General features: G+C 44.2%; 26 non-coding genes across 26 annotated transcripts; all 26 read left to right on the top strand.

Annotated features, from left to right (window-relative positions):
• Window positions 1-3383: 3383 nt before the first annotated feature.
• On the top strand, window positions 3384-3488 carry LOC138570839 (U6 spliceosomal RNA). Its single transcript, XR_011303861.1, has one exon. It is a non-coding gene; the product is annotated as a U6 spliceosomal RNA (small nuclear RNA).
• Window positions 3489-8963: 5475 nt separating this feature from the next.
• Window positions 8964-9068, top strand: LOC138570838 (U6 spliceosomal RNA). Its single transcript, XR_011303860.1, has one exon. It is a non-coding gene; the product is annotated as a U6 spliceosomal RNA (small nuclear RNA).
• Window positions 9069-14535: 5467 nt separating this feature from the next.
• LOC138570836 (U6 spliceosomal RNA) lies at window positions 14536-14640 on the top strand. The gene has a single exon (XR_011303859.1). It is a non-coding gene; the product is annotated as a U6 spliceosomal RNA (small nuclear RNA).
• A 5467-nt stretch (window positions 14641-20107) lies between these two features.
• On the top strand, window positions 20108-20212 carry LOC138570835 (U6 spliceosomal RNA). Its single transcript, XR_011303858.1, has one exon. It is a non-coding gene; the product is annotated as a U6 spliceosomal RNA (small nuclear RNA).
• A 5477-nt stretch (window positions 20213-25689) lies between these two features.
• On the top strand, window positions 25690-25794 carry LOC138570834 (U6 spliceosomal RNA). Its single transcript, XR_011303857.1, has one exon. It is a non-coding gene; the product is annotated as a U6 spliceosomal RNA (small nuclear RNA).
• A 5467-nt stretch (window positions 25795-31261) lies between these two features.
• LOC138570832 (U6 spliceosomal RNA) lies at window positions 31262-31366 on the top strand. Its single transcript, XR_011303856.1, has one exon. It is a non-coding gene; the product is annotated as a U6 spliceosomal RNA (small nuclear RNA).
• Window positions 31367-36833: 5467 nt separating this feature from the next.
• On the top strand, window positions 36834-36938 carry LOC138570831 (U6 spliceosomal RNA). The gene has a single exon (XR_011303855.1). It is a non-coding gene; the product is annotated as a U6 spliceosomal RNA (small nuclear RNA).
• Window positions 36939-42409: 5471 nt separating this feature from the next.
• Window positions 42410-42514, top strand: LOC138570830 (U6 spliceosomal RNA). The gene has a single exon (XR_011303854.1). It is a non-coding gene; the product is annotated as a U6 spliceosomal RNA (small nuclear RNA).
• A 5472-nt stretch (window positions 42515-47986) lies between these two features.
• On the top strand, window positions 47987-48091 carry LOC138570779 (U6 spliceosomal RNA). The gene has a single exon (XR_011303808.1). It is a non-coding gene; the product is annotated as a U6 spliceosomal RNA (small nuclear RNA).
• Window positions 48092-53581: 5490 nt separating this feature from the next.
• Window positions 53582-53686, top strand: LOC138570778 (U6 spliceosomal RNA). Its single transcript, XR_011303807.1, has one exon. It is a non-coding gene; the product is annotated as a U6 spliceosomal RNA (small nuclear RNA).
• Window positions 53687-59164: 5478 nt separating this feature from the next.
• LOC138570776 (U6 spliceosomal RNA) lies at window positions 59165-59269 on the top strand. The gene has a single exon (XR_011303806.1). It is a non-coding gene; the product is annotated as a U6 spliceosomal RNA (small nuclear RNA).
• A 5474-nt stretch (window positions 59270-64743) lies between these two features.
• LOC138570775 (U6 spliceosomal RNA) lies at window positions 64744-64848 on the top strand. Its single transcript, XR_011303805.1, has one exon. It is a non-coding gene; the product is annotated as a U6 spliceosomal RNA (small nuclear RNA).
• A 2487-nt stretch (window positions 64849-67335) lies between these two features.
• LOC138570774 (U6 spliceosomal RNA) lies at window positions 67336-67440 on the top strand. Its single transcript, XR_011303804.1, has one exon. It is a non-coding gene; the product is annotated as a U6 spliceosomal RNA (small nuclear RNA).
• Window positions 67441-72851: 5411 nt separating this feature from the next.
• LOC138570773 (U6 spliceosomal RNA) lies at window positions 72852-72956 on the top strand. Its single transcript, XR_011303803.1, has one exon. It is a non-coding gene; the product is annotated as a U6 spliceosomal RNA (small nuclear RNA).
• A 2505-nt stretch (window positions 72957-75461) lies between these two features.
• Window positions 75462-75566, top strand: LOC138570772 (U6 spliceosomal RNA). The gene has a single exon (XR_011303802.1). It is a non-coding gene; the product is annotated as a U6 spliceosomal RNA (small nuclear RNA).
• Window positions 75567-81046: 5480 nt separating this feature from the next.
• LOC138570829 (U6 spliceosomal RNA) lies at window positions 81047-81151 on the top strand. The gene has a single exon (XR_011303853.1). It is a non-coding gene; the product is annotated as a U6 spliceosomal RNA (small nuclear RNA).
• A 5480-nt stretch (window positions 81152-86631) lies between these two features.
• LOC138570771 (U6 spliceosomal RNA) lies at window positions 86632-86736 on the top strand. The gene has a single exon (XR_011303801.1). It is a non-coding gene; the product is annotated as a U6 spliceosomal RNA (small nuclear RNA).
• Window positions 86737-89173: 2437 nt separating this feature from the next.
• LOC138570770 (U6 spliceosomal RNA) lies at window positions 89174-89278 on the top strand. Its single transcript, XR_011303800.1, has one exon. It is a non-coding gene; the product is annotated as a U6 spliceosomal RNA (small nuclear RNA).
• Window positions 89279-94804: 5526 nt separating this feature from the next.
• On the top strand, window positions 94805-94909 carry LOC138570769 (U6 spliceosomal RNA). The gene has a single exon (XR_011303799.1). It is a non-coding gene; the product is annotated as a U6 spliceosomal RNA (small nuclear RNA).
• Window positions 94910-97406: 2497 nt separating this feature from the next.
• LOC138570768 (U6 spliceosomal RNA) lies at window positions 97407-97511 on the top strand. Its single transcript, XR_011303798.1, has one exon. It is a non-coding gene; the product is annotated as a U6 spliceosomal RNA (small nuclear RNA).
• Window positions 97512-102993: 5482 nt separating this feature from the next.
• Window positions 102994-103098, top strand: LOC138570828 (U6 spliceosomal RNA). Its single transcript, XR_011303852.1, has one exon. It is a non-coding gene; the product is annotated as a U6 spliceosomal RNA (small nuclear RNA).
• A 5476-nt stretch (window positions 103099-108574) lies between these two features.
• On the top strand, window positions 108575-108679 carry LOC138570767 (U6 spliceosomal RNA). Its single transcript, XR_011303797.1, has one exon. It is a non-coding gene; the product is annotated as a U6 spliceosomal RNA (small nuclear RNA).
• A 5479-nt stretch (window positions 108680-114158) lies between these two features.
• LOC138570765 (U6 spliceosomal RNA) lies at window positions 114159-114263 on the top strand. The gene has a single exon (XR_011303796.1). It is a non-coding gene; the product is annotated as a U6 spliceosomal RNA (small nuclear RNA).
• A 5484-nt stretch (window positions 114264-119747) lies between these two features.
• On the top strand, window positions 119748-119852 carry LOC138570764 (U6 spliceosomal RNA). Its single transcript, XR_011303795.1, has one exon. It is a non-coding gene; the product is annotated as a U6 spliceosomal RNA (small nuclear RNA).
• Window positions 119853-125338: 5486 nt separating this feature from the next.
• Window positions 125339-125443, top strand: LOC138570763 (U6 spliceosomal RNA). The gene has a single exon (XR_011303794.1). It is a non-coding gene; the product is annotated as a U6 spliceosomal RNA (small nuclear RNA).
• A 5484-nt stretch (window positions 125444-130927) lies between these two features.
• Window positions 130928-131032, top strand: LOC138570762 (U6 spliceosomal RNA). The gene has a single exon (XR_011303793.1). It is a non-coding gene; the product is annotated as a U6 spliceosomal RNA (small nuclear RNA).
• Window positions 131033-133092: the final 2060 nt, after the last annotated feature.

Genomic DNA, 133092 nt, shown 5'->3' with positions numbered 1-133092 from the left:
TCTCGTGTCTATGGGTCTGCCGTGATGCTCTCACGCTTGCATCACCCAGCCTTCGTGATGGGGAGGGTGTGTCAATTTGCAAGCACCCTGCAGCATGAATCTGTTTATCTTTAAATATAATTGCCATTAAACCAAACCCTTTAGGACCGGATCAATACGGCAGAAAAAGAATGCTGATGTATTGCTGTTTGCCTCTTAATTTCATACCATCCAACATATAAATGGTGTTTGGTCAATGATTTGCCATATCAAATGTCCTTATGTCACAGGCAGAAAGTTCAGAGGTCCTAATCAATGGTTTGGTTGGCTCTCCCTTTGCGCTTGCCTTAAGGCGCCAGCACCAGAGGCTGCCCGATTGCGCCCTGAAAGCAACCAATGTTGACCCATCCTTTAAGAGATTCTGAGGCTGATTTCAATGTTATTTTTGCTGCTGATTTAACGATTGCTCAACCTTCGACCCACGTCTAGTTTCCTTGGCTATGCCCTTGACATCTTTTACAGCTTGCATTGGTGGGAGATGATGTGAGTTTATCGAGAGCAACGGGATATGAGGCATGTGGGCCATAAAAAACAGCTCTGGGATTTTTTTTTAATAAGAAAGCCCCTTTAAGTAGGGAACTTTGGATGGACAGCCCTGCTGAGAGCAAAAGGATTACACAAAAGATAAGGGGGTCAGTGGGTCAAGGGATAGCACATCTGACTGTGAGTCAGTTTATTGTTAGTCCAAATCCTACCTGTTTCAACATTTTCCCAGGCTTTTTGTTTAATTTCTTAACAGATCCATTCCTATGTAGCTCAGCAACACATGTACTAATATTGGAATGATAATGGGAACATTGAATTGGCCCCTGCTCTGAAGGATGACACGTACATTTGTAAAGCATTCACTATTTTTAGCACATGACGGGACAGAAACTTTGTTAATTTGCAAGTCTTTATTTTTTAATTCATCTTTTTTGATGAAGATTGAAATTGTATGTTCATAGGGGCTGACGCCTGGGCAGCGGCAGGCAATTTGGAGAACAGAAATATTATTCATACATATTAAACAACAACACAATACATTTTGCGCCAAATTCAACACTAATGCCTCAGGAGCCTTTTACTTGTGAGTCCTAGTGACTGAATGAACAGCCCCGTCCCCTTCAATTTCTTGACTTGTACTTTTAGAAGTAGCACGGTTCCCATTCGACCAAATTCAGTATTATCACTTTCCCCATTGTTGTGCACGCCAGCGTAAACTGCTTTAAGGTGCTATTTGCAAACATCGCTCTGAACTACAGCTTTATTTGCTTCTAGGCCTTTATCTTTAATTGGGGCTGAGCAGTGTACTCTGGATTTGGCTGCTTTTAGTTGGTTGATTTCTTTTTTGATTTCTGTAACCTTCAAAGAGTCCCATTATGAAATACCATTGTCAGAATATGCTACAGTGCATGAAAACTTAAAATAAATGGTTGTGAGAGGGAGAGGGAGAGGGGGAGGGAGGGGGCGGGGGGAGAAAGAGAGCGGGCGGGAGGGAGGAAGGAGGGAGGGAAGGAGGAAGGGAGAGAGAGAGAGAGACAGAGAGAGAGGAAACAAAGAAAATATGGTATTCGGGGGTTGGGGGGCTATGTTTTTACATGGAAAAGATTTTAGGCTTTTAATCAAGTGGAAATGGCTCTGTGGCTGGTATCTCAGCCTGTTGATGCTTTGTTGAGTTGCTTGGAACATGCAAGGAAGGAGACCTGAAGCACTCCCAACCAGGTTGCATGTCTCCAAGTTACTGAAATCCCACAGACCTCCTCCCTGTGCCACAAAGTTCTGGGCACTGAGCTCTGTAGTTCCCCACAAGTCGCAAAGCACCCCAGATTTACTTTCTCAAAGTTGCTAGTGACTGCTACCCCACCTCGACCACTATATTTTCCCCAGATACTTGCTACTGTGGAGTAAGCAGGGCTAATAAAGAGGGAGAGGGGGTTTGCCTATGCAAATCATCTGCCAGGATCCTACCTGGCAGGTCATTCCATCTTACCAGCTGACACCTGGGCAGCAGCAGGTAATTTGGAGAACAGACATATACGGACAGGCCACAAAGCAAAGGTTGGGCCGTTGATTGAGGATCCCTTTAGCCATGCCTCCCTAAGTTACCGAGGTCCAGAAAAATTCCACCCTCCGCTCTCATAGAGAGGTCCTTGGCCGATCGTGGCCGATCAGGGGAGTAAAGGGTCGGGGGTGACTGCACACTGCCTCACCTTTTCACTGCTTTCTACAGTGGTAATGCTTTTGCAGAAGGGGCCAGTACAAGTGATTTTGTTCTGCGCTGTGGGAAAGTGGTTAACGTCAGTGGATAAATGTCAAACTACTTGCGCTGTTCAACACACATACATGCAGAGAAATAATGTTATGTTTTTTGGGGAAGATCTAGAGGGTCCTGCTGATGATTTATTAAACTGTCTGCTACTCTTTCTTTTACATAGAGTCTTCCCTGCCCAGGAATGTTTAAGGCATATTGTATGTCCCTCCCTTACAATGAAAACTCTGTTGAAAGCACAGAGGTACATAGGAATGGATCTGTTAAGAAATGAAACAAAAAGCCTGGAAAATGTCGAACCAGGTAGTATTTGGACTTACAAAAGACGGACTCACAGTCAAATGTGCTATCCGTTGACCCACTGACCCCCTTACCTTTTGTGTAATACTTTTGCTCTCAGTAGGGTTGTCCAAAGTTCTCTTCTTAAAGCGGCTTTCTTATAAAAAATCCTAGACCTGCTTTTTGTGGCACACATGCCTCATATCCCGTTGCTCTTGATAAACTCACATCATCTCCCCCCAATACAAGCTGTAAAAGATTTCCAGGCCTTATCCGAGCAAACTAGACGTGGGTCGAAGGTTCAGCAATCCTTAAATCAGCAGTAAAGTTAACATTGAAATCAGCCTCAGAATCTCTTCAAGGATGGTCCCACATCTATTGCTTACAGGGCTCAATCGGACAGCTTCTGGCACTGATGCCTTAAGCCACTTCCTGTTGTTGCCTTGTCCTTGATACAGCCATGGGCCCACATACACTCAGTGGTACAGAGTTTTTCTCAAGTCTATGGGTCTATTGTGATGCTCTCAGGCTTGCATCACCCAGCCATTGTGATGGGGAGGGGTGTCATTTTGCAAGCACCCTGGAGCATGAATCTGTATATCTTCAAATATAATTGGCATTAAACCAAACCCTTTAGGACCAGATCAATACAGCAGCAAAGAATGCTTATTCATTGTTGTTTCCCTCTTCATTTCATACCACCCGATATTTAAATGGTGTTTGGACTTTCTACCCTCTGACATAAGGACATTTGGTATGGCAAACCTTTGACTAGATGTCCTAATCAATGGTTTGATTGACTCTCCCTTTGCACTTGCTTCAGCAACACATGTACTAATATTGGAATGATAATGTGAACATTTAATTGTCCCCTGCTCTAAAGGATGACACGCACATTCGTAAAGCATTCACTATTTTTGGCACATGACAGGACAGAAACTTTCTTAATTTGCAAGTCTTTATTTTTTAATACATGTTTTTTTAATGAAGATTGAAATTGTATGTTCATACATATTACACGACAACACAATACATTTTGCGCCAAATTCAACACTCATGCCTCAGGAGCCTTTTACTTGTGAGTCCTATTGACTGAATGAACAGCCCCCTCTCCTTCAATTTCTTGACTTGTACTTTTAGAAGTGGCACGCTTCTTTTGTTTTTTTATCCCATTTTACCAAACTCGGTATTATCAGTTTCCACCTTGTTGTGCACTCCAGCGTAAACTGCTTTAAGGTGCTATTTGCAAACATTGTTCTGAACTACAGCTTTACTTGCTTCTAGGCCTTAATCTTTAATTGGGGCTGAGCAGTGTACTCTGGCTTTGGCTGCTTTTAGTTGGTTGGTTTCTTTTTTGATTTCTGTAACTTTCAAAGAGTCCCATTGTGAAATACCGTTGTCAGAATGTGCTACAGTGCATGAAAACTTAAAATAAATGGTTGTGAGAGGGGGAGGGAGGGGGCGGGGGGAGAAAGAGAGCGGGCAGGAGGGGGGAAGGTTAAGGAGGGAGGGAGAGAGAGAGAGAGAGAGAGAGAGAGAAAAAACAAAGAAAATATGGTATTCGGGGGGGGCTATGTTTTTACATGGAAAAGATTTTAGGCTTTTAATCAAGTGGAAAGAGGCTCTGTGGCTGGTATCTCAGCCTGTTGATGCTTTGTTGAGTTGCTTGGAACATGCAACAAAGGTGACCTGAAGCACTCCCGACCAGGTTGCATGTCTCTAATTTACTGAAATCCCACAGACCTCCTCCGTGTGCCACAAAGTACCTGAGCTCTGCAGTTGTTCCCCACAAGTCGCCAAGCTCCCCAGATTTACTTTCTCAGAGTTGCTAGTTACTGCTACCCTACCTCGACCACTATATTTTCCCCAGATACTTGCTACTGTGCAGAAAGCAGGGCTAAGAGAGAGGGAGAAGGGGTGTGCCTATGCAAATCATCTGCCAGGATCATTCCTGGGAGGTCATTCCATCCCACCAAATGACACCCGAGCAGCGGCACATAATTTGGAGAACAGAAATATTCGGACAGGCCACAAAGCAAAGGCTGGGCCGTTGATTGAGGAACCCTTTAGCCATGTCTCCCTAAGTTACCGAGGTCCAGAAAAATTCCACCCTCAGCTCTCATAGAGAGGTCCTTGGCCGATCGTGGCCGATCAGGGCCGTGAAGGGTCGGGGTGACTGCACACTGCCTCACCTTTTCACTGCTTTCTACAGCGGTAATGCTTTTGCAGAAGGGACCTGTACAAGTGATTTTATTCTGCGCTGTGGGAAAGTGACATTTAACCACTGGCATTAACCAAACGACTTGCGCTGCTCAACGCACATACATGCAGAGAAATCATTTCATGTTTTTTGGGGAAGGTCTAGAGGGTCCTGCTGATTATTTATGAAGCTGTACGCTACTCTTGCTTTTACAGAGAGTCTTCCCTGCCCAGGAATGTTTAAGGCATACTGTATATCCCTCCCTTACAATGAAAACTCTGTTAAAAGCACAGAGGTACATAGGAATGGATCTGTTAAGAAATGAAACGAAAAACCTGGACAAAATGTCGAAACGGGTAGGATTTGGACTTAGCACATCTGACTGTGAGTCAGTTAATTGTATCTCTTCACCCACTGACCCCCTTTCCTTTTGTGTAATCCTTTTGCTCTCAATAGGATTTTCCAAAGTGGCTTTCATATAAAAGATCATAGACCTGCATTTTGTGGCACACAAGCCTCATATCCCGTTGCTCTTTATAAATTCACATCATCTCCCACCAATACAAGCTGTAAAAGATTTTCAGGGCTTAGCCAAGCAAACTAGACTCGGGTCGAAGGTTAAGCAATCCTTAAATCAGCAGCAGAGTTAACATTGAAATCAGCCTCAGAATCTCTTAAAGGATGGTCCAACATCTGTTGCTTGCAGCACGCAATGGGGCAGCCTGGGTGCTGACAGCTTAAGCCAGCTCCTGTTCTTGCCTTGTCCTTGATCCAGCCATGGGCCCACATGCACTCAGGGGAATAGAGTGTTTCTCGTGTCTATGGGTCTGCCGTGATGCTCTCACGCTTGCATCACCCAGCCTTCGTGATGGGGAGGGTGTGTCAATTTGCAAGCACCCTGCAGCATGAATCTGTTTATCTTTAAATATAATTGCCATTAAACCAAACCCTTTAGGACCGGATCAATACGGCAGAAAAAGAATGCTGATGTATTGCTGTTTGCCTCTTAATTTCATACCATCCAACATATAAATGGTGTTTGGTCAATGATTTGCCATATCAAATGTCCTTATGTCACAGGCAGAAAGTTCAGAGGTCCTAATCAATGGTTTGGTTGGCTCTCCCTTTGCGCTTGCCTTAAGGCGCCAGCACCAGAGGCTGCCCGATTGCGCCCTGAAAGCAACCAATGTTGACCCATCCTTTAAGAGATTCTGAGGCTGATTTCAATGTTATTTTTGCTGCTGATTTAACGATTGCTCAACCTTCGACCCACGTCTAGTTTCCTTGGCTATGCCCTTGACATCTTTTACAGCTTGCATTGGTGGGAGATGATGTGAGTTTATCGAGAGCAACGGGATATGAGGCATGTGGGCCATAAAAAACAGCTCTGGGATTTTTTTTTAATAAGAAAGCCCCTTTAAGTAGGGAACTTTGGATGGACAGCCCTGCTGAGAGCAAAAGGATTACACAAAAGATAAGGGGGTCAGTGGGTCAAGGGATAGCACATCTGACTGTGAGTCAGTTTATTGTTAGTCCAAATCCTACCTGTTTCAACATTTTCCCAGGCTTTTTGTTTAATTTCTTAACAGATCCATTCCTATGTAGCTCAGCAACACATGTACTAATATTGGAATGATAATGGGAACATTGAATTGGCCCCTGCTCTGAAGGATGACACGTACATTTGTAAAGCATTCACTATTTTTAGCACATGACGGGACAGAAACTTTGTTAATTTGCAAGTCTTTATTTTTTAATTCATCTTTTTTGATGAAGATTGAAATTGTATGTTCATAGGGGCTGACGCCTGGGCAGCGGCAGGCAATTTGGAGAACAGAAATATTATTCATACATATTAAACAACAACACAATACATTTTGCGCCAAATTCAACACTAATGCCTCAGGAGCCTTTTACTTGTGAGTCCTAGTGACTGAATGAACAGCCCCGTCCCCTTCAATTTCTTGACTTGTACTTTTAGAAGTAGCACGGTTCCCATTCGACCAAATTCAGTATTATCACTTTCCCCATTGTTGTGCACGCCAGCGTAAACTGCTTTAAGGTGCTATTTGCAAACATCGCTCTGAACTACAGCTTTATTTGCTTCTAGGCCTTTATCTTTAATTGGGGCTGAGCAGTGTACTCTGGATTTGGCTGCTTTTAGTTGGTTGATTTCTTTTTTGATTTCTGTAACCTTCAAAGAGTCCCATTATGAAATACCATTGTCAGAATATGCTACAGTGCATGAAAACTTAAAATAAATGGTTGTGAGAGGGAGAGGGAGAGGGGGAGGGAGGGGGCGGGGGGAGAAAGAGAGCGGGCGGGAGGGAGGAAGGAGGGAGGGAAGGAGGAAGGGAGAGAGAGAGAGAGACAGAGAGAGAGGAAACAAAGAAAATATGGTATTCGGGGGTTGGGGGGCTATGTTTTTACATGGAAAAGATTTTAGGCTTTTAATCAAGTGGAAATGGCTCTGTGGCTGGTATCTCAGCCTGTTGATGCTTTGTTGAGTTGCTTGGAACATGCAAGGAAGGAGACCTGAAGCACTCCCAACCAGGTTGCATGTCTCCAAGTTACTGAAATCCCACAGACCTCCTCCCTGTGCCACAAAGTTCTGGGCACTGAGCTCTGTAGTTCCCCACAAGTCGCAAAGCACCCCAGATTTACTTTCTCAAAGTTGCTAGTGACTGCTACCCCACCTCGACCACTATATTTTCCCCAGATACTTGCTACTGTGGAGTAAGCAGGGCTAATAAAGAGGGAGAGGGGGTTTGCCTATGCAAATCATCTGCCAGGATCCTACCTGGCAGGTCATTCCATCTTACCAGCTGACACCTGGGCAGCAGCAGGTAATTTGGAGAACAGACATATACGGACAGGCCACAAAGCAAAGGTTGGGCCGTTGATTGAGGATCCCTTTAGCCATGCCTCCCTAAGTTACCGAGGTCCAGAAAAATTCCACCCTCAGCTCTCATAGAGAGGTCCTTGGCCGATCGTGGCCGATCAGGGGAGTAAAGGGTCGGGGGTGACTGCACACTGCCTCACCTTTTCACTGCTTTCTACAGTGGTAATGCTTTTGCAGAAGGGGCCAGTACAAGTGATTTTGTTCTGCGCTGTGGGAAAGTGGTTAATGTCAGTGGATAAATGTCAAACTACTTGCGCTGTTCAACACACATACATGCAGAGAAATAATGTTATGTTTTTTGGGGAAGATCTAGAGGGTCCTGCTGATGATTTATTAAACTGTCTGCTACTCTTTCTTTTACATAGAGTCTTCCCTGCCCAGGAATGTTTAAGGCATATTGTATGTCCCTCCCTTACAATGAAAACTCTGTTGAAAGCACAGAGGTACATAGGAATGGATCTGTTAAGAAATGAAACAAAAAGCCTGGAAAATGTCGAACCAGGTAGTATTTGGACTTACAAAAGACGGACTCACAGTCAAATGTGCTATCCGTTGACCCACTGACCCCCTTACCTTTTGTGTAATACTTTTGCTCTCAGTAGGGTTGTCCAAAGTTCTCTTCTTAAAGCGGCTTTCTTATAAAAAATCCTAGACCTGCTTTTTGTGGCACACATGCCTCATATCCCGTTGCTCTTGATAAACTCACATCATCTCCCCCCAATACAAGCTGTAAAAGATTTCCAGGCCTTATCCGAGCAAACTAGACGTGGGTCGAAGGTTCAGCAATCCTTAAATCAGCAGTAAAGTTAACATTGAAATCAGCCTCAGAATCTCTTCAAGGATGGTCCCACATCTATTGCTTACAGGGCTCAATCGGACAGCTTCTGGCACTGATGCCTTAAGCCACTTCCTGTTGTTGCCTTGTCCTTGATACAGCCATGGGCCCACATACACTCAGTGGTACAGAGTTTTTCTCAAGTCTATGGGTCTATTGTGATGCTCTCAGGCTTGCATCACCCAGCCATTGTGATGGGGAGGGGTGTCATTTTGCAAGCACCCTGGAGCATGAATCTGTATATCTTCAAATATAATTGGCATTAAACCAAACCCTTTAGGACCAGATCAATACAGCAGCAAAGAATGCTTATTCATTGTTGTTTCCCTCTTCATTTCATACCACCCGATATTTAAATGGTGTTTGGACTTTCTACCCTCTGACATAAGGACATTTGGTATGGCAAACCTTTGACTAGATGTCCTAATCAATGGTTTGATTGACTCTCCCTTTGCACTTGCTTCAGCAACACATGTACTAATATTGGAATGATAATGTGAACATTTAATTGTCCCCTGCTCTAAAGGATGACACGCACATTCGTAAAGCATTCACTATTTTTGGCACATGACAGGACAGAAACTTTCTTAATTTGCAAGTCTTTATTTTTTAATACATGTTTTTTTAATGAAGATTGAAATTGTATGTTCATACATATTACACGACAACACAATACATTTTGCGCCAAATTCAACACTCATGCCTCAGGAGCCTTTTACTTGTGAGTCCTATTGACTGAATGAACAGCCCCCTCTCCTTCAATTTCTTGACTTGTACTTTTAGAAGTGGCACGCTTCTTTTGTTTTTTTATCCCATTTTACCAAACTCGGTATTATCAGTTTCCACCTTGTTGTGCACTCCAGCGTAAACTGCTTTAAGGTGCTATTTGCAAACATTGTTCTGAACTACAGCTTTACTTGCTTCTAGGCCTTAATCTTTAATTGGGGCTGAGCAGTGTACTCTGGCTTTGGCTGCTTTTAGTTGGTTGGTTTCTTTTTTGATTTCTGTAACTTTCAAAGAGTCCCATTGTGAAATACCGTTGTCAGAATGTGCTACAGTGCATGAAAACTTAAAATAAATGGTTGTGAGAGGGGGAGGGAGGGGGCGGGGGGAGAAAGAGAGCGGGCAGGAGGGGGGAAGGTTAAGGAGGGAGGGAGAGAGAGAGAGAGAGAGAAAAAACAAAGAAAATATGGTATTCGGGGGGGGCTATGTTTTTACATGGAAAAGATTTTAGGCTTTTAATCAAGTGGAAAGAGGCTCTGTGGCTGGTATCTCAGCCTGTTGATGCTTTGTTGAGTTGCTTGGAACATGCAACAAAGGTGACCTGAAGCACTCCCGACCAGGTTGCATGTCTCTAATTTACTGAAATCCCACAGACCTCCTCCGTGTGCCACAAAGTACCTGAGCTCTGCAGTTGTTCCCCACAAGTCGCCAAGCTCCCCAGATTTACTTTCTCAGAGTTGCTAGTTACTGCTACCCTACCTCGACCACTATATTTTCCCCAGATACTTGCTACTGTGCAGAAAGCAGGGCTAAGAGAGAGGGAGAAGGGGTGTGCCTATGCAAATCATCTGCCAGGATCATTCCTGGGAGGTCATTCCATCCCACCAAATGACACCCGAGCAGCGGCACATAATTTGGAGAACAGAAATATTCGGACAGGCCACAAAGCAAAGGCTGGGCCGTTGATTGAGGAACCCTTTAGCCATGTCTCCCTAAGTTACCGAGGTCCAGAAAAATTCCACCCTCAGCTCTCATAGAGAGGTCCTTGGCCGATCGTGGCCGATCAGGGCCGTGAAGGGTCGGGGTGACTGCACACTGCCTCACCTTTTCACTGCTTTCTACAGCGGTAATGCTTTTGCAGAAGGGACCTGTACAAGTGATTTTATTCTGCGCTGTGGGAAAGTGACATTTAACCACTGGCATTAAGCAAACGACTTGCGCTGCTCAACGCACATACATGCAGAGAAATCATTTCATGTTTTTTGGGGAAGGTCTAGAGGGTCCTGCTGATTATTTATGAAGCTGTACGCTACTCTTGCTTTTACAGAGAGTCTTCCCTGCCCAGGAATGTTTAAGGCATACTGTATATCCCTCCCTTACAATGAAAACTCTCTTAAAAGCACAGAGGTACATAGGAATGGATCTGTTAAGAAATGAAACGAAAAACCTGGACAAAATGTCGAAACGGGTAGGATTTGGACTTAGCACATCTGACTGTGAGTCAGTTAATTGTATCTCTTCACCCACTGACCCCCTTTCCTTTTGTGTAATCCTTTTGCTCTCAATAGGATTTTCCAAAGTGGCTTTCATATAAAAGATCATAGACCTGCATTTTGTGGCACACAAGCCTCATATCCCGTTGCTCTTTATAAATTCACATCATCTCCCACCAATACAAGCTGTAAAAGATTTTCAGGGCTTAGCCAAGCAAACTAGACTCGGGTCGAAGGTTAAGCAATCCTTAAATCAGCAGCAGAGTTAACATTGAAATCAGCCTCAGAATCTCTTAAAGGATGGTCCAACATCTGTTGCTTGCAGCACGCAATGGGGCAGCCTGGGTGCTGACAGCTTAAGCCAGCTCCTGTTCTTGCCTTGTCCTTGATCCAGCCATGGGCCCACATGCACTCAGGGGAATAGAGTGTTTCTCGTGTCTATGGGTCTGCCGTGATGCTCTCACGCTTGCATCACCCAGCCTTCGTGATGGGGAGGGTGTGTCAATTTGCAAGCACCCTGCAGCATGAATCTGTTTATCTTTAAATATAATTGCCATTAAACCAAACCCTTTAGGACCGGATCAATACGGCAGAAAAAGAATGCTGATGTATTGCTGTTTGCCTCTTAATTTCATACCATCCAACATATAAATGGTGTTTGGTCAATGATTTGCCATATCAAATGTCCTTATGTCACAGGCAGAAAGTTCAGAGGTCCTAATCAATGGTTTGGTTGGCTCTCCCTTTGCGCTTGCCTTAAGGCGCCAGCACCAGAGGCTGCCCGATTGCGCCCTGAAAGCAACCAATGTTGACCCATCCTTTAAGAGATTCTGAGGCTGATTTCAATGTTATTTTTGCTGCTGATTTAACGATTGCTCAACCGTCGACCCACGTCTAGTTTCCTTGGCTATGCCCTTGACATCTTTTACAGCTTGCATTGGTGGGAGATGATGTGAGTTTATCGAGAGCAACGGGATATGAGGCATGTGGGCCATAAAAAACAGCTCTGGGATTTTTTTTTAATAAGAAAGCCCCTTTAAGTAGGGAACTTTGGATGGACAGCCCTGCTGAGAGCAAAAGGATTACACAAAAGATAAGGGGGTCAGTGGGTCAAGGGATAGCACATCTGACTGTGAGTCAGTTTATTGTTAGTCCAAATCCTACCTGTTTCAACATTTTCCCAGGCTTTTTGTTTAATTTCTTAACAGATCCATTCCTATGTAGCTCAGCAACACATGTACTAATATTGGAATGATAATGGGAACATTGAATTGGCCCCTGCTCTGAAGGATGACACGTACATTTGTAAAGCATTCACTATTTTTAGCACATGACGGGACAGAAACTTTGTTAATTTGCAAGTCTTTATTTTTTAATTCATCTTTTTTGATGAAGATTGAAATTGTATGTTCATAGGGGCTGACGCCTGGGCAGCGGCAGGCAATTTGGAGAACAGAAATATTATTCATACATATTAAACAACAACACAATACATTTTGCGCCAAATTCAACACTAATGCCTCAGGAGCCTTTTACTTGTGAGTCCTAGTGACTGAATGAACAGCCCCGTCCCCTTCAATTTCTTGACTTGTACTTTTAGAAGTAGCACGGTTCCCATTCGACCAAATTCAGTATTATCACTTTCCCCATTGTTGTGCACGCCAGCGTAAACTGCTTTAAGGTGCTATTTGCAAACATCGCTCTGAACTACAGCTTTATTTGCTTCTAGGCCTTTATCTTTAATTGGGGCTGAGCAGTGTACTCTGGATTTGGCTGCTTTTAGTTGGTTGATTTCTTTTTTGATTTCTGTAACCTTCAAAGAGTCCCATTATGAAATACCATTGTCAGAATATGCTACAGTGCATGAAAACTTAAAATAAATGGTTGTGAGAGGGAGAGGGAGAGGGGGAGGGAGGGGGCGGGGGGAGAAAGAGAGCGGGCGGGAGGGAGGAAGGAGGGAGGGAAGGAGGAAGGGAGAGAGAGAGAGAGACAGAGAGAGAGGAAACAAAGAAAATATGGTATTCGGGGGTTGGGGGGCTATGTTTTTACATGGAAAAGATTTTAGGCTTTTAATCAAGTGGAAATGGCTCTGTGGCTGGTATCTCAGCCTGTTGATGCTTTGTTGAGTTGCTTGGAACATGCAAGGAAGGAGACCTGAAGCACTCCCAACCAGGTTGCATGTCTCCAAGTTACTGAAATCCCACAGACCTCCTCCCTGTGCCACAAAGTTCTGGGCACTGAGCTCTGTAGTTCCCCACAAGTCGCAAAGCACCCCAGATTTACTTTCTCAAAGTTGCTAGTGACTGCTACCCCACCTCGACCACTATATTTTCCCCAGATACTTGCTACTGTGGAGTAAGCAGGGCTAATAAAGAGGGAGAGGGGGTTTGCCTATGCAAATCATCTGCCAGGATCCTACCTGGCAGGTCATTCCATCTTACCAGCTGACACCTGGGCAGCAGCAGGTAATTTGGAGAACAGACATATACGGACAGGCCACAAAGCAAAGGTTGGGCCGTTGATTGAGGATCCCTTTAGCCATGCCTCCCTAAGTTACCGAGGTCCAGAAAAATTCCACCCTCAGCTCTCATAGAGAGGTCCTTGGCCGATCGTGGCCGATCAGGGGAGTAAAGGGTCGGGGGTGACTGCACACTGCCTCACCTTTTCACTGCTTTCTACAGTGGTAATGCTTTTGCAGAAGGGGCCAGTACAAGTGATTTTGTTCTGCGCTGTGGGAAAGTGGTTAATGTCAGTGGATAAATGTCAAACTACTTGCGCTGTTCAACACACATACATGCAGAGAAATAATGTTATGTTTTTTGGGGAAGATCTAGAGGGTCCTGCTGATGATTTATTAAACTGTCTGCTACTCTTTCTTTTACATAGAGTCTTCCCTGCCCAGGAATGTTTAAGGCATATTGTATGTCCCTCCCTTACAATGAAAACTCTGTTGAAAGCACAGAGGTACATAGGAATGGATCTGTTAAGAAATGAAACAAAAAGCCTGGAAAATGTCGAACCAGGTAGTATTTGGACTTACAAAAGACGGACTCACAGTCAAATGTGCTATCCGTTGACCCACTGACCCCCTTACCTTTTGTGTAATACTTTTGCTCTCAGTAGGGTTGTCCAAAGTTCTCTTCTTAAAGCGGCTTTCTTATAAAAAATCCTAGACCTGCTTTTTGTGGCACACATGCCTCATATCCCGTTGCTCTTGATAAACTCACATCATCTCCCCCCAATACAAGCTGTAAAAGATTTCCAGGCCTTATCCGAGCAAACTAGACGTGGGTCGAAGGTTCAGCAATCCTTAAATCAGCAGTAAAGTTAACATTGAAATCAGCCTCAGAATCTCTTCAAGGATGGTCCCACATCTATTGCTTACAGGGCTCAATCGGACAGCTTCTGGCACTGATGCCTTAAGCCACTTCCTGTTGTTGCCTTGTCCTTGATACAGCCATGGGCCCACATACACTCAGTGGTACAGAGTTTTTCTCAAGTCTATGGGTCTATTGTGATGCTCTCAGGCTTGCATCACCCAGCCATTGTGATGGGGAGGGGTGTCATTTTGCAAGCACCCTGGAGCATGAATCTGTATATCTTCAAATATAATTGGCATTAAACCAAACCCTTTAGGACCAGATCAATACAGCAGCAAAGAATGCTTATTCATTGTTGTTTCCCTCTTCATTTCATACCACCCGATATTTAAATGGTGTTTGGACTTTCTACCCTCTGACATAAGGACATTTGGTATGGCAAACCTTTGACTAGATGTCCTAATCAATGGTTTGATTGACTCTCCCTTTGCACTTGCTTCAGCAACACATGTACTAATATTGGAATGATAATGTGAACATTTAATTGTCCCCTGCTCTAAAGGATGACACGCACATTCGTAAAGCATTCACTATTTTTGGCACATGACAGGACAGAAACTTTCTTAATTTGCAAGTCTTTATTTTTTAATACATGTTTTTTTAATGAAGATTGAAATTGTATGTTCATACATATTACACGACAACACAATACATTTTGCGCCAAATTCAACACTCATGCCTCAGGAGCCTTTTACTTGTGAGTCCTATTGACTGAATGAACAGCCCCCTCTCCTTCAATTTCTTGACTTGTACTTTTAGAAGTGGCACGCTTCTTTTGTTTTTTTATCCCATTTTACCAAACTCGGTATTATCAGTTTCCACCTTGTTGTGCACTCCAGCGTAAACTGCTTTAAGGTGCTATTTGCAAACATTGTTCTGAACTACAGCTTTACTTGCTTCTAGGCCTTAATCTTTAATTGGGGCTGAGCAGTGTACTCTGGCTTTGGCTGCTTTTAGTTGGTTGGTTTCTTTTTTGATTTCTGTAACTTTCAAAGAGTCCCATTGTGAAATACCGTTGTCAGAATGTGCTACAGTGCATGAAAACTTAAAATAAATGGTTGTGAGAGGGGGAGGGAGGGGGCGGGGGGAGAAAGAGAGCGGGCAGGAGGGGGGAAGGTTAAGGAGGGAGGGAGAGAGAGAGAGAGAGAGAAAAAACAAAGAAAATATGGTATTCGGGGGGGGCTATGTTTTTACATGGAAAAGATTTTAGGCTTTTAATCAAGTGGAAAGAGGCTCTGTGGCTGGTATCTCAGCCTGTTGATGCTTTGTTGAGTTGCTTGGAACATGCAACAAAGGTGACCTGAAGCACTCCCGACCAGGTTGCATGTCTCTAATTTACTGAAATCCCACAGACCTCCTCCGTGTGCCACAAAGTACCTGAGCTCTGCAGTTGTTCCCCACAAGTCGCCAAGCTCCCCAGATTTACTTTCTCAGAGTTGCTAGTTACTGCTACCCTACCTCGACCACTATATTTTCCCCAGATACTTGCTACTGTGCAGAAAGCAGGGCTAAGAGAGAGGGAGAAGGGGTGTGCCTATGCAAATCATCTGCCAGGATCATTCCTGGGAGGTCATTCCATCCCACCAAATGACACCCGAGCAGCGGCACATAATTTGGAGAAAAGAAATATTCGGACAGGCCACAAAGCAAAGGCTGGGCCGTTGATTGAGGAACCCTTTAGCCATGTCTCCCTAAGTTACCGAGGTCCAGAAAAATTCCACCCTCAGCTCTCATAGAGAGGTCCTTGGCCGATCGTGGCCGATCAGGGCCGTGAAGGGTCGGGGTGACTGCACACTGCCTCACCTTTTCACTGCTTTCTACAGCGGTAATGCTTTTGCAGAAGGGACCTGTACAAGTGATTTTATTCTGCGCTGTGGGAAAGTGACATTTAACCACTGGCATTAAGCAAACGACTTGCGCTGCTCAACGCACATACATGCAGAGAAATCATTTCATGTTTTTTGGGGAAGGTCTAGAGGGTCCTGCTGATTATTTATGAAGCTGTACGCTACTCTTGCTTTTACAGAGAGTCTTCCCTGCCCAGGAATGTTTAAGGCATACTGTATATCCCTCCCTTACAATGAAAACTCTCTTAAAAGCACAGAGGTACATAGGAATGGATCTGTTAAGAAATGAAACGAAAAACCTGGACAAAATGTCGAAACGGGTAGGATTTGGACTTAGCACATCTGACTGTGAGTCAGTTAATTGTATCTCTTCACCCACTGACCCCCTTTCCTTTTGTGTAATCCTTTTGCTCTCAATAGGATTTTCCAAAGTGGCTTTCATATAAAAGATCATAGACCTGCATTTTGTGGCACACAAGCCTCATATCCCGTTGCTCTTTATAAATTCACATCATCTCCCACCAATACAAGCTGTAAAAGATTTTCAGGGCTTAGCCAAGCAAACTAGACTCGGGTCGAAGGTTAAGCAATCCTTAAATCAGCAGCAGAGTTAACATTGAAATCAGCCTCAGAATCTCTTAAAGGATGGTCCAACATCTGTTGCTTGCAGCACGCAATGGGGCAGCCTGGGTGCTGACAGCTTAAGCCAGCTCCTGTTCTTGCCTTGTCCTTGATCCAGCCATGGGCCCACATGCACTCAGGGGAATAGAGTGTTTCTCGTGTCTATGGGTCTGCCGTGATGCTCTCACGCTTGCATCACCCAGCCTTCGTGATGGGGAGGGTGTGTCAATTTGCAAGCACCCTGCAGCATGAATCTGTTTATCTTTAAATATAATTGCCATTAAACCAAACCCTTTAGGACCGGATCAATACGGCAGAAAAAGAATGCTGATGTATTGCTGTTTGCCTCTTAATTTCATACCATCCAACATATAAATGGTGTTTGGTCAATGATTTGCCATATCAAATGTCCTTATGTCACAGGCAGAAAGTTCAGAGGTCCTAATCAATGGTTTGGTTGGCTCTCCCTTTGCGCTTGCCTTAAGGCGCCAGCACCAGAGGCTGCCCGATTGCGCCCTGAAAGCAACCAATGTTGACCCATCCTTTAAGAGATTCTGAGGCTGATTTCAATGTTATTTTTGCTGCTGATTTAACGATTGCTCAACCTTCGACCCACGTCTAGTTTCCTTGGCTATGCCCTTGACATCTTTTACAGCTTGCATTGGTGGGAGATGATGTGAGTTTATCGAGAGCAACGGGATATGAGGCATGTGGGCCATAAAAAACAGCTCTGGGATTTTTTTTTAATAAGAAAGCCCCTTTAAGTAGGGAACTTTGGATGGACAGCCCTGCTGAGAGCAAAAGGATTACACAAAAGATAAGGGGGTCAGTGGGTCAAGGGATAGCACATCTGACTGTGAGTCAGTTTATTGTTAGTCCAAATCCTACCTGTTTCAACATTTTCCCAGGCTTTTTGTTTAATTTCTTAACAGATCCATTCCTATGTAGCTCAGCAACACATGTACTAATATTGGAATGATAATGGGAACATTGAATTGGCCCCTGCTCTGAAGGATGACACGTACATTTGTAAAGCATTCACTATTTTTAGCACATGACGGGACAGAAACTTTGTTAATTTGCAAGTCTTTATTTTTTAATTCATCTTTTTTGATGAAGATTGAAATTGTATGTTCATAGGGGCTGACGCCTGGGCAGCGGCAGGCAATTTGGAGAACAGAAATATTATTCATACATATTAAACAACAACACAATACATTTTGCGCCAAATTCAACACTAATGCCTCAGGAGCCTTTTACTTGTGAGTCCTAGTGACTGAATGAACAGCCCCGTCCCCTTCAATTTCTTGACTTGTACTTTTAGAAGTAGCACGGTTCCCATTCGACCAAATTCAGTATTATCACTTTCCCCATTGTTGTGCACGCCAGCGTAAACTGCTTTAAGGTGCTATTTGCAAACATCGCTCTGAACTACAGCTTTATTTGCTTCTAGGCCTTTATCTTTAATTGGGGCTGAGCAGTGTACTCTGGATTTGGCTGCTTTTAGTTGGTTGATTTCTTTTTTGATTTCTGTAACCTTCAAAGAGTCCCATTATGAAATACCATTGTCAGAATATGCTACAGTGCATGAAAACTTAAAATAAATGGTTGTGAGAGGGAGAGGGAGAGGGGGAGGGAGGGGGCGGGGGGAGAAAGAGAGCGGGCGGGAGGGAGGAAGGAGGGAGGGAAGGAGGAAGGGAGAGAGAGAGAGAGACAGAGAGAGAGGAAACAAAGAAAATATGGTATTCGGGGGTTGGGGGGCTATGTTTTTACATGGAAAAGATTTTAGGCTTTTAATCAAGTGGAAATGGCTCTGTGGCTGGTATCTCAGCCTGTTGATGCTTTGTTGAGTTGCTTGGAACATGCAAGGAAGGAGACCTGAAGCACTCCCAACCAGGTTGCATGTCTCCAAGTTACTGAAATCCCACAGACCTCCTCCCTGTGCCACAAAGTTCTGGGCACTGAGCTCTGTAGTTCCCCACAAGTCGCAAAGCACCCCAGATTTACTTTCTCAAAGTTGCTAGTGACTGCTACCCCACCTCGACCACTATATTTTCCCCAGATACTTGCTACTGTGGAGTAAGCAGGGCTAATAAAGAGGGAGAGGGGGTTTGCCTATGCAAATCATCTGCCAGGATCCTACCTGGCAGGTCATTCCATCTTACCAGCTGACACCTGGGCAGCAGCAGGTAATTTGGAGAACAGACATATACGGACAGGCCACAAAGCAAAGGTTGGGCCGTTGATTGAGGATCCCTTTAGCCATGCCTCCCTAAGTTACCGAGGTCCAGAAAAATTCCACCCTCAGCTCTCATAGAGAGGTCCTTGGCCGATCGTGGCCGATCAGGGGAGTAAAGGGTCGGGGGTGACTGCACACTGCCTCACCTTTTCACTGCTTTCTACAGTGGTAATGCTTTTGCAGAAGGGGCCAGTACAAGTGATTTTGTTCTGCGCTGTGGGAAAGTGGTTAATGTCAGTGGATAAATGTCAAACTACTTGCGCTGTTCAACACACATACATGCAGAGAAATAATGTTATGTTTTTTGGGGAAGATCTAGAGGGTCCTGCTGATGATTTATTAAACTGTCTGCTACTCTTTCTTTTACATAGAGTCTTCCCTGCCCAGGAATGTTTAAGGCATATTGTATGTCCCTCCCTTACAATGAAAACTCTGTTGAAAGCACAGAGGTACATAGGAATGGATCTGTTAAGAAATGAAACAAAAAGCCTGGAAAATGTCGAACCAGGTAGTATTTGGACTTACAAAAGACGGACTCACAGTCAAATGTGCTATCCGTTGACCCACTGACCCCCTTACCTTTTGTGTAATACTTTTGCTCTCAGTAGGGTTGTCCAAAGTTCTCTTCTTAAAGCGGCTTTCTTATAAAAAATCCTAGACCTGCTTTTTGTGGCACACATGCCTCATATCCCGTTGCTCTTGATAAACTCACATCATCTCCCCCCAATACAAGCTGTAAAAGATTTCCAGGCCTTATCCGAGCAAACTAGACGTGGGTCGAAGGTTCAGCAATCCTTAAATCAGCAGTAAAGTTAACATTGAAATCAGCCTCAGAATCTCTTCAAGGATGGTCCCACATCTATTGCTTACAGGGCTCAATCGGACAGCTTCTGGCACTGATGCCTTAAGCCACTTCCTGTTGTTGCCTTGTCCTTGATACAGCCATGGGCCCACATACACTCAGTGGTACAGAGTTTTTCTCAAGTCTATGGGTCTATTGTGATGCTCTCAGGCTTGCATCACCCAGCCATTGTGATGGGGAGGGGTGTCATTTTGCAAGCACCCTGGAGCATGAATCTGTATATCTTCAAATATAATTGGCATTAAACCAAACCCTTTAGGACCAGATCAATACAGCAGCAAAGAATGCTTATTCATTGTTGTTTCCCTCTTCATTTCATACCACCCGATATTTAAATGGTGTTTGGACTTTCTACCCTCTGACATAAGGACATTTGGTATGGCAAACCTTTGACTAGATGTCCTAATCAATGGTTTGATTGACTCTCCCTTTGCACTTGCTTCAGCAACACATGTACTAATATTGGAATGATAATGTGAACATTTAATTGTCCCCTGCTCTAAAGGATGACACGCACATTCGTAAAGCATTCACTATTTTTGGCACATGACAGGACAGAAACTTTCTTAATTTGCAAGTCTTTATTTTTTAATACATGTTTTTTTAATGAAGATTGAAATTGTATGTTCATACATATTACACGACAACACAATACATTTTGCGCCAAATTCAACACTCATGCCTCAGGAGCCTTTTACTTGTGAGTCCTATTGACTGAATGAACAGCCCCCTCTCCTTCAATTTCTTGACTTGTACTTTTAGAAGTGGCACGCTTCTTTTGTTTTTTTATCCCATTTTACCAAACTCGGTATTATCAGTTTCCACCTTGTTGTGCACTCCAGCGTAAACTGCTTTAAGGTGCTATTTGCAAACATTGTTCTGAACTACAGCTTTACTTGCTTCTAGGCCTTAATCTTTAATTGGGGCTGAGCAGTGTACTCTGGCTTTGGCTGCTTTTAGTTGGTTGGTTTCTTTTTTGATTTCTGTAACTTTCAAAGAGTCCCATTGTGAAATACCGTTGTCAGAATGTGCTACAGTGCATGAAAACTTAAAATAAATGGTTGTGAGAGGGGGAGGGAGGGGGCGGGGGGAGAAAGAGAGCGGGCAGGAGGGGGGAAGGTTAAGGAGGGAGGGAGAGAGAGAGAGAGAGAGAGAGAGAGAGAAAAAACAAAGAAAATATGGTATTCGGGGGGGGCTATGTTTTTACATGGAAAAGATTTTAGGCTTTTAATCAAGTGGAAAGAGGCTCTGTGGCTGGTATCTCAGCCTGTTGATGCTTTGTTGAGTTGCTTGGAACATGCAACAAAGCTGACCTGAAGCACTCCCGACCAGGTTGCATGTCTCTAATTTACTGAAATCCCACAGACCTCCTCCGTGTGCCACAAAGTACCTGAGCTCTGCAGTTGTTCCCCACAAGTCGCCAAGCTCCCCAGATTTACTTTCTCAGAGTTGCTAGTTACTGCTACCCTACCTCGACCACTATATTTTCCCCAGATACTTGCTACTGTGCAGAAAGCAGGGCTAAGAGAGAGGGAGAAGGGGTGTGCCTATGCAAATCATCTGCCAGGATCATTCCTGGGAGGTCATTCCATCCCACCAAATGACACCCGAGCAGCGGCACATAATTTGGAGAAAAGAAATATTCGGACAGGCCACAAAGCAAAGGCTGGGCCGTTGATTGAGGAACCCTTTAGCCATGTCTCCCTAAGTTACCGAGGTCCAGAAAAATTCCACCCTCAGCTCTCATAGAGAGGTCCTTGGCCGATCGTGGCCGATCAGGGCCGTGAAGGGTCGGGGTGACTGCACACTGCCTCACCTTTTCACTGCTTTCTACAGCGGTAATGCTTTTGCAGAAGGGACCTGTACAAGTGATTTTATTCTGCGCTGTGGGAAAGTGACATTTAACCACTGGCATTAAGCAAACGACTTGCGCTGCTCAACGCACATACATGCAGAGAAATCATTTCATGTTTTTTGGGGAAGGTCTAGAGGGTCCTGCTGATTATTTATGAAGCTGTACGCTACTCTTGCTTTTACAGAGAGTCTTCCCTGCCCAGGAATGTTTAAGGCATACTGTATATCCCTCCCTTACAATGAAAACTCTCTTAAAAGCACAGAGGTACATAGGAATGGATCTGTTAAGAAATGAAACGAAAAACCTGGACAAAATGTCGAAACGGGTAGGATTTGGACTTAGCACATCTGACTGTGAGTCAGTTAATTGTATCTCTTCACCCACTGACCCCCTTTCCTTTTGTGTAATCCTTTTGCTCTCAATAGGATTTTCCAAAGTGGCTTTCATATAAAAGATCATAGACCTGCATTTTGTGGCACACAAGCCTCATATCCCGTTGCTCTTTATAAATTCACATCATCTCCCACCAATACAAGCTGTAAAAGATTTTCAGGGCTTAGCCAAGCAAACTAGACTCGGGTCGAAGGTTAAGCAATCCTTAAATCAGCAGCAGAGTTAACATTGAAATCAGCCTCAGAATCTCTTAAAGGATGGTCCAACATCTGTTGCTTGCAGCACGCAATGGGGCAGCCTGGGTGCTGACAGCTTAAGCCAGCTCCTGTTCTTGCCTTGTCCTTGATCCAGCCATGGGCCCACATGCACTCAGGGGAATAGAGTGTTTCTCGTGTCTATGGGTCTGCCGTGATGCTCTCACGCTTGCATCACCCAGCCTTCGTGATGGGGAGGGTGTGTCAATTTGCAAGCACCCTGCAGCATGAATCTGTTTATCTTTAAATATAATTGCCATTAAACCAAACCCTTTAGGACCGGATCAATACGGCAGAAAAAGAATGCTGATGTATTGCTGTTTGCCTCTTAATTTCATACCATCCAACATATAAATGGTGTTTGGTCAATGATTTGCCATATCAAATGTCCTTATGTCACAGGCAGAAAGTTCAGAGGTCCTAATCAATGGTTTGGTTGGCTCTCCCTTTGCGCTTGCCTTAAGGCGCCAGCACCAGAGGCTGCCCGATTGCGCCCTGAAAGCAACCAATGTTGACCCATCCTTTAAGAGATTCTGAGGCTGATTTCAATGTTATTTTTGCTGCTGATTTAACGATTGCTCAACCTTCGACCCACGTCTAGTTTCCTTGGCTATGCCCTTGACATCTTTTACAGCTTGCATTGGTGGGAGATGATGTGAGTTTATCGAGAGCAACGGGATATGAGGCATGTGGGCCATAAAAAACAGCTCTGGGATTTTTTTTTAATAAGAAAGCCCCTTTAAGTAGGGAACTTTGGATGGACAGCCCTGCTGAGAGCAAAAGGATTACACAAAAGATAAGGGGGTCAGTGGGTCAAGGGATAGCACATCTGACTGTGAGTCAGTTTATTGTTAGTCCAAATCCTACCTGTTTCAACATTTTCCCAGGCTTTTTGTTTAATTTCTTAACAGATCCATTCCTATGTAGCTCAGCAACACATGTACTAATATTGGAATGATAATGGGAACATTGAATTGGCCCCTGCTCTGAAGGATGACACGTACATTTGTAAAGCATTCACTATTTTTAGCACATGACGGGACAGAAACTTTGTTAATTTGCAAGTCTTTATTTTTTAATTCATCTTTTTTGATGAAGATTGAAATTGTATGTTCATAGGGGCTGACGCCTGGGCAGCGGCAGGCAATTTGGAGAACAGAAATATTATTCATACATATTAAACAACAACACAATACATTTTGCGCCAAATTCAACACTAATGCCTCAGGAGCCTTTTACTTGTGAGTCCTAGTGACTGAATGAACAGCCCCGTCCCCTTCAATTTCTTGACTTGTACTTTTAGAAGTAGCACGGTTCCCATTCGACCAAATTCAGTATTATCACTTTCCCCATTGTTGTGCACGCCAGCGTAAACTGCTTTAAGGTGCTATTTGCAAACATCGCTCTGAACTACAGCTTTATTTGCTTCTAGGCCTTTATCTTTAATTGGGGCTGAGCAGTGTACTCTGGATTTGGCTGCTTTTAGTTGGTTGATTTCTTTTTTGATTTCTGTAACCTTCAAAGAGTCCCATTATGAAATACCATTGTCAGAATATGCTACAGTGCATGAAAACTTAAAATAAATGGTTGTGAGAGGGAGAGGGAGAGGGGGAGGGAGGGGGCGGGGGGAGAAAGAGAGCGGGCGGGAGGGAGGAAGGAGGGAGGGAAGGAGGAAGGGAGAGAGAGAGAGAGACAGAGAGAGAGGAAACAAAGAAAATATGGTATTCGGGGGTTGGGGGGCTATGTTTTTACATGGAAAAGATTTTAGGCTTTTAATCAAGTGGAAATGGCTCTGTGGCTGGTATCTCAGCCTGTTGATGCTTTGTTGAGTTGCTTGGAACATGCAAGGAAGGAGACCTGAAGCACTCCCAACCAGGTTGCATGTCTCCAAGTTACTGAAATCCCACAGACCTCCTCCCTGTGCCACAAAGTTCTGGGCACTGAGCTCTGTAGTTCCCCACAAGTCGCAAAGCACCCCAGATTTACTTTCTCAAAGTTGCTAGTGACTGCTACCCCACCTCGACCACTATATTTTCCCCAGATACTTGCTACTGTGGAGTAAGCAGGGCTAATAAAGAGGGAGAGGGGGTTTGCCTATGCAAATCATCTGCCAGGATCCTACCTGGCAGGTCATTCCATCTTACCAGCTGACACCTGGGCAGCAGCAGGTAATTTGGAGAACAGACATATACGGACAGGCCACAAAGCAAAGGTTGGGCCGTTGATTGAGGATCCCTTTAGCCATGCCTCCCTAAGTTACCGAGGTCCAGAAAAATTCCACCCTCAGCTCTCATAGAGAGGTCCTTGGCCGATCGTGGCCGATCAGGGGAGTAAAGGGTCGGGGGTGACTGCACACTGCCTCACCTTTTCACTGCTTTCTACAGTGGTAATGCTTTTGCAGAAGGGGCCAGTACAAGTGATTTTGTTCTGCGCTGTGGGAAAGTGGTTAATGTCAGTGGATAAATGTCAAACTACTTGCGCTGTTCAACACACATACATGCAGAGAAATAATGTTATGTTTTTTGGGGAAGATCTAGAGGGTCCTGCTGATGATTTATTAAACTGTCTGCTACTCTTTCTTTTACATAGAGTCTTCCCTGCCCAGGAATGTTTAAGGCATATTGTATGTCCCTCCCTTACAATGAAAACTCTGTTGAAAGCACAGAGGTACATAGGAATGGATCTGTTAAGAAATGAAACAAAAAGCCTGGAAAATGTCGAACCAGGTAGTATTTGGACTTACAAAAGACGGACTCACAGTCAAATGTGCTATCCGTTGACCCACTGACCCCCTTACCTTTTGTGTAATACTTTTGCTCTCAGTAGGGTTGTCCAAAGTTCTCTTCTTAAAGCGGCTTTCTTATAAAAAATCCTAGACCTGCTTTTTGTGGCACACATGCCTCATATCCCGTTGCTCTTGATAAACTCACATCATCTCCCCCCAATACAAGCTGTAAAAGATTTCCAGGCCTTATCCGAGCAAACTAGACGTGGGTCGAAGGTTCAGCAATCCTTAAATCAGCAGTAAAGTTAACATTGAAATCAGCCTCAGAATCTCTTCAAGGATGGTCCCACATCTATTGCTTACAGGGCTCAATCGGACAGCTTCTGGCACTGATGCCTTAAGCCACTTCCTGTTGTTGCCTTGTCCTTGATACAGCCATGGGCCCACATACACTCAGTGGTACAGAGTTTTTCTCAAGTCTATGGGTCTATTGTGATGCTCTCAGGCTTGCATCACCCAGCCATTGTGATGGGGAGGGGTGTCATTTTGCAAGCACCCTGGAGCATGAATCTGTATATCTTCAAATATAATTGGCATTAAACCAAACCCTTTAGGACCAGATCAATACAGCAGCAAAGAATGCTTATTCATTGTTGTTTCCCTCTTCATTTCATACCACCCGATATTTAAATGGTGTTTGGACTTTCTACCCTCTGACATAAGGACATTTGGTATGGCAAACCTTTGACTAGATGTCCTAATCAATGGTTTGATTGACTCTCCCTTTGCACTTGCTTCAGCAACACATGTACTAATATTGGAATGATAATGTGAACATTTAATTGTCCCCTGCTCTAAAGGATGACACGCACATTCGTAAAGCATTCACTATTTTTGGCACATGACAGGACAGAAACTTTCTTAATTTGCAAGTCTTTATTTTTTAATACATGTTTTTTTAATGAAGATTGAAATTGTATGTTCATACATATTACACGACAACACAATACATTTTGCGCCAAATTCAACACTCATGCCTCAGGAGCCTTTTACTTGTGAGTCCTATTGACTGAATGAACAGCCCCCTCTCCTTCAATTTCTTGACTTGTACTTTTAGAAGTGGCACGCTTCTTTTGTTTTTTTATCCCATTTTACCAAACTCGGTATTATCAGTTTCCACCTTGTTGTGCACTCCAGCGTAAACTGCTTTAAGGTGCTATTTGCAAACATTGTTCTGAACTACAGCTTTACTTGCTTCTAGGCCTTAATCTTTAATTGGGGCTGAGCAGTGTACTCTGGCTTTGGCTGCTTTTAGTTGGTTGGTTTCTTTTTTGATTTCTGTAACTTTCAAAGAGTCCCATTGTGAAATACCGTTGTCAGAATGTGCTACAGTGCATGAAAACTTAAAATAAATGGTTGTGAGAGGGGGAGGGAGGGGGCGGGGGGAGAAAGAGAGCGGGCAGGAGGGGGGAAGGTTAAGGAGGGAGGGAGAGAGAGAGAGAGAGAGAAAAAACAAAGAAAATATGGTATTCGGGGGGGGCTATGTTTTTACATGGAAAAGATTTTAGGCTTTTAATCAAGTGGAAAGAGGCTCTGTGGCTGGTATCTCAGCCTGTTGATGCTTTGTTGAGTTGCTTGGAACATGCAACAAAGGTGACCTGAAGCACTCCCGACCAGGTTGCATGTCTCTAATTTACTGAAATCCCACAGACCTCCTCCGTGTGCCACAAAGTACCTGAGCTCTGCAGTTGTTCCCCACAAGTCGCCAAGCTCCCCAGATTTACTTTCTCAGAGTTGCTAGTTACTGCTACCCTACCTCGACCACTATATTTTCCCCAGATACTTGCTACTGTGCAGAAAGCAGGGCTAAGAGAGAGGGAGAAGGGGTGTGCCTATGCAAATCATCTGCCAGGATCATTCCTGGGAGGTCATTCCATCCCACCAAATGACACCCGAGCAGCGGCACATAATTTGGAGAACAGAAATATTCGGACAGGCCACAAAGCAAAGGCTGGGCCGTTGATTGAGGAACCCTTTAGCCATGTCTCCCTAAGTTACCGAGGTCCAGAAAAATTCCACCCTCAGCTCTCATAGAGAGGTCCTTGGCCGATCGTGGCCGATCAGGGCCGTGAAGGGTCGGGGTGACTGCACACTGCCTCACCTTTTCACTGCTTTCTACAGCGGTAATGCTTTTGCAGAAGGGACCTGTACAAGTGATTTTATTCTGCGCTGTGGGAAAGTGACATTTAACCACTGGCATTAAGCAAACGACTTGCGCTGCTCAACGCACATACATGCAGAGAAATCATTTCATGTTTTTTGGGGAAGGTCTAGAGGGTCCTGCTGATTATTTATGAAGCTGTACGCTACTCTTGCTTTTACAGAGAGTCTTCCCTGCCCAGGAATGTTTAAGGCATACTGTATATCCCTCCCTTACAATGAAAACTCTCTTAAAAGCACAGAGGTACATAGGAATGGATCTGTTAAGAAATGAAACGAAAAACCTGGACAAAATGTCGAAACGGGTAGGATTTGGACTTAGCACATCTGACTGTGAGTCAGTTAATTGTATCTCTTCACCCACTGACCCCCTTTCCTTTTGTGTAATCCTTTTGCTCTCAATAGGATTTTCCAAAGTGGCTTTCATATAAAAGATCATAGACCTGCATTTTGTGGCACACAAGCCTCATATCCCGTTGCTCTTTATAAATTCACATCATCTCCCACCAATACAAGCTGTAAAAGATTTTCAGGGCTTAGCCAAGCAAACTAGACTCGGGTCGAAGGTTAAGCAATCCTTAAATCAGCAGCAGAGTTAACATTGAAATCAGCCTCAGAATCTCTTAAAGGATGGTCCAACATCTGTTGCTTGCAGCACGCAATGGGGCAGCCTGGGTGCTGACAGCTTAAGCCAGCTCCTGTTCTTGCCTTGTCCTTGATCCAGCCATGGGCCCACATGCACTCAGGGGAATAGAGTGTTTCTCGTGTCTATGGGTCTGCCGTGATGCTCTCACGCTTGCATCACCCAGCCTTCGTGATGGGGAGGGTGTGTCAATTTGCAAGCACCCTGCAGCATGAATCTGTTTATCTTTAAATATAATTGCCATTAAACCAAACCCTTTAGGACCGGATCAATACGGCAGAAAAAGAATGCTGATGTATTGCTGTTTGCCTCTTAATTTCATACCATCCAACATATAAATGGTGTTTGGTCAATGATTTGCCATATCAAATGTCCTTATGTCACAGGCAGAAAGTTCAGAGGTCCTAATCAATGGTTTGGTTGGCTCTCCCTTTGCGCTTGCCTTAAGGCGCCAGCACCAGAGGCTGCCCGATTGCGCCCTGAAAGCAACCAATGTTGACCCATCCTTTAAGAGATTCTGAGGCTGATTTCAATGTTATTTTTGCTGCTGATTTAACGATTGCTCAACCGTCGACCCACGTCTAGTTTCCTTGGCTATGCCCTTGACATCTTTTACAGCTTGCATTGGTGGGAGATGATGTGAGTTTATCGAGAGCAACGGGATATGAGGCATGTGGGCCATAAAAAACAGCTCTGGGATTTTTTTTTAATAAGAAAGCCCCTTTAAGTAGGGAACTTTGGATGGACAGCCCTGCTGAGAGCAAAAGGATTACACAAAAGATAAGGGGGTCAGTGGGTCAAGGGATAGCACATCTGACTGTGAGTCAGTTTATTGTTAGTCCAAATCCTACCTGTTTCAACATTTTCCCAGGCTTTTTGTTTAATTTCTTAACAGATCCATTCCTATGTAGCTCAGCAACACATGTACTAATATTGGAATGATAATGGGAACATTGAATTGGCCCCTGCTCTGAAGGATGACACGTACATTTGTAAAGCATTCACTATTTTTAGCACATGACGGGACAGAAACTTTGTTAATTTGCAAGTCTTTATTTTTTAATTCATCTTTTTTGATGAAGATTGAAATTGTATGTTCATAGGGGCTGACGCCTGGGCAGCGGCAGGCAATTTGGAGAACAGAAATATTATTCATACATATTAAACAACAACACAATACATTTTGCGCCAAATTCAACACTAATGCCTCAGGAGCCTTTTACTTGTGAGTCCTAGTGACTGAATGAACAGCCCCGTCCCCTTCAATTTCTTGACTTGTACTTTTAGAAGTAGCACGGTTCCCATTCGACCAAATTCAGTATTATCACTTTCCCCATTGTTGTGCACGCCAGCGTAAACTGCTTTAAGGTGCTATTTGCAAACATCGCTCTGAACTACAGCTTTATTTGCTTCTAGGCCTTTATCTTTAATTGGGGCTGAGCAGTGTACTCTGGATTTGGCTGCTTTTAGTTGGTTGATTTCTTTTTTGATTTCTGTAACCTTCAAAGAGTCCCATTATGAAATACCATTGTCAGAATATGCTACAGTGCATGAAAACTTAAAATAAATGGTTGTGAGAGGGAGAGGGAGAGGGGGAGGGAGGGGGCGGGGGGAGAAAGAGAGCGGGCGGGAGGGAGGAAGGAGGGAGGGAAGGAGGAAGGGAGAGAGAGAGAGAGACAGAGAGAGAGGAAACAAAGAAAATATGGTATTCGGGGGTTGGGGGGCTATGTTTTTACATGGAAAAGATTTTAGGCTTTTAATCAAGTGGAAATGGCTCTGTGGCTGGTATCTCAGCCTGTTGATGCTTTGTTGAGTTGCTTGGAACATGCAAGGAAGGAGACCTGAAGCACTCCCAACCAGGTTGCATGTCTCCAAGTTACTGAAATCCCACAGACCTCCTCCCTGTGCCACAAAGTTCTGGGCACTGAGCTCTGTAGTTCCCCACAAGTCGCAAAGCACCCCAGATTTACTTTCTCAAAGTTGCTAGTGACTGCTACCCCACCTCGACCACTATATTTTCCCCAGATACTTGCTACTGTGGAGTAAGCAGGGCTAATAAAGAGGGAGAGGGGGTTTGCCTATGCAAATCATCTGCCAGGATCCTACCTGGCAGGTCATTCCATCTTACCAGCTGACACCTGGGCAGCAGCAGGTAATTTGGAGAACAGACATATACGGACAGGCCACAAAGCAAAGGTTGGGCCGTTGATTGAGGATCCCTTTAGCCATGCCTCCCTAAGTTACCGAGGTCCAGAAAAATTCCACCCTCAGCTCTCATAGAGAGGTCCTTGGCCGATCGTGGCCGATCAGGGGAGTAAAGGGTCGGGGGTGACTGCACACTGCCTCACCTTTTCACTGCTTTCTACAGTGGTAATGCTTTTGCAGAAGGGGCCAGTACAAGTGATTTTGTTCTGCGCTGTGGGAAAGTGGTTAATGTCAGTGGATAAATGTCAAACTACTTGCGCTGTTCAACACACATACATGCAGAGAAATAATGTTATGTTTTTTGGGGAAGATCTAGAGGGTCCTGCTGATGATTTATTAAACTGTCTGCTACTCTTTCTTTTACATAGAGTCTTCCCTGCCCAGGAATGTTTAAGGCATATTGTATGTCCCTCCCTTACAATGAAAACTCTGTTGAAAGCACAGAGGTACATAGGAATGGATCTGTTAAGAAATGAAACAAAAAGCCTGGAAAATGTCGAACCAGGTAGTATTTGGACTTACAAAAGACGGACTCACAGTCAAATGTGCTATCCGTTGACCCACTGACCCCCTTACCTTTTGTGTAATACTTTTGCTCTCAGTAGGGTTGTCCAAAGTTCTCTTCTTAAAGCGGCTTTCTTATAAAAAATCCTAGACCTGCTTTTTGTGGCACACATGCCTCATATCCCGTTGCTCTTGATAAACTCACATCATCTCCCCCCAATACAAGCTGTAAAAGATTTCCAGGCCTTATCCGAGCAAACTAGACGTGGGTCGAAGGTTCAGCAATCCTTAAATCAGCAGTAAAGTTAACATTGAAATCAGCCTCAGAATCTCTTCAAGGATGGTCCCACATCTATTGCTTACAGGGCTCAATCGGACAGCTTCTGGCACTGATGCCTTAAGCCACTTCCTGTTGTTGCCTTGTCCTTGATACAGCCATGGGCCCACATACACTCAGTGGTACAGAGTTTTTCTCAAGTCTATGGGTCTATTGTGATGCTCTCAGGCTTGCATCACCCAGCCATTGTGATGGGGAGGGGTGTCATTTTGCAAGCACCCTGGAGCATGAATCTGTATATCTTCAAATATAATTGGCATTAAACCAAACCCTTTAGGACCAGATCAATACAGCAGCAAAGAATGCTTATTCATTGTTGTTTCCCTCTTCATTTCATACCACCCGATATTTAAATGGTGTTTGGACTTTCTACCCTCTGACATAAGGACATTTGGTATGGCAAACCTTTGACTAGATGTCCTAATCAATGGTTTGATTGACTCTCCCTTTGCACTTGCTTCAGCAACACATGTACTAATATTGGAATGATAATGTGAACATTTAATTGTCCCCTGCTCTAAAGGATGACACGCACATTCGTAAAGCATTCACTATTTTTGGCACATGACAGGACAGAAACTTTCTTAATTTGCAAGTCTTTATTTTTTAATACATGTTTTTTTAATGAAGATTGAAATTGTATGTTCATACATATTACACGACAACACAATACATTTTGCGCCAAATTCAACACTCATGCCTCAGGAGCCTTTTACTTGTGAGTCCTATTGACTGAATGAACAGCCCCCTCTCCTTCAATTTCTTGACTTGTACTTTTAGAAGTGGCACGCTTCTTTTGTTTTTTTATCCCATTTTACCAAACTCGGTATTATCAGTTTCCACCTTGTTGTGCACTCCAGCGTAAACTGCTTTAAGGTGCTATTTGCAAACATTGTTCTGAACTACAGCTTTACTTGCTTCTAGGCCTTAATCTTTAATTGGGGCTGAGCAGTGTACTCTGGCTTTGGCTGCTTTTAGTTGGTTGGTTTCTTTTTTGATTTCTGTAACTTTCAAAGAGTCCCATTGTGAAATACCGTTGTCAGAATGTGCTACAGTGCATGAAAACTTAAAATAAATGGTTGTGAGAGGGGGAGGGAGGGGGCGGGGGGAGAAAGAGAGCGGGCAGGAGGGGGGAAGGTTAAGGAGGGAGGGAGAGAGAGAGAGAGAGAGAAAAAACAAAGAAAATATGGTATTCGGGGGGGGCTATGTTTTTACATGGAAAAGATTTTAGGCTTTTAATCAAGTGGAAAGAGGCTCTGTGGCTGGTATCTCAGCCTGTTGATGCTTTGTTGAGTTGCTTGGAACATGCAACAAAGGTGACCTGAAGCACTCCCGACCAGGTTGCATGTCTCTAATTTACTGAAATCCCACAGACCTCCTCCGTGTGCCACAAAGTACCTGAGCTCTGCAGTTGTTCCCCACAAGTCGCCAAGCTCCCCAGATTTACTTTCTCAGAGTTGCTAGTTACTGCTACCCTACCTCGACCACTATATTTTCCCCAGATACTTGCTACTGTGCAGAAAGCAGGGCTAAGAGAGAGGGAGAAGGGGTGTGCCTATGCAAATCATCTGCCAGGATCATTCCTGGGAGGTCATTCCATCCCACCAAATGACACCCGAGCAGCGGCACATAATTTGGAGAACAGAAATATTCGGACAGGCCACAAAGCAAAGGCTGGGCCGTTGATTGAGGAACCCTTTAGCCATGTCTCCCTAAGTTACCGAGGTCCAGAAAAATTCCACCCTCAGCTCTCATAGAGAGGTCCTTGGCCGATCGTGGCCGATCAGGGCCGTGAAGGGTCGGGGTGACTGCACACTGCCTCACCTTTTCACTGCTTTCTACAGCGGTAATGCTTTTGCAGAAGGGACCTGTACAAGTGATTTTATTCTGCGCTGTGGGAAAGTGACATTTAACCACTGGCATTAAGCAAACGACTTGCGCTGCTCAACGCACATACATGCAGAGAAATCATTTCATGTTTTTTGGGGAAGGTCTAGAGGGTCCTGCTGATTATTTATGAAGCTGTACGCTACTCTTGCTTTTACAGAGAGTCTTCCCTGCCCAGGAATGTTTAAGGCATACTGTATATCCCTCCCTTACAATGAAAACTCTCTTAAAAGCACAGAGGTACATAGGAATGGATCTGTTAAGAAATGAAACGAAAAACCTGGACAAAATGTCGAAACGGGTAGGATTTGGACTTAGCACATCTGACTGTGAGTCAGTTAATTGTATCTCTTCACCCACTGACCCCCTTTCCTTTTGTGTAATCCTTTTGCTCTCAATAGGATTTTCCAAAGTGGCTTTCATATAAAAGATCATAGACCTGCATTTTGTGGCACACAAGCCTCATATCCCGTTGCTCTTTATAAATTCACATCATCTCCCACCAATACAAGCTGTAAAAGATTTTCAGGGCTTAGCCAAGCAAACTAGACTCGGGTCGAAGGTTAAGCAATCCTTAAATCAGCAGCAGAGTTAACATTGAAATCAGCCTCAGAATCTCTTAAAGGATGGTCCAACATCTGTTGCTTGCAGCACGCAATGGGGCAGCCTGGGTGCTGACAGCTTAAGCCAGCTCCTGTTCTTGCCTTGTCCTTGATCCAGCCATGGGCCCACATGCACTCAGGGGAATAGAGTGTTTCTCGTGTCTATGGGTCTGCCGTGATGCTCTCACGCTTGCATCACCCAGCCTTCGTGATGGGGAGGGTGTGTCAATTTGCAAGCACCCTGCAGCATGAATCTGTTTATCTTTAAATATAATTGCCATTAAACCAAACCCTTTAGGACCGGATCAATACGGCAGAAAAAGAATGCTGATGTATTGCTGTTTGCCTCTTAATTTCATACCATCCAACATATAAATGGTGTTTGGTCAATGATTTGCCATATCAAATGTCCTTATGTCACAGGCAGAAAGTTCAGAGGTCCTAATCAATGGTTTGGTTGGCTCTCCCTTTGCGCTTGCCTTAAGGCGCCAGCACCAGAGGCTGCCCGATTGCGCCCTGAAAGCAACCAATGTTGACCCATCCTTTAAGAGATTCTGAGGCTGATTTCAATGTTATTTTTGCTGCTGATTTAACGATTGCTCAACCGTCGACCCACGTCTAGTTTCCTTGGCTATGCCCTTGACATCTTTTACAGCTTGCATTGGTGGGAGATGATGTGAGTTTATCGAGAGCAACGGGATATGAGGCATGTGGGCCATAAAAAACAGCTCTGGGATTTTTTTTTAATAAGAAAGCCCCTTTAAGTAGGGAACTTTGGATGGACAGCCCTGCTGAGAGCAAAAGGATTACACAAAAGATAAGGGGGTCAGTGGGTCAAGGGATAGCACATCTGACTGTGAGTCAGTTTATTGTTAGTCCAAATCCTACCTGTTTCAACATTTTCCCAGGCTTTTTGTTTAATTTCTTAACAGATCCATTCCTATGTAGCTCAGCAACACATGTACTAATATTGGAATGATAATGGGAACATTGAATTGGCCCCTGCTCTGAAGGATGACACGTACATTTGTAAAGCATTCACTATTTTTAGCACATGACGGGACAGAAACTTTGTTAATTTGCAAGTCTTTATTTTTTAATTCATCTTTTTTGATGAAGATTGAAATTGTATGTTCATAGGGGCTGACGCCTGGGCAGCGGCAGGCAATTTGGAGAACAGAAATATTATTCATACATATTAAACAACAACACAATACATTTTGCGCCAAATTCAACACTAATGCCTCAGGAGCCTTTTACTTGTGAGTCCTAGTGACTGAATGAACAGCCCCGTCCCCTTCAATTTCTTGACTTGTACTTTTAGAAGTAGCACGGTTCCCATTCGACCAAATTCAGTATTATCACTTTCCCCATTGTTGTGCACGCCAGCGTAAACTGCTTTAAGGTGCTATTTGCAAACATCGCTCTGAACTACAGCTTTATTTGCTTCTAGGCCTTTATCTTTAATTGGGGCTGAGCAGTGTACTCTGGATTTGGCTGCTTTTAGTTGGTTGATTTCTTTTTTGATTTCTGTAACCTTCAAAGAGTCCCATTATGAAATACCATTGTCAGAATATGCTACAGTGCATGAAAACTTAAAATAAATGGTTGTGAGAGGGAGAGGGAGAGGGGGAGGGAGGGGGCGGGGGGAGAAAGAGAGCGGGCGGGAGGGAGGAAGGAGGGAGGGAAGGAGGAAGGGAGAGAGAGAGAGAGACAGAGAGAGAGGAAACAAAGAAAATATGGTATTCGGGGGTTGGGGGGCTATGTTTTTACATGGAAAAGATTTTAGGCTTTTAATCAAGTGGAAATGGCTCTGTGGCTGGTATCTCAGCCTGTTGATGCTTTGTTGAGTTGCTTGGAACATGCAAGGAAGGAGACCTGAAGCACTCCCAACCAGGTTGCATGTCTCCAAGTTACTGAAATCCCACAGACCTCCTCCCTGTGCCACAAAGTTCTGGGCACTGAGCTCTGTAGTTCCCCACAAGTCGCAAAGCACCCCAGATTTACTTTCTCAAAGTTGCTAGTGACTGCTACCCCACCTCGACCACTATATTTTCCCCAGATACTTGCTACTGTGGAGTAAGCAGGGCTAATAAAGAGGGAGAGGGGGTTTGCCTATGCAAATCATCTGCCAGGATCCTACCTGGCAGGTCATTCCATCTTACCAGCTGACACCTGGGCAGCAGCAGGTAATTTGGAGAACAGACATATACGGACAGGCCACAAAGCAAAGGTTGGGCCGTTGATTGAGGATCCCTTTAGCCATGCCTCCCTAAGTTACCGAGGTCCAGAAAAATTCCACCCTCAGCTCTCATAGAGAGGTCCTTGGCCGATCGTGGCCGATCAGGGGAGTAAAGGGTCGGGGGTGACTGCACACTGCCTCACCTTTTCACTGCTTTCTACAGTGGTAATGCTTTTGCAGAAGGGGCCAGTACAAGTGATTTTGTTCTGCGCTGTGGGAAAGTGGTTAATGTCAGTGGATAAATGTCAAACTACTTGCGCTGTTCAACACACATACATGCAGAGAAATAATGTTATGTTTTTTGGGGAAGATCTAGAGGGTCCTGCTGATGATTTATTAAACTGTCTGCTACTCTTTCTTTTACATAGAGTCTTCCCTGCCCAGGAATGTTTAAGGCATATTGTATGTCCCTCCCTTACAATGAAAACTCTGTTGAAAGCACAGAGGTACATAGGAATGGATCTGTTAAGAAATGAAACAAAAAGCCTGGAAAATGTCGAACCAGGTAGTATTTGGACTTACAAAAGACGGACTCACAGTCAAATGTGCTATCCGTTGACCCACTGACCCCCTTACCTTTTGTGTAATACTTTTGCTCTCAGTAGGGTTGTCCAAAGTTCTCTTCTTAAAGCGGCTTTCTTATAAAAAATCCTAGACCTGCTTTTTGTGGCACACATGCCTCATATCCCGTTGCTCTTGATAAACTCACATCATCTCCCCCCAATACAAGCTGTAAAAGATTTCCAGGCCTTATCCGAGCAAACTAGACGTGGGTCGAAGGTTCAGCAATCCTTAAATCAGCAGTAAAGTTAACATTGAAATCAGCCTCAGAATCTCTTCAAGGATGGTCCCACATCTATTGCTTACAGGGCTCAATCGGACAGCTTCTGGCACTGATGCCTTAAGCCACTTCCTGTTGTTGCCTTGTCCTTGATACAGCCATGGGCCCACATACACTCAGTGGTACAGAGTTTTTCTCAAGTCTATGGGTCTATTGTGATGCTCTCAGGCTTGCATCACCCAGCCATTGTGATGGGGAGGGGTGTCATTTTGCAAGCACCCTGGAGCATGAATCTGTATATCTTCAAATATAATTGGCATTAAACCAAACCCTTTAGGACCAGATCAATACAGCAGCAAAGAATGCTTATTCATTGTTGTTTCCCTCTTCATTTCATACCACCCGATATTTAAATGGTGTTTGGACTTTCTACCCTCTGACATAAGGACATTTGGTATGGCAAACCTTTGACTAGATGTCCTAATCAATGGTTTGATTGACTCTCCCTTTGCACTTGCTTCAGCAACACATGTACTAATATTGGAATGATAATGTGAACATTTAATTGTCCCCTGCTCTAAAGGATGACACGCACATTCGTAAAGCATTCACTATTTTTGGCACATGACAGGACAGAAACTTTCTTAATTTGCAAGTCTTTATTTTTTAATACATGTTTTTTTAATGAAGATTGAAATTGTATGTTCATACATATTACACGACAACACAATACATTTTGCGCCAAATTCAACACTCATGCCTCAGGAGCCTTTTACTTGTGAGTCCTATTGACTGAATGAACAGCCCCCTCTCCTTCAATTTCTTGACTTGTACTTTTAGAAGTGGCACGCTTCTTTTGTTTTTTTATCCCATTTTACCAAACTCGGTATTATCAGTTTCCACCTTGTTGTGCACTCCAGCGTAAACTGCTTTAAGGTGCTATTTGCAAACATTGTTCTGAACTACAGCTTTACTTGCTTCTAGGCCTTAATCTTTAATTGGGGCTGAGCAGTGTACTCTGGCTTTGGCTGCTTTTAGTTGGTTGGTTTCTTTTTTGATTTCTGTAACTTTCAAAGAGTCCCATTGTGAAATACCGTTGTCAGAATGTGCTACAGTGCATGAAAACTTAAAATAAATGGTTGTGAGAGGGGGAGGGAGGGGGCGGGGGGAGAAAGAGAGCGGGCAGGAGGGGGGAAGGTTAAGGAGGGAGGGAGAGAGAGAGAGAGAGAGAGAGAAAAAACAAAGAAAATATGGTATTCGGGGGGGGCTATGTTTTTACATGGAAAAGATTTTAGGCTTTTAATCAAGTGGAAAGAGGCTCTGTGGCTGGTATCTCAGCCTGTTGATGCTTTGTTGAGTTGCTTGGAACATGCAACAAAGGTGACCTGAAGCACTCCCGACCAGGTTGCATGTCTCTAATTTACTGAAATCCCACAGACCTCCTCCGTGTGCCACAAAGTACCTGAGCTCTGCAGTTGTTCCCCACAAGTCGCCAAGCTCCCCAGATTTACTTTCTCAGAGTTGCTAGTTACTGCTACCCTACCTCGACCACTATATTTTCCCCAGATACTTGCTACTGTGCAGAAAGCAGGGCTAAGAGAGAGGGAGAAGGGGTGTGCCTATGCAAATCATCTGCCAGGATCATTCCTGGGAGGTCATTCCATCCCACCAAATGACACCCGAGCAGCGGCACATAATTTGGAGAAAAGAAATATTCGGACAGGCCACAAAGCAAAGGCTGGGCCGTTGATTGAGGAACCCTTTAGCCATGTCTCCCTAAGTTACCGAGGTCCAGAAAAATTCCACCCTCAGCTCTCATAGAGAGGTCCTTGGCCGATCGTGGCCGATCAGGGCCGTGAAGGGTCGGGGTGACTGCACACTGCCTCACCTTTTCACTGCTTTCTACAGCGGTAATGCTTTTGCAGAAGGGACCTGTACAAGTGATTTTATTCTGCGCTGTGGGAAAGTGACATTTAACCACTGGCATTAAGCAAACGACTTGCGCTGCTCAACGCACATACATGCAGAGAAATCATTTCATGTTTTTTGGGGAAGGTCTAGAGGGTCCTGCTGATTATTTATGAAGCTGTACGCTACTCTTGCTTTTACAGAGAGTCTTCCCTGCCCAGGAATGTTTAAGGCATACTGTATATCCCTCCCTTACAATGAAAACTCTCTTAAAAGCACAGAGGTACATAGGAATGGATCTGTTAAGAAATGAAACGAAAAACCTGGACAAAATGTCGAAACGGGTAGGATTTGGACTTAGCACATCTGACTGTGAGTCAGTTAATTGTATCTCTTCACCCACTGACCCCCTTTCCTTTTGTGTAATCCTTTTGCTCTCAATAGGATTTTCCAAAGTGGCTTTCATATAAAAGATCATAGACCTGCATTTTGTGGCACACAAGCCTCATATCCCGTTGCTCTTTATAAATTCACATCATCTCCCACCAATACAAGCTGTAAAAGATTTTCAGGGCTTAGCCAAGCAAACTAGACTCGGGTCGAAGGTTAAGCAATCCTTAAATCAGCAGCAGAGTTAACATTGAAATCAGCCTCAGAATCTCTTAAAGGATGGTCCAACATCTGTTGCTTGCAGCACGCAATGGGGCAGCCTGGGTGCTGACAGCTTAAGCCAGCTCCTGTTCTTGCCTTGTCCTTGATCCAGCCATGGGCCCACATGCACTCAGGGGAATAGAGTGTTTCTCGTGTCTATGGGTCTGCCGTGATGCTCTCACGCTTGCATCACCCAGCCTTCGTGATGGGGAGGGTGTGTCAATTTGCAAGCACCCTGCAGCATGAATCTGTTTATCTTTAAATATAATTGCCATTAAACCAAACCCTTTAGGACCGGATCAATACGGCAGAAAAAGAATGCTGATGTATTGCTGTTTGCCTCTTAATTTCATACCATCCAACATATAAATGGTGTTTGGTCAATGATTTGCCATATCAAATGTCCTTATGTCACAGGCAGAAAGTTCAGAGGTCCTAATCAATGGTTTGGTTGGCTCTCCCTTTGCGCTTGCCTTAAGGCGCCAGCACCAGAGGCTGCCCGATTGCGCCCTGAAAGCAACCAATGTTGACCCATCCTTTAAGAGATTCTGAGGCTGATTTCAATGTTATTTTTGCTGCTGATTTAACGATTGCTCAACCTTCGACCCACGTCTAGTTTCCTTGGCTATGCCCTTGACATCTTTTACAGCTTGCATTGGTGGGAGATGATGTGAGTTTATCGAGAGCAACGGGATATGAGGCATGTGGGCCATAAAAAACAGCTCTGGGATTTTTTTTTAATAAGAAAGCCCCTTTAAGTAGGGAACTTTGGATGGACAGCCCTGCTGAGAGCAAAAGGATTACACAAAAGATAAGGGGGTCAGTGGGTCAAGGGATAGCACATCTGACTGTGAGTCAGTTTATTGTTAGTCCAAATCCTACCTGTTTCAACATTTTCCCAGGCTTTTTGTTTAATTTCTTAACAGATCCATTCCTATGTAGCTCAGCAACACATGTACTAATATTGGAATGATAATGGGAACATTGAATTGGCCCCTGCTCTGAAGGATGACACGTACATTTGTAAAGCATTCACTATTTTTAGCACATGACGGGACAGAAACTTTGTTAATTTGCAAGTCTTTATTTTTTAATTCATCTTTTTTGATGAAGATTGAAATTGTATGTTCATAGGGGCTGACGCCTGGGCAGCGGCAGGCAATTTGGAGAACAGAAATATTATTCATACATATTAAACAACAACACAATACATTTTGCGCCAAATTCAACACTAATGCCTCAGGAGCCTTTTACTTGTGAGTCCTAGTGACTGAATGAACAGCCCCGTCCCCTTCAATTTCTTGACTTGTACTTTTAGAAGTAGCACGGTTCCCATTCGACCAAATTCAGTATTATCACTTTCCCCATTGTTGTGCACGCCAGCGTAAACTGCTTTAAGGTGCTATTTGCAAACATCGCTCTGAACTACAGCTTTATTTGCTTCTAGGCCTTTATCTTTAATTGGGGCTGAGCAGTGTACTCTGGATTTGGCTGCTTTTAGTTGGTTGATTTCTTTTTTGATTTCTGTAACCTTCAAAGAGTCCCATTATGAAATACCATTGTCAGAATATGCTACAGTGCATGAAAACTTAAAATAAATGGTTGTGAGAGGGAGAGGGAGAGGGGGAGGGAGGGGGCGGGGGGAGAAAGAGAGCGGGCGGGAGGGAGGAAGGAGGGAGGGAAGGAGGAAGGGAGAGAGAGAGAGAGACAGAGAGAGAGGAAACAAAGAAAATATGGTATTCGGGGGTTGGGGGGCTATGTTTTTACATGGAAAAGATTTTAGGCTTTTAATCAAGTGGAAATGGCTCTGTGGCTGGTATCTCAGCCTGTTGATGCTTTGTTGAGTTGCTTGGAACATGCAAGGAAGGAGACCTGAAGCACTCCCAACCAGGTTGCATGTCTCCAAGTTACTGAAATCCCACAGACCTCCTCCCTGTGCCACAAAGTTCTGGGCACTGAGCTCTGTAGTTCCCCACAAGTCGCAAAGCACCCCAGATTTACTTTCTCAAAGTTGCTAGTGACTGCTACCCCACCTCGACCACTATATTTTCCCCAGATACTTGCTACTGTGGAGTAAGCAGGGCTAATAAAGAGGGAGAGGGGGTTTGCCTATGCAAATCATCTGCCAGGATCCTACCTGGCAGGTCATTCCATCTTACCAGCTGACACCTGGGCAGCAGCAGGTAATTTGGAGAACAGACATATACGGACAGGCCACAAAGCAAAGGTTGGGCCGTTGATTGAGGATCCCTTTAGCCATGCCTCCCTAAGTTACCGAGGTCCAGAAAAATTCCACCCTCAGCTCTCATAGAGAGGTCCTTGGCCGATCGTGGCCGATCAGGGGAGTAAAGGGTCGGGGGTGACTGCACACTGCCTCACCTTTTCACTGCTTTCTACAGTGGTAATGCTTTTGCAGAAGGGGCCAGTACAAGTGATTTTGTTCTGCGCTGTGGGAAAGTGGTTAATGTCAGTGGATAAATGTCAAACTACTTGCGCTGTTCAACACACATACATGCAGAGAAATAATGTTATGTTTTTTGGGGAAGATCTAGAGGGTCCTGCTGATGATTTATTAAACTGTCTGCTACTCTTTCTTTTACATAGAGTCTTCCCTGCCCAGGAATGTTTAAGGCATATTGTATGTCCCTCCCTTACAATGAAAACTCTGTTGAAAGCACAGAGGTACATAGGAATGGATCTGTTAAGAAATGAAACAAAAAGCCTGGAAAATGTCGAACCAGGTAGTATTTGGACTTACAAAAGACGGACTCACAGTCAAATGTGCTATCCGTTGACCCACTGACCCCCTTACCTTTTGTGTAATACTTTTGCTCTCAGTAGGGTTGTCCAAAGTTCTCTTCTTAAAGCGGCTTTCTTATAAAAAATCCTAGACCTGCTTTTTGTGGCACACATGCCTCATATCCCGTTGCTCTTGATAAACTCACATCATCTCCCCCCAATACAAGCTGTAAAAGATTTCCAGGCCTTATCCGAGCAAACTAGACGTGGGTCGAAGGTTCAGCAATCCTTAAATCAGCAGTAAAGTTAACATTGAAATCAGCCTCAGAATCTCTTCAAGGATGGTCCCACATCTATTGCTTACAGGGCTCAATCGGACAGCTTCTGGCACTGATGCCTTAAGCCACTTCCTGTTGTTGCCTTGTCCTTGATACAGCCATGGGCCCACATACACTCAGTGGTACAGAGTTTTTCTCAAGTCTATGGGTCTATTGTGATGCTCTCAGGCTTGCATCACCCAGCCATTGTGATGGGGAGGGGTGTCATTTTGCAAGCACCCTGGAGCATGAATCTGTATATCTTCAAATATAATTGGCATTAAACCAAACCCTTTAGGACCAGATCAATACAGCAGCAAAGAATGCTTATTCATTGTTGTTTCCCTCTTCATTTCATACCACCCGATATTTAAATGGTGTTTGGACTTTCTACCCTCTGACATAAGGACATTTGGTATGGCAAACCTTTGACTAGATGTCCTAATCAATGGTTTGATTGACTCTCCCTTTGCACTTGCTTCAGCAACACATGTACTAATATTGGAATGATAATGTGAACATTTAATTGTCCCCTGCTCTAAAGGATGACACGCACATTCGTAAAGCATTCACTATTTTTGGCACATGACAGGACAGAAACTTTCTTAATTTGCAAGTCTTTATTTTTTAATACATGTTTTTTTAATGAAGATTGAAATTGTATGTTCATACATATTACACGACAACACAATACATTTTGCGCCAAATTCAACACTCATGCCTCAGGAGCCTTTTACTTGTGAGTCCTATTGACTGAATGAACAGCCCCCTCTCCTTCAATTTCTTGACTTGTACTTTTAGAAGTGGCACGCTTCTTTTGTTTTTTTATCCCATTTTACCAAACTCGGTATTATCAGTTTCCACCTTGTTGTGCACTCCAGCGTAAACTGCTTTAAGGTGCTATTTGCAAACATTGTTCTGAACTACAGCTTTACTTGCTTCTAGGCCTTAATCTTTAATTGGGGCTGAGCAGTGTACTCTGGCTTTGGCTGCTTTTAGTTGGTTGGTTTCTTTTTTGATTTCTGTAACTTTCAAAGAGTCCCATTGTGAAATACCGTTGTCAGAATGTGCTACAGTGCATGAAAACTTAAAATAAATGGTTGTGAGAGGGGGAGGGAGGGGGCGGGGGGAGAAAGAGAGCGGGCAGGAGGGGGGAAGGTTAAGGAGGGAGGGAGAGAGAGAGAGAGAGAGAGAGAAAAAACAAAGAAAATATGGTATTCGGGGGGGGCTATGTTTTTACATGGAAAAGATTTTAGGCTTTTAATCAAGTGGAAAGAGGCTCTGTGGCTGGTATCTCAGCCTGTTGATGCTTTGTTGAGTTGCTTGGAACATGCAACAAAGGTGACCTGAAGCACTCCCGACCAGGTTGCATGTCTCTAATTTACTGAAATCCCACAGACCTCCTCCGTGTGCCACAAAGTACCTGAGCTCTGCAGTTGTTCCCCACAAGTCGCCAAGCTCCCCAGATTTACTTTCTCAGAGTTGCTAGTTACTGCTACCCTACCTCGACCACTATATTTTCCCCAGATACTTGCTACTGTGCAGAAAGCAGGGCTAAGAGAGAGGGAGAAGGGGTGTGCCTATGCAAATCATCTGCCAGGATCATTCCTGGGAGGTCATTCCATCCCACCAAATGACACCCGAGCAGCGGCACATAATTTGGAGAACAGAAATATTCGGACAGGCCACAAAGCAAAGGCTGGGCCGTTGATTGAGGAACCCTTTAGCCATGTCTCCCTAAGTTACCGAGGTCCAGAAAAATTCCACCCTCAGCTCTCATAGAGAGGTCCTTGGCCGATCGTGGCCGATCAGGGCCGTGAAGGGTCGGGGTGACTGCACACTGCCTCACCTTTTCACTGCTTTCTACAGCGGTAATGCTTTTGCAGAAGGGACCTGTACAAGTGATTTTATTCTGCGCTGTGGGAAAGTGACATTTAACCACTGGCATTAAGCAAACGACTTGCGCTGCTCAACGCACATACATGCAGAGAAATCATTTCATGTTTTTTGGGGAAGGTCTAGAGGGTCCTGCTGATTATTTATGAAGCTGTACGCTACTCTTGCTTTTACAGAGAGTCTTCCCTGCCCAGGAATGTTTAAGGCATACTGTATATCCCTCCCTTACAATGAAAACTCTCTTAAAAGCACAGAGGTACATAGGAATGGATCTGTTAAGAAATGAAACGAAAAACCTGGACAAAATGTCGAAACGGGTAGGATTTGGATTTAGCACATCTGACTGTGAGTCAGTTAATTGTATCTCTTCACCCACTGACCCCCTTTCCTTTTGTGTAATCCTTTTGCTCTCAATAGGATTTTCCAAAGTGGCTTTCATATAAAAGATCATAGACCTGCATTTTGTGGCACACAAGCCTCATATCCCGTTGCTCTTTATAAATTCACATCATCTCCCACCAATACAAGCTGTAAAAGATTTTCAGGGCTTAGCCAAGCAAACTAGACTCGGGTCGAAGGTTAAGCAATCCTTAAATCAGCAGCAGAGTTAACATTGAAATCAGCCTCAGAATCTCTTAAAGGATGGTCCAACATCTGTTGCTTGCAGCACGCAATGGGGGCAGCCTGGGTGCTGACAGCTTAAGCCAGCTCCTGTTCTTGCCTTGTCCTTGATCCAGCCATGGGCCCACATGCACTCAGGGGAATAGAGTGTTTCTCGTGTCTATGGGTCTGCCGTGATGCTCTCACGCTTGCATCACCCAGCCTTCGTGATGGGGAGGGTGTGTCAATTTGCAAGCACCCTGCAGCATGAATCTGTTTATCTTTAAATATAATTGCCATTAAACCAAACCCTTTAGGACCGGATCAATACGGCAGAAAAAGAATGCTGATGTATTGCTGTTTGCCTCTTAATTTCATACCATCCAACATATAAATGGTGTTTGGTCAATGATTTGCCATATCAAATGTCCTTATGTCACAGGCAGAAAGTTCAGAGGTCCTAATCAATGGTTTGGTTGGCTCTCCCTTTGCGCTTGCCTTAAGGCGCCAGCACCAGAGGCTGCCCGATTGCGCCCTGAAAGCAACCAATGTTGACCCATCCTTTAAGAGATTCTGAGGCTGATTTCAATGTTATTTTTGCTGCTGATTTAACGATTGCTCAACCTTCGACCCACGTCTAGTTTCCTTGGCTATGCCCTTGACATCTTTTACAGCTTGCATTGGTGGGAGATGATGTGAGTTTATCGAGAGCAACGGGATATGAGGCATGTGGGCCATAAAAAACAGCTCTGGGATTTTTTTTTAATAAGAAAGCCCCTTTAAGTAGGGAACTTTGGATGGACAGCCCTGCTGAGAGCAAAAGGATTACACAAAAGATAAGGGGGTCAGTGGGTCAAGGGATAGCACATCTGACTGTGAGTCAGTTTATTGTTAGTCCAAATCCTACCTGTTTCAACATTTTCCCAGGCTTTTTGTTTAATTTCTTAACAGATCCATTCCTATGTAGCTCAGCAACACATGTACTAATATTGGAATGATAATGGGAACATTGAATTGGCCCCTGCTCTGAAGGATGACACGTACATTTGTAAAGCATTCACTATTTTTAGCACATGACGGGACAGAAACTTTGTTAATTTGCAAGTCTTTATTTTTTAATTCATCTTTTTTGATGAAGATTGAAATTGTATGTTCATAGGGGCTGACGCCTGGGCAGCGGCAGGCAATTTGGAGAACAGAAATATTATTCATACATATTAAACAACAACACAATACATTTTGCGCCAAATTCAACACTAATGCCTCAGGAGCCTTTTACTTGTGAGTCCTAGTGACTGAATGAACAGCCCCGTCCCCTTCAATTTCTTGACTTGTACTTTTAGAAGTAGCACGGTTCCCATTCGACCAAATTCAGTATTATCACTTTCCCCATTGTTGTGCACGCCAGCGTAAACTGCTTTAAGGTGCTATTTGCAAACATCGCTCTGAACTACAGCTTTATTTGCTTCTAGGCCTTTATCTTTAATTGGGGCTGAGCAGTGTACTCTGGATTTGGCTGCTTTTAGTTGGTTGATTTCTTTTTTGATTTCTGTAACCTTCAAAGAGTCCCATTATGAAATACCATTGTCAGAATATGCTACAGTGCATGAAAACTTAAAATAAATGGTTGTGAGAGGGAGAGGGAGAGGGGGAGGGAGGGGGCGGGGGGAGAAAGAGAGCGGGCGGGAGGGAGGAAGGAGGGAGGGAAGGAGGAAGGGAGAGAGAGAGAGAGACAGAGAGAGAGGAAACAAAGAAAATATGGTATTCGGGGGTTGGGGGGCTATGTTTTTACATGGAAAAGATTTTAGGCTTTTAATCAAGTGGAAATGGCTCTGTGGCTGGTATCTCAGCCTGTTGATGCTTTGTTGAGTTGCTTGGAACATGCAAGGAAGGAGACCTGAAGCACTCCCAACCAGGTTGCATGTCTCCAAGTTACTGAAATCCCACAGACCTCCTCCCTGTGCCACAAAGTTCTGGGCACTGAGCTCTGTAGTTCCCCACAAGTCGCAAAGCACCCCAGATTTACTTTCTCAAAGTTGCTAGTGACTGCTACCCCACCTCGACCACTATATTTTCCCCAGATACTTGCTACTGTGGAGTAAGCAGGGCTAATAAAGAGGGAGAGGGGGTTTGCCTATGCAAATCATCTGCCAGGATCCTACCTGGCAGGTCATTCCATCTTACCAGCTGACACCTGGGCAGCAGCAGGTAATTTGGAGAACAGACATATACGGACAGGCCACAAAGCAAAGGTTGGGCCGTTGATTGAGGATCCCTTTAGCCATGCCTCCCTAAGTTACCGAGGTCCAGAAAAATTCCACCCTCAGCTCTCATAGAGAGGTCCTTGGCCGATCGTGGCCGATCAGGGGAGTAAAGGGTCGGGGGTGACTGCACACTGCCTCACCTTTTCACTGCTTTCTACAGTGGTAATGCTTTTGCAGAAGGGGCCAGTACAAGTGATTTTGTTCTGCGCTGTGGGAAAGTGGTTAATGTCAGTGGATAAATGTCAAACTACTTGCGCTGTTCAACACACATACATGCAGAGAAATAATGTTATGTTTTTTGGGGAAGATCTAGAGGGTCCTGCTGATGATTTATTAAACTGTCTGCTACTCTTTCTTTTACATAGAGTCTTCCCTGCCCAGGAATGTTTAAGGCATATTGTATGTCCCTCCCTTACAATGAAAACTCTGTTGAAAGCACAGAGGTACATAGGAATGGATCTGTTAAGAAATGAAACAAAAAGCCTGGAAAATGTCGAACCAGGTAGTATTTGGACTTACAAAAGACGGACTCACAGTCAAATGTGCTATCCGTTGACCCACTGACCCCCTTACCTTTTGTGTAATACTTTTGCTCTCAGTAGGGTTGTCCAAAGTTCTCTTCTTAAAGCGGCTTTCTTATAAAAAATCCTAGACCTGCTTTTTGTGGCACACATGCCTCATATCCCGTTGCTCTTGATAAACTCACATCATCTCCCCCCAATACAAGCTGTAAAAGATTTCCAGGCCTTATCCGAGCAAACTAGACGTGGGTCGAAGGTTCAGCAATCCTTAAATCAGCAGTAAAGTTAACATTGAAATCAGCCTCAGAATCTCTTCAAGGATGGTCCAACATCTATTGCTTACAGGGCTCAATCGGACAGCTTCTGGCACTGATGCCTTAAGCCACTTCCTGTTGTTGCCTTGTCCTTGATACAGCCATGGGCCCACATACACTCAGTGGTACAGAGTTTTTCTCATGTCTATGGGTCTATTGTGATGCTCTCAGGCTTGCATCACCCAGCCATTGTGATGGGGAGGGGTGTCATTTTGCAAGCACCCTGGAGCATGAATCTGTATATCTTCAAATATAATTGGCATTAAACCAAACCCTTTAGGACCAGATCAATACAGCAGCAAAGAATGCTTATTCATTGTTGTTTCCCTCTTCATTTCATACCACCCGATATTTAAATGGTGTTTGGACTTTCTACCCTCTGACATAAGGACATTTGGTATGGCAAACCTTTGACTAGATGTCCTAATCAATGGTTTGATTGACTCTCCCTTTGCACTTGCTTCAGCAACACATGTACTAATATTGGAATGATAATGTGAACATTAAATTGTCCCCTGCTCTAAAGGATGACACGCACATTCGTAAAGCATTCACTATTTTTGGCACATGACAGGACAGAAACTTTCTTAATTTGCAAGTCTTTATTTTTTAATACATGTTTTTTTAATGAAGATTGAAATTGTATGTTCATACATATTACACGACAACACACTACATTTTGCGCCAAATTCAACACTCATGCCTCAGGAGCCTTTTACTTGTGAGTCCTATTGACTGAATGAACAGCCCCCTCTCCTTCAATTTCTTGACTTGTACTTTTAGAAGTGGCAAGCTTCTTTTGTTTTTTTATCCCATTTTACCAAACTCCGTTTTATCAGTTTCCACCTTGTTGTGCACTCCAGCGTAAACTGCTTTAAGGTGCTATTTGCAAACATTGTTCTGAACTACAGCTTTACTTGCTTCTAGGCCTTAATCTTTAATTGGGGCTGAGCAGTGTACTCTGGCTTTGGCTGCTTTTAGTTGGTTGGTTTCTTTTTTGATTTCTGTAACTTTCAAAGAGTCCCATTGTGAAATACCGTTGTCAGAATGTGCTACAGTGCATGAAAACTTAAAATAAATGGTTGTGAGAGGGAGAGGGGGAGGGAGGGGGCGGGGGGAGAAAGAGAGCGGGCGGGAGGGGGAAGGTTAAGGAGGGAGGGAGAGAGAGAGAGAGAGAGAGAGAGAGAGAGAGAGAGAGAGAGAGAGAGAGAGAAAAAACAAAGAAAATATGGTATTCGGGGGGGCTATGTTTTTACATGGAAAAGATTTTAGGCTTTTAATCAAGTGGAAAGAGGCTCTGTGGCTGGTATCTCAGCCTGTTGATGCTTTGTTGAGTTGCTTGGAACATGCAACAAAGGTGACCTGAAGCACTCCCGACCAGGTTGCATGTCTCTAATTTACTGAAATCCCACAGACCTCCTCCGTGTGCCACAAAGTACCTGAGCTCTGCAGTTGTTCCCCACAAGTCGCCAAGCTCCCCAGATTTACTTTCTCAGAGTTGCTAGTTACTGCTACCCCACCTCGACCACTATATTTTCCCCAGATACTTGCTACTGTGCAGAAAGCAGGGCTAAGAGAGAGGGAGAAGGGGTGTGCCTATGCAAATCATCTGCCAGGATCATTCCTGGGAGGTCATTCCATCCCACCAAATGACACCCGAGCAGCGGCACATAATTTGGAGAACAGAAATATTCGGACAGGCCACAAAGCAAAGGCTGGGCCGTTGATTGAGGAACCCTTTAGCCATGTCTCCCTAAGTTACCGAGGTCCAGAAAAATTCCACCCTCAGCTCTCATAGAGAGGTCCTTGGCCGATCGTGGCCGATCAGGGCCGTGAAGGGTCGGGGTGACTGCACACTGCCTCACCTTTTCACTGCTTTCTACAGCGGTAATGCTTTTGCAGAAGGGACCTGTACAAGTGATTTTATTCTGCGCTGTGGGAAAGTGACATTTAACCACTGGCATTAAGCAAACGACTTGCGCTGCTCAACGCACATACATGCAGAGAAATCATTTCATGTTTTTTGGGGAAGGTCTAGAGGGTCCTGCTGATTATTTATGAAGCTGTACGCTACTCTTGCTTTTACAGAGAGTCTTCCCTGCCCAGGAATGTTTAAGGCATACTGTATATCCCTCCCTTACAATGAAAACTCTGTTAAAAGCACAGAGGTACATAGGAATGGATCTGTTAAGAAATGAAACGAAAAACCTGGACAAAATGTCGAAACGGGTAGGATTTGGACTTAGCACATCTGACTGTGAGTCAGTTAATTGTATCTCTTCACCCACTGACCCCCTTTCCTTTTGTGTAATCCTTTTGCTCTCAATAGGATTTTCCAAAGTGGCTTTCATATAAAAGATCATAGACCTGCATTTTGTGGCACACAAGCCTCATATCCCGTTGCTCTTTATAAATTCACATCATCTCCCACCAATACAAGCTGTAAAAGATTTTCAGGGCTTAGCCAAGCAAACTAGACTTGGGTCGAAGGTTAAGCAATCCTTAAATCAGCAGCAGAGTTAACATTGAAATCAGCCTCAGAATCTCTTAAGGGATGGTCCAACATCTGTTGCTTGCAGCACGCAATGGGGCAGCCTGGGTGCTGACAGCTTAAGCCAGCTCCTGTTCTTGCCTTGTCCTTGATCCAGCCATGGGCCCACATGCACTCAGAGGAATAGAGTGTTTCTCGTGTCTATGGGTCTGCCGTGATGCTCTCACGCTTGCATCACCCAGCCTTCGTGATGGGGAGGGTGTGTCAATTTGCAAGCACCCTGCAGCATGAATCTGTTTATCTTTAAATATAATTGCCATTAAACCAAACCCTTTAGGACCGGATCAATATGGCAGAAAAAGAATGCTGATGTATTGCTGTTTGCCTCTTAATTTCATACCATCCAACATATAAATGGTGTTTGGTCAATGATTTGCCATATCAAATGTCCTTATGTCACAGGCAGAAAGTTCAGAGGTCCTAATCAATGGTTTGGTTGGCTCTCCCTTTGCGCTTGCCTTAAGGCGCCAGCACCAGAGGCTGCCCGATTGCGCCCTGAAAGCAACCAATGTTGACCCATCCTTTAAGAGATTCTGAGGCTGATTTCAATGTTATTTTTGCTGCTGATTTAACGATTGCTCAACCTTCGACCCACGTCTAGTTTCCTTGGCTATGCCCTTGACATCTTTTACAGCTTGCATTGGTGGGAGATGATGTGAGTTTATCGAGAGCAACGGGATATGAGGCATGTGGGCCATAAAAAACAGCTCTGGGATTTTTTTTTAATAAGAAAGCCCCTTTAAGTAGGGAACTTTGGATGGACAGCCCTGCTGAGAGCAAAAGGATTACACAAAAGATAAGGGGGTCAGTGGGTCAAGGGATAGCACATCTGACTGTGAGTCAGTTTATTGTTAGTCCAAATCCTACCTGTTTCAACATTTTTCCAGGCTTTTTGTTTAATTTCTTAACAGATCCATTCCTATGTAGCTCAGCAACACATGTACTAATATTGGAATGATAATGGGAACATTGAATTGGCCCCTGCTCTGAAGGATGACACGTACATTTGTAAAGCATTCACTATTTTTAGCACATGACGGGACAGAAACTTTGTTAATTTGCAAGTCTTTATTTTTTAATTCATCTTTATTGATGAAGATTGAAATTGTATGTTCATAGGGGCTGACGCCTGGGCAGCGGCAGGCAATTTGGAGAACAGAAATATTATTCATACATATTAAACAACAACACAATACATTTTGCGCCAAATTCAACACTAATGCCTCAGGAGCCTTTTACTTGTGAGTCCTAGTGACTGAATGAACAGCCCCGTCCCCTTCAATTTCTTGACTTGTACTTTTAGAAGTGGCACGGTTCCCATTCGACCAAATTCAGTATTATCACTTTCCCCATTGTTGTGCACGCCAGCGTAAACTGCTTTAAGGTGCTATTTGCAAACATCGCTCTGAACTACAGCTTTATTTGCTTCTAGGCCTTTATCTTTAATTGGGGCTGAGCAGTGTACTCTGGATTTGGCTGCTTTTAGTTGGTTGATTTCTTTTTTGATTTCTGTAACCTTCAAAGAGTCCCATTGTGAAATACCATTGTCAGAATATGCTACAGTGCATGAAAACTTAAAATAAATGGTTGTGAGAGGGAGAGGGAGAGGGGGAGGGAGGGGGCGGGGGGAGAAAGAGAGCGGGCGGGAGGGAGGAAGGAGGGAGGGAAGGAGGAAGGGAGAGAAAGAGAGAGACAGAGAGAGAGGAAACAAAGAAAATATGGTATTCGGGGGTTGGGGGGCTATGTTTTTACATGGAAAAGATTTTAGGCTTTTAATCAAGTGGAAATGGCTCTGCCTGTTGATGCTTTGTTGAGTTGCTTGGAACATGCAAGGAAGGAGACCTGAAGCACTCCCAACCAGGTTGCATGTCTCCAAGTTACTGAAATCCCACAGACCTCCTCCCTGTGCCACAAAGTTCTGGGCACTGAGCTCTGTAGTTCCCCACAAGTCGCAAAGCACCCCAGATTTACTTTCTCAAAGTTGCTAGTGACTGCTACCCCACCTCGACCACTATATTTTCCCCAGATACTTGCTACTGTGGAGTAAGCAGGGCTAATAAAGAGGGAGAGGGGGTTTGCCTATGCAAATCATCTGCCAGGATCCTACCTGGCAGGTCATTCCATCTTACCAGCTGACACCTGGGCAGCGGCAGGTAATTTGGAGAACAGACATATACGGACAGGCCACAAAGCAAAGGTTGGGCCGTTGATTGAGGATCCCTTTAGCCATGCCTCCCTAAGTTACCGAGGTCCAGAAAAATTCCACCCTCAGCTCTCATAGAGAGGTCCTTGGCCGATCGTGGCCGATCAGGGGAGTAAAGGGTCGGGGGTGACTGCACACTGCCTCACCTTTTCACTGCTTTCTACAGTGGTAATGCTTTTGCAGAAGGGGCCAGTACAAGTGATTTTGTTCTGCGCTGTGGGAAAGTGGTTAATGTCAGTGGATAAATGTCAAACTACTTGCGCTGTTCAACACACATACATGCAGAGAAATAATGTTATGTTTTTTGGGGAAGATCTAGAGGGTCCTGCTGATGATTTATTAAACTGTCTGCTACTCTTTCTTTTACATAGAGTCTTCCCTGCCCAGGAATGTTTAAGGCATATTGTATGTCCCTCCCTTACAATGAAAACTCTGTTGAAAGCACAGAGGTACATAGGAATGGATCTGTTAAGAAATGAAACAAAAAGCCTGGAAAATGTCGAACCAGGTAGTATTTGGACTTACAAAAGACGGACTCACAGTCAAATGTGCTATCCGTTGACCCACTGACCCCCTTACCTTTTGTGTAATACTTTTGCTCTCAGTAGGGTTGTCCAAAGTTCTCTTCTTAAAGCGGCTTTCTTATAAAAAATCCTAGACCTGCTTTTTGTGGCACACATGCCTCATATCCCGTTGCTCTTGATAAACTCACATAATCTCCCCCCAATACAAGCTGTAAAAGATTTCCAGGCCTTATCCGAGCAAACTAGACGTGGGTCGAAGGTTCAGCAATCCTTAAATCAGCAGTAAAGTTAACATTGAAATCAGCCTCAGAATCTCTTCAAGGATGGTCCAACATCTATTGCTTACAGGGCTCAATCGGACAGCTTCTGGCACTGATGCCTTAAGCCACTTCCTGTTGTTGCCTTGTCCTTGATACAGCCATGGGCCCACATACACTCAGTGGTACAGAGTTTTTCTCATGTCTATGGGTCTATTGTGATGCTCTCAGGCTTGCATCACCCAGCCATTGTGATGGGGAGGGGTGTCATTTTGCAAGCACCCTGGAGCATGAATCTGTATATCTTCAAATATAATTGGCATTAAACCAAACCCTTTAGGACCAGATCAATACAGCAGCAAAGAATGCTTATTCATTGTTGTTTCCCTCTTCATTTCATACCACCCGATATTTAAATGGTGTTTGGACTTTCTACCCTCTGACATAAGGACATTTGGTATGGCAAACCTTTGACTAGATGTCCTAATCAATGGTTTGATTGACTCTCCCTTTGCACTTGCTTCAGCAACACATGTACTAATATTGGAATGATAATGTGAACATTAAATTGTCCCCTGCTCTAAAGGATGACACGCACATTCGTAAAGCATTCACTATTTTTGGCACATGACAGGACAGAAACTTTCTTAATTTGCAAGTCTTTATTTTTTAATACATGTTTTTTTAATGAAGATTGAAATTGTATGTTCATACATATTACACGACAACACAATACATTTTGCGCCAAATTCAACACTCATGCCTCAGGAGCCTTTTACTTGTGAGTCCTATTGACTGAATGAACAGCCCCCTCTCCTTCAATTTCTTGACTTGTACTTTTAGAAGTGGCACGCTTCTTTTGTTTTTTTATCCCATTTTACCAAACTCCGTTTTATCAGTTTCCACCTTGTTGTGCACTCCAGCGTAAACTGCTTTAAGGTGCTATTTGCAAACATTGTTCTGAACTACAGCTTTACTTGCTTCTAGGCCTTAATCTTTAATTGGGGCTGAGCAGTGTACTCTGGCTTTGGCTGCTTTTAGTTGGTTGGTTTCTTTTTTGATTTCTGTAACTTTCAAAGAGTCCCATTGTGAAATACCGTTGTCAGAATGTGCTACAGTGCATGAAAACTTAAAATAAATGGTTGTGAGAGGGAGAGGGGGAGGGAGGGGGCGGGGGGAGAAAGAGAGCGGGCGGGAGGGGGAAGGTTAAGGAGGGAGGGAGAGAGAGAGAGAGAGAGAGAGAGAGAGAGAGAGAGAGAGAAAAAACAAAGAAAATATGGTATTCGGGGGGGCTATGTTTTTACATGGAAAAGATTTTAGGCTTTTAATCAAGTGGAAAGAGGCTCTGTGGCTGGTATCTCAGCCTGTTGATGCTTTGTTGAGTTGCTTGGAACATGCAACAAAGGTGACCTGAAGCACTCCCGACCAGGTTGCATGTCTCTAATTTACTGAAATCCCACAGACCTCCTCCATGTGCCACAAAGTACCTGAGCTCTGCAGTTGTTCCCCACAAGTCGCCAAGCTCCCCAGATTTACTTTCTCAGAGTTGCTAGTTACTGCTACACCACCTCGACCACTATATTTTCCCCAGATACTTGCTACTGTGCAGAAAGCAGGGCTAAGAGAGAGGGAGAAGGGGTGTGCCTATGCAAATCATCTGCCAGGATCATTCCTGGGAGGTCATTCCATCCCACCAAATGACACCCGAGCAGCGGCACATAATTTGGAGAACAGAAATATTCGGACAGGCCACAAAGCAAAGGCTGGGCCGTTGATTGAGGAACCCTTTAGCCATGTCTCCCTAAGTTACCGAGGTCCAGAAAAATTCCACCCTCAGCTCTCATAGAGAGGTCCTTGGCCGATCGTGGCCGATCAGGGCCGTGAAGGGTCGGGGTGACTGCACACTGCCTCACCTTTTCACTGCTTTCTACAGCGGTAATGCTTTTGCAGAAGGGACCTGTACAAGTGATTTTATTCTGCGCTGTGGGAAAGTGACATTTAACCACTGGCATTAAGCAAACGACTTGTGCTGCTCAACGCACATACATGCAGAGAAATCATTTCATGTTTTTTGGGGAAGGTCTAGAGGGTCCTGCTGATTATTTATGAAGCTGTACGCTACTCTTGCTTTTACAGAGAGTCTTCCCTGCCCAGGAATGTTTAAGGCATACTGTATATCCCTCCCTTACAATGAAAACTCTGTTAAAAGCACAGAGGTACATAGGAATGGATCTGTTAAGAAATGAAACGAAAAACCTGGACAAAATGTCGAAACGGGTAGGATTTGGACTTAGCACATCTGACTGTGAGTCAGTTAATTGTATCTCTTCACCCACTGACCCCCTTTCCTTTTGTGTAATCCTTTTGCTCTCAATAGGATTTTCCAAAGTGGCTTTCATATAAAAGATCATAGACCTGCATTTTGTGGCACACAAGCCTCATATCCCGTTGCTCTTTATAAATTCACATCATCTCCCACCAATACAAGCTGTAAAAGATTTTCAGGGCTTAGCCAAGCAAACTAGACTTGGGTCGAAGGTTAAGCAATCCTTAAATCAGCAGCAGAGTTAACATTGAAATCAGCCTCAGAATCTCTTAAGGGATGGTCCAACATCTGTTGCTTGCAGCACGCAATGGGGCAGCCTGGGTGCTGACAGCTTAAGCCAGCTCCTGTTCTTGCCTTGTCCTTGATCCAGCCATGGGCCCACATGCACTCAGAGGAATAGAGTGTTTCTCGTGTCTATGGGTCTGCCGTGATGCTCTCACGCTTGCATCACCCAGCCTTCGTGATGGGGAGGGTGTGTCAATTTGCAAGCACCCTGCAGCATGAATCTGTTTATCTTTAAATATAATTGCCATTAAACCAAACCCTTTAGGACCGGATCAATATGGCAGAAAAAGAATGCTGATGTATTGCTGTTTGCCTCTTAATTTCATACCATCCAACATATAAATGGTGTTTGGTCAATGATTTGCCATATCAAATGTCCTTATGTCACAGGCAGAAAGTTCAGAGGTCCTAATCAATGGTTTGGTTGGCTCTCCCTTTGCGCTTGCCTTAAGGCGCCAGCACCAGAGGCTGCCCGATTGCGCCCTGAAAGCAACCAATGTTGACCCATCCTTTAAGAGATTCTGAGGCTGATTTCAATGTTATTTTTGCTGCTGATTTAACGATTGCTCAACCTTCGACCCACGTCTAGTTTCCTTGGCTATGCCCTTGACATCTTTTACAGCTTGCATTGGTGGGAGATGATGTGAGTTTATCGAGAGCAACGGGATATGAGGCATGTGGGCCATAAAAAACAGCTCTGGGATTTTTTTTTAATAAGAAAGCCCCTTTAAGTAGGGAACTTTGGATGGACAGCCCTGCTGAGAGCAAAAGGATTACACAAAAGATAAGGGGGTCAGTGGGTCAAGGGATAGCACATCTGACTGTGAGTCAGTTTATTGTTAGTCCAAATCCTACCTGTTTCAACATTTTTCCAGGCTTTTTGTTTAATTTCTTAACAGATCCATTCCTATGTAGCTCAGCAACACATGTACTAATATTGGAATGATAATGGGAACATTGAATTGGCCCCTGCTCTGAAGGATGACACGTACATTTGTAAAGCATTCACTATTTTTAGCACATGACGGGACAGAAACTTTGTTAATTTGCAAGTCTTTATTTTTTAATTCATCTTTATTGATGAAGATTGAAATTGTATGTTCATAGGGGCTGACGCCTGGGCAGCGGCAGGCAATTTGGAGAACAGAAATATTATTCATACATATTAAACAACAACACAATACATTTTGCGCCAAATTCAACACTAATGCCTCAGGAGCCTTTTACTTGTGAGTCCTAGTGACTGAATGAACAGCCCCGTCCCCTTCAATTTCTTGACTTGTACTTTTAGAAGTGGCACGGTTCCCATTCGACCAAATTCAGTATTATCACTTTCCCCATTGTTGTGCACGCCAGCGTAAACTGCTTTAAGGTGCTATTTGCAAACATCGCTCTGAACTACAGCTTTATTTGCTTCTAGGCCTTTATCTTTAATTGGGGCTGAGCAGTGTACTCTGGATTTGGCTGCTTTTAGTTGGTTGATTTCTTTTTTGATTTCTGTAACCTTCAAAGAGTCCCATTGTGAAATACCATTGTCAGAATATGCTACAGTGCATGAAAACTTAAAATAAATGGTTGTGAGAGGGAGAGGGAGAGGGGGAGGGAGGGGGCGGGGGGAGAAAGAGAGCGGGCGGGAGGGAGGAAGGAGGGAGGGAAGGAGGAAGGGAGAGAAAGAGAGAGACAGAGAGAGAGGAAACAAAGAAAATATGGTATTCGGGGGTTGGGGGGCTATGTTTTTACATGGAAAAGATTTTAGGCTTTTAATCAAGTGGAAATGGCTCTGCCTGTTGATGCTTTGTTGAGTTGCTTGGAACATGCAAGGAAGGAGACCTGAAGCACTCCCAACCAGGTTGCATGTCTCCAAGTTACTGAAATCCCACAGACCTCCTCCCTGTGCCACAAAGTTCTGGGCACTGAGCTCTGTAGTTCCCCACAAGTCGCAAAGCACCCCAGATTTACTTTCTCAAAGTTGCTAGTGACTGCTACCCCACCTCGACCACTATATTTTCCCCAGATACTTGCTACTGTGGAGTAAGCAGGGCTAATAAAGAGGGAGAGGGGGTTTGCCTATGCAAATCATCTGCCAGGATCCTACCTGGCAGGTCATTCCATCTTACCAGCTGACACCTGGGCAGCGGCAGGTAATTTGGAGAACAGACATATACGGACAGGCCACAAAGCAAAGGTTGGGCCGTTGATTGAGGATCCCTTTAGCCATGCCTCCCTAAGTTACCGAGGTCCAGAAAAATTCCACCCTCAGCTCTCATAGAGAGGTCCTTGGCCGATCGTGGCCGATCAGGGGAGTAAAGGGTCGGGGGTGACTGCACACTGCCTCACCTTTTCACTGCTTTCTACAGTGGTAATGCTTTTGCAGAAGGGGCCAGTACAAGTGATTTTGTTCTGCGCTGTGGGAAAGTGGTTAATGTCAGTGGATAAATGTCAAACTACTTGCGCTGTTCAACACACATACATGCAGAGAAATAATGTTATGTTTTTTGGGGAAGATCTAGAGGGTCCTGCTGATGATTTATTAAACTGTCTGCTACTCTTTCTTTTACATAGAGTCTTCCCTGCCCAGGAATGTTTAAGGCATATTGTATGTCCCTCCCTTACAATGAAAACTCTGTTGAAAGCACAGAGGTACATAGGAATGGATCTGTTAAGAAATGAAACAAAAAGCCTGGAAAATGTCGAACCAGGTAGTATTTGGACTTACAAAAGACGGACTCACAGTCAAATGTGCTATCCGTTGACCCACTGACCCCCTTACCTTTTGTGTAATACTTTTGCTCTCAGTAGGGTTGTCCAAAGTTCTCTTCTTAAAGCGGCTTTCTTATAAAAAATCCTAGACCTGCTTTTTGTGGCACACATGCCTCATATCCCGTTGCTCTTGATAAACTCACATAATCTCCCCCCAATACAAGCTGTAAAAGATTTCCAGGCCTTATCCGAGCAAACTAGACGTGGGTCGAAGGTTCAGCAATCCTTAAATCAGCAGTAAAGTTAACATTGAAATCAGCCTCAGAATCTCTTCAAGGATGGTCCAACATCTATTGCTTACAGGGCTCAATCGGACAGCTTCTGGCACTGATGCCTTAAGCCACTTCCTGTTGTTGCCTTGTCCTTGATACAGCCATGGGCCCACATACACTCAGTGGTACAGAGTTTTTCTCATGTCTATGGGTCTATTGTGATGCTCTCAGGCTTGCATCACCCAGCCATTGTGATGGGGAGGGGTGTCATTTTGCAAGCACCCTGGAGCATGAATCTGTATATCTTCAAATATAATTGGCATTAAACCAAACCCTTTAGGACCAGATCAATACAGCAGCAAAGAATGCTTATTCATTGTTGTTTCCCTCTTCATTTCATACCACCCGATATTTAAATGGTGTTTGGACTTTCTACCCTCTGACATAAGGACATTTGGTATGGCAAACCTTTGACTAGATGTCCTAATCAATGGTTTGATTGACTCTCCCTTTGCACTTGCTTCAGCAACACATGTACTAATATTGGAATGATAATGTGAACATTAAATTGTCCCCTGCTCTAAAGGATGACACGCACATTCGTAAAGCATTCACTATTTTTGGCACATGACAGGACAGAAACTTTCTTAATTTGCAAGTCTTTATTTTTTAAAACATGTTTTTTTAATGAAGATTGAAATTGTATGTTCATACATATTACACGACAACACAATACATTTTGCGCCAAATTCAACACTCATGCCTCAGGAGCCTTTTACTTGTGAGTCCTATTGACTGAATGAACAGCCCCCTCTCCTTCAATTTCTTGACTTGTACTTTTAGAAGTGGCACGCTTCTTTTGTTTTTTTATCCCATTTTACCAAACTCCGTTTTATCAGTTTCCACCTTGTTGTGCACTCCAGCGTAAACTGCTTTAAGGTGCTATTTGCAAACATTGTTCTGAACTACAGCTTTACTTGCTTCTAGGCCTTAATCTTTAATTGGGGCTGAGCAGTGTACTCTGGCTTTGGCTGCTTTTAGTTGGTTGGTTTCTTTTTTGATTTCTGTAACTTTCAAAGAGTCCCATTGTGAAATACCGTTGTCAGAATGTGCTACAGTGCATGAAAACTTAAAATAAATGGTTGTGAGAGGGAGAGGGGGAGGGAGGGGGCGGGGGGAGAAAGAGAGCGGGCGGGAGGGGGAAGGTTAAGGAGGGAGGGAGAGAGAGAGAGAGAGAGAGAGAGAGAGAGAGAGAGAGAGAAAAAACAAAGAAAATATGGTATTCGGGGGGGCTATGTTTTTACATGGAAAAGATTTTAGGCTTTTAATCAAGTGGAAAGAGGCTCTGTGGCTGGTATCTCAGCCTGTTGATGCTTTGTTGAGTTGCTTGGAACATGCAACAAAGGTGACCTGAAGCACTCCCGACCAGGTTGCATGTCTCTAATTTACTGAAATCCCACAGACCTCCTCCGTGTGCCACAAAGTACCTGAGCTCTGCAGTTGTTCCCCACAAGTCGCCAAGCTCCCCAGATTTACTTTCTCAGAGTTGCTAGTTACTGCTACACCACCTCGACCACTATATTTTCCCCAGATACTTGCTACTGTGCAGAAAGCAGGGCTAAGAGAGAGGGAGAAGGGGTGTGCCTATGCAAATCATCTGCCAGGATCATTCCTGGGAGGTCATTCCATCCCACCAAATGACACCCGAGCAGCGGCACATAATTTGGAGAACAGAAATATTCGGACAGGCCACAAAGCAAAGGCTGGGCCGTTGATTGAGGAACCCTTTAGCCATGTCTCCCTAAGTTACCGAGGTCCAGAAAAATTCCACCCTCAGCTCTCATAGAGAGGTCCTTGGCCGATCGTGGCCGATCAGGGCCGTGAAGGGTCGGGGTGACTGCACACTGCCTCACCTTTTCACTGCTTTCTACAGCGGTAATGCTTTTGCAGAAGGGACCTGTACAAGTGATTTTATTCTGCGCTGTGGGAAAGTGACATTTAACCACTGGCATTAAGCAAACGACTTGCGCTGCTCAACGCACATACATGCAGAGAAATCATTTCATGTTTTTTGGGGAAGGTCTAGAGGGTCCTGCTGATTATTTATGAAGCTGTACGCTACTCTTGCTTTTACAGAGAGTCTTCCCTGCCCAGGAATGTTTAAGGCATACTGTATATCCCTCCCTTACAATGAAAACTCTGTTAAAAGCACAGAGGTACATAGGAATGGATCTGTTAAGAAATGAAACGAAAAACCTGGACAAAATGTCGAAACGGGTAGGATTTGGACTTAGCACATCTGACTGTGAGTCAGTTAATTGTATCTCTTCACCCACTGACCCCCTTTCCTTTTGTGTAATCCTTTTGCTCTCAATAGGATTTTCCAAAGTGGCTTTCATATAAAAGATCATAGACCTGCATTTTGTGGCACACAAGCCTCATATCCCGTTGCTCTTTATAAATTCACATCATCTCCCACCAATACAAGCTGTAAAAGATTTTCAGGGCTTAGCCAAGCAAACTAGACTTGGGTCGAAGGTTAAGCAATCCTTAAATCAGCAGCAGAGTTAACATTGAAATCAGCCTCAGAATCTCTTAAGGGATGGTCCAACATCTGTTGCTTGCAGCACGCAATGGGGCAGCCTGGGTGCTGACAGCTTAAGCCAGCTCCTGTTGTTGCCTTGTCCTTGATCCAGCCATGGGCCCACATGCACTCAGAGGAATAGAGTGTTTCTCGTGTCTATGGGTCTGCCGTGATGCTCTCACGCTTGCATCACCCAGCCTTCGTGATGGGGAGGGTGTGTCAATTTGCAAGCACCCTGCAGCATGAATCTGTTTATCTTTAAATATAATTGCCATTAAACCAAACCCTTTAGGACCGGATCAATACGGCAGAAAAAGAATGCTGATGTATTGCTGTTTGCCTCTTAATTTCATACCATCCAACATATAAATGGTGTTTGGTCAATGATTTGCCATATCAAATGTCCTTATGTCACAGGCAGAAAGTTCAGAGGTCCTAATCAATGGTTTGGTTGGCTCTCCCTTTGCGCTTGCCTTAAGGCGCCAGCACCAGAGGCTGCCCGATTGCGCCCTGAAAGCAACCAATGTTGACCCATCCTTTAAGAGATTCTGAGGCTGATTTCAATGTTATTTTTGCTGCTGATTTAACGATTGCTCAACCTTCGACCCACGTCTAGTTTCCTTGGCTATGCCCTTGACATCTTTTACAGCTTGCATTGGTGGGAGATGATGTGAGTTTATCGAGAGCAACGGGATATGAGGCATGTGGGCCATAAAAAACAGCTCTGGGATTTTTTTTTAATACGAAAGCCCCTTTAAGTAGGGAACTTTGGATGGACAGCCCTGCTGAGAGCAAAAGGATTACACAAAAGATAAGGGGGTCAGTGGGTCAAGGGATAGCACATCTGACTGTGAGTCAGTTTATTGTTAGTCCAAATCCTACCTGTTTCAACATTTTTCCAGGCTTTTTGTTTAATTTCTTAACAGATCCATTCCTATGTAGCTCAGCAACACATGTACTAATATTGGAATGATAATGGGAACATTGAATTGGCCCCTGCTCTGAAGGATGACACGTACATTTGTAAAGCATTCACTATTTTTAGCACATGACGGGACAGAAACTTTGTTAATTTGCAAGTCTTTATTTTTTAATTCATCTTTATTGATGAAGATTGAAATTGTATGTTCATAGGGGCTGACGCCTGGGCAGCGGCAGGCAATTTGGAGAACAGAAATATTATTCATACATATTAAACAACAACACAATACATTTTGCGCCAAATTCAACACTAATGCCTCAGGAGCCTTTTACTTGTGAGTCCTAGTGACTGAATGAACAGCCCCGTCCCCTTCAATTTCTTGACTTGTACTTTTAGAAGTGGCACGGTTCCCATTCGACCAAATTCAGTATTATCACTTTCCCCATTGTTGTGCACGCCAGCGTAAACTGCTTTAAGGTGCTATTTGCAAACATCGCTCTGAACTACAGCTTTATTTGTTTCTAGGCCTTTATCTTTAATTGGGGCTGAGCAGTGTACTCTGGATTTGGCTGCTTTTAGTTGGTTGATTTCTTTTTTGATTTCTGTAACCTTCAAAGAGTCCCATTGTGAAATACCATTGTCAGAATATGCTACAATGCATGAAAACTTAAAATAAATGGTTGTGAGAGGGAGAGGGAGAGGGGGAGGGAGGGGGCGGGGGGAGAAAGAGAGCGGGCGGGAGGGAGGAAGGAGGGAGGGAAGGAGGAAGGGAGAGAGAGAGACAAAGAGAGAGGAAACAAAGAAAATATGGTATTCGGGGGTTGGGGGGCTATGTTTTTACATGGAAAAGATTTTAGGCTTTTAATCAAGTGGAAATGGCTCTGCCTGTTGATGCTTTGTTGAGTTGCTTGGAACATGCAAGGAAGGAGACCTGAAGCACTCCCAACCAGATTGCATGTCTCCAAGTTACTGAAATCCCACAGACCTCCTCCCTGTGCCACAAAGTTCTGGGCACTGAGCTCTGTAGTTCCCCACAAGTCGCAAAGCACCCCAGATTTACTTTCTCAAAGTTGCTAGTGACTGCTACCCCACCTCGACCACTATATTTTCCCCAGATACTTGCTACTGTGGAGTAAGCAGGGCTAATAAAGAGGGAGAGGGGGTTTGCCTATGCAAATCATCGGCCAGGATCCTACCTGGCAGGTCATTCCATCTTACCAGCTGACACCTGGGCAGCGGCAGGTAATTTGGAGAACAGACATATACGGACAGGCCACAAAGCAAAGGTTGGGCCGTTGATTGAGGATCCCTTTAGCCATGCCTCCCTAAGTTACCGAGGTCCAGAAAAATTCCACCCTCAGCTCTCATAGAGAGGTCCTTGGCCGATCGTGGCCGATCAGGGGAGTAAAGGGTCGGGGGTGACTGCACACTGCCTCACCTTTTCACTGCTTTCTACAGTGGTAATGCTTTTGCAGAAGGGGCCAGTACAAGTGATTTTGTTCTGCGCTGTGGGAAAGTGGTTAATGTCAGTGGATAAATGTCAAACTACTTGCGCTGTTCAACACACATACATGCAGAGAAATAATGTTATGTTTTTTGGGGAAGATCTAGAGGGTCCTGCTGATGATTTATTAAACTGTCTGCTACTCTTTCTTTTACATAGAGTCTTCCCTGCCCAGGAATGTTTAAGGCATATTGTATGTCCCTCCCTTACAATGAAAACTCTGTTGAAAGCACAGAGGTACATAGGAATGGATCTGTTAAGAAATGAAACAAAAAGCCTGGAAAATGTCGAACCAGGTAGTATTTGGACTTACAAAAGACGGACTCACAGTCAAATGTGCTATCCGTTGACCCACTGACCCCCTTACCTTTTGTGTAATACTTTTGCTCTCAGTAGGGTTGTCCAAAGTTCTCTTCTTAAAGCGGCTTTCTTATAAAAAATCCTAGACCTGCTTTTTGTGGCACACATGCCTCATATCCCGTTGCTCTTGATAAACTCACATAATCTCCCCCCAATACAAGCTGTAAAAGATTTCCAGGCCTTATCCGAGCAAACTAGACGTGGGTCGAAGGTTCAGCAATCCTTAAATCAGCAGTAAAGTTAACATTGAAATCAGCCTCAGAATCTCTTCAAGGATGGTCCAACATCTATTGCTTACAGGGCTCAATCGGACAGCTTCTGGCACTGATGCCTTAAGCCACTTCCTGTTGTTGCCTTGTCCTTGATACAGCCATGGGCCCACATACACTCAGTGGTACAGAGTTTTTCTCATGTCTATGGGTCTATTGTGATGCTCTCAGGCTTGCATCACCCAGCCATTGTGATGGGGAGGGGTGTCATTTTGCAAGCACCCTGGAGCATGAATCTGTATATCTTCAAACATAATTGGCATTAAACCAAACCCTTTAGGACCAGATCAATACAGCAGCAAAGAATGCTTATTCATTGTTGTTTCCCTCTTCATTTCATACCACCCGATATTTAAATGGTGTTTGGACTTTCTACCCTCTGACATAAGGACATTTGGTATGGCAAACCTTTGACTAGATGTCCTAATCAATGGTTTGATTGACTCTCCCTTTGCACTTGCTTCAGCAACACATGTACTAATATTGGAATGATAATGTGAACATTAAATTGTCCCCTGCTCTAAAGGATGACACGCACATTCGTAAAGCATTCACTATTTTTGGCACATGACAGGACAGAAACTTTCTTAATTTGCAAGTCTTTATTTTTTAATACATGTTTTTTTAATGAAGATTGAAATTGTATGTTCATACATATTACACGACAACACAATACATTTTGCGCCAAATTCAACACTCATGCCTCAGGAGCCTTTTACTTGTGAGTCCTATTGACTGAATGAACAGCCCCCTCTCCTTCAATTTCTTGACTTGTACTTTTAGAAGTGGCACGCTTCTTTTGTTTTTTTATCCCATTTTACCAAACTCCGTTTTATCAGTTTCCACCTTGTTGTGCACTCCAGCGTAAACTGCTTTAAGGTGCTATTTGCAAACATTGTTCTGAACTACAGCTTTACTTGCTTCTAGGCCTTAATCTTTAATTGGGGCTGAGCAGTGTACTCTGGCTTTGGCTGCTTTTAGTTGGTTGGTTTCTTTTTTGATTTCTGTAACTTTCAAAGAGTCCCATTGTGCAATACCGTTGTCAGAATGTGCTACAGTGCATGAAAACTTAAAATAAATGGTTGTGAGAGGGAGAGGGGGCGGGGGGAGAAAGAGAGCGGGCGGGAGGGGGAAGGTTAAGGAGGGAGGGAGAGAGAGAGAGAGAGAGAGAGAGAGAGAGAGAGAGAGAGAGAGAGAGAGAGAGAGAGAGAGAGAGAGAGAGAGAGAGAGAGAGAGAGAGAGAGAGAAAACAAAGAAAATATGGTATTCGGGGGGGCTATGTTTTTACATGGAAAAGATTTTAGGCTTTTAATCAAGTGGAAAGAGGCTCTGTGGCTGGTATCTCAGCCTGTTGATGCTTTGTTGAGTTGCTTGGAACATGCAACAAAGGTGACCTGAAGCACTCCCGACCAGGTTGCATGTCTCTAATTTACTGAAATCCCACAGACCTCCTCCGTGTGCCACAAAGTACCTGAGCTCTGCAGTTGTTCCCCACAAGTCGCCAAGCTCCCCAGATTTACTTTCTCAGAGTTGCTAGTTACTGCTACCCCACCTCGACCACTATATTTTCCCCAGATACTTGCTACTGTGCAGAAAGCAGGGCTAAGAGAGAGGGAGAAGGGGTGTGCCTATGCAAATCATCTGCCAGGATCATTCCTGGGAGGTCATTCCATCCCACCAAATGACACCCGAGCAGCGGCACATAATTTGGAGAACAGAAATATTCGGACAGGCCACAAAGCAAAGGCTGGGCCGTTGATTGAGGAACCCTTTAGCCATGTATCCCTAAGTTACCGAGGTCCAGAAAAATTCCACCCTCAGCTCTCATAGAGAGGTCCTTGGCCGATCGTGGCCGATCAGGGCCGTGAAGGGTCGGGGTGACTGCACACTGCCTCACCTTTTCACTGCTTTCTACAGCGGTAATGCTTTTGCAGAAGGGACCTGTACAAGTGATTTTATTCTGCGCTGTGGGAAAGTGACATTTAACCACTGGCATTAAGCAAACGACTTGCGCTGCTCAACGCACATACATGCAGAGAAATAATGTTATGTTTTTTGGGGAAGATCTAGAGGGTCCTGCTGATGATTTATTAAACTGTCTGCTACTCTTTCTTTTACATAGAGTCTTCCCTGCCCAGGAATGTTTAAGGCATATTGTATGTCCCTCCCTTACAATGAAAACTCTGTTGAAAGCACAGAGGTACATAGGAATGGATCTGTTAAGAAATGAAACAAAAAGCCTGGAAAATGTCGAACCAGGTAGTATTTGGACTTACAAAAGACGGACTCACAGTCAAATGTGCTATCCGTTGACCCACTGACCCCCTTACCTTTTGTGTAATACTTTTGCTCTCAGTAGGGTTGTCCAAAGTTCTCTTCTTAAAGCGGCTTTCTTATAAAAAATCCTAGACCTGCTTTTTGTGGCACACATGCCTCATATCCCGTTGCTCTTGATAAACTCACATCATCTCCCCCCAATACAAGCTGTAAAAGATTTCCAGGCCTTATCCGAGCAAACTAGACGTGGGTCGAAGGTTCAGCAATCCTTAAATCAGCAGTAAAGTTAACATTGAAATCAGCCTCAGAATCTCTTCAAGGATGGTCCAACATCTATTGCTTACAGGGCTCAATCGGACAGCTTCTGGCACTGATGCCTTAAGCCACTTCCTGTTGTTGCCTTGTCCTTGATACAGCCATGGGCCCACATACACTCAGTGGTACAGAGTTTTTCTCATGTCTATGGGTCTATTGTGATGCTCTCAGGCTTGCATCACCCAGCCATTGTGATGGGGAGGGGTGTCATTTTGCAAGCACCCTGGAGCATGAATCTGTATATCTTCAAATATAATTGGCATTAAACCAAACCCTTTAGGACCAGATCAATACAGCAGCAAAGAATGCTTATTCATTGTTGTTTCCCTCTTCATTTCATACCACCCGATATTTAAATGGTGTTTGGACTTTCTACCCTCTGACATAAGGACATTTGGTATGGCAAACCTTTGACTAGATGTCCTAATCAATGGTTTGATTGACTCTCCCTTTGCACTTGCTTCAGCAACACATGTACTAATATTGGAATGATAATGTGAACATTAAATTGTCCCCTGCTCTAAAGGATGACACGCACATTCGTAAAGCATTCACTATTTTTGGCACATGACAGGACAGAAACTTTCTTAATTTGCAAGTCTTTATTTTTTAATACATGTTTTTTTAATGAAGATTGAAATTGTATGTTCATACATATTACACGACAACACACTACATTTTGCGCCAAATTCAACACTCATGCCTCAGGAGCCTTTTACTTGTGAGTCCTATTGACTGAATGAACAGCCCCCTCTCCTTCAATTTCTTGACTTGTACTTTTAGAAGTGGCAAGCTTCTTTTGTTTTTTTATCCCATTTTACCAAACTCCGTTTTATCAGTTTCCACCTTGTTGTGCACTCCAGCGTAAACTGCTTTAAGGTGCTATTTGCAAACATTGTTCTGAACTACAGCTTTACTTGCTTCTAGGCCTTAATCTTTAATTGGGGCTGAGCAGTGTACTCTGGCTTTGGCTGCTTTTAGTTGGTTGGTTTCTTTTTTGATTTCTGTAACTTTCAAAGAGTCCCATTGTGAAATACCGTTGTCAGAATGTGCTACAGTGCATGAAAACTTAAAATAAATGGTTGTGAGAGGGAGAGGGGGAGGGAGAGAGAGAGAGAGAGAGAGAGAGAGAGAGAGAAAAAACAAAGAAAATATGGTATTCGGGGGGGCTATGTTTTTACATGGAAAAGATTTTAGGCTTTTAATCAAGTGGAAAGAGGCTCTGTGGCTGGTATCTCAGCCTGTTGATGCTTTGTTGAGTTGCTTGGAACATGCAACAAAGGTGACCTGAAGCACTCCCGACCAGGTTGCATGTCTCTAATTTACTGAAATCCCACAGACCTCCTCCGTGTGCCACAAAGTACCTGAGCTCTGCAGTTGTTCCCCACAAGTCGCCAAGCTCCCCAGATTTACTTTCTCAGAGTTGCTAGTTACTGCTACCCCACCTCGACCACTATATTTTCCCCAGATACTTGCTACTGTGCAGAAAGCAGGGCTAAGAGAGAGGGAGAAGGGGTGTGCCTATGCAAATCATCTGCCAGGATCATTCCTGGGAGGTCATTCCATCCCACCAAATGACACCCGAGCAGCGGCACATAATTTGGAGAACAGAAATATTCGGACAGGCCACAAAGCAAAGGCTGGGCCGTTGATTGAGGAACCCTTTAGCCATGTCTCCCTAAGTTACCGAGGTCCAGAAAAATTCCACCCTCAGCTCTCATAGAGAGGTCCTTGGCCGATCGTGGCCGATCAGGGCCGTGAAGGGTCGGGGTGACTGCACACTGCCTCACCTTTTCACTGCTTTCTACAGCGGTAATGCTTTTGCAGAAGGGACCTGTACAAGTGATTTTATTCTGCGCTGTGGGAAAGTGACATTTAACCACTGGCATTAAGCAAACGACTTGCGCTGCTCAACGCACATACATGCAGAGAAATCATTTCATGTTTTTTGGGGAAGGTCTAGAGGGTCCTGCTGATTATTTATGAAGCTGTACGCTACTCTTGCTTTTACAGAGAGTCTTCCCTGCCCAGGAATGTTTAAGGCATACTGTATATCCCTCCCTTACAATGAAAACTCTGTTAAAAGCACAGAGGTACATAGGAATGGATCTGTTAAGAAATGAAACGAAAAACCTGGACAAAATGTCGAAACGGGTAGGATTTGGACTTAGCACATCTGACTGTGAGTCAGTTAATTGTATCTCTTCACCCACTGACCCCCTTTCCTTTTGTGTAATCCTTTTGCTCTCAATAGGATTTTCCAAAGTGGCTTTCATATAAAAGATCATAGACCTGCATTTTGTGGCACACAAGCCTCATATCCCGTTGCTCTTTATAAATTCACATCATCTCCCACCAATACAAGCTGTAAAAGATTTTCAGGGCTTAGCCAAGCAAACTAGACTTGGGTCGAAGGTTAAGCAATCCTTAAATCAGCAGCAGAGTTAACATTGAAATCAGCCTCAGAATCTCTTAAGGGATGGTCCAACATCTGTTGCTTGCAGCACGCAATGGGGCAGCCTGGGTGCTGACAGCTTAAGCCAGCTCCTGTTCTTGCCTTGTCCTTGATCCAGCCATGGGCCCACATGCACTCAGAGGAATAGAGTGTTTCTCGTGTCTATGGGTCTGCCGTGATGCTCTCACGCTTGCATCACCCAGCCTTCGTGATGGGGAGGGTGTGTCAATTTGCAAGCACCCTGCAGCATGAATCTGTTTATCTTTAAATATAATTGCCATTAAACCAAACCCTTTAGGACCGGATCAATACGGCAGAAAAAGAATGCTGATGTATTGCTGTTTGCCTCTTAATTTCATACCATCCAACATATAAATGGTGTTTGGTCAATGATTTGCCATATCAAATGTCCTTATGTCACAGGCAGAAAGTTCAGAGGTCCTAATCAATGGTTTGGTTGGCTCTCCCTTTGCGCTTGCCTTAAGGCGCCAGCACCAGAGGCTGCCCGATTGCGCCCTGAAAGCAACCAATGTTGACCCATCCTTTAAGAGATTCTGAGGCTGATTTCAATGTTATTTTTGCTGCTGATTTAACGATTGCTCAACCTTCGACCCACGTCTAGTTTCCTTGGCTATGCCCTTGACATCTTTTACAGCTTGCATTGGTGGGAGATGATGTGAGTTTATCGAGAGCAACGGGATATGAGGCATGTGGGCCATAAAAAACAGCTCTGGGATTTTTTTTTAATAAGAAAGCCCCTTTAAGTAGGGAACTTTGGATGGACAGCCCTGCTGAGAGCAAAAGGATTACACAAAAGATAAGGGGGTCAGTGGGTCAAGGGATAGCACATCTGACTGTGAGTCAGTTTATTGTTAGTCCAAATCCTACCTGTTTCAACATTTTTCCAGGCTTTTTGTTTAATTTCTTAACAGATCCATTCCTATGTAGCTCAGCAACACATGTACTAATATTGGAATGATAATGGGAACATTGAATTGGCCCCTGCTCTGAAGGATGACACGTACATTTGTAAAGCATTCACTATTTTTAGCACATGACGGGACAGAAACTTTGTTAATTTGCAAGTCTTTATTTTTTAATTCATCTTTATTGATGAAGATTGAAATTGTATGTTCATAGGGGCTGACGCCTGGGCAGCGGCAGGCAATTTGGAGAACAGAAATATTATTCATACATATTAAACAACAACACAATACATTTTGCGCCAAATTCAACACTAATGCCTCAGGAGCCTTTTACTTGTGAGTCCTAGTGACTGAATGAACAGCCCCGTCCCCTTCAATTTCTTGACTTGTACTTTTAGAAGTGGCACGGTTCCCATTCGACCAAATTCAGTATTATCACTTTCCCCATTGTTGTGCACGCCAGCGTAAACTGCTTTAAGGTGCTATTTGCAAACATCGCTCTGAACTACAGCTTTATTTGTTTCTAGGCCTTTATCTTTAATTGGGGCTGAGCAGTGTACTCTGGATTTGGCTGCTTTTAGTTGGTTGATTTCTTTTTTGATTTCTGTAACCTTCAAAGAGTCCCATTGTGAAATACCATTGTCAGAATATGCTACAGTGCATGAAAACTTAAAATAAATGGTTGTGAGAGGGAGAGGGAGAGGGGGAGGGAGGGGGCGGGGGGAGAAAGAGAGCGGGCGGGAGGGAGGAAGGAGGGAGGGAAGGAGGAAGGGAGAGAGAGAGACAGAGAGAGAGGAAACAAAGAAAATATGGTATTCGGGGGTTGGGGGGCTATGTTTTTACATGGAAAAGATTTTAGGCTTTTAATCAAGTGGAAATGGCTCTGCCTGTTGATGCTTTGTTGAGTTGCTTGGAACATGCAAGGAAGGAGACCTGAAGCACTCCCAACCAGATTGCATGTCTCCAAGTTACTGAAATCCCACAGACCTCCTCCCTGTGCCACAAAGTTCTGGGCACTGAGCTCTGTAGTTCCCCACAAGTCGCAAAGCACCCCAGATTTACTTTCTCAAAGTTGCTAGTGACTGCTACCCCACCTCGACCACTATATTTTCCCCAGATACTTGCTACTGTGGAGTAAGCAGGGCTAATAAAGAGGGAGAGGGGGTTTGCCTATGCAAATCATCGGCCAGGATCCTACCTGGCAGGTCATTCCATCTTACCAGCTGACACCTGGGCAGCGGCAGGTAATTTGGAGAACAGACATATACGGACAGGCCACAAAGCAAAGGTTGGGCCGTTGATTGAGGATCCCTTTAGCCATGCCTCCCTAAGTTACCGAGGTCCAGAAAAATTCCACCCTCAGCTCTCATAGAGAGGTCCTTGGCCGATCGTGGCCGATCAGGGGAGTAAAGGGTCGGGGGTGACTGCACACTGCCTCACCTTTTCACTGCTTTCTACAGTGGTAATGCTTTTGCAGAAGGGGCCAGTACAAGTGATTTTGTTCTGCGCTGTGGGAAAGTGGTTAATGTCAGTGGATAAATGTCAAACTACTTGCGCTGTTCAACACACATACATGCAGAGAAATAATGTTATGTTTTTTGGGGAAGATCTAGAGGGTCCTGCTGATGATTTATTAAACTGTCTGCTACTCTTTCTTTTACATAGAGTCTTCCCTGCCCAGGAATGTTTAAGGCATATTGTATGTCCCTCCCTTACAATGAAAACTCTGTTGAAAGCACAGAGGTACATAGGAATGGATCTGTTAAGAAATGAAACAAAAAGCCTGGAAAATGTCGAACCAGGTAGTATTTGGACTTACAAAAGACGGACTCACAGTCAAATGTGCTATCCGTTGACCCACTGACCCCCTTACCTTTTGTGTAATACTTTTGCTCTCAGTAGGGTTGTCCAAAGTTCTCTTCTTAAAGCGGCTTTCTTATAAAAAATCCTAGACCTGCTTTTTGTGGCACACATGCCTCATATCCCGTTGCTCTTGATAAACTCACATCATCTCCCCCCAATACAAGCTGTAAAAGATTTCCAGGCCTTATCCGAGCAAACTAGACGTGGGTCGAAGGTTCAGCAATCCTTAAATCAGCAGTAAAGTTAACATTGAAATCAGCCTCAGAATCTCTTCAAGGATGGTCCAACATCTATTGCTTACAGGGCTCAATCGGACAGCTTCTGGCACTGATGCCTTAAGCCACTTCCTGTTGTTGCCTTGTCCTTGATACAGCCATGGGCCCACATACACTCAGTGGTACAGAGTTTTTCTCATGTCTATGGGTCTATTGTGATGCTCTCAGGCTTGCATCACCCAGCCATTGTGATGGGGAGGGGTGTCATTTTGCAAGCACCCTGGAGCATGAATCTGTATATCTTCAAACATAATTGGCATTAAACCAAACCCTTTAGGACCAGATCAATACAGCAGCAAAGAATGCTTATTCATTGTTGTTTCCCTCTTCATTTCATACCACCCGATATTTAAATGGTGTTTGGACTTTCTACCCTCTGACATAAGGACATTTGGTATGGCAAACCTTTGACTAGATGTCCTAATCAATGGTTTGATTGACTCTCCCTTTGCACTTGCTTCAGCAACACATGTACTAATATTGGAATGATAATGTGAACATTAAATTGTCCCCTGCTCTAAAGGATGACACGCACATTCGTAAAGCATTCACTATTTTTGGCACATGACAGGACAGAAACTTTCTTAATTTGCAAGTCTTTATTTTTTAATACATGTTTTTTTAATGAAGATTGAAATTGTATGTTCATACATATTACACGACAACACAATACATTTTGCGCCAAATTCAACACTCATGCCTCAGGAGCCTTTTACTTGTGAGTCCTATTGACTGAATGAACAGCCCCCTCTCCTTCAATTTCTTGACTTGTACTTTTAGAAGTGGCACGCTTCTTTTGTTTTTTTATCCCATTTTACCAAACTCCGTTTTATCAGTTTCCACCTTGTTGTGCACTCCAGCGTAAACTGCTTTAAGGTGCTATTTGCAAACATTGTTCTGAACTACAGCTTTACTTGCTTCTAGGCCTTAATCTTTAATTGGGGCTGAGCAGTGTACTCTGGCTTTGGCTGCTTTTAGTTGGTTGGTTTCTTTTTTGATTTCTGTAACTTTCAAAGAGTCCCATTGTGCAATACCGTTGTCAGAATGTGCTACAGTGCATGAAAACTTAAAATAAATGGTTGTGAGAGGGAGAGGGGGAGGGAGGGGGCGGGGGGAGAAAGAGAGCGGGCGGGAGGGGGAAGGTTAAGGAGGGAGGGAGAGAGAGAGAGAGAGAGAGAGAGAGAGAGAGAGAGAGAGAGAGAGAGAGAGAGAGAGAGAGAGAGAGAGAGAGAGAGAGAGAGAGAGAGAGAGAGAGAGAGAGAAAACAAAGAAAATATGGTATTCGGGGGGGCTATGTTTTTACATGGAAAAGATTTTAGGCTTTTAATCAAGTGGAAAGAGGCTCTGTGGCTGGTATCTCAGCCTGTTGATGCTTTGTTGAGTTGCTTGGAACATGCAACAAAGGTGACCTGAAGCACTCCCGACCAGGTTGCATGTCTCTAATTTACTGCAATCCCACAGACCTCCTCCGTGTGCCACAAAGTACCTGAGCTCTGCAGTTGTTCCCCACAAGTCGCCAAGCTCCCCAGATTTACTTTCTCAGAGTTGCTAGTTACTGCTACCCCACCTCGACCACTATATTTTCCCCAGATACTTGCTACTGTGCAGAAAGCAGGGCTAAGAGAGAGGGAGAAGGGGTGTGCCTATGCAAATCATCTGCCAGGATCATTCCTGGGAGGTCATTCCATCCCACCAAATGACACCCGAGCAGCGGCACATAATTTGGAGAACAGAAATATTCGGACAGGCCACAAAGCAAAGGCTGGGCCGTTGATTGAGGAACCCTTTAGCCATGTATCCCTAAGTTACCGAGGTCCAGAAAAATTCCACCCTCAGCTCTCATAGAGAGGTCCTTGGCCGATCGTGGCCGATCAGGGCCGTGAAGGGTCGGGGTGACTGCACACTGCCTCACCTTTTCACTGCTTTCTACAGCGGTAATGCTTTTGCAGAAGGGACCTGTACAAGTGATTTTATTCTGCGCTGTGGGAAAGTGACATTTAACCACTGGCATTAAGCAAACGACTTGCGCTGCTCAACGCACATACATGCAGAGAAATAATGTTATGTTTTTTGGGGAAGATCTAGAGGGTCCTGCTGATGATTTATTAAACTGTCTGCTACTCTTTCTTTTACATAGAGTCTTCCCTGCCCAGGAATGTTTAAGGCATATTGTATGTCCCTCCCTTACAATGAAAACTCTGTTGAAAGCACAGAGGTACATAGGAATGGATCTGTTAAGAAATGAAACAAAAAGCCTGGAAAATGTCGAACCAGGTAGTATTTGGACTTACAAAAGACGGACTCACAGTCAAATGTGCTATCCGTTGACCCACTGACCCCCTTACCTTTTGTGTAATACTTTTGCTCTCAGTAGGGTTGTCCAAAGTTCTCTTCTTAAAGCGGCTTTCTTATAAAAAATCCTAGACCTGCTTTTTGTGGCACACATGCCTCATATCCCGTTGCTCTTGATAAACTCACATCATCTCCCCCCAATACAAGCTGTAAAAGATTTCCAGGCCTTATCCGAGCAAACTAGACGTGGGTCGAAGGTTCAGCAATCCTTAAATCAGCAGTAAAGTTAACATTGAAATCAGCCTCAGAATCTCTTCAAGGATGGTCCAACATCTATTGCTTACAGGGCTCAATCGGACAGCTTCTGGCACTGATGCCTTAAGCCACTTCCTGTTGTTGCCTTGTCCTTGATACAGCCATGGGCCCACATACACTCAGTGGTACAGAGTTTTTCTCATGTCTATGGGTCTATTGTGATGCTCTCAGGCTTGCATCACCCAGCCATTGTGATGGGGAGGGGTGTCATTTTGCAAGCACCCTGGAGCATGAATCTGTATATCTTCAAATATAATTGGCATTAAACCAAACCCTTTAGGACCAGATCAATACAGCAGCAAAGAATGCTTATTCATTGTTGTTTCCCTCTTCATTTCATACCACCCGATATTTAAATGGTGTTTGGACTTTCTACCCTCTGACATAAGGACATTTGGTATGGCAAACCTTTGACTAGATGTCCTAATCAATGGTTTGATTGACTCTCCCTTTGCACTTGCTTCAGCAACACATGTACTAATATTGGAATGATAATGTGAACATTAAATTGTCCCCTGCTCTAAAGGATGACACGCACATTCGTAAAGCATTCACTATTTTTGGCACATGACAGGACAGAAACTTTCTTAATTTGCAAGTCTTTATTTTTTAATACATGTTTTTTTAATGAAGATTGAAATTGTATGTTCATACATATTACACGACAACACACTACATTTTGCGCCAAATTCAACACTCATGCCTCAGGAGCCTTTTACTTGTGAGTCCTATTGACTGAATGAACAGCCCCCTCTCCTTCAATTTCTTGACTTGTACTTTTAGAAGTGGCAAGCTTCTTTTGTTTTTTTATCCCATTTTACCAAACTCCGTTTTATCAGTTTCCACCTTGTTGTGCACTCCAGCGTAAACTGCTTTAAGGTGCTATTTGCAAACATTGTTCTGAACTACAGCTTTACTTGCTTCTAGGCCTTAATCTTTAATTGGGGCTGAGCAGTGTACTCTGGCTTTGGCTGCTTTTAGTTGGTTGGTTTCTTTTTTGATTTCTGTAACTTTCAAAGAGTCCCATTGTGAAATACCGTTGTCAGAATGTGCTACAGTGCATGAAAACTTAAAATAAATGGTTGTGAGAGGGAGAGGGGGAGGGAGGGGGCGGGGGGAGAAAGAGAGCGGGCGGGAGGGGGAAGGTTAAGGAGGGAGGGAGAGAGAGAGAGAGAGAGAGAGAGAGAGAGAGAGAGAGAGAGAGAGAAAAAACAAAGAAAATATGGTATTCGGGGGGGCTATGTTTTTACATGGAAAAGATTTTAGGCTTTTAATCAAGTGGAAAGAGGCTCTGTGGCTGGTATCTCAGCCTGTTGATGCTTTGTTGAGTTGCTTGGAACATGCAACAAAGGTGACCTGAAGCACTCCCGACCAGGTTGCATGTCTCTAATTTACTGAAATCCCACAGACCTCCTCCGTGTGCCACAAAGTACCTGAGCTCTGCAGTTGTTCCCCACAAGTCGCCAAGCTCCCCAGATTTACTTTCTCAGAGTTGCTAGTTACTGCTACCCCACCTCGACCACTATATTTTCCCCAGATACTTGCTACTGTGCAGAAAGCAGGGCTAAGAGAGAGGGAGAAGGGGTGTGCCTATGCAAATCATCTGCCAGGATCATTCCTGGGAGGTCATTCCATCCCACCAAATGACACCCGAGCAGCGGCACATAATTTGGAGAACAGAAATATTCGGACAGGCCACAAAGCAAAGGCTGGGCCGTTGATTGAGGAACCCTTTAGCCATGTCTCCCTAAGTTACCGAGGTCCAGAAAAATTCCACCCTCAGCTCTCATAGAGAGGTCCTTGGCCGATCGTGGCCGATCAGGGCCGTGAAGGGTCGGGGTGACTGCACACTGCCTCACCTTTTCACTGCTTTCTACAGCGGTAATGCTTTTGCAGAAGGGACCTGTACAAGTGATTTTATTCTGCGCTGTGGGAAAGTGACATTTAACCACTGGCATTAAGCAAACGACTTGCGCTGCTCAACGCACATACATGCAGAGAAATCATTTCATGTTTTTTGGGGAAGGTCTAGAGGGTCCTGCTGATTATTTATGAAGCTGTACGCTACTCTTGCTTTTACAGAGAGTCTTCCCTGCCCAGGAATGTTTAAGGCATACTGTATATCCCTCCCTTACAATGAAAACTCTGTTAAAAGCACAGAGGTACATAGGAATGGATCTGTTAAGAAATGAAACGAAAAACCTGGACAAAATGTCGAAACGGGTAGGATTTGGACTTAGCACATCTGACTGTGAGTCAGTTAATTGTATCTCTTCACCCACTGACCCCCTTTCCTTTTGTGTAATCCTTTTGCTCTCAATAGGATTTTCCAAAGTGGCTTTCATATAAAAGATCATAGACCTGCATTTTGTGGCACACAAGCCTCATATCCCGTTGCTCTTTATAAATTCACATCATCTCCCACCAATACAAGCTGTAAAAGATTTTCAGGGCTTAGCCAAGCAAACTAGACTTGGGTCGAAGGTTAAGCAATCCTTAAATCAGCAGCAGAGTTAACATTGAAATCAGCCTCAGAATCTCTTAAGGGATGGTCCAACATCTGTTGCTTGCAGCACGCAATGGGGCAGCCTGGGTGCTGACAGCTTAAGCCAGCTCCTGTTCTTGCCTTGTCCTTGATCCAGCCATGGGCCCACATGCACTCAGAGGAATAGAGTGTTTCTCGTGTCTATGGGTCTGCCGTGATGCTCTCACGCTTGCATCACCCAGCCTTCGTGATGGGGAGGGTGTGTCAATTTGCAAGCACCCTGCAGCATGAATCTGTTTATCTTTAAATATAATTGCCATTAAACCAAACCCTTTAGGACCGGATCAATACGGCAGAAAAAGAATGCTGATGTATTGCTGTTTGCCTCTTAATTTCATACCATCCAACATATAAATGGTGTTTGGTCAATGATTTGCCATATCAAATGTCCTTATGTCACAGGCAGAAAGTTCAGAGGTCCTAATCAATGGTTTGGTTGGCTCTCCCTTTGCGCTTGCCTTAAGGCGCCAGCACCAGAGGCTGCCCGATTGCGCCCTGAAAGCAACCAATGTTGACCCATCCTTTAAGAGATTCTGAGGCTGATTTCAATGTTATTTTTGCTGCTGATTTAACGATTGCTCAACCTTCGACCCACGTCTAGTTTCCTTGGCTATGCCCTTGACATCTTTTACAGCTTGCATTGGTGGGAGATGATGTGAGTTTATCGAGAGCAACGGGATATGAGGCATGTGGGCCATAAAAAACAGCTCTGGGATTTTTTTTTAATAAGAAAGCCCCTTTAAGTAGGGAACTTTGGATGGACAGCCCTGCTGAGAGCAAAAGGATTACACAAAAGATAAGGGGGTCAGTGGGTCAAGGGATAGCACATCTGACTGTGAGTCAGTTTATTGTTAGTCCAAATCCTACCTGTTTCAACATTTTTCCAGGCTTTTTGTTTAATTTCTTAACAGATCCATTCCTATGTAGCTCAGCAACACATGTACTAATATTGGAATGATAATGGGAACATTGAATTGGCCCCTGCTCTGAAGGATGACACGTACATTTGTAAAGCATTCACTATTTTTAGCACATGACGGGACAGAAACTTTGTTAATTTGCAAGTCTTTATTTTTTAATTCATCTTTATTGATGAAGATTGAAATTGTATGTTCATAGGGGCTGACGCCTGGGCAGCGGCAGGCAATTTGGAGAACAGAAATATTATTCATACATATTAAACAACAACACAATACATTTTGCGCCAAATTCAACACTAATGCCTCAGGAGCCTTTTACTTGTGAGTCCTAGTGACTGAATGAACAGCCCCGTCCCCTTCAATTTCTTGACTTGTACTTTTAGAAGTGGCACGGTTCCCATTCGACCAAATTCAGTATTATCACTTTCCCCATTGTTGTGCACGCCAGCGTAAACTGCTTTAAGGTGCTATTTGCAAACATCGCTCTGAACTACAGCTTTATTTGCTTCTAGGCCTTTATCTTTAATTGGGGCTGAGCAGTGTACTCTGGATTTGGCTGCTTTTAGTTGGTTGATTTCTTTTTTGATTTCTGTAACCTTCAAAGAGTCCCATTGTGAAATACCATTGTCAGAATATGCTACAGTGCATGAAAACTTAAAATAAATGGTTGTGAGAGGGAGAGGGAGAGGGGGAGGGAGGGGGCGGGGGGAGAAAGAGAGCGGGCGGGAGGGAGGAAGGAGGGAGGGAAGGAGGAAGGGGGAGAGAGAGACAGAGAGAGAGGAAACAAAGAAAATATGGTATTCGGGGGTTGGGGGGCTATGTTTTTACATGGAAAAGATTTTAGGCTTTTAATCAAGTGGAAATGGCTCTGCCTGTTGATGCTTTGTTGAGTTGCTTGGAACATGCAAGGAAGGAGACCTGAAGCACTCCCAACCAGGTTGCATGTCTCCAAGTTACTGAAATCCCACAGACCTCCTCCCTGTGCCACAAAGTTCTGGGCACTGAGCTCTGTAGTTCCCCACAAGTCGCAAAGCACCCCAGATTTACTTTCTCAAAGTTGCTAGTGACTGCTACCCCACCTCGACCACTATATTTTCCCCAGATACTTGCTACTGTGGAGTAAGCAGGGCTAATAAAGAGGGAGAGGGGGTTTGCCTATGCAAATCATCTGCCAGGATCCTACCTGGCAGGTCATTCCATCTTACCAGCTGACACCTGGGCAGCGGCAGGTAATTTGGAGAACAGACATATACGGACAGGCCACAAAGCAAAGGTTGGGCCGTTGATTGAGGATCCCTTTAGCCATGCCTCCCTAAGTTACCGAGGTCCAGAAAAATTCCACCCTCAGCTCTCATAGAGAGGTCCTTGGCCGATCGTGGCCGATCAGGGGAGTAAAGGGTCGGGGGTGACTGCACACTGCCTCACCTTTTCACTGCTTTCTACAGTGGTAATGCTTTTGCAGAAGGGGCCAGTACAAGTGATTTTGTTCTGCGCTGTGGGAAAGTGGTTAATGTCAGTGGATAAATGTCAAACTACTTGCGCTGTTCAACACACATACATGCAGAGAAATAATGTTATGTTTTTTGGGGAAGATCTAGAGGGTCCTGCTGATGATTTATTAAACTGTCTGCTACTCTTTCTTTTACATAGAGTCTTCCCTGCCCAGGAATGTTTAAGGCATATTGTATGTCCCTCCCTTACAATGAAAACTCTGTTGAAAGCACAGAGGTACATAGGAATGGATCTGTTAAGAAATGAAACAAAAAGCCTGGAAAATGTCGAACCAGGTAGTATTTGGACTTACAAAAGACGGACTCACAGTCAAATGTGCTATCCGTTGACCCACTGACCCCCTTACCTTTTGTGTAATACTTTTGCTCTCAGTAGGGTTGTCCAAAGTTCTCTTCTTAAAGCGGCTTTCTTATAAAAAATCCTAGACCTGCTTTTTGTGGCACACATGCCTCATATCCCGTTGCTCTTGATAAACTCACATCATCTCCCCCCAATACAAGCTGTAAAAGATTTCCAGGCCTTATCCGAGCAAACTAGACGTGGGTCGAAGGTTCAGCAATCCTTAAATCAGCAGTAAAGTTAACATTGAAATCAGCCTCAGAATCTCTTCAAGGATGGTCCAACATCTATTGCTTACAGGGCTCAATCGGACAGCTTCTGGCACTGATGCCTTAAGCCACTTCCTGTTGTTGCCTTGTCCTTGATACAGCCATGGGCCCACATACACTCAGTGGTACAGAGTTTTTCTCATGTCTATGGGTCTATTGTGATGCTCTCAGTCTTGCATCACCCAGCCATTGTGATGGGGAGGGGTGTCATTTTGCAAGCACCCTGGAGCATGAATCTGTATATCTTCAAATATAATTGGCATTAAACCAAACCCTTTAGGACCAGATCAATACAGCAGCAAAGAATGCTTATTCATTGTTGTTTCCCTCTTCATTTCATACCACCCGATATTTAAATGGTGTTTGGACTTTCTACCCTCTGACATAAGGACATTTGGTATGGCAAACCTTTGACTAGATGTCCTAATCAATGGTTTGATTGACTCTCCCTTTGCACTTGCTTCAGCAACACATGTACTAATATTGGAATGATAATGTGAACATTAAATTGTCCCCTGCTCTGAAGGATGACACGCACATTCGTAAAGCATTCACTATTTTTGGCACATGACAGGACAGAAACTTTCTTAATTTGCAAGTCTTTATTTTTTAATACATGTTTTTTTAATGAAGATTGAAATTGTATGTTCATACATATTACACGACAACACAATACATTTTGCGCCAAATTCAACACTCATGCCTCAGGAGCCTTTTACTTGTGAGTCCTATTGACTGAATGAACAGCCCCCTCTCCTTCAATTTCTTGACTTGTACTTTTAGAAGTGGCAAGCTTCTTTTGTTTTTTTATCCCATTTTACCAAACTCCGTTTTATCAGTTTCCACCTTGTTGTGCACTCCAGCGTAAACTGCGTTAAGGTGCTATTTGCAAACATTGTTCTGAACTACAGCTTTACTTGCTTCTAGGCCTTAATCTTTAATTGGGGCTGAGCAGTGTACTCTGGCTTTGGCTGCTTTTAGTTGGTTGGTTTCTTTTTTGATTTCTGTAACTTTCAAAGAGTCCCATTGTGAAATACCGTTGTCAGAATGTGCTACAGTGCATGAAAACTTAAAATAAATGGTTGTGAGAGGGAGAGGGGGAGGGAGGGGGCGGGGGGAGAAAGAGAGCGGGCGGGAGGGGGAAGGTTAAGGAGGGAGGGAGAGAGAGAGAGAGAGAGAGAGAGAGAGAGAGAGAGAGAGAGAGAGAAAAAACAAAGAAAATATGGTATTCGGGGGGGCTATGTTTTTACATGGAAAAGATTTTAGGCTTTTAATCAAGTGGAAAGAGGCTCTGTGGCTGGTATCTCAGCCTGTTGATGCTTTGTTGAGTTGCTTGGAACATGCAACAAAGGTGACCTGAAGCACTCCCGACCAGGTTGCATGTCTCTAATTTACTGAAATCCCACAGACCTCCTCCGTGTGCCACAAAGTACCTGAGCTCTGCAGTTGTTCCCCACAAGTCGCCAAGCTCCCCAGATTTACTTTCTCAGAGTTGCTAGTTACTGCTACCCCACCTCGACCACTATATTTTCCCCAGATACTTGCTACTGTGCAGAAAGCAGGGCTAAGAGAGAGGGAGAAGGGGTGTGCCTATGCAAATCATCTGCCAGGATCATTCCTGGGAGGTCATTCCATCCCACCAAATGACACCCGAGCAGCGGCACATAATTTGGAGAACAGAAATATTCGGACAGGCCACAAAGCAAAGGCTGGGCCGTTGATTGAGGAACCCTTTAGCCATGTCTCCCTAAGTTACCGAGGTCCAGAAAAATTCCACCCTCAGCTCTCATAGAGAGGTCCTTGGCCGATCGTGGCCGATCAGGGCCGTGAAGGGTCGGGGTGACTGCACACTGCCTCACCTTTTCACTGCTTTCTACAGCGGTAATGCTTTTGCAGAAGGGACCTGTACAAGTGATTTTATTCTGCGCTGTGGGAAAGTGACATTTAACCACTGGCATTAAGCAAACGACTTGCGCTGCTCAACGCACATACATGCAGAGAAATCATTTCATGTTTTTTGGGGAAGGTCTAGAGGGTCCTGCTGATTATTTATGAAGCTGTACGCTACTCTTGCTTTTACAGAGAGTCTTCCCTGCCCAGGAATGTTTAAGGCATACTGTATATCCCTCCCTTACAATGAAAACTCTGTTAAAAGCACAGAGGTACATAGGAATGGATCTGTTAAGAAATGAAACGAAAAACCTGGACAAAATGTCGAAACGGGTAGGATTTGGACTTAGCACATCTGACTGTGAGTCAGTTAATTGTATCTCTTCACCCACTGACCCCCTTTCCTTTTGTGTAATCCTTTTGCTCTCAATAGGATTTTCCAAAGTGGCTTTCATATAAAAGATCATAGACCTGCATTTTGTGGCACACAAGCCTCATATCCCGTTGCTCTTTATAAATTCACATCATCTCCCACCAATACAAGCTGTAAAAGATTTTCAGGGCTTAGCCAAGCAAACTAGACTTGGGTCGAAGGTTAAGCAATCCTTAAATCAGCAGCAGAGTTAACATTGAAATCAGCCTCAGAATCTCTTAAGGGATGGTCCAACATCTGTTGCTTGCAGCACGCAATGGGGCAGCCTGGGTGCTGACAGCTTAAGCCAGCTCCTGTTCTTGCCTTGTCCTTGATCCAGCCATGGGCCCACATGCACTCAGAGGAATAGAGTGTTTCTCGTGTCTATGGGTCTGCCGTGATGCTCTCACGCTTGCATCACCCAGCCTTCGTGATGGGGAGGGTGTGTCAATTTGCAAGCACCCTGCAGCATGAATCTGTTTATCTTTAAATATAATTGCCATTAAACCAAACCCTTTAGGACCGGATCAATACGGCAGAAAAAGAATGCTGATGTATTGCTGTTTGCCTCTTAATTTCATACCATCCAACATATAAATGGTGTTTGGTCAATGATTTGCCATATCAAATGTCCTTATGTCACAGGCAGAAAGTTCAGAGGTCCTAATCAATGGTTTGGTTGGCTCTCCCTTTGCGCTTGCCTTAAGGCGCCAGCACCAGAGGCTGCCCGATTGCGCCCTGAAAGCAACCAATGTTGACCCATCCTTTAAGAGATTCTGAGGCTGATTTCAATGTTATTTTTGCTGCTGATTTAACGATTGCTCAACCTTCGACCCACGTCTAGTTTCCTTGGCTATGCCCTTGACATCTTTTACAGCTTGCATTGGTGGGAGATGATGTGAGTTTATCGAGAGCAACGGGATATGAGGCATGTGGGCCATAAAAAACAGCTCTGGGATTTTTTTTTAATAAGAAAGCCCCTTTAAGTAGGGAACTTTGGATGGACAGCCCTGCTGAGAGCAAAAGGATTACACAAAAGATAAGGGGGTCAGTGGGTCAAGGGATAGCACATCTGACTGTGAGTCAGTTTATTGTTAGTCCAAATCCTACCTGTTTCAACATTTTTCCAGGCTTTTTGTTTAATTTCTTAACAGATCCATTCCTATGTAGCTCAGCAACACATGTACTAATATTGGAATGATAATGGGAACATTGAATTGGCCCCTGCTCTGAAGGATGACACGTACATTTGTAAAGCATTCACTATTTTTAGCACATGACGGGACAGAAACTTTGTTAATTTGCAAGTCTTTATTTTTTAATTCATCTTTATTGATGAAGATTGAAATTGTATGTTCATAGGGGCTGACGCCTGGGCAGCGGCAGGCAATTTGGAGAACAGAAATATTATTCATACATATTAAACAACAACACAATACATTTTGCGCCAAATTCAACACTAATGCCTCAGGAGCCTTTTACTTGTGAGTCCTAGTGACTGAATGAACAGCCCCGTCCCCTTCAATTTCTTGACTTGTACTTTTAGAAGTGGCACGGTTCCCATTCGACCAAATTCAGTATTATCACTTTCCCCATTGTTGTGCACGCCAGCGTAAACTGCTTTAAGGTGCTATTTGCAAACATCGCTCTGAACTACAGCTTTATTTGTTTCTAGGCCTTTATCTTTAATTGGGGCTGAGCAGTGTACTCTGGATTTGGCTGCTTTTAGTTGGTTGATTTCTTTTTTGATTTCTGTAACCTTCAAAGAGTCCCATTGTGAAATACCATTGTCAGAATATGCTACAATGCATGAAAACTTAAAATAAATGGTTGTGAGAGGGAGAGGGAGAGGGGGAGGGAGGGGGCGGGGGGAGAAAGAGAGCGGGCGGGAGGGAGGAAGGAGGGAGGGAAGGAGGAAGGGAGAGAGAGAGACAAAGAGAGAGGAAACAAAGAAAATATGGTATTCGGGGGTTGGGGGGCTATGTTTTTACATGGAAAAGATTTTAGGCTTTTAATCAAGTGGAAATGGCTCTGCCTGTTGATGCTTTGTTGAGTTGCTTGGAACATGCAAGGAAGGAGACCTGAAGCACTCCCAACCAGATTGCATGTCTCCAAGTTACTGAAATCCCACAGACCTCCTCCCTGTGCCACAAAGTTCTGGGCACTGAGCTCTGTAGTTCCCCACAAGTCGCAAAGCACCCCAGATTTACTTTCTCAAAGTTGCTAGTGACTGCTACCCCACCTCGACCACTATATTTTCCCCAGATACTTGCTACTGTGGAGTAAGCAGGGCTAATAAAGAGGGAGAGGGGGTTTGCCTATGCAAATCATCGGCCAGGATCCTACCTGGCAGGTCATTCCATCTTACCAGCTGACACCTGGGCAGCGGCAGGTAATTTGGAGAACAGACATATACGGACAGGCCACAAAGCAAAGGTTGGGCCGTTGATTGAGGATCCCTTTAGCCATGCCTCCCTAAGTTACCGAGGTCCAGAAAAATTCCACCCTCAGCTCTCATAGAGAGGTCCTTGGCCGATCGTGGCCGATCAGGGGAGTAAAGGGTCGGGGGTGACTGCACACTGCCTCACCTTTTCACTGCTTTCTACAGTGGTAATGCTTTTGCAGAAGGGGCCAGTACAAGTGATTTTGTTCTGCGCTGTGGGAAAGTGGTTAATGTCAGTGGATAAATGTCAAACTACTTGCGCTGTTCAACACACATACATGCAGAGAAATAATGTTATGTTTTTTGGGGAAGATCTAGAGGGTCCTGCTGATGATTTATTAAACTGTCTGCTACTCTTTCTTTTACATAGAGTCTTCCCTGCCCAGGAATGTTTAAGGCATATTGTATGTCCCTCCCTTACAATGAAAACTCTGTTGAAAGCACAGAGGTACATAGGAATGGATCTGTTAAGAAATGAAACAAAAAGCCTGGAAAATGTCGAACCAGGTAGTATTTGGACTTACAAAAGACGGACTCACAGTCAAATGTGCTATCCGTTGACCCACTGACCCCCTTACCTTTTGTGTAATACTTTTGCTCTCAGTAGGGTTGTCCAAAGTTCTCTTCTTAAAGCGGCTTTCTTATAAAAAATCCTAGACCTGCTTTTTGTGGCACACATGCCTCATATCCCGTTGCTCTTGATAAACTCACATAATCTCCCCCCAATACAAGCTGTAAAAGATTTCCAGGCCTTATCCGAGCAAACTAGACGTGGGTCGAAGGTTCAGCAATCCTTAAATCAGCAGTAAAGTTAACATTGAAATCAGCCTCAGAATCTCTTCAAGGATGGTCCAACATCTATTGCTTACAGGGCTCAATCGGACAGCTTCTGGCACTGATGCCTTAAGCCACTTCCTGTTGTTGCCTTGTCCTTGATACAGCCATGGGCCCACATACACTCAGTGGTACAGAGTTTTTCTCATGTCTATGGGTCTATTGTGATGCTCTCAGGCTTGCATCACCCAGCCATTGTGATGGGGAGGGGTGTCATTTTGCAAGCACCCTGGAGCATGAATCTGTATATCTTCAAACATAATTGGCATTAAACCAAACCCTTTAGGACCAGATCAATACAGCAGCAAAGAATGCTTATTCATTGTTGTTTCCCTCTTCATTTCATACCACCCGATATTTAAATGGTGTTTGGACTTTCTACCCTCTGACATAAGGACATTTGGTATGGCAAACCTTTGACTAGATGTCCTAATCAATGGTTTGATTGACTCTCCCTTTGCACTTGCTTCAGCAACACATGTACTAATATTGGAATGATAATGTGAACATTAAATTGTCCCCTGCTCTAAAGGATGACACGCACATTCGTAAAGCATTCACTATTTTTGGCACATGACAGGACAGAAACTTTCTTAATTTGCAAGTCTTTATTTTTTAATACATGTTTTTTTAATGAAGATTGAAATTGTATGTTCATACATATTACACGACAACACAATACATTTTGCGCCAAATTCAACACTCATGCCTCAGGAGCCTTTTACTTGTGAGTCCTATTGACTGAATGAACAGCCCCCTCTCCTTCAATTTCTTGACTTGTACTTTTAGAAGTGGCACGCTTCTTTTGTTTTTTTATCCCATTTTACCAAACTCCGTTTTATCAGTTTCCACCTTGTTGTGCACTCCAGCGTAAACTGCTTTAAGGTGCTATTTGCAAACATTGTTCTGAACTACAGCTTTACTTGCTTCTAGGCCTTAATCTTTAATTGGGGCTGAGCAGTGTACTCTGGCTTTGGCTGCTTTTAGTTGGTTGGTTTCTTTTTTGATTTCTGTAACTTTCAAAGAGTCCCATTGTGCAATACCGTTGTCAGAATGTGCTACAGTGCATGAAAACTTAAAATAAATGGTTGTGAGAGGGAGAGGGGGCGGGGGGAGAAAGAGAGCGGGCGGGAGGGGGAAGGTTAAGGAGGGAGGGAGAGAGAGAGAGAGAGAGAGAGAGAGAGAGAGAGAGAGAGAGAGAGAGAAAACAAAGAAAATATGGTATTCGGGGGGGCTATGTTTTTACATGGAAAAGATTTTAGGCTTTTAATCAAGTGGAAAGAGGCTCTGTGGCTGGTATCTCAGCCTGTTGATGCTTTGTTGAGTTGCTTGGAACATGCAACAAAGGTGACCTGAAGCACTCCCGACCAGGTTGCATGTCTCTAATTTACTGAAATCCCACAGACCTCCTCCGTGTGCCACAAAGTACCTGAGCTCTGCAGTTGTTCCCCACAAGTCGCCAAGCTCCCCAGATTTACTTTCTCAGAGTTGCTAGTTACTGCTACCCCACCTCGACCACTATATTTTCCCCAGATACTTGCTACTGTGCAGAAAGCAGGGCTAAGAGAGAGGGAGAAGGGGTGTGCCTATGCAAATCATCTGCCAGGATCATTCCTGGGAGGTCATTCCATCCCACCAAATGACACCCGAGCAGCGGCACATAATTTGGAGAACAGAAATATTCGGACAGGCCACAAAGCAAAGGCTGGGCCGTTGATTGAGGAACCCTTTAGCCATGTATCCCTAAGTTACCGAGGTCCAGAAAAATTCCACCCTCAGCTCTCATAGAGAGGTCCTTGGCCGATCGTGGCCGATCAGGGCCGTGAAGGGTCGGGGTGACTGCACACTGCCTCACCTTTTCACTGCTTTCTACAGCGGTAATGCTTTTGCAGAAGGGACCTGTACAAGTGATTTTATTCTGCGCTGTGGGAAAGTGACATTTAACCACTGGCATTAAGCAAACGACTTGCGCTGCTCAACGCACATACATGCAGAGAAATAATGTTATGTTTTTTGGGGAAGATCTAGAGGGTCCTGCTGATGATTTATTAAACTGTCTGCTACTCTTTCTTTTACATAGTCTTCCCTGCCCAGGAATGTTTAAGGCATATTGTATGTCCCTCCCTTACAATGAAAACTCTGTTGAAAGCACAGAGGTACATAGGAATGGATCTGTTAAGAAATGAAACAAAAAGCCTGGAAAATGTCGAACCAGGTAGTATTTGGACTTACAAAAGACGGACTCACAGTCAAATGTGCTATCCGTTGACCCACTGACCCCCTTACCTTTTGTGTAATACTTTTGCTCTCAGTAGGGTTGTCCAAAGTTCTCTTCTTAAAGCGGCTTTCTTATAAAAAATCCTAGACCTGCTTTTTGTGGCACACATGCCTCATATCCCGTTGCTCTTGATAAACTCACATCATCTCCCCCCAATACAAGCTGTAAAAGATTTCCAGGCCTTATCCGAGCAAACTAGACGTGGGTCGAAGGTTCAGCAATCCTTAAATCAGCAGTAAAGTTAACATTGAAATCAGCCTCAGAATCTCTTCAAGGATGGTCCAACATCTATTGCTTACAGGGCTCAATCGGACAGCTTCTGGCACTGATGCCTTAAGCCACTTCCTGTTGTTGCCTTGTCCTTGATACAGCCATGGGCCCACATACACTCAGTGGTACAGAGTTTTTCTCATGTCTATGGGTCTATTGTGATGCTCTCAGGCTTGCATCACCCAGCCATTGTGATGGGGAGGGGTGTCATTTTGCAAGCACCCTGGAGCATGAATCTGTATATCTTCAAATATAATTGGCATTAAACCAAACCCTTTAGGACCAGATCAATACAGCAGCAAAGAATGCTTATTCATTGTTGTTTCCCTCTTCATTTCATACCACCCGATATTTAAATGGTGTTTGGACTTTCTACCCTCTGACATAAGGACATTTGGTATGGCAAACCTTTGACTAGATGTCCTAATCAATGGTTTGATTGACTCTCCCTTTGCACTTGCTTCAGCAACACATGTACTAATATTGGAATGATAATGTGAACATTAAATTGTCCCCTGCTCTAAAGGATGACACGCACATTCGTAAAGCATTCACTATTTTTGGCACATGACAGGACAGAAACTTTCTTAATTTGCAAGTCTTTATTTTTTAATACATGTTTTTTTAATGAAGATTGAAATTGTATGTTCATACATATTACACGACAACACACTACATTTTGCGCCAAATTCAACACTCATGCCTCAGGAGCCTTTTACTTGTGAGTCCTATTGACTGAATGAACAGCCCCCTCTCCTTCAATTTCTTGACTTGTACTTTTAGAAGTGGCAAGCTTCTTTTGTTTTTTTATCCCATTTTACCAAACTCCGTTTTATCAGTTTCCACCTTGTTGTGCACTCCAGCGTAAACTGCTTTAAGGTGCTATTTGCAAACATTGTTCTGAACTACAGCTTTACTTGCTTCTAGGCCTTAATCTTTAATTGGGGCTGAGCAGTGTACTCTGGCTTTGGCTGCTTTTAGTTGGTTGGTTTCTTTTTTGATTTCTGTAACTTTCAAAGAGTCCCATTGTGAAATACCGTTGTCAGAATGTGCTACAGTGCATGAAAACTTAAAATAAATGGTTGTGAGAGGGAGAGGGGGAGGGAGGGGGCGGGGGGAGAAAGAGAGCGGGCGGGAGGGGGAAGGTTAAGGAGGGAGGGAGAGAGAGAGAGAGAGAGAGAGAGAGAGAGAGAGAGAGAGAGAGAGAGAGAGAGAGAGAGAGAGAGAGAGAGAGAGAGAGAGAGAGAGAGAGAGAAAACAAAGAAAATATGGTATTCGGGGGGGCTATGTTTTTACATGGAAAAGATTTTAGGCTTTTAATCAAGTGGAAAGAGGCTCTGTGGCTGGTATCTCAGCCTGTTGATGCTTTGTTGAGTTGCTTGGAACATGCAACAAAGGTGACCTGAAGCACTCCCGACCAGGTTGCATGTCTCTAATTTACTGAAATCCCACAGACCTCCTCCGTGTGCCACAAAGTACCTGAGCTCTGCAGTTGTTCCCCACAAGTCGCCAAGCTCCCCAGATTTACTTTCTCAGAGTTGCTAGTTACTGCTACCCCACCTCGACCACTATATTTTCCCCAGATACTTGCTACTGTGCAGAAAGCAGGGCTAAGAGAGAGGGAGAAGGGGTGTGCCTATGCAAATCATCTGCCAGGATCATTCCTGGGAGGTCATTCCATCCCACCAAATGACACCCGAGCAGCGGCACATAATTTGGAGAACAGAAATATTCGGACAGGCCACAAAGCAAAGGCTGGGCCGTTGATTGAGGAACCCTTTAGCCATGTCTCCCTAAGTTACCGAGGTCCAGAAAAATTCCACCCTCAGCTCTCATAGAGAGGTCCTTGGCCGATCGTGGCCGATCAGGGCCGTGAAGGGTCGGGGTGACTGCACACTGCCTCACCTTTTCACTGCTTTCTACAGCGGTAATGCTTTTGCAGAAGGGACCTGTACAAGTGATTTTATTCTGCGCTGTGGGAAAGTGACATTTAACCACTGGCATTAAGCAAACGACTTGCGCTGCTCAACGCACATACATGCAGAGAAATCATTTCATGTTTTTTGGGGAAGGTCTAGAGGGTCCTGCTGATTATTTATGAAGCTGTACGCTACTCTTGCTTTTACAGAGAGTCTTCCCTGCCCAGGAATGTTTAAGGCATACTGTATATCCCTCCCTTACAATGAAAACTCTGTTAAAAGCACAGAGGTACATAGGAATGGATCTGTTAAGAAATGAAACGAAAAACCTGGACAAAATGTCGAAACGGGTAGGATTTGGACTTAGCACATCTGACTGTGAGTCAGTTAATTGTATCTCTTCACCCACTGACCCCCTTTCCTTTTGTGTAATCCTTTTGCTCTCAATAGGATTTTCCAAAGTGGCTTTCATATAAAAGATCATAGACCTGCATTTTGTGGCACACAAGCCTCATATCCCGTTGCTCTTTATAAATTCACATCATCTCCCACCAATACAAGCTGTAAAAGATTTTCAGGGCTTAGCCAAGCAAACTAGACTTGGGTCGAAGGTTAAGCAATCCTTAAATCAGCAGCAGAGTTAACATTGAAATCAGCCTCAGAATCTCTTAAGGGATGGTCCAACATCTGTTGCTTGCAGCACGCAATGGGGCAGCCTGGGTGCTGACAGCTTAAGCCAGCTCCTGTTCTTGCCTTGTCCTTGATACAGCCATGGGCCCACATGCACTCAGAGGAATAGAGTGTTTCTCGTGTCTATGGGTCTGCCGTGATGCTCTCACGCTTGCATCACCCAGCCTTCGTGATGGGGAGGGTGTGTCAATTTGCAAGCACCCTGCAGCATGAATCTGTTTATCTTTAAATATAATTGCCATTAAACCAAACCCTTTAGGACCGGATCAATACGGCAGAAAAAGAATGCTGATGTATTGCTGTTTGCCTCTTAATTTCATACCATCCAACATATAAATGGTGTTTGGTCAATGATTTGCCATATCAAATGTCCTTATGTCACAGGCAGAAAGTTCAGAGGTCCTAATCAATGGTTTGGTTGGCTCTCCCTTTGCGCTTGCCTTAAGGCGCCAGCACCAGAGGCTGCCCGATTGCGCCCTGAAAGCAACCAATGTTGACCCATCCTTTAAGAGATTCTGAGGCTGATTTCAATGTTATTTTTGCTGCTGATTTAACGATTGCTCAACCTTCGACCCACGTCTAGTTTCCTTGGCTATGCCCTTGACATCTTTTACAGCTTGCATTGGTGGGAGATGATGTGAGTTTATCGAGAGCAACGGGATATGAGGCATGTGGGCCATAAAAAACAGCTCTGGGATTTTTTTTTAATAAGAAAGCCCCTTTAAGTAGGGAACTTTGGATGGACAGCCCTGCTGAGAGCAAAAGGATTACACAAAAGATAAGGGGGTCAGTGGGTCAAGGGATAGCACATCTGACTGTGAGTCAGTTTATTGTTAGTCCAAATCCTACCTGTTTCAACATTTTTCCAGGCTTTTTGTTTAATTTCTTAACAGATCCATTCCTATGTAGCTCAGCAACACATGTACTAATATTGGAATGATAATGGGAACATTGAATTGGCCCCTGCTCTGAAGGATGACACGTACATTTGTAAAGCATTCACTATTTTTAGCACATGACGGGACAGAAACTTTGTTAATTTGCAAGTCTTTATTTTTTAATTCATCTTTATTGATGAAGATTGAAATTGTATGTTCATAGGGGCTGACGCCTGGGCAGCAGCAGGCAATTTGGAGAACAGAAATATTATTCATACATATTAAACAACAACACAATACATTTTGCGCCAAATTCAACACTAATGCCTCAGGAGCCTTTTACTTGTGAGTCCTAGTGACTGAATGAACAGCCCCGTCCCCTTCAATTTCTTGACTTGTACTTTTAGAAGTGGCACGGTTCCCATTCGACCAAATTCAGTATTATCACTTTCCCCATTGTTGTGCACGCCAGCGTAAACTGCTTTAAGGTGCTATTTGCAAACATCGCTCTGAACTACAGCTTTATTTGTTTCTAGGCCTTTATCTTTAATTGGGGCTGAGCAGTGTACTCTGGATTTGGCTGCTTTTAGTTGGTTGATTTCTTTTTTGATTTCTGTAACCTTCAAAGAGTCCCATTGTGAAATACCATTGTCAGAATATGCTACAGTGCATGAAAACTTAAAATAAATGGTTGTGAGAGGGAGAGGGAGAGGGGGAGGGAGGGGGCGGGGGGAGAAAGAGAGCGGGCGGGAGGGAGGAAGGAGGGAGGGAAGGAGGAAGGGAGAGAGAGAGACAGAGAGAGAGGAAACAAAGAAAATATGGTATTCGGGGGTTGGGGGGCTATGTTTTTACATGGAAAAGATTTTAGGCTTTTAATCAAGTGGAAATGGCTCTGCCTGTTGATGCTTTGTTGAGTTGCTTGGAACATGCAAGGAAGGAGACCTGAAGCACTCCCAACCAGATTGCATGTCTCCAAGTTACTGAAATCCCACAGACCTCCTCCCTGTGCCACAAAGTTCTGGGCACTGAGCTCTGTAGTTCCCCACAAGTCGCAAAGCACCCCAGATTTACTTTCTCAAAGTTGCTAGTGACTGCTACCCCACCTCGACCACTATATTTTCCCCAGATACTTGCTACTGTGGAGTAAGCAGGGCTAATAAAGAGGGAGAGGGGGTTTGCCTATGCAAATCATCGGCCAGGATCCTACCTGGCAGGTCATTCCATCTTACCAGCTGACACCTGGGCAGCGGCAGGTAATTTGGAGAACAGACATATACGGACAGGCCACAAAGCAAAGGTTGGGCCGTTGATTGAGGATCCCTTTAGCCATGCCTCCCTAAGTTACCGAGGTCCAGAAAAATTCCACCCTCAGCTCTCATAGAGAGGTCCTTGGCCGATCGTGGCCGATCAGGGGAGTAAAGGGTCGGGGGTGACTGCACACTGCCTCACCTTTTCACTGCTTTCTACAGTGGTAATGCTTTTGCAGAAGGGGCCAGTACAAGTGATTTTGTTCTGCGCTGTGGGAAAGTGGTTAATGTCAGTGGATAAATGTCAAACTACTTGCGCTGTTCAACACACATACATGCAGAGAAATAATGTTATGTTTTTTGGGGAAGATCTAGAGGGTCCTGCTGATGATTTATTAAACTGTCTGCTACTCTTTCTTTTACATAGAGTCTTCCCTGCCCAGGAATGTTTAAGGCATATTGTATGTCCCTCCCTTACAATGAAAACTCTGTTGAAAGCACAGAGGTACATAGGAATGGATCTGTTAAGAAATGAAACAAAAAGCCTGGAAAATGTCGAACCAGGTAGTATTTGGACTTACAAAAGACGGACTCACAGTCAAATGTGCTATCCGTTGACCCACTGACCCCCTTACCTTTTGTGTAATACTTTTGCTCTCAGTAGGGTTGTCCAAAGTTCTCTTCTTAAAGCGGCTTTCTTATAAAAAATCCTAGACCTGCTTTTTGTGGCACACATGCCTCATATCCCGTTGCTCTTGATAAACTCACATCATCTCCCCCCAATACAAGCTGTAAAAGATTTCCAGGCCTTATCCGAGCAAACTAGACGTGGGTCGAAGGTTCAGCAATCCTTAAATCAGCAGTAAAGTTAACATTGAAATCAGCCTCAGAATCTCTTCAAGGATGGTCCAACATCTATTGCTTACAGGGCTCAATCGGACAGCTTCTGGCACTGATGCCTTAAGCCACTTCCTGTTGTTGCCTTGTCCTTGATACAGCCATGGGCCCACATACACTCAGTGGTACAGAGTTTTTCTCATGTCTATGGGTCTATTGTGATGCTCTCAGGCTTGCATCACCCAGCCATTGTGATGGGGAGGGGTGTCATTTTGCAAGCACCCTGGAGCATGAATCTGTATATCTTCAAACATAATTGGCATTAAACCAAACCCTTTAGGACCAGATCAATACAGCAGCAAAGAATGCTTATTCATTGTTGTTTCCCTCTTCATTTCATACCACCCGATATTTAAATGGTGTTTGGACTTTCTACCCTCTGACATAAGGACATTTGGTATGGCAAACCTTTGACTAGATGTCCTAATCAATGGTTTGATTGACTCTCCCTTTGCACTTGCTTCAGCAACACATGTACTAATATTGGAATGATAATGTGAACATTAAATTGTCCCCTGCTCTAAAGGATGACACGCACATTCGTAAAGCATTCACTATTTTTGGCACATGACAGGACAGAAACTTTCTTAATTTGCAAGTCTTTATTTTTTAATACATGTTTTTTTAATGAAGATTGAAATTGTATGTTCATACATATTACACGACAACACAATACATTTTGCGCCAAATTCAACACTCATGCCTCAGGAGCCTTTTACTTGTGAGTCCTATTGACTGAATGAACAGCCCCCTCTCCTTCAATTTCTTGACTTGTACTTTTAGAAGTGGCACGCTTCTTTTGTTTTTTTATCCCATTTTACCAAACTCCGTTTTATCAGTTTCCACCTTGTTGTGCACTCCAGCGTAAACTGCTTTAAGGTGCTATTTGCAAACATTGTTCTGAACTACAGCTTTACTTGCTTCTAGGCCTTAATCTTTAATTGGGGCTGAGCAGTGTACTCTGGCTTTGGCTGCTTTTAGTTGGTTGGTTTCTTTTTTGATTTCTGTAACTTTCAAAGAGTCCCATTGTGCAATACCGTTGTCAGAATGTGCTACAGTGCATGAAAACTTAAAATAAATGGTTGTGAGAGGGAGAGGGGGAGGGAGGGGGCGGGGGGAGAAAGAGAGCGGGCGGGAGGGGGAAGGTTAAGGAGGGAGGGAGAGAGAGAGAGAGAGAGAGAGAGAGAGAGAGAGAGAGAGAGAGAGAGAGAGAGAGAGAGAGAGAGAGAGAGAGAGAGAGAGAGAGAGAGAGAGAGAAAACAAAGAAAATATGGTATTCGGGGGGGCTATGTTTTTACATGGAAAAGATTTTAGGCTTTTAATCAAGTGGAAAGAGGCTCTGTGGCTGGTATCTCAGCCTGTTGATGCTTTGTTGAGTTGCTTGGAACATGCAACAAAGGTGACCTGAAGCACTCCCGACCAGGTTGCATGTCTCTAATTTACTGAAATCCCACAGACCTCCTCCGTGTGCCACAAAGTACCTGAGCTCTGCAGTTGTTCCCCACAAGTCGCCAAGCTCCCCAGATTTACTTTCTCAGAGTTGCTAGTTACTGCTACCCCACCTCGACCACTATATTTTCCCCAGATACTTGCTACTGTGCAGAAAGCAGGGCTAAGAGAGAGGGAGAAGGGGTGTGCCTATGCAAATCATCTGCCAGGATCATTCCTGGGAGGTCATTCCATCCCACCAAATGACACCCGAGCAGCGGCACATAATTTGGAGAACAGAAATATTCGGACAGGCCACAAAGCAAAGGCTGGGCCGTTGATTGAGGAACCCTTTAGCCATGTATCCCTAAGTTACCGAGGTCCAGAAAAATTCCACCCTCAGCTCTCATAGAGAGGTCCTTGGCCGATCGTGGCCGATCAGGGCCGTGAAGGGTCGGGGTGACTGCACACTGCCTCACCTTTTCACTGCTTTCTACAGCGGTAATGCTTTTGCAGAAGGGACCTGTACAAGTGATTTTATTCTGCGCTGTGGGAAAGTGACATTTAACCACTGGCATTAAGCAAACGACTTGCGCTGCTCAACGCACATACATGCAGAGAAATAATGTTATGTTTTTTGGGGAAGATCTAGAGGGTCCTGCTGATGATTTATTAAACTGTCTGCTACTCTTTCTTTTACATAGAGTCTTCCCTGCCCAGGAATGTTTAAGGCATATTGTATGTCCCTCCCTTACAATGAAAACTCTGTTGAAAGCACAGAGGTACATAGGAATGGATCTGTTAAGAAATGAAACAAAAAGCCTGGAAAATGTCGAACCAGGTAGTATTTGGACTTACAAAAGACGGACTCACAGTCAAATGTGCTATCCGTTGACCCACTGACCCCCTTACCTTTTGTGTAATACTTTTGCTCTCAGTAGGGTTGTCCAAAGTTCTCTTCTTAAAGCGGCTTTCTTATAAAAAATCCTAGACCTGCTTTTTGTGGCACACATGCCTCATATCCCGTTGCTCTTGATAAACTCACATCATCTCCCCCCAATACAAGCTGTAAAAGATTTCCAGGCCTTATCCGAGCAAACTAGACGTGGGTCGAAGGTTCAGCAATCCTTAAATCAGCAGTAAAGTTAACATTGAAATCAGCCTCAGAATCTCTTCAAGGATGGTCCAACATCTATTGCTTACAGGGCTCAATCGGACAGCTTCTGGCACTGATGCCTTAAGCCACTTCCTGTTGTTGCCTTGTCCTTGATACAGCCATGGGCCCACATACACTCAGTGGTACAGAGTTTTTCTCATGTCTATGGGTCTATTGTGATGCTCTCAGGCTTGCATCACCCAGCCATTGTGATGGGGAGGGGTGTCATTTTGCAAGCACCCTGGAGCATGAATCTGTATATCTTCAAATATAATTGGCATTAAACCAAACCCTTTAGGACCAGATCAATACAGCAGCAAAGAATGCTTATTCATTGTTGTTTCCCTCTTCATTTCATACCACCCGATATTTAAATGGTGTTTGGACTTTCTACCCTCTGACATAAGGACATTTGGTATGGCAAACCTTTGACTAGATGTCCTAATCAATGGTTTGATTGACTCTCCCTTTGCACTTGCTTCAGCAACACATGTACTAATATTGGAATGATAATGTGAACATTAAATTGTCCCCTGCTCTAAAGGATGACACGCACATTCGTAAAGCATTCACTATTTTTGGCACATGACAGGACAGAAACTTTCTTAATTTGCAAGTCTTTATTTTTTAATACATGTTTTTTTAATGAAGATTGAAATTGTATGTTCATACATATTACACGACAACACACTACATTTTGCGCCAAATTCAACACTCATGCCTCAGGAGCCTTTTACTTGTGAGTCCTATTGACTGAATGAACAGCCCCCTCTCCTTCAATTTCTTGACTTGTACTTTTAGAAGTGGCAAGCTTCTTTTGTTTTTTTATCCCATTTTACCAAACTCCGTTTTATCAGTTTCCACCTTGTTGTGCACTCCAGCGTAAACTGCTTTAAGGTGCTATTTGCAAACATTGTTCTGAACTACAGCTTTACTTGCTTCTAGGCCTTAATCTTTAATTGGGGCTGAGCAGTGTACTCTGGCTTTGGCTGCTTTTAGTTGGTTGGTTTCTTTTTTGATTTCTGTAACTTTCAAAGAGTCCCATTGTGAAATACCGTTGTCAGAATGTGCTACAGTGCATGAAAACTTAAAATAAATGGTTGTGAGAGGGAGAGGGGGAGGGAGGGGGCGGGGGGAGAAAGAGAGCGGGCGGGAGGGGGAAGGTTAAGGAGGGAGGGAGAGAGAGAGAGAGAGAGAGAGAGAGAGAGAGAGAGAGAGAGAGAGAGAAAAAACAAAGAAAATATGGTATTCGGGGGGGCTATGTTTTTACATGGAAAAGATTTTAGGCTTTTAATCAAGTGGAAAGAGGCTCTGTGGCTGGTATCTCAGCCTGTTGATGCTTTGTTGAGTTGCTTGGAACATGCAACAAAGGTGACCTGAAGCACTCCCGACCAGGTTGCATGTCTCTAATTTACTGAAATCCCACAGACCTCCTCCGTGTGCCACAAAGTACCTGAGCTCTGCAGTTGTTCCCCACAAGTCGCCAAGCTCCCCAGATTTACTTTCTCAGAGTTGCTAGTTACTGCTACCCCACCTCGACCACTATATTTTCCCCAGATACTTGCTACTGTGCAGAAAGCAGGGCTAAGAGAGAGGGAGAAGGGGTGTGCCTATGCAAATCATCTGCCAGGATCATTCCTGGGAGGTCATTCCATCCCACCAAATGACACCCGAGCAGCGGCACATAATTTGGAGAACAGAAATATTCGGACAGGCCACAAAGCAAAGGCTGGGCCGTTGATTGAGGAACCCTTTAGCCATGTCTCCCTAAGTTACCGAGGTCCAGAAAAATTCCACCCTCAGCTCTCATAGAGAGGTCCTTGGCCGATCGTGGCCGATCAGGGCCGTGAAGGGTCGGGGTGACTGCACACTGCCTCACCTTTTCACTGCTTTCTACAGCGGTAATGCTTTTGCAGAAGGGACCTGTACAAGTGATTTTATTCTGCGCTGTGGGAAAGTGACATTTAACCACTGGCATTAAGCAAACGACTTGCGCTGCTCAACGCACATACATGCAGAGAAATCATTTCATGTTTTTTGGGGAAGGTCTAGAGGGTCCTGCTGATTATTTATGAAGCTGTACGCTACTCTTGCTTTTACAGAGAGTCTTCCCTGCCCAGGAATGTTTAAGGCATACTGTATATCCCTCCCTTACAATGAAAACTCTGTTAAAAGCACAGAGGTACATAGGAATGGATCTGTTAAGAAATGAAACGAAAAACCTGGACAAAATGTCGAAACGGGTAGGATTTGGACTTAGCACATCTGACTGTGAGTCAGTTAATTGTATCTCTTCACCCACTGACCCCCTTTCCTTTTGTGTAATCCTTTTGCTCTCAATAGGATTTTCCAAAGTGGCTTTCATATAAAAGATCATAGACCTGCATTTTGTGGCACACAAGCCTCATATCCCGTTGCTCTTTATAAATTCACATCATCTCCCACCAATACAAGCTGTAAAAGATTTTCAGGGCTTAGCCAAGCAAACTAGACTTGGGTCGAAGGTTAAGCAATCCTTAAATCAGCAGCAGAGTTAACATTGAAATCAGCCTCAGAATCTCTTAAGGGATGGTCCAACATCTGTTGCTTGCAGCACGCAATGGGGCAGCCTGGGTGCTGACAGCTTAAGCCAGCTCCTGTTCTTGCCTTGTCCTTGATCCAGCCATGGGCCCACATGCACTCAGAGGAATAGAGTGTTTCTCGTGTCTATGGGTCTGCCGTGATGCTCTCACGCTTGCATCACCCAGCCTTCGTGATGGGGAGGGTGTGTCAATTTGCAAGCACCCTGCAGCATGAATCTGTTTATCTTTAAATATAATTGCCATTAAACCAAACCCTTTAGGACCGGATCAATACGGCAGAAAAAGAATGCTGATGTATTGCTGTTTGCCTCTTAATTTCATACCATCCAACATATAAATGGTGTTTGGTCAATGATTTGCCATATCAAATGTCCTTATGTCACAGGCAGAAAGTTCAGAGGTCCTAATCAATGGTTTGGTTGGCTCTCCCTTTGCGCTTGCCTTAAGGCGCCAGCACCAGAGGCTGCCCGATTGCGCCCTGAAAGCAACCAATGTTGACCCATCCTTTAAGAGATTCTGAGGCTGATTTCAATGTTATTTTTGCTGCTGATTTAACGATTGCTCAACCTTCGACCCACGTCTAGTTTCCTTGGCTATGCCCTTGACATCTTTTACAGCTTGCATTGGTGGGAGATGATGTGAGTTTATCGAGAGCAACGGGATATGAGGCATGTGGGCCATAAAAAACAGCTCTGGGATTTTTTTTTAATAAGAAAGCCCCTTTAAGTAGGGAACTTTGGATGGACAGCCCTGCTGAGAGCAAAAGGATTACACAAAAGATAAGGGGGTCAGTGGGTCAAGGGATAGCACATCTGACTGTGAGTCAGTTTATTGTTAGTCCAAATCCTACCTGTTTCAACATTTTTCCAGGCTTTTTGTTTAATTTCTTAACAGATCCATTCCTATGTAGCTCAGCAACACATGTACTAATATTGGAATGATAATGGGAACATTGAATTGGCCCCTGCTCTGAAGGATGACACGTACATTTGTAAAGCATTCACTATTTTTAGCATATGACGGGACAGAAACTTTGTTAATTTGCAAGTCTTTATTTTTTAATTCATCTTTATTGATGAAGATTGAAATTGTATGTTCACAGGGGCTGACGCCTGGGCAGCGGCAGGCAATTTGGAGAACAGAAATATTATTCATACATATTAAACAACAACACAATACATTTTGCGCCAAATTCAACACTAATGCCTCAGGAGCCTTTTACTTGTGAGTCCTAGTGACTGAATGAACAGCCCCGTCCCCTTCAATTTCTTGACTTGTACTTTTAGAAGTGGCACGGTTCCCATTCGCCCAAATTCAGTATTATCACTTTCCCCATTGTTGTGCACGCCAGCGTAAACTGCTTTAAGGTGCTATTTGCAAACATCGCTCTGAACTACAGCTTTATTTGCTTCTAGGCCTTTATCTTTAATTGGGGCTGAGCAGTGTACTCTGGATTTGGCTGCTTTTAGTTGGTTGATTTCTTTTTTGATTTCTGTAACCTTCAAAGAGTCCCATTGTGAAATACCATTGTCAGAATATGCTACAGTGCATGAAAACTTAAAATAAATGGTTGTGAGAGGGAGAGGGAGAGGGGGAGGGAGGGGGCGGGGGGAGAAAGAGAGCGGGCGGGAGGGAGGAAGGAGGGAGGGAAGGAGGAAGGGGGAGAGAGAGACAGAGAGAGAGGAAACAAAGAAAATATGGTATTCGGGGGTTGGGGGGCTATGTTTTTACATGGAAAAGATTTTAGGCTTTTAATCAAGTGGAAATGGCTCTGCCTGTTGATGCTTTGTTGAGTTGCTTGGAACATGCAAGGAAGGAGACCTGAAGCACTCCCAACCAGGTTGCATGTCTCCAAGTTACTGAAATCCCACAGACCTCCTCCCTGTGCCACAAAGTTCTGGGCACTGAGCTCTGTAGTTCCCCACAAGTCGCAAAGCACCCCAGATTTACTTTCTCAAAGTTGCTAGTGACTGCTACCCCACCTCGACCACTATATTTTCCCCAGATACTTGCTACTGTGGAGTAAGCAGGGCTAATAAAGAGGGAGAGGGGGTTTGCCTATGCAAATCATCTGCCAGGATCCTACCTGGCAGGTCATTCCATCTTACCAGCTGACACCTGGGCAGCGGCAGGTAATTTGGAGAACAGACATATACGGACAGGCCACAAAGCAAAGGTTGGGCCGTTGATTGAGGATCCCTTTAGCCATGCCTCCCTAAGTTACCGAGGTCCAGAAAAATTCCACCCTCAGCTCTCATAGAGAGGTCCTTGGCCGATCGTGGCCGATCAGGGGAGTAAAGGGTCGGGGGTGACTGCACACTGCCTCACCTTTTCACTGCTTTCTACAGTGGTAATGCTTTTGCAGAAGGGGCCAGTACAAGTGATTTTGTTCTGCGCTGTGGGAAAGTGGTTAATGTCAGTGGATAAATGTCAAACTACTTGCGCTGTTCAACACACATACATGCAGAGAAATAATGTTATGTTTTTTGGGGAAGATCTAGAGGGTCCTGCTGATGATTTATTAAACTGTCTGCTACTCTTTCTTTTACATAGAGTCTTCCCTGCCCAGGAATGTTTAAGGCATATTGTATGTCCCTCCCTTACAATGAAAACTCTGTTGAAAGCACAGAGGTACATAGGAATGGATCTGTTAAGAAATGAAACAAAAAGCCTGGAAAATGTCGAACCAGGTAGTATTTGGACTTACAAAAGACGGACTCACAGTCAAATGTGCTATCCGTTGACCCACTGACCCCCTTACCTTTTGTGTAATACTTTTGCTCTCAGTAGGGTTGTCCAAAGTTCTCTTCTTAAAGCGGCTTTCTTATAAAAAATCCTAGACCTGCTTTTTGTGGCACACATGCCTCATATCCCGTTGCTCTTGATAAACTCACATCATCTCCCCCCAATACAAGCTGTAAAAGATTTCCAGGCCTTATCCGAGCAAACTAGACGTGGGTCGAAGGTTCAGCAATCCTTAAATCAGCAGTAAAGTTAACATTGAAATCAGCCTCAGAATCTCTTCAAGGATGGTCCAACATCTATTGCTTACAGGGCTCAATCGGACAGCTTCTGGCACTGATGCCTTAAGCCACTTCCTGTTGTTGCCTTGTCCTTGATACAGCCATGGGCCCACATACACTCAGTGGTACAGAGTTTTTCTCATGTCTATGGGTCTATTGTGATGCTCTCAGTCTTGCATCACCCAGCCATTGTGATGGGGAGGGGTGTCATTTTGCAAGCACCCTGGAGCATGAATCTGTATATCTTCAAATATAATTGGCATTAAACCAAACCCTTTAGGACCAGATCAATACAGCAGCAAAGAATGCTTATTCATTGTTGTTTCCCTCTTCATTTCATACCACCCGATATTTAAATGGTGTTTGGACTTTCTACCCTCTGACATAAGGACATTTGGTATGGCAAACCTTTGACTAGATGTCCTAATCAATGGTTTGATTGACTCTCCCTTTGCACTTGCTTCAGCAACACATGTACTAATATTGGAATGATAATGTGAACATTAAATTGTCCCCTGCTCTGAAGGATGACACGCACATTCGTAAAGCATTCACTATTTTTGGCACATGACAGGACAGAAACTTTCTTAATTTGCAAGTCTTTATTTTTTAATACATGTTTTTTTAATGAAGATTGAAATTGTATGTTCATACATATTACACGACAACACAATACATTTTGCGCCAAATTCAACACTCATGCCTCAGGAGCCTTTTACTTGTGAGTCCTATTGACTGAATGAACAGCCCCCTCTCCTTCAATTTCTTGACTTGTACTTTTAGAAGTGGCAAGCTTCTTTTGTTTTTTTATCCCATTTTACCAAACTCCGTTTTATCAGTTTCCACCTTGTTGTGCACTCCAGCGTAAACTGCGTTAAGGTGCTATTTGCAAACATTGTTCTGAACTACAGCTTTACTTGCTTCTAGGCCTTAATCTTTAATTGGGGCTGAGCAGTGTACTCTGGCTTTGGCTGCTTTTAGTTGGTTGGTTTCTTTTTTGATTTCTGTAACTTTCAAAGAGTCCCATTGTGAAATACCGTTGTCAGAATGTGCTACAGTGCATGAAAACTTAAAATAAATGGTTGTGAGAGGGAGAGGGGGAGGGAGGGGGCGGGGGGAGAAAGAGAGCGGGCGGGAGGGGGAAGGTTAAGGAGGGAGGGAGAGAGAGAGAGAGAGAGAGAGAGAGAGAGAGAGAGAGAGAGAAAAAACAAAGAAAATATGGTATTCGGGGGGGCTATGTTTTTACATGGAAAAGATTTTAGGCTTTTAATCAAGTGGAAAGAGGCTCTGTGGCTGGTATCTCAGCCTGTTGATGCTTTGTTGAGTTGCTTGGAACATGCAACAAAGGTGACCTGAAGCACTCCCGACCAGGTTGCATGTCTCTAATTTACTGAAATCCCACAGACCTCCTCCGTGTGCCACAAAGTACCTGAGCTCTGCAGTTGTTCCCCACAAGTCGCCAAGCTCCCCAGATTTACTTTCTCAGAGTTGCTAGTTACTGCTACCCCACCTCGACCACTATATTTTCCCCAGATACTTGCTACTGTGCAGAAAGCAGGGCTAAGAGAGAGGGAGAAGGGGTGTGCCTATGCAAATCATCTGCCAGGATCATTCCTGGGAGGTCATTCCATCCCACCAAATGACACCCGAGCAGCGGCACATAATTTGGAGAACAGAAATATTCGGACAGGCCACAAAGCAAAGGCTGGGCCGTTGATTGAGGAACCCTTTAGCCATGTCTCCCTAAGTTACCGAGGTCCAGAAAAATTCCACCCTCAGCTCTCATAGAGAGGTCCTTGGCCGATCGTGGCCGATCAGGGCCGTGAAGGGTCGGGGTGACTGCACACTGCCTCACCTTTTCACTGCTTTCTACAGCGGTAATGCTTTTGCAGAAGGGACCTGTACAAGTGATTTTATTCTGCGCTGTGGGAAAGTGACATTTAACCACTGGCATTAAGCAAACGACTTGCGCTGCTCAACGCACATACATGCAGAGAAATCATTTCATGTTTTTTGGGGAAGGTCTAGAGGGTCCTGCTGATTATTTATGAAGCTGTACGCTACTCTTGCTTTTACAGAGAGTCTTCCCTGCCCAGGAATGTTTAAGGCATACTGTATATCCCTCCCTTACAATGAAAACTCTGTTAAAAGCACAGAGGTACATAGGAATGGATCTGTTAAGAAATGAAACGAAAAACCTGGACAAAATGTCGAAACGGGTAGGATTTGGACTTAGCACATCTGACTGTGAGTCAGTTAATTGTATCTCTTCACCCACTGACCCCCTTTCCTTTTGTGTAATCCTTTTGCTCTCAATAGGATTTTCCAAAGTGGCTTTCATATAAAAGATCATAGACCTGCATTTTGTGGCACACAAGCCTCATATCCCGTTGCTCTTTATAAATTCACATCATCTCCCACCAATACAAGCTGTAAAAGATTTTCAGGGCTTAGCCAAGCAAACTAGACTTGGGTCGAAGGTTAAGCAATCCTTAAATCAGCAGCAGAGTTAACATTGAAATCAGCCTCAGAATCTCTTAAGGGATGGTCCAACATCTGTTGCTTGCAGCACGCAATGGGGCAGCCTGGGTGCTGACAGCTTAAGCCAGCTCCTGTTCTTGCCTTGTCCTTGATCCAGCCATGGGCCCACATGCACTCAGAGGAATAGAGTGTTTCTCGTGTCTATGGGTCTGCCGTGATGCTCTCACGCTTGCATCACCCAGCCTTCGTGATGGGGAGGGTGTGTCAATTTGCAAGCACCCTGCAGCATGAATCTGTTTATCTTTAAATATAATTGCCATTAAACCAAACCCTTTAGGACCGGATCAATACGGCAGAAAAAGAATGCTGATGTATTGCTGTTTGCCTCTTAATTTCATACCATCCAACATATAAATGGTGTTTGGTCAATGATTTGCCATATCAAATGTCCTTATGTCACAGGCAGAAAGTTCAGAGGTCCTAATCAATGGTTTGGTTGGCTCTCCCTTTGCGCTTGCCTTAAGGCGCCAGCACCAGAGGCTGCCCGATTGCGCCCTGAAAGCAACCAATGTTGACCCATCCTTTAAGAGATTCTGAGGCTGATTTCAATGTTATTTTTGCTGCTGATTTAACGATTGCTCAACCTTCGACCCACGTCTAGTTTCCTTGGCTATGCCCTTGACATCTTTTACAGCTTGCATTGGTGGGAGATGATGTGAGTTTATCGAGAGCAACGGGATATGAGGCATGTGGGCCATAAAAAACAGCTCTGGGATTTTTTTTTAATAAGAAAGCCCCTTTAAGTAGGGAACTTTGGATGGACAGCCCTGCTGAGAGCAAAAGGATTACACAAAAGATAAGGGGGTCAGTGGGTCAAGGGATAGCACATCTGACTGTGAGTCAGTTTATTGTTAGTCCAAATCCTACCTGTTTCAACATTTTTCCAGGCTTTTTGTTTAATTTCTTAACAGATCCATTCCTATGTAGCTCAGCAACACATGTACTAATATTGGAATGATAATGGGAACATTGAATTGGCCCCTGCTCTGAAGGATGACACGTACATTTGTAAAGCATTCACTATTTTTAGCACATGACGGGACAGAAACTTTGTTAATTTGCAAGTCTTTATTTTTTAATTCATCTTTATTGATGAAGATTGAAATTGTATCTTCATAGGGGCTGACGCCTGGGCAGCGGCAGGCAATTTGGAGAACAGAAATATTATTCATACATATTAAACAACAACACAATACATTTTGCGCCAAATTCAACACTAATGCCTCAGGAGCCTTTTACTTGTGAGTCCTAGTGACTGAATGAACAGCCCCGTCCCCTTCAATTTCTTGACTTGTACTTTTAGAAGTGGCACGGTTCCCATTCGACCAAATTCAGTATTATCACTTTCCCCATTGTTGTGCACGCCAGCGTAAACTGCTTTAAGGTGCTATTTGCAAACATCGCTCTGAACTACAGCTTTATTTGCTTCTAGGCCTTTATCTTTAATTGGGGCTGAGCAGTGTACTCTGGATTTGGCTGCTTTTAGTTGGTTGATTTCTTTTTTGATTTCTGTAACCTTCAAAGAGTCCCATTGTGAAATACCATTGTCAGAATATGCTACAGTGCATGAAAACTTAAAATAAATGGTTGTGAGAGGGAGAGGGAGAGGGGGAGGGAGGGGGCGGGGGGAGAAAGAGAGCGGGCGGGAGGGAGGAAGGAGGGAGGGAAGGAGGAAGGGAGAGAGAGAGACAGAGAGAGAGGAAACAAAGAAAATATGGTATTCGGGGGTTGGGGGGCTATGTTTTTACATGGAAAAGATTTTAGGCTTTTAATCAAGTGGAAATGGCTCTGCCTGTTGATGCTTTGTTGAGTTGCTTGGAACATGCAAGGAAGGAGACCTGAAGCACTCCCAACCAGGTTGCATGTCTCCAAGTTACTGAAATCCCACAGACCTCCTCCCTGTGCCACAAAGTTCTGGGCACTGAGCTCTGTAGTTCCCCACAAGTCGCAAAGCACCCCAGATTTACTTTCTCAAAGTTGCTAGTGACTGCTACCCCACCTCGACCACTATATTTTCCCCAGATACTTGCTACTGTGGAGTAAGCAGGGCTAATAAAGAGGGAGAGGGGGTTTGCCTATGCAAATCATCTGCCAGGATCCTACCTGGCAGGTCATTCCATCTTACCAGCTGACACCTGGGCAGCGGCAGGTAATTTGGAGAACAGACATATACGGACAGGCCACAAAGCAAAGGTTGGGCCGTTGATTGAGGATCCCTTTAGCCATGCCTCCCTAAGTTACCGAGGTCCAGAAAAATTCCACCCTCAGCTCTCATAGAGAGGTCCTTGGCCGATCGTGGCCGATCAGGGGAGTAAAGGGTCGGGGGTGACTGCACACTGCCTCACCTTTTCACTGCTTTCTACAGTGGTAATGCTTTTGCAGAAGGGGCCAGTACAAGTGATTTTGTTCTGCGCTGTGGGAAAGTGGTTAATGTCAGTGGATAAATGTCAAACTACTTGCGCTGTTCAACACACATACATGCAGAGAAATAATGTTATGTTTTTTGGGGAAGATCTAGAGGGTCCTGCTGATGATTTATTAAACTGTCTGCTACTCTTTCTTTTACATAGAGTCTTCCCTGCCCAGGAATGTTTAAGGCATATTGTATGTCCCTCCCTTACAATGAAAACTCTGTTGAAAGCACAGAGGTACATAGGAATGGATCTGTTAAGAAATGAAACAAAAAGCCTGGAAAATGTCGAACCAGGTAGTATTTGGACTTACAAAAGACGGACTCACAGTCAAATGTGCTATCCGTTGACCCACTGACCCCCTTACCTTTTGTGTAATACTTTTGCTCTCAGTAGGGTTGTCCAAAGTTCTCTTCTTAAAGCGGCTTTCTTATAAAAAATCCTAGACCTGCTTTTTGTGGCACACATGCCTCATATCCCGTTGCTCTTGATAAACTCACATCATCTCCCCCCAATACAAGCTGTAAAAGATTTCCAGGCCTTATCCGAGCAAACTAGACGTGGGTCGAAGGTTCAGCAATCCTTAAATCAGCAGTAAAGTTAACATTGAAATCAGCCTCAGAATCTCTTCAAGGATGGTCCAACATCTATTGCTTACAGGGCTCAATCGGACAGCTTCTGGCACTGATGCCTTAAGCCACTTCCTGTTGTTGCCTTGTCCTTGATACAGCCATGGGCCCACATACACTCAGTGGTACAGAGTTTTTCTCATGTCTATGGGTCTATTGTGATGCTCTCAGGCTTGCATCACCCAGCCATTGTGATGGGGAGGGGTGTCATTTTGCAAGCACCCTGGAGCATGAATCTGTATATCTTCAAATATAATTGGCATTAAACCAAACCCTTTAGGACCAGATCAATACAGCAGCAAAGAATGCTTATTCATTGTTGTTTCCCTCTTCATTTCATACCACCCGATATTTAAATGGTGTTTGGACTTTCTACCCTCTGACATAAGGACATTTGGTATGGCAAACCTTTGACTAGATGTCCTAATCAATGGTTTGATTGACTCTCCCTTTGCACTTGCTTCAGCAACACATGTACTAATATTGGAATGATAATGTGAACATTAAATTGTCCCCTGCTCTAAAGGATGACACGCACATTCGTAAAGCATTCACTATTTTTGGCACATGACAGGACAGAAACTTTCTTAATTTGCAAGTCTTTATTTTTTAATACATGTTTTTTTAATGAAGATTGAAATTGTATGTTCATACATATTACACGACAACACAATACATTTTGCGCCAAATTCAACACTCATGCCTCAGGAGCCTTTTACTTGTGAGTCCTATTGACTGAATGAACAGCCCCCTCTCCTTCAATTTCTTGACTTGTACTTTTAGAAGTGGCAAGCTTCTTTTGTTTTTTTATCCCATTTTACCAAACTCCGTTTTATCAGTTTCCACCTTGTTGTGCACTCCAGCGTAAACTGCGTTAAGGTGCTATTTGCAAACATTGTTCTGAACTACAGCTTTACTTGCTTCTAGGCCTTAATCTTTAATTGGGGCTGAGCAGTGTACTCTGGCTTTGGCTGCTTTTAGTTGGTTGGTTTCTTTTTTGATTTCTGTAACTTTCAAAGAGTCCCATTGTGAAATACCGTTGTCAGAATGTGCTACAGTGCATGAAAACTTAAAATAAATGGTTGTGAGAGGGAGAGGGGGAGGGAGGGGGCGGGGGGAGAAAGAGAGCGGGCGGGAGGGGGAAGGTTAAGGAGGGAGAGAGAGAGAGAGAGAGAGAGAGAGAGAGAGAGAGAGAGAGAGAGAGAGAAAAACAAAGAAAATATGGTATTCGGGGGGGCTATGTTTTTACATGGAAAAGATTTTAGGCTTTTAATCAAGTGGAAAGAGGCTCTGTGGCTGGTATCTCAGCCTGTTGATGCTTTGTTGAGTTGCTTGGAACATGCAACAAAGGTGACCTGAAGCACTCCCGACCAGGTTGCATGTCTCTAATTTACTGAAATCCCACAGACCTCCTCCGTGTGCCACAAAGTACCTGAGCTCTGCAGTTGTTCCCCACAAGTCGCCAAGCTCCCCAGATTTACTTTCTCAGAGTTGCTAGTTACTGCTACCCCACCTCGACCACTATATTTTCCCCAGATACTTGCTACTGTGCAGAAAGCAGGGCTAAGAGAGAGGGAGAAGGGGTGTGCCTATGCAAATCATCTGCCAGGATCATTCCTGGGAGGTCATTCCATCCCACCAAATGACACCCGAGCAGCGGCACATAATTTGGAGAACAGAAATATTCGGACAGGCCACAAAGCAAAGGCTGGGCCGTTGATTGAGGAACCCTTTAGCCATGTCTCCCTAAGTTACCGAGGTCCAGAAAAATTCCACCCTCAGCTCTCATAGAGAGGTCCTTGGCCGATCGTGGCCGATCAGGGCCGTGAAGGGTCGGGGTGACTGCACACTGCCTCACCTTTTCACTGCTTTCTACAGCGGTAATGCTTTTGCAGAAGGGACCTGTACAAGTGATTTTATTCTGCGCTGTGGGAAAGTGACATTTAACCACTGGCATTAAGCAAACGACTTGCGCTGCTCAACGCACATACATGCAGAGAAATCATTTCATGTTTTTTGGGGAAGGTCTAGAGGGTCCTGCTGATTATTTATGAAGCTGTACGCTACTCTTGCTTTTACAGAGAGTCTTCCCTGCCCAGGAATGTTTAAGGCATACTGTATATCCCTCCCTTACAATGAAAACTCTGTTAAAAGCACAGAGGTACATAGGAATGGATCTGTTAAGAAATGAAACGAAAAACCTGGACAAAATGTCGAAACGGGTAGGATTTGGACTTAGCACATCTGACTGTGAGTCAGTTAATTGTATCTCTTCACCCACTGACCCCCTTTCCTTTTGTGTAATCCTTTTGCTCTCAATAGGATTTTCCAAAGTGGCTTTCATATAAAAGATCATAGACCTGCATTTTGTGGCACACAAGCCTCATATCCCGTTGCTCTTTATAAATTCACATCATCTCCCACCAATACAAGCTGTAAAAGATTTTCAGGGCTTAGCCAAGCAAACTAGACTTGGGTCGAAGGTTAAGCAATCCTTAAATCAGCAGCAGAGTTAACATTGAAATCAGCCTCAGAATCTCTTAAGGGATGGTCCAACATCTGTTGCTTGCAGCACGCAATGGGGCAGCCTGGGTGCTGACAGCTTAAGCCAGCTCCTGTTCTTGCCTTGTCCTTGATCCAGCCATGGGCCCACATGCACTCAGAGGAATAGAGTGTTTCTCGTGTCTATGGGTCTGCCGTGATGCTCTCACGCTTGCATCACCCAGCCTTCGTGATGGGGAGGGTGTGTCAATTTGCAAGCACCCTGCAGCATGAATCTGTTTATCTTTAAATATAATTGCCATTAAACCAAACCCTTTAGGACCGGATCAATACGGCAGAAAAAGAATGCTGATGTATTGCTGTTTGCCTCTTAATTTCATACCATCCAACATATAAATGGTGTTTGGTCAATGATTTGCCATATCAAATGTCCTTATGTCACAGGCAGAAAGTTCAGAGGTCCTAATCAATGGTTTGGTTGGCTCTCCCTTTGCGCTTGCCTTAAGGCGCCAGCACCAGAGGCTGCCCGATTGCGCCCTGAAAGCAACCAATGTTGACCCATCCTTTAAGAGATTCTGAGGCTGATTTCAATGTTATTTTTGCTGCTGATTTAACGATTGCTCAACCTTCGACCCACGTCTAGTTTCCTTGGCTATGCCCTTGACATCTTTTACAGCTTGCATTGGTGGGAGATGATGTGAGTTTATCGAGAGCAACGGGATATGAGGCATGTGGGCCATAAAAAACAGCTCTGGGATTTTTTTTTAATAAGAAAGCCCCTTTAAGTAGGGAACTTTGGATGGACAGCCCTGCTGAGAGCAAAAGGATTACACAAAAGATAAGGGGGTCAGTGGGTCAAGGGATAGCACATCTGACTGTGAGTCAGTTTATTGTTAGTCCAAATCCTACCTGTTTCAACATTTTTCCAGGCTTTTTGTTTAATTTCTTAACAGATCCATTCCTATGTAGCTCAGCAACACATGTACTAATATTGGAATGATAATGGGAACATTGAATTGGCCCCTGCTCTGAAGGATGACACGTACATTTGTAAAGCATTCACTATTTTTAGCACATGACGGGACAGAAACTTTGTTAATTTGCAAGTCTTTATTTTTTAATTCATCTTTATTGATGAAGATTGAAATTGTATGTTCATAGGGGCTGACGCCTGGGCAGCGGCAGGCAATTTGGAGAACAGAAATATTATTCATACATATTAAACAACAACACAATACATTTTGCGCCAAATTCAACACTAATGCCTCAGGAGCCTTTTACTTGTGAGTCCTAGTGACTGAATGAACAGCCCCGTCCCCTTCAATTTCTTGACTTGTACTTTTAGAAGTGGCACGGTTCCCATTCGACCAAATTCAGTATTATCACTTTCCCCATTGTTGTGCACGCCAGCGTAAACTGCTTTAAGGTGCTATTTGCAAACATCGCTCTGAACTACAGCTTTATTTGCTTCTAGGCCTTTATCTTTAATTGGGGCTGAGCAGTGTACTCTGGATTTGGCTGCTTTTAGTTGGTTGATTTCTTTTTTGATTTCTGTAACCTTCAAAGAGTCCCATTGTGAAATACCATTGTCAGAATATGCTACAGTGCATGAAAACTTAAAATAAATGGTTGTGAGAGGGAGAGGGAGAGGGGGAGGGAGGGGGCGGGGGGAGAAAGAGAGCGGGCGGGAGGGAGGAAGGAGGGAGGGAAGGAGGAAGGGAGAGAGAGAGACAGAGAGAGAGGAAACAAAGAAAATATGGTATTCGGGGGTTGGGGGGCTATGTTTTTACATGGAAAAGATTTTAGGCTTTTAATCAAGTGGAAATGGCTCTGCCTGTTGATGCTTTGTTGAGTTGCTTGGAACATGCAAGGAAGGAGACCTGAAGCACTCCCAACCAGGTTGCATGTCTCCAAGTTACTGAAATCCCACAGACCTCCTCCCTGTGCCACAAAGTTCTGGGCACTGAGCTCTGTAGTTCCCCACAAGTCGCAAAGCACCCCAGATTTACTTTCTCAAAGTTGCTAGTGACTGCTACCCCACCTCGACCACTATATTTTCCCCAGATACTTGCTACTGTGGAGTAAGCAGGGCTAATAAAGAGGGAGAGGGGGTTTGCCTATGCAAATCATCTGCCAGGATCCTACCTGGCAGGTCATTCCATCTTACCAGCTGACACCTGGGCAGCGGCAGGTAATTTGGAGAACAGACATATACGGACAGGCCACAAAGCAAAGGTTGGGCCGTTGATTGAGGATCCCTTTAGCCATGCCTCCCTAAGTTACCGAGGTCCAGAAAAATTCCACCCTCAGCTCTCATAGAGAGGTCCTTGGCCGATCGTGGCCGATCAGGGGAGTAAAGGGTCGGGGGTGACTGCACACTGCCTCACCTTTTCACTGCTTTCTACAGTGGTAATGCTTTTGCAGAAGGGGCCAGTACAAGTGATTTTGTTCTGCGCTGTGGGAAAGTGGTTAATGTCAGTGGATAAATGTCAAACTACTTGCGCTGTTCAACACACATACATGCAGAGAAATAATGTTATGTTTTTTGGGGAAGATCTAGAGGGTCCTGCTGATGATTTATTAAACTGTCTGCTACTCTTTCTTTTACATAGAGTCTTCCCTGCCCAGGAATGTTTAAGGCATATTGTATGTCCCTCCCTTACAATGAAAACTCTGTTGAAAGCACAGAGGTACATAGGAATGGATCTGTTAAGAAATGAAACAAAAAGCCTGGAAAATGTCGAACCAGGTAGTATTTGGACTTACAAAAGACGGACTCACAGTCAAATGTGCTATCCGTTGACCCACTGACCCCCTTACCTTTTGTGTAATACTTTTGCTCTCAGTAGGGTTGTCCAAAGTTCTCTTCTTAAAGCGGCTTTCTTATAAAAAATCCTAGACCTGCTTTTTGTGGCACACATGCCTCATATCCCATTGCTCTTGATAAACTCACATCATCTCCCCCCAATACAAGCTGTAAAAGATTTCCAGGCCTTATCCGAGCAAACTAGACGTGGGTCGAAGGTTCAGCAATCCTTAAATCAGCAGTAAAGTTAACATTGAAATCAGCCTCAGAATCTCTTCAAGGATGGTCCAACATCTATTGCTTACAGGGCTCAATCGGACAGCTTCTGGCACTGATGCCTTAAGCCACTTCCTGTTGTTGCCTTGTCCTTGATACAGCCATGGGCCCACATACACTCAGTGGTACAGAGTTTTTCTCATGTCTATGGGTCTATTGTGATGCTCTCAGGCTTGCATCACCCAGCCATTGTGATGGGGAGGGGTGTCATTTTGCAAGCACCCTGGAGCATGAATCTGTATATCTTCAAATATAATTGGCATTAAACCAAACCCTTTAGGACCAGATCAATACAGCAGCAAAGAATGCTTATTCATTGTTGTTTCCCTCTTCATTTCATACCACCCGATATTTAAATGGTGTTTGGACTTTCTACCCTCTGACATAAGGACATTTGGTATGGCAAACCTTTGACTAGATGTCCTAATCAATGGTTTGATTGACTCTCCCTTTGCACTTGCTTCAGCAACACATGTACTAATATTGGAATGATAATGTGAACATTAAATTGTCCCCTGCTCTAAAGGATGACACGCACATTCGTAAAGCATTCACTATTTTTGGCACATGACAGGACAGAAACTTTCTTAATTTGCAAGTCTTTATTTTTTAATACATGTTTTTTTAATGAAGATTGAAATTGTATGTTCATACATATTACACGACAACACAATACATTTTGCGCCAAATTCAACACTCATGCCTCAGGAGCCTTTTACTTGTGAGTCCTATTGACTGAATGAACAGCCCCCTCTCCTTCAATTTCTTGACTTGTACTTTTAGAAGTGGCAAGCTTCTTTTGTTTTTTTATCCCATTTTACCAAACTCCGTTTTATCAGTTTCCACCTTGTTGTGCACTCCAGCGTAAACTGCGTTAAGGTGCTATTTGCAAACATTGTTCTGAACTACAGCTTTACTTGCTTCTAGGCCTTAATCTTTAATTGGGGCTGAGCAGTGTACTCTGGCTTTGGCTGCTTTTAGTTGGTTGGTTTCTTTTTTGATTTCTGTAACTTTCAAAGAGTCCCATTGTGAAATACCGTTGTCAGAATGTGCTACAGTGCATGAAAACTTAAAATAAATGGTTGTGAGAGGGAGAGGGGGAGGGAGGGGGCGGGGGGAGAAAGAGAGCGGGCGGGAGGGGGAAGGTTAAGGAGGGAGGGAGAGAGAGAGAGAGAGAGAGAGAGAGAGAGAGAGAGAGAGAGAGAGAGAGAAAAAACAAAGAAAATATGGTATTCGGGGGGGCTATGTTTTTACATGGAAAAGATTTTAGGCTTTTAATCAAGTGGAAAGAGGCTCTGTGGCTGGTATCTCAGCCTGTTGATGCTTTGTTGAGTTGCTTGGAACATGCAACAAAGGTGACCTGAAGCACTCCCGACCAGGTTGCATGTCTCTAATTTACTGAAATCCCACAGACCTCCTCCGTGTGCCACAAAGTACCTGAGCTCTGCAGTTGTTCCCCACAAGTCGCCAAGCTCCCCAGATTTACTTTCTCAGAGTTGCTAGTTACTGCTACCCCACCTCGACCACTATATTTTCCCCAGATACTTGCTACTGTGCAGAAAGCAGGGCTAAGAGAGAGGGAGAAGGGGTGTGCCTATGCAAATCATCTGCCAGGATCATTCCTGGGAGGTCATTCCATCCCACCAAATGACACCCGAGCAGCGGCACATAATTTGGAGAACAGAAATATTCGGACAGGCCACAAAGCAAAGGCTGGGCCGTTGATTGAGGAACCCTTTAGCCATGTCTCCCTAAGTTACCGAGGTCCAGAAAAATTCCACCCTCAGCTCTCATAGAGAGGTCCTTGGCCGATCGTGGCCGATCAGGGCCGTGAAGGGTCGGGGTGACTGCACACTGCCTCACCTTTTCACTGCTTTCTACAGCGGTAATGCTTTTGCAGAAGGGACCTGTACAAGTGATTTTATTCTGCGCTGTGGGAAAGTGACATTTAACCACTGGCATTAAGCAAACGACTTGCGCTGCTCAACGCACATACATGCAGAGAAATCATTTCATGTTTTTTGGGGAAGGTCTAGAGGGTCCTGCTGATTATTTATGAAGCTGTACGCTACTCTTGCTTTTACAGAGAGTCTTCCCTGCCCAGGAATGTTTAAGGCATACTGTATATCCCTCCCTTACAATGAAAACTCTGTTAAAAGCACAGAGGTACATAGGAATGGATCTGTTAAGAAATGAAACGAAAAACCTGGACAAAATGTCGAAACGGGTAGGATTTGGACTTAGCACATCTGACTGTGAGTCAGTTAATTGTATCTCTTCACCCACTGACCCCCTTTCCTTTTGTGTAATCCTTTTGCTCTCAATAGGATTTTCCAAAGTGGCTTTCATATAAAAGATCATAGACCTGCATTTTGTGGCACACAAGCCTCATATCCCGTTGCTCTTTATAAATTCACATCATCTCCCACCAATACAAGCTGTAAAAGATTTTCAGGGCTTAGCCAAGCAAACTAGACTTGGGTCGAAGGTTAAGCAATCCTTAAATCAGCAGCAGAGTTAACATTGAAATCAGCCTCAGAATCTCTTAAGGGATGGTCCAACATCTGTTGCTTGCAGCACGCAATGGGGCAGCCTGGGTGCTGACAGCTTAAGCCAGCTCCTGTTCTTGCCTTGTCCTTGATCCAGCCATGGGCCCACATGCACTCAGAGGAATAGAGTGTTTCTCGTGTCTATGGGTCTGCCGTGATGCTCTCACGCTTGCATCACCCAGCCTTCGTGATGGGGAGGGTGTGTCAATTTGCAAGCACCCTGCAGCATGAATCTGTTTATCTTTAAATATAATTGCCATTAAACCAAACCCTTTAGGACCGGATCAATACGGCAGAAAAAGAATGCTGATGTATTGCTGTTTGCCTCTTAATTTCATACCATCCAACATATAAATGGTGTTTGGTCAATGATTTGCCATATCAAATGTCCTTATGTCACAGGCAGAAAGTTCAGAGGTCCTAATCAATGGTTTGGTTGGCTCTCCCTTTGCGCTTGCCTTAAGGCGCCAGCACCAGAGGCTGCCCGATTGCGCCCTGAAAGCAACCAATGTTGACCCATCCTTTAAGAGATTCTGAGGCTGATTTCAATGTTATTTTTGCTGCTGATTTAACGATTGCTCAACCTTCGACCCACGTCTAGTTTCCTTGGCTATGCCCTTGACATCTTTTACAGCTTGCATTGGTGGGAGATGATGTGAGTTTATCGAGAGCAACGGGATATGAGGCATGTGGGCCATAAAAAACAGCTCTGGGATTTTTTTTTAATAAGAAAGCCCCTTTAAGTAGGGAACTTTGGATGGACAGCCCTGCTGAGAGCAAAAGGATTACACAAAAGATAAGGGGGTCAGTGGGTCAAGGGATAGCACATCTGACTGTGAGTCAGTTTATTGTTAGTCCAAATCCTACCTGTTTCAACATTTTTCCAGGCTTTTTGTTTAATTTCTTAACAGATCCATTCCTATGTAGCTCAGCAACACATGTACTAATATTGGAATGATAATGGGAACATTGAATTGGCCCCTGCTCTGAAGGATGACACGTACATTTGTAAAGCATTCACTATTTTTAGCACATGACGGGACAGAAACTTTGTTAATTTGCAAGTCTTTATTTTTTAATTCATCTTTATTGATGAAGATTGAAATTGTATGTTCATAGGGGCTGACGCCTGGGCAGCGGCAGGCAATTTGGAGAACAGAAATATTATTCATACATATTAAACAACAACACAATACATTTTGCGCCAAATTCAACACTAATGCCTCAGGAGCCTTTTACTTGTGAGTCCTAGTGACTGAATGAACAGCCCCGTCCCCTTCAATTTCTTGACTTGTACTTTTAGAAGTGGCACGGTTCCCATTCGACCAAATTCAGTATTATCACTTTCCCCATTGTTGTGCACGCCAGCGTAAACTGCTTTAAGGTGCTATTTGCAAACATCGCTCTGAACTACAGCTTTATTTGCTTCTAGGCCTTTATCTTTAATTGGGGCTGAGCAGTGTACTCTGGATTTGGCTGCTTTTAGTTGGTTGATTTCTTTTTTGATTTCTGTAACCTTCAAAGAGTCCCATTGTGAAATACCATTGTCAGAATATGCTACAGTGCATGAAAACTTAAAATAAATGGTTGTGAGAGGGAGAGGGAGAGGGGGAGGGAGGGGGCGGGGGGAGAAAGAGAGCGGGCGGGAGGGAGGAAGGAGGGAGGGAAGGAGGAAGGGAGAGAGAGAGACAGAGAGAGAGGAAACAAAGAAAATATGGTATTCGGGGGTTGGGGGGCTATGTTTTTACATGGAAAAGATTTTAGGCTTTTAATCAAGTGGAAATGGCTCTGCCTGTTGATGCTTTGTTGAGTTGCTTGGAACATGCAAGGAAGGAGACCTGAAGCACTCCCAACCAGGTTGCATGTCTCCAAGTTACTGAAATCCCACAGACCTCCTCCCTGTGCCACAAAGTTCTGGGCACTGAGCTCTGTAGTTCCCCACAAGTCGCAAAGCACCCCAGATTTACTTTCTCAAAGTTGCTAGTGACTGCTACCCCACCTCGACCACTATATTTTCCCCAGATACTTGCTACTGTGGAGTAAGCAGGGCTAATAAAGAGGGAGAGGGGGTTTGCCTATGCAAATCATCTGCCAGGATCCTACCTGGCAGGTCATTCCATCTTACCAGCTGACACCTGGGCAGCGGCAGGTAATTTGGAGAACAGACATATACGGACAGGCCACAAAGCAAAGGTTGGGCCGTTGATTGAGGATCCCTTTAGCCATGCCTCCCTAAGTTACCGAGGTCCAGAAAAATTCCACCCTCAGCTCTCATAGAGAGGTCCTTGGCCGATCGTGGCCGATCAGGGGAGTAAAGGGTCGGGGGTGACTGCACACTGCCTCACCTTTTCACTGCTTTCTACAGTGGTAATGCTTTTGCAGAAGGGGCCAGTACAAGTGATTTTGTTCTGCGCTGTGGGAAAGTGGTTAATGTCAGTGGATAAATGTCAAACTACTTGCGCTGTTCAACACACATACATGCAGAGAAATAATGTTATGTTTTTTGGGGAAGATCTAGAGGGTCCTGCTGATGATTTATTAAACTGTCTGCTACTCTTTCTTTTACATAGAGTCTTCCCTGCCCAGGAATGTTTAAGGCATATTGTATGTCCCTCCCTTACAATGAAAACTCTGTTGAAAGCACAGAGGTACATAGGAATGGATCTGTTAAGAAATGAAACAAAAAGCCTGGAAAATGTCGAACCAGGTAGTATTTGGACTTACAAAAGACGGACTCACAGTCAAATGTGCTATCCGTTGACCCACTGACCCCCTTACCTTTTGTGTAATACTTTTGCTCTCAGTAGGGTTGTCCAAAGTTCTCTTCTTAAAGCGGCTTTCTTATAAAAAATCCTAGACCTGCTTTTTGTGGCACACATGCCTCATATCCCGTTGCTCTTGATAAACTCACATCATCTCCCCCCAATACAAGCTGTAAAAGATTTCCAGGCCTTATCCGAGCAAACTAGACGTGGGTCGAAGGTTCAGCAATCCTTAAATCAGCAGTAAAGTTAACATTGAAATCAGCCTCAGAATCTCTTCAAGGATGGTCCAACATCTATTGCTTACAGGGCTCAATCGGACAGCTTCTGGCACTGATGCCTTAAGCCACTTCCTGTTGTTGCCTTGTCCTTGATACAGCCATGGGCCCACATACACTCAGTGGTACAGAGTTTTTCTCATGTCTATGGGTCTATTGTGATGCTCTCAGGCTTGCATCACCCAGCCATTGTGATGGGGAGGGGTGTCATTTTGCAAGCACCCTGGAGCATGAATCTGTATATCTTCAAATATAATTGGCATTAAACCAAACCCTTTAGGACCAGATCAATACAGCAGCAAAGAATGCTTATTCATTGTTGTTTCCCTCTTCATTTCATACCACCCGATATTTAAATGGTGTTTGGACTTTCTACCCTCTGACATAAGGACATTTGGTATGGCAAACCTTTGACTAGATGTCCTAATCAATGGTTTGATTGACTCTCCCTTTGCACTTGCTTCAGCAACACATGTACTAATATTGGAATGATAATGTGAACATTAAATTGTCCCCTGCTCTAAAGGATGACACGCACATTCGTAAAGCATTCACTATTTTTGGCACATGACAGGACAGAAACTTTCTTAATTTGCAAGTCTTTATTTTTTAATACATGTTTTTTTAATGAAGATTGAAATTGTATGTTCATACATATTACACGACAACACAATACATTTTGCGCCAAATTCAACACTCATGCCTCAGGAGCCTTTTACTTGTGAGTCCTATTGACTGAATGAACAGCCCCCTCTCCTTCAATTTCTTGACTTGTACTTTTAGAAGTGGCAAGCTTCTTTTGTTTTTTTATCCCATTTTACCAAACTCCGTTTTATCAGTTTCCACCTTGTTGTGCACTCCAGCGTAAACTGCGTTAAGGTGCTATTTGCAAACATTGTTCTGAACTACAGCTTTACTTGCTTCTAGGCCTTAATCTTTAATTGGGGCTGAGCAGTGTACTCTGGCTTTGGCTGCTTTTAGTTGGTTGGTTTCTTTTTTGATTTCTGTAACTTTCAAAGAGTCCCATTGTGAAATACCGTTGTCAGAATGTGCTACAGTGCATGAAAACTTAAAATAAATGGTTGTGAGAGGGAGAGGGGGAGGGAGGGGGCGGGGGGAGAAAGAGAGCGGGCGGGAGGGGGAAGGTTAAGGAGGGAGGAGAGAGAGAGAGAGAGAGAGAGAGAGAGAGAGAGAGAGAGAGAGAGAGAGAGAGAAAAACAAAGAAAATATGGTATTCGGGGGGGCTATGTTTTTACATGGAAAAGATTTTAGGCTTTTAATCAAGTGGAAAGAGGCTCTGTGGCTGGTATCTCAGCCTGTTGATGCTTTGTTGAGTTGCTTGGAACATGCAACAAAGGTGACCTGAAGCACTCCCGACCAGGTTGCATGTCTCTAATTTACTGAAATCCCACAGACCTCCTCCGTGTGCCACAAAGTACCTGAGCTCTGCAGTTGTTCCCCACAAGTCGCCAAGCTCCCCAGATTTACTTTCTCAGAGTTGCTAGTTACTGCTACCCCACCTCGACCACTATATTTTCCCCAGATACTTGCTACTGTGCAGAAAGCAGGGCTAAGAGAGAGGGAGAAGGGGTGTGCCTATGCAAATCATCTGCCAGGATCATTCCTGGGAGGTCATTCCATCCCACCAAATGACACCCGAGCAGCGGCACATAATTTGGAGAACAGAAATATTCGGACAGGCCACAAAGCAAAGGCTGGGCCGTTGATTGAGGAACCCTTTAGCCATGTCTCCCTAAGTTACCGAGGTCCAGAAAAATTCCACCCTCAGCTCTCATAGAGAGGTCCTTGGCCGATCGTGGCCGATCAGGGCCGTGAAGGGTCGGGGTGACTGCACACTGCCTCACCTTTTCACTGCTTTCTACAGCGGTAATGCTTTTGCAGAAGGGACCTGTACAAGTGATTTTATTCTGCGCTGTGGGAAAGTGACATTTAACCACTGGCATTAAGCAAACGACTTGCGCTGCTCAACGCACATACATGCAGAGAAATCATTTCATGTTTTTTGGGGAAGGTCTAGAGGGTCCTGCTGATTATTTATGAAGCTGTACGCTACTCTTGCTTTTACAGAGAGTCTTCCCTGCCCAGGAATGTTTAAGGCATACTGTATATCCCTCCCTTACAATGAAAACTCTGTTAAAAGCACAGAGGTACATAGGAATGGATCTGTTAAGAAATGAAACGAAAAACCTGGACAAAATGTCGAAACGGGTAGGATTTGGACTTAGCACATCTGACTGTGAGTCAGTTAATTGTATCTCTTCACCCACTGACCCCCTTTCCTTTTGTGTAATCCTTTTGCTCTCAATAGGATTTTCCAAAGTGGCTTTCATATAAAAGATCATAGACCTGCATTTTGTGGCACACAAGCCTCATATCCCGTTGCTCTTTATAAATTCACATCATCTCCCACCAATACAAGCTGTAAAAGATTTTCAGGGCTTAGCCAAGCAAACTAGACTTGGGTCGAAGGTTAAGCAATCCTTAAATCAGCAGCAGAGTTAACATTGAAATCAGCCTCAGAATCTCTTAAGGGATGGTCCAACATCTGTTGCTTGCAGCACGCAATGGGGCAGCCTGGGTGCTGACAGCTTAAGCCAGCTCCTGTTCTTGCCTTGTCCTTGATCCAGCCATGGGCCCACATGCACTCAGAGGAATAGAGTGTTTCTCGTGTCTATGGGTCTGCCGTGATGCTCTCACGCTTGCATCACCCAGCCTTCGTGATGGGGAGGGTGTGTCAATTTGCAAGCACCCTGCAGCATGAATCTGTTTATCTTTAAATATAATTGCCATTAAACCAAACCCTTTAGGACCGGATCAATACGGCAGAAAAAGAATGCTGATGTATTGCTGTTTGCCTCTTAATTTCATACCATCCAACATATAAATGGTGTTTGGTCAATGATTTGCCATATCAAATGTCCTTATGTCACAGGCAGAAAGTTCAGAGGTCCTAATCAATGGTTTGGTTGGCTCTCCCTTTGCGCTTGCCTTAAGGCGCCAGCACCAGAGGCTGCCCGATTGCGCCCTGAAAGCAACCAATGTTGACCCATCCTTTAAGAGATTCTGAGGCTGATTTCAATGTTATTTTTGCTGCTGATTTAACGATTGCTCAACCTTCGACCCACGTCTAGTTTCCTTGGCTATGCCCTTGACATCTTTTACAGCTTGCATTGGTGGGAGATGATGTGAGTTTATCGAGAGCAACGGGATATGAGGCATGTGGGCCATAAAAAACAGCTCTGGGATTTTTTTTTAATAAGAAAGCCCCTTTAAGTAGGGAACTTTGGATGGACAGCCCTGCTGAGAGCAAAAGGATTACACAAAAGATAAGGGGGTCAGTGGGTCAAGGGATAGCACATCTGACTGTGAGTCAGTTTATTGTTAGTCCAAATCCTACCTGTTTCAACATTTTTCCAGGCTTTTTGTTTAATTTCTTAACAGATCCATTCCTATGTAGCTCAGCAACACATGTACTAATATTGGAATGATAATGGGAACATTGAATTGGCCCCTGCTCTGAAGGATGACACGTACATTTGTAAAGCATTCACTATTTTTAGCACATGACGGGACAGAAACTTTGTTAATTTGCAAGTCTTTATTTTTTAATTCATCTTTATTGATGAAGATTGAAATTGTATGTTCATAGGGGCTGACGCCTGGGCAGCGGCAGGCAATTTGGAGAACAGAAATATTATTCATACATATTAAACAACAACACAATACATTTTGCGCCAAATTCAACACTAATGCCTCAGGAGCCTTTTACTTGTGAGTCCTAGTGACTGAATGAACAGCCCCGTCCCCTTCAATTTCTTGACTTGTACTTTTAGAAGTGGCACGGTTCCCATTCGACCAAATTCAGTATTATCACTTTCCCCATTGTTGTGCACGCCAGCGTAAACTGCTTTAAGGTGCTATTTGCAAACATCGCTCTGAACTACAGCTTTATTTGCTTCTAGGCCTTTATCTTTAATTGGGGCTGAGCAGTGTACTCTGGATTTGGCTGCTTTTAGTTGGTTGATTTCTTTTTTGATTTCTGTAACCTTCAAAGAGTCCCATTGTGAAATACCATTGTCAGAATATGCTACAGTGCATGAAAACTTAAAATAAATGGTTGTGAGAGGGAGAGGGAGAGGGGGAGGGAGGGGGCGGGGGGAGAAAGAGAGCGGGCGGGAGGGAGGAAGGAGGGAGGGAAGGAGGAAGGGAGAGAGAGAGACAGAGAGAGAGGAAACAAAGAAAATATGGTATTCGGGGGTTGGGGGGCTATGTTTTTACATGGAAAAGATTTTAGGCTTTTAATCAAGTGGAAATGGCTCTGCCTGTTGATGCTTTGTTGAGTTGCTTGGAACATGCAAGGAAGGAGACCTGAAGCACTCCCAACCAGGTTGCATGTCTCCAAGTTACTGAAATCCCACAGACCTCCTCCCTGTGCCACAAAGTTCTGGGCACTGAGCTCTGTAGTTCCCCACAAGTCGCAAAGCACCCCAGATTTACTTTCTCAAAGTTGCTAGTGACTGCTACCCCACCTCGACCACTATATTTTCCCCAGATACTTGCTACTGTGGAGTAAGCAGGGCTAATAAAGAGGGAGAGGGGGTTTGCCTATGCAAATCATCTGCCAGGATCCTACCTGGCAGGTCATTCCATCTTACCAGCTGACACCTGGGCAGCGGCAGGTAATTTGGAGAACAGACATATACGGACAGGCCACAAAGCAAAGGTTGGGCCGTTGATTGAGGATCCCTTTAGCCATGCCTCCCTAAGTTACCGAGGTCCAGAAAAATTCCACCCTCAGCTCTCATAGAGAGGTCCTTGGCCGATCGTGGCCGATCAGGGGAGTAAAGGGTCGGGGGTGACTGCACACTGCCTCACCTTTTCACTGCTTTCTACAGTGGTAATGCTTTTGCAGAAGGGGCCAGTACAAGTGATTTTGTTCTGCGCTGTGGGAAAGTGGTTAATGTCAGTGGATAAATGTCAAACTACTTGCGCTGTTCAACACACATACATGCAGAGAAATAATGTTATGTTTTTTGGGGAAGATCTAGAGGGTCCTGCTGATGATTTATTAAACTGTCTGCTACTCTTTCTTTTACATAGAGTCTTCCCTGCCCAGGAATGTTTAAGGCATATTGTATGTCCCTCCCTTACAATGAAAACTCTGTTGAAAGCACAGAGGTACATAGGAATGGATCTGTTAAGAAATGAAACAAAAAGCCTGGAAAATGTCGAACCAGGTAGTATTTGGACTTACAAAAGACGGACTCACAGTCAAATGTGCTATCCGTTGACCCACTGACCCCCTTACCTTTTGTGTAATACTTTTGCTCTCAGTAGGGTTGTCCAAAGTTCTCTTCTTAAAGCGGCTTTCTTATAAAAAATCCTAGACCTGCTTTTTGTGGCACACATGCCTCATATCCCGTTGCTCTTGATAAACTCACATCATCTCCCCCCAATACAAGCTGTAAAAGATTTCCAGGCCTTATCCGAGCAAACTAGACGTGGGTCGAAGGTTCAGCAATCCTTAAATCAGCAGTAAAGTTAACATTGAAATCAGCCTCAGAATCTCTTCAAGGATGGTCCAACATCTATTGCTTACAGGGCTCAATCGGACAGCTTCTGGCACTGATGCCTTAAGCCACTTCCTGTTGTTGCCTTGTCCTTGATACAGCCATGGGCCCACATACACTCAGTGGTACAGAGTTTTTCTCATGTCTATGGGTCTATTGTGATGCTCTCAGGCTTGCATCACCCAGCCATTGTGATGGGGAGGGGTGTCATTTTGCAAGCACCCTGGAGCATGAATCTGTATATCTTCAAATATAATTGGCATTAAACCAAACCCTTTAGGACCAGATCAATACAGCAGCAAAGAATGCTTATTCATTGTTGTTTCCCTCTTCATTTCATACCACCCGATATTTAAATGGTGTTTGGACTTTCTACCCTCTGACATAAGGACATTTGGTATGGCAAACCTTTGACTAGATGTCCTAATCAATGGTTTGATTGACTCTCCCTTTGCACTTGCTTCAGCAACACATGTACTAATATTGGAATGATAATGTGAACATTAAATTGTCCCCTGCTCTAAAGGATGACACGCACATTCGTAAAGCATTCACTATTTTTGGCACATGACAGGACAGAAACTTTCTTAATTTGCAAGTCTTTATTTTTTAATACATGTTTTTTTAATGAAGATTGAAATTGTATGTTCATACATATTACACGACAACACAATACATTTTGCGCCAAATTCAACACTCATGCCTCAGGAGCCTTTTACTTGTGAGTCCTATTGACTGAATGAACAGCCCCCTCTCCTTCAATTTCTTGACTTGTACTTTTAGAAGTGGCAAGCTTCTTTTGTTTTTTTATCCCATTTTACCAAACTCCGTTTTATCAGTTTCCACCTTGTTGTGCACTCCAGCGTAAACTGCGTTAAGGTGCTATTTGCAAACATTGTTCTGAACTACAGCTTTACTTGCTTCTAGGCCTTAATCTTTAATTGGGGCTGAGCAGTGTACTCTGGCTTTGGCTGCTTTTAGTTGGTTGGTTTCTTTTTTGATTTCTGTAACTTTCAAAGAGTCCCATTGTGAAATACCGTTGTCAGAATGTGCTACAGTGCATGAAAACTTAAAATAAATGGTTGTGAGAGGGAGAGGGGGAGGGAGGGGGCGGGGGGAGAAAGAGAGCGGGCGGGAGGGGGAAGGTTAAGGAGGGAGGGAGAGAGAGAGAGAGAGAGAGAGAGAGAGAGAGAGAGAGAGAGAGAGAGAGAAAAAACAAAGAAAATATGGTATTCGGGGGGGCTATGTTTTTACATGGAAAAGATTTTAGGCTTTTAATCAAGTGGAAAGAGGCTCTGTGGCTGGTATCTCAGCCTGTTGATGCTTTGTTGAGTTGCTTGGAACATGCAACAAAGGTGACCTGAAGCACTCCCGACCAGGTTGCATGTCTCTAATTTACTGAAATCCCACAGACCTCCTCCGTGTGCCACAAAGTACCTGAGCTCTGCAGTTGTTCCCCACAAGTCGCCAAGCTCCCCAGATTTACTTTCTCAGAGTTGCTAGTTACTGCTACCCCACCTCGACCACTATATTTTCCCCAGATACTTGCTACTGTGCAGAAAGCAGGGCTAAGAGAGAGGGAGAAGGGGTGTGCCTATGCAAATCATCTGCCAGGATCATTCCTGGGAGGTCATTCCATCCCACCAAATGACACCCGAGCAGCGGCACATAATTTGGAGAACAGAAATATTCGGACAGGCCACAAAGCAAAGGCTGGGCCGTTGATTGAGGAACCCTTTAGCCATGTCTCCCTAAGTTACCGAGGTCCAGAAAAATTCCACCCTCAGCTCTCATAGAGAGGTCCTTGGCCGATCGTGGCCGATCAGGGCCGTGAAGGGTCGGGGTGACTGCACACTGCCTCACCTTTTCACTGCTTTCTACAGCGGTAATGCTTTTGCAGAAGGGACCTGTACAAGTGATTTTATTCTGCGCTGTGGGAAAGTGACATTTAACCACTGGCATTAAGCAAACGACTTGCGCTGCTCAACGCACATACATGCAGAGAAATCATTTCATGTTTTTTGGGGAAGGTCTAGAGGGTCCTGCTGATTATTTATGAAGCTGTACGCTACTCTTGCTTTTACAGAGAGTCTTCCCTGCCCAGGAATGTTTAAGGCATACTGTATATCCCTCCCTTACAATGAAAACTCTGTTAAAAGCACAGAGGTACATAGGAATGGATCTGTTAAGAAATGAAACGAAAAACCTGGACAAAATGTCGAAACGGGTAGGATTTGGACTTAGCACATCTGACTGTGAGTCAGTTAATTGTATCTCTTCACCCACTGACCCCCTTTCCTTTTGTGTAATCCTTTTGCTCTCAATAGGATTTTCCAAAGTGGCTTTCATATAAAAGATCATAGACCTGCATTTTGTGGCACACAAGCCTCATATCCCGTTGCTCTTTATAAATTCACATCATCTCCCACCAATACAAGCTGTAAAAGATTTTCAGGGCTTAGCCAAGCAAACTAGACTTGGGTCGAAGGTTAAGCAATCCTTAAATCAGCAGCAGAGTTAACATTGAAATCAGCCTCAGAATCTCTTAAGGGATGGTCCAACATCTGTTGCTTGCAGCACGCAATGGGGCAGCCTGGGTGCTGACAGCTTAAGCCAGCTCCTGTTCTTGCCTTGTCCTTGATCCAGCCATGGGCCCACATGCACTCAGAGGAATAGAGTGTTTCTCGTGTCTATGGGTCTGCCGTGATGCTCTCACGCTTGCATCACCCAGCCTTCGTGATGGGGAGGGTGTGTCAATTTGCAAGCACCCTGCAGCATGAATCTGTTTATCTTTAAATATAATTGCCATTAAACCAAACCCTTTAGGACCGGATCAATACGGCAGAAAAAGAATGCTGATGTATTGCTGTTTGCCTCTTAATTTCATACCATCCAACATATAAATGGTGTTTGGTCAATGATTTGCCATATCAAATGTCCTTATGTCACAGGCAGAAAGTTCAGAGGTCCTAATCAATGGTTTGGTTGGCTCTCCCTTTGCGCTTGCCTTAAGGCGCCAGCACCAGAGGCTGCCCGATTGCGCCCTGAAAGCAACCAATGTTGACCCATCCTTTAAGAGATTCTGAGGCTGATTTCAATGTTATTTTTGCTGCTGATTTAACGATTGCTCAACCTTCGACCCACGTCTAGTTTCCTTGGCTATGCCCTTGACATCTTTTACAGCTTGCATTGGTGGGAGATGATGTGAGTTTATCGAGAGCAACGGGATATGAGGCATGTGGGCCATAAAAAACAGCTCTGGGATTTTTTTTTAATAAGAAAGCCCCTTTAAGTAGGGAACTTTGGATGGACAGCCCTGCTGAGAGCAAAAGGATTACACAAAAGATAAGGGGGTCAGTGGGTCAAGGGATAGCACATCTGACTGTGAGTCAGTTTATTGTTAGTCCAAATCCTACCTGTTTCAACATTTTTCCAGGCTTTTTGTTTAATTTCTTAACAGATCCATTCCTATGTAGCTCAGCAACACATGTACTAATATTGGAATGATAATGGGAACATTGAATTGGCCCCTGCTCTGAAGGATGACACGTACATTTGTAAAGCATTCACTATTTTTAGCACATGACGGGACAGAAACTTTGTTAATTTGCAAGTCTTTATTTTTTAATTCATCTTTATTGATGAAGATTGAAATTGTATCTTCATAGGGGCTGACGCCTGGGCAGCGGCAGGCAATTTGGAGAACAGAAATATTATTCATACATATTAAACAACAACACAATACATTTTGCGCCAAATTCAACACTAATGCCTCAGGAGCCTTTTACTTGTGAGTCCTAGTGACTGAATGAACAGCCCCGTCCCCTTCAATTTCTTGACTTGTACTTTTAGAAGTGGCACGGTTCCCATTCGACCAAATTCAGTATTATCACTTTCCCCATTGTTGTGCACGCCAGCGTAAACTGCTTTAAGGTGCTATTTGCAAACATCGCTCTGAACTACAGCTTTATTTGCTTCTAGGCCTTTATCTTTAATTGGGGCTGAGCAGTGTACTCTGGATTTGGCTGCTTTTAGTTGGTTGATTTCTTTTTTGATTTCTGTAACCTTCAAAGAGTCCCATTGTGAAATACCATTGTCAGAATATGCTACAGTGCATGAAAACTTAAAATAAATGGTTGTGAGAGGGAGAGGGAGAGGGGGAGGGAGGGGGCGGGGGGAGAAAGAGAGCGGGCGGGAGGGAGGAAGGAGGGAGGGAAGGAGGAAGGGAGAGAGAGAGACAGAGAGAGAGGAAACAAAGAAAATATGGTATTCGGGGGTTGGGGGGCTATGTTTTTACATGGAAAAGATTTTAGGCTTTTAATCAAGTGGAAATGGCTCTGCCTGTTGATGCTTTGTTGAGTTGCTTGGAACATGCAAGGAAGGAGACCTGAAGCACTCCCAACCAGGTTGCATGTCTCCAAGTTACTGAAATCCCACAGACCTCCTCCCTGTGCCACAAAGTTCTGGGCACTGAGCTCTGTAGTTCCCCACAAGTCGCAAAGCACCCCAGATTTACTTTCTCAAAGTTGCTAGTGACTGCTACCCCACCTCGACCACTATATTTTCCCCAGATACTTGCTACTGTGGAGTAAGCAGGGCTAATAAAGAGGGAGAGGGGGTTTGCCTATGCAAATCATCTGCCAGGATCCTACCTGGCAGGTCATTCCATCTTACCAGCTGACACCTGGGCAGCGGCAGGTAATTTGGAGAACAGACATATACGGACAGGCCACAAAGCAAAGGTTGGGCCGTTGATTGAGGATCCCTTTAGCCATGCCTCCCTAAGTTACCGAGGTCCAGAAAAATTCCACCCTCAGCTCTCATAGAGAGGTCCTTGGCCGATCGTGGCCGATCAGGGGAGTAAAGGGTCGGGGGTGACTGCACACTGCCTCACCTTTTCACTGCTTTCTACAGTGGTAATGCTTTTGCAGAAGGGGCCAGTACAAGTGATTTTGTTCTGCGCTGTGGGAAAGTGGTTAATGTCAGTGGATAAATGTCAAACTACTTGCGCTGTTCAACACACATACATGCAGAGAAATAATGTTATGTTTTTTGGGGAAGATCTAGAGGGTCCTGCTGATGATTTATTAAACTGTCTGCTACTCTTTCTTTTACATAGAGTCTTCCCTGCCCAGGAATGTTTAAGGCATATTGTATGTCCCTCCCTTACAATGAAAACTCTGTTGAAAGCACAGAGGTACATAGGAATGGATCTGTTAAGAAATGAAACAAAAAGCCTGGAAAATGTCGAACCAGGTAGTATTTGGACTTACAAAAGACGGACTCACAGTCAAATGTGCTATCCGTTGACCCACTGACCCCCTTACCTTTTGTGTAATACTTTTGCTCTCAGTAGGGTTGTCCAAAGTTCTCTTCTTAAAGCGGCTTTCTTATAAAAAATCCTAGACCTGCTTTTTGTGGCACACATGCCTCATATCCCGTTGCTCTTGATAAACTCACATCATCTCCCCCCAATACAAGCTGTAAAAGATTTCCAGGCCTTATCCGAGCAAACTAGACGTGGGTCGAAGGTTCAGCAATCCTTAAATCAGCAGTAAAGTTAACATTGAAATCAGCCTCAGAATCTCTTCAAGGATGGTCCAACATCTATTGCTTACAGGGCTCAATCGGACAGCTTCTGGCACTGATGCCTTAAGCCACTTCCTGTTGTTGCCTTGTCCTTGATACAGCCATGGGCCCACATACACTCAGTGGTACAGAGTTTTTCTCATGTCTATGGGTCTATTGTGATGCTCTCAGGCTTGCATCACCCAGCCATTGTGATGGGGAGGGGTGTCATTTTGCAAGCACCCTGGAGCATGAATCTGTATATCTTCAAATATAATTGGCATTAAACCAAACCCTTTAGGACCAGATCAATACAGCAGCAAAGAATGCTTATTCATTGTTGTTTCCCTCTTCATTTCATACCACCCGATATTTAAATGGTGTTTGGACTTTCTACCCTCTGACATAAGGACATTTGGTATGGCAAACCTTTGACTAGATGTCCTAATCAATGGTTTGATTGACTCTCCCTTTGCACTTGCTTCAGCAACACATGTACTAATATTGGAATGATAATGTGAACATTAAATTGTCCCCTGCTCTAAAGGATGACACGCACATTCGTAAAGCATTCACTATTTTTGGCACATGACAGGACAGAAACTTTCTTAATTTGCAAGTCTTTATTTTTTAATACATGTTTTTTTAATGAAGATTGAAATTGTATGTTCATACATATTACACGACAACACAATACATTTTGCGCCAAATTCAACACTCATGCCTCAGGAGCCTTTTACTTGTGAGTCCTATTGACTGAATGAACAGCCCCCTCTCCTTCAATTTCTTGACTTGTACTTTTAGAAGTGGCAAGCTTCTTTTGTTTTTTTATCCCATTTTACCAAACTCCGTTTTATCAGTTTCCACCTTGTTGTGCACTCCAGCGTAAACTGCGTTAAGGTGCTATTTGCAAACATTGTTCTGAACTACAGCTTTACTTGCTTCTAGGCCTTAATCTTTAATTGGGGCTGAGCAGTGTACTCTGGCTTTGGCTGCTTTTAGTTGGTTGGTTTCTTTTTTGATTTCTGTAACTTTCAAAGAGTCCCATTGTGAAATACCGTTGTCAGAATGTGCTACAGTGCATGAAAACTTAAAATAAATGGTTGTGAGAGGGAGAGGGGGAGGGAGGGGGCGGGGGGAGAAAGAGAGCGGGCGGGAGGGGGAAGGTTAAGGAGGGAGGGAGAGAGAGAGAGAGAGAGAGAGAGAGAGAGAGAGAGAGAGAGAGAGAAAAAACAAAGAAAATATGGTATTCGGGGGGGCTATGTTTTTACATGGAAAAGATTTTAGGCTTTTAATCAAGTGGAAAGAGGCTCTGTGGCTGGTATCTCAGCCTGTTGATGCTTTGTTGAGTTGCTTGGAACATGCAACAAAGGTGACCTGAAGCACTCCCGACCAGGTTGCATGTCTCTAATTTACTGAAATCCCACAGACCTCCTCCGTGTGCCACAAAGTACCTGAGCTCTGCAGTTGTTCCCCACAAGTCGCCAAGCTCCCCAGATTTACTTTCTCAGAGTTGCTAGTTACTGCTACCCCACCTCGACCACTATATTTTCCCCAGATACTTGCTACTGTGCAGAAAGCAGGGCTAAGAGAGAGGGAGAAGGGGTGTGCCTATGCAAATCATCTGCCAGGATCATTCCTGGGAGGTCATTCCATCCCACCAAATGACACCCGAGCAGCGGCACATAATTTGGAGAACAGAAATATTCGGACAGGCCACAAAGCAAAGGCTGGGCCGTTGATTGAGGAACCCTTTAGCCATGTCTCCCTAAGTTACCGAGGTCCAGAAAAATTCCACCCTCAGCTCTCATAGAGAGGTCCTTGGCCGATCGTGGCCGATCAGGGCCGTGAAGGGTCGGGGTGACTGCACACTGCCTCACCTTTTCACTGCTTTCTACAGCGGTAATGCTTTTGCAGAAGGGACCTGTACAAGTGATTTTATTCTGCGCTGTGGGAAAGTGACATTTAACCACTGGCATTAAGCAAACGACTTGCGCTGCTCAACGCACATACATGCAGAGAAATCATTTCATGTTTTTTGGGGAAGGTCTAGAGGGTCCTGCTGATTATTTATGAAGCTGTACGCTACTCTTGCTTTTACAGAGAGTCTTCCCTGCCCAGGAATGTTTAAGGCATACTGTATATCCCTCCCTTACAATGAAAACTCTGTTAAAAGCACAGAGGTACATAGGAATGGATCTGTTAAGAAATGAAACGAAAAACCTGGACAAAATGTCGAAACGGGTAGGATTTGGACTTAGCACATCTGACTGTGAGTCAGTTAATTGTATCTCTTCACCCACTGACCCCCTTTCCTTTTGTGTAATCCTTTTGCTCTCAATAGGATTTTCCAAAGTGGCTTTCATATAAAAGATCATAGACCTGCATTTTGTGGCACACAAGCCTCATATCCCGTTGCTCTTTATAAATTCACATCATCTCCCACCAATACAAGCTGTAAAAGATTTTCAGGGCTTAGCCAAGCAAACTAGACTTGGGTCGAAGGTTAAGCAATCCTTAAATCAGCAGCAGAGTTAACATTGAAATCAGCCTCAGAATCTCTTAAGGGATGGTCCAACATCTGTTGCTTGCAGCACGCAATGGGGCAGCCTGGGTGCTGACAGCTTAAGCCAGCTCCTGTTC

The sequence above is a fragment of the Ambystoma mexicanum genome, chromosome 2q (assembly GCF_040938575.1).
Source record: "Ambystoma mexicanum isolate Mex_15411 chromosome 2q, UKY_AmexF1_1, whole genome shotgun sequence".
In the NCBI taxonomy this organism is placed as follows: Eukaryota; Metazoa; Chordata; class Amphibia; order Caudata; family Ambystomatidae; genus Ambystoma; species Ambystoma mexicanum.
The sequence above is the reverse complement of the archived record's forward strand: the minus strand, read 5'-3'. Positions and strand labels throughout refer to the sequence as shown.